This window comes from Muntiacus reevesi, chromosome 2, assembly GCF_963930625.1.
Source record: "Muntiacus reevesi chromosome 2, mMunRee1.1, whole genome shotgun sequence".
Taxonomy (NCBI): domain Eukaryota; kingdom Metazoa; phylum Chordata; class Mammalia; order Artiodactyla; family Cervidae; genus Muntiacus; species Muntiacus reevesi.
The window spans coordinates 113,951,530-114,082,061 of NC_089250.1; the positions used below are offsets into that span (position 1 = coordinate 113,951,530).

General features: G+C 49.0%; 1 protein-coding gene and 1 pseudogene across 1 annotated transcript; one reads left to right on the forward strand and one right to left on the reverse strand.

Annotated features, from left to right (window-relative positions):
- Positions 1-1,101: 1,101 nt before the first annotated feature.
- Positions 1,102-64,985, reverse strand: ZCCHC24 (zinc finger CCHC-type containing 24). Its single transcript, XM_065922711.1, has 4 exons — positions 64,587-64,985; positions 52,098-52,298; positions 13,142-13,306; positions 1,102-5,247 (listed from the first exon to the last, which is right to left on the reverse strand). Exons 1-4 carry the CDS (start codon positions 64,830-64,832, stop codon positions 5,134-5,136), a joined length of 726 nt encoding a protein of 241 aa, XP_065778783.1. The 5' UTR covers positions 64,833-64,985; the 3' UTR covers positions 1,102-5,133.
- Positions 64,986-91,815: 26,830 nt separating this feature from the next.
- Positions 91,816-92,318, forward strand: LOC136157227 (RNA-binding protein 3 pseudogene; annotated as a pseudogene).
- Positions 92,319-130,532: the final 38,214 nt, after the last annotated feature.

The window sequence follows — 130,532 nt, forward strand, 5'->3', positions numbered from 1 at the left end:
CACACTTCCCCATCCGTATTCCCTGATCCGAAGGACTTACATCTTGTTTTCTCTGCTCCATCTCAGAGGCTGCGGTCTGGAGGCATGGACTGGCCCATAGACATATCGTTTGGCTATTTAATAAACTAGTTGCCAAAATTTAAAAATTAGAAAGTTGCACCTAAAACCTGGACTTCTAGTCTCCCCCACCACCCACGTCCCACCACACCTCAGGCGGTGTATTCTTAGCAGCAAGTGGATTTGGAGCTGAGGATGCAGTGGCCAGCAGGGAGGTGGAGCCCCTTGCCCATGGTCTCCTCATGTCCATCCCCATCAGCCCCACGGGACCATAAGGCCCATTTCCAAGCCTGGTGCTGCTCAAGAGTGCATGTGGGACTGATGAAGGACTCTAAGAACCTCAGGGAACCCAAGTCAGTGTCTCAGCATCTCTGGCGTGGGACCAAGCCTCCCGTAGGTGATTCTGGTGAGCAGTCGGGTTGAGAACCAAAAACGCGCTGACCCTGAGTGGAGGGGCTCTGTATGCAGATGGTTCCTTAAGGTTCACTCGGCTGTGGCTCCAGGCTCTGTGAGCCGTGGCCCTCGGCGAGAGCCCCACAACGAGACAGTCCAGCCTGGTCCTTGCTCAGAAGAAGGGCCCTCTGTCTCCTCTCCCGGGGACTTTCCAGGAGGTCCCGGACACTTGAGTCTGCTCACTGTGGGATACTCAGCATCTGAGGCCCAAATCCCGGGCTTGGAGAGAAGGCCAAGTGGGAGCTGCAGCGGAGGCCTGGGGCTGCCGTCTCTGAGGAAGATTCACTCCTATATATGGTCACCGGGAGCCCCATTGCAGAGCGAGCCGTGACCTAATGTGCCGACAATCTCGCCCAGTCTGGGGCCCTGCCGGGGAAGGGCCCTCGCCCCGGAGAATGTCTGCTTGGGGACAGAGAGGCTGGGAGGAGGCGAATGCATGGGGTAGAGACAAGGTGAGATAAGACATCCCAGACACCCAGAGACTAGAGGGGTAACCCCAAGGCCCCCCACCCCTCATGGCCTCCTGTGTCTGTGAAAACATCCAGCTCCCCACTGATGCTCTGTGTAGACAAGGAAACCCAGGAGCCTCTCTTGCTTTTAAAAGTTCTTTTAATACAGCATGAAAAGGCTATATCTCTATAGGCAGGCCGTATACAGATTCTCCAGGAATAAGGCACACGACGGAATGCCATCCCAAGGGCGGCCCTCAGGAGAGGTTGGGAGGCTTCTCCACGCACCCTCCGAGCTGGCCCACGGGTTCTGTTTGTCTTTTTAGCTGGACACACACATATTAACAGATACAGACACCGACAGGGTCACCACACAGGAGTGGAGGAGGTTGAATGGTGAAGTTGACAACAGAGAGCGGTGAGCTCCCATAAGACGGGACGCCTCCCAGACGTCAGGGTTAGTTGTCACTCTGGGCTACGATGTAGTGATGCTGGATTTAATATTTGTTCCAAGAAGATTCAAGTCCGTTAGATGCTGGAGGGCAGGCGTCAAGGCTCTGGGTGACAAATCCAAGTTCAAAGAGCATAGGGCCCTGGGGCACGGCTCAGATGGCAAAACCCCAAAGAGGGAGGCCGGAGAAATCCTCCTCCTGCTTCCTCTCCCCTCCCTGGGCCCTGCTGAGTGGGAGCCCTGGACTAGGCCAAGGAGGCCATCTTCGGAGCTGGCCGACTTATGGAGGGGCTACATAGTCACATGTCGCCTCCTCCTAACCTGGCTCACTTCCGCCCCCCCCACCTCAAGATTAATAACCTTAATAACAAGATAATAATAAGAAGGTGCAAGAGAATGGATTCTAATGCTGTGCTATCCTCAGCTGAAGAGGCTCAAAGGGTTCACCATTCCCTTTTTCACTAAGTATCTAATAATAGCTTCCCTTACAAAAGGTAATACTTTCCCAAATACACATACGTATAAATACAGGACAGGAACACATGAATAAGTCTAAGCACTTGAATAATATGCTGGCTACCTAATACTGATATTTTCATCCAAGGAAAACAACAGAGAATAACAATAATATGGCTTAAAGAATTGCAAAGATTTTTTTTCCTCATCAGAATTATGTACCAACTTCATATAATATTCTATGTAGACAATATTTCCTTCTTAATGTAATTCAGTTGCAGACTTTTTACAGACCAAAGCATAGTAAAAAAACAAAAACAAACCAAAAAAAAAAAAAGAAAACCAAAAGAGGAAAAAGAGAAAAGTTCTCACCATAAATATTTTCTTGCAGCTCAACCAGAAGGTTTGCAAAAAATACTTCCAGAAATGTTCCTTTGATATTCTATTGCCCTCCTGAAAGTTCTGAAGTTTTGAAAATGCCTCTCTTTTTGTTTAATCTCAAAAATCAAGCAATCATATTTTTCTTTTTCTTTCTTTTTTCTTAAAAAAAGCCCTCAAATATATACAGACAAAAATCACTGTGACGTTTTCGGGAGAAGGTAACAAATTCAGTGTTGTGAGAAAAATTGGAAACCATGCAGAAATTTTAACATCCATGAATTTTCGTTTCAAAATACACACATAGTATTTTTTTCTTTAAAAAAAAAAAAGGAATTCTATGTCAAGTATAACTCAAAATAAATACAAATTCACAAGTAGAACTATCCAATACTTCATATGGGGTAAACACGGTTCTCTCCCAACTGGATCGCTAGACCTACTAACTGCAAGCGATTGTCCCTTTTGAATGTACTACAACCACACACTTTCTTGTCTCCTGGGCACCCAGGCCCTCTGAGCACTTAATTCTCACAGCACCAGCCTGGACAGCAGTGGTTCTTGCTGAGGCCAGAGAGCTCCCAAATTCAGCCAAACAGTACAGGAGTGGGTGGGGCAGAAGGGCAGCCTCAGGGGGGAGGCTCAGCCCGCTGGCCGGCTCTGTACAGATGGTGGGGTGCAGTGGCTGCTAGCTGAACAAGCCCGCTGCAAAGGTCGGTTTGGGGTGATAGCCCTTCCCCTCTTGACCTGTGGGAGGCCCTGGCCTCCAGGGGTCTGGAGCCTGGGTTCTTTCTAGGGTGTGAGCTTCCCCCAGAACTGCAGCCCAGGCATTCTGAGACCAAGGTCCCCCCATGGAGCCAGGTCCCTGGAGGCGTTGAGCCTGGTCCACACAGCAGAGACCAGCGCAATGTCCACCACAACAAATGTTCTCGTTAGCAGGGCACTAGTATGACTGACAGTAACAGCTTCCCCTCCGGGAAGGAGAGCCCTGGGCCAGGGTGACTCTGGCTCACCTTGACACCACGGAGCAGGCGGGGAGCAGCCGGGAGGGACTCCTCAGGGGTGGGCGGTGAGCGTGTTCACAGCCAGGGACCCGCACCTCTGTCCCTGCGGCCGGAAGGAGGCGGCTATGGGGCTCAGGCTGGAGCAAATACACTCTTCTTAAGTGCTCAGAGGGCATGGCCTCCCCCACAACCTACCCTGCAGCCCTCTGGCTGCAAACACACTCACTCCATCTCTTCGTCTCACTCCCTGGACCCCTGATAAACACTTCGCTGTAACTCCTCAGTTGCACAAAGCATTTTCATTTGAAAACAAAAGGCGACCGGACACAGGTTGGGTGTCCTTGAGCCGTGGTAAACACTGAATTTCAGGCCCATTTCATGGTCTGACTTTTTTCCCCCTCACAGAGGCATAATGTTGGGGCAAAAATCAAGTGACTCAGCTCTGACAAGCCGGCTCCCCCCGGGAGAAAGGAAGGGTGACATAGCAGTAAAAATAGGGCTTCTCACTGGGGAGGGAACCAAGAGGAAGGTGATCCCTCCCGCTAGCTGGGACAGCGTGGCCCTGGCCAGTGTGAGCGCCAAGAAGCCTCCCCGTCCCCTGGGGAGGTAGGAATCATCAACCCGGCTTTGCAAATGAGAGGTTCTGGAGCTTGTACTGGGGTTGCCTATGTAAGGGGGGCACTTCTTCATGTTTGCAGGTAGGGGACAACAGGCAGAGCTGGGGGGCTTCCGGGGCAAACAGGGAAGGACAGAGGTCCTTCCACAGGACTTATTAAGTGACTGACAACTCCATGGCGTACAGGATAGTGTACAGGACCTGGAAACCCTCTCCAAACAAAGCTCTCTGCTCTAGGAGAACAAAGCTCTCTGCTCTAGGAGACGGTGTGCAGGCAGGACGAACCCCGGGACATCAGAACACCTCTCTGCTGTCATTCTTTCACGCATGAGTGGGGAAACGGGGAGACGAGAACCCTTCCCAGGACTCCGTAGGGCATCACTGGCGGGGTCAGCATGAGAACCTGGGACTTGGATCTTCCAGGCCTGTGTACTTCCTGCCAGAGTGGCTTCACTGCTGGGTTCTACAGTCTCCATCTGAGGGTGGCCCTCCAGCAAGGGTGGGAGGGGAAGAGGGACGGAAGGGGATGGGACCAACAAAATCTAAGCAACAGGGGAAGTATGTGGCGGGGGGGGGGGGGGTGGCCTGACATGCACCAGGTCACATCATGGAACACTCTCCAACATTCAGTGCCTCCCCGTCCCTGACCCCTGGGTTTGTGGTCGGTGGGGTGCAGCACTCAGGTGCCAAGCCAGTGACGTTAGAGGTGGTCAGATTTGGGGCTCAAAGTGGCAGGGGGCAGAAGTGCCCACTCCCCAGCAGCTGCTAGAACCGGTGTCAGCTCACCATGCATGCTGACTTGGAAAATTGGGGCTTTGCAAGAGTGGCTTTTCACACAGGGCAAACTGGAAGGTTCTGGGTGGGAAAAGGCGGCCTGGCTGGTCTCGGGGAGACAGTCCCCTGCAGGCTCTGGGATTCACAGTAAATTTAGTGCACTCGTGGCCAATACAAGGCTGCTTACCCCAAAGGGAGTCTCAGAGGAGAGCCTGCGGGGGACACTAAGGACTCTGTGGGGTCCTGTGTGCTGACCTCTGCTCACCCCGACCCCTTCACACAGACCCACCCACTGCAGGGAGTCTCAGAGACTCAGCCTCCTGGGGGTGCGCAGCGACATCAGTAACACTGTCAATATACATGAGCCAGGAACCTAAGAGCCCACCCCCCTAGACCTGTCAGCCTGCGAGGACACCCCCGCACACACAGGGGACACACAGGGGGTGGCGTCTTCTCTGGCGGGCGGGAGGGCGGCGGGGCAAGGCCGGCGGCAGGTCATTGCACACGCCGGCAGTAGTAGCCCAGCACCTTGCACTTCTCGCACAGATGCTGGGGGTGCTCCTTGCTCTGGTCGGACACATCCAGGCCATCGGGTTTCTCCAGGGGTCTCTGCAGAGAGGAAGGAGGAAGCGAGCCCAAGGGTGGGGAGGAAGGGGGTGGAGAGAAAGAAACACCAAAGAAGGGGGAAGTGAGACAGATGTGGGGAGAGGACAGGCAGACAGGAGGAAGGTGACAGATACGCAGGGAGGGCGCAGAGAGAGAGCACATGGACCTGTAGTCAGAGGTTGTTGCCCAAAGCACCCAGGACCCTTCCTGCCTCTTGCCTGCTGTAGGTAACACACGTGTCTTGTGAACCGAAGGGCTCAGGCTGAGGCCTTGAGCTGGGAGCAGGGCTGTGGGAGGGCGTCTTGTACCCAGAGCCCCAGGTCTAGACACCACTTTGCCCACCACCTCCCAACACCCCAACCCCAGCCAGCACTCTCTGAGCTGCCACCACCTGAAGCTCACAAATGGTGCACAGACGTGATTAAGCTGAAGAAACGGAGGCCCAGCTCAAGGGAGACCCAAGCTACATCCCCTGCTTCCTAGCACACACTGCTTCTTCCCAGGCCACTTGTCACCCCCACACCTGCTCCTGTGGCCTCAAGACTCAAGGGGAGTTTAGGGCATTCTCTGGTGGTCCAGGGGTTAGGACTCAATGCTTTCCCTGTGGGGGCCCAGGGTCAATGTCTGGTCAGGGAATTAAGACCCTGCAAACCATGTGGTGTGGCAAAAAAAAAGGAAAAAGACTCAAGAGTTCAGCCATGAAAAGGAATGAGTCTGAGTCAGCTGAAGTGAGGTGGATGAACCTAAGGCCTGTTATACAGAGTGAAGTAAGTCAGAAAGAGAAAAACAAGTATCATATATTAACACATATATATGGAATCTAGGAAAATGCACCTATTTGCAGGGCAGGAATAGAGATCCAGATATAGAGAACGGACTTGTGAACACAGCAGGGCAGGATGAACTGAGAGTAGCACTGACACATATACACTCCCGTGTGTAAAATAGATAGCTAGCGAGAAGCTGCTGTCTAGCACATGAAGCTCAGCTCAGTGCTCTGTGATGACCTACAGGAGTGGGACAGGAGGGAGGCTCAAGAGGGAGGGGATAGTTGTATACACATAGCTGAGTCATGCTGTTGCACATTGTAAAGCAACTGCTGCTGCTGCTGCTGCTAAGTCGCTTCAGTCGTGTCTGACTATGTGCGACCCCACGGACTGCAGCCCACCAGGCTCCTCCATCCATGGGATTTTCCAGGCAAGAGTACTGGAGTGGGGTGCCATTGCCTTCTCCGTGTAAAGCAACTATCCTCCAATTAGAAGTAAATTTAAAAATAGAGTTTAACCTGGGTGGGGTCATGGCATTTCAGGCTTGAGGTAAGCAAGCCCTTAGCTCTGTGAGGTCAGCAGCCAGTGTTCTGATTCATCCCGCACCCCAGGGCCTGGCACAGTGCCTGCCCTGTTTAGGGAAGACTGAGGTTCAGAGAAAGGAGGTGACTTGTCAGACCTCTGATGCTGATCACTCACAGTGTGACCCCATAGAACCTCAGTTTCCACATCTGTTAAGTGGACCATTTTTACAGCCTGTTTACAGGGAGGAGTCAGGCATCTAGATGTTTGTAAATTGAGGGGCGTTCAGCATGTACAAGCACATTTCTGTTACACAGGGGGCTTCCCTGCTCCCTCTGCTATTCTCAGAAGCGAGCTTGTTTCTCTGGAAAACATATGGAGGCTATTAAGCAGACGTTTTCTTGGCTGGCAGCTGTAGCCCAGAACCCCTACCTGTAGCAAGGTCCCCTGTACAGGACTTGGAGGGGACTCAAAGGAAGCTGGTCAGGCCCAGATGGCAGCCACATGCCAAGGAGAGGGGCAGGGACTGCAGGCTGGTGTGGGCCCAGGGAGCCTTGGTGCCCGTGACCAGGACCTGGGATGGTGCTGGAGGGAAGCTGAGTGTGAGCGCTGCCCCCGGGCAGGCTGCAGACTGCTCAAAAGGAGTACACCGGCTTGTCTGCGTAATTATGCAGTGCCTGGCCTGCAGCTTACACTGCAGCAGGTGGGAGCGGACAGGTCAGAGGGCTCTGGGAGGTGACGGACAGCGGGTGGGCAGGGTTCTGATGCAGGGTCATAAAAAGTCATCTCCGTGCTTCCAGGCCTACAGCCACATTGGGAAGACATAGAAACAGAGCAGCACCCTTGGCCTCTCCTCAAGAAGCTTTTAGATGACCAGCTTCCCTGCCTAGGGGAGAGGAGAAAAAGTTTGTCTTCATGTCAGACTTGGGCTCACGCTACCTATGAGCTGTGTGACCTCTCACAAGTCACTTAACCTCTCTTGCCTCAACTTTTCCCCTCTATTTCTGCTGTTTAATCTCTAAGTCCTGTCTGATTCTTTTGTGACCCCATGGACTGTAGTCCACCAGGCTCCTCTGTCCACGGGATTTCCTAGGCAAGAATACTGGAGTGGGTCGCCATTTCCTCCTCCAGGGGATCTTCCTGACCCAGGGACTGAACCCACATCTCCTGCATTGGCAGACGGGTTCTTTACCACTGAGCCACCAGGAAGTCCCCTTTCTCATCTATACAATAGGCTAATAAGGGTACCTACTTGATGGGGTTGTTGTGAAGAGTAAATATGTTAATACATGCAAGGTTACTAGAACAGTGCTTAGTACCTAAAGAGCAAACTGTCTATTAGTATTAATATCATGCATCATTGCTGTTGTTATGTAGAGGGCGCAGGCTGGGAACAGGGGAACCAGCTGAACCCCTGGGGAAACGCACTTGCAACATCCTGGCCATTCCCGCTCCTTGGCTGTGACCTGTCAGTGCCCCTTCCCTTCATGGGTCCTGGCTCAGTCCTGCCCTGGCGCTGGGTGGAGGAGGTGGGGAAGCTGTCAAGGCAACTGCCCTCTGCAGAGGGAAAACAGTCAGCAGCTGGGACTGATCACCCCAGGGCCACCCCCACCTCCCGCAGGGAGGCAAAGCCCATTCTTGTTTTCTTCTCCTGGAGGGCAGGGCCGGCAGGGGGAAGCCACAGCTGGAGTCTGACGGGAAACAGATGTAGTGGGGAACAGGGAGAGGGGAAGTGGAGAGTTCTCAAGAGATGGATGCCGACAGGTCAGAGCGCAGGGAGCAGGAGAAATAAAGCAGCCCCTCTCCACTGCAGGGGGCGTGAGAGTCTGGGGGGACAGATGCTCCGAGCCCCTCCTCTCAGCTCTTCAAAGGCTCCTGACTGCTGCGGGGCCTGGCAGGGCCATCACCCCCTCTGTCCTGCCCCCAGCTTGCCACTTCCCTGAGGAAGAAGAGCCCTGTGACAGGAGATTGAGGGGAAAAGCAGGGGCAGATCGGGGTTCCAGGCCCCCTTGACTGGCTGAGTGACCTCGTTCAAGTCCCTTGTTCTCTCTGGGTCTCAGTCTCCCTGTTTCACACAGTAGGGACTCAACTAACAAGTACAGAATGACTGGGAGAGGGAAGAGCAGAGCCACACGCGCTCAGATTCTTCTGCATTTGGTCCAGAGACTCCGGGTCTGGAGGCGATGATCAGGGAGGGGATGCTTGCACTGAGCTTTCAGGATGGAGACAATGAAGCACATGAAGCTGCTGCCAGCCTGGGGGATGGTGGTACAGCTCTGGCCTCTTGGAAGGGGTGCTAAGGCGATACAGGGGCAGGGTCAAGGAGGCTGGAGCCACTGCAGGGAGCTGGGCTCCGGTGGACGTGGGTGCATGGAGCAGACCCCTCTGCTTCGATCACGGGCCATGAGAGTCATCGGGACTGAGCCTCCCAGACTGCCAGAACAGACTCAAACATCATGCATCTGAGTTCTGGCAGGAACTGGCCTGTTCCCAACTCCTGCCCCAGCCAGCCAGCCGGACCTGCACTTGCTGCTCCCCCACCCCTCCCCTCCATCTGTCTCCTGCAGTGTTCTCTTTAACCTCACCATACATGAGTTTCAGCTTCTCTACTGAGCTTGGGTAAGTCACTTATGCCTTTTGCCTCAGTTTCCTCCTCTGTAAGAAGGGGAGACAATAGAGCTGACCTCCTGGGATGGCTGAGAGGATAGAGGGTATAAAACATGCAGAGGAGTGCCTGGCCACTGCTCACTGCGGTCAGGATCTTCCCGAGTCTCCAGTGGCTGAGGCTCACCTGCAGCCTGGCCTCCTCCCTCCTGCGCTGGGAGCCCAGTGGTGTGCTCCAGCCCACCCAGTTCAAGGAGGGCAGTGCTAGGACACAGAGACCTGCCTGGCCTCAGGACCGGGCTCCAAAGACAGGTGCAAACTCAATTCCAAGGCCCCACGTCTATGTGGGGGCCTTGGAAAGGCCACATGACATCTCAAGGTTGCAGGTTCACTCCCAGTGAAGCGGGATGAACAGGCACCTGGTCTTCGGGCAGAGCACACATGAAGGGTGTACAGGCGCTCAGCAAATGGCACCCAGAGCGTGGCCACACCTGAGACTCAGGCCAGGAATTCTCTGAACGCCAGTAGGTAGCCCTGTCTGATGGAATCCCATCCCTTGGGTTGGAGAGGAAGCTCCTGGAAGGCCTGGCAGCACCCTGACCTTGGTCTTCCTTTAGAATCTACACAGACCAGTCAAGCAGTCCTCAGTGGAGTGTGTCCAGAGAGGGAAAAAAGGAATCCTTCTGATAGCACTGGCCATGCCCCAGGGCCCTGGGCGCGTGTGCTGATGGTCGGACATTAAGGGAGGTGCTTTTGGACTGGGGTCCCAGACCTGCTCAGGAATTGCCAGGAAGACCTCGGGAGCCTGGATGCTGAGGATTCTTTACCCTGCTCACCTTCAGCCCCATCCTTGATGTGCTCCACACACATGTGCATGCCACACGTCCTGCGCCCCAGCCACCGGGTCACCAAGCCTGTGTTGGTGCTCCAGGGCCTCGGTGTCTCCCTCGGTGTCATCAGGCTGTGGACCAGGCCCCTGCGCTAAGGAGCCGCTTGTCCACTGGGCTCTGTGGCCAGCTTCCTATCTCTTTCCTGGGAGCCACAGGGTGGGTGCTGGCAACCATGGACACCCTGGGGGACAGAGCCAGCACACAGAGACCACGGAGGCCTGCCCAAGAGTCATAAAACCACAGAATAGTTCAGCCACGAGAGCGCTCCTGGACAACTCCCAGACCTCCTAGTAGGACAAAGACCAAATTCTGGGTCACAGTCTCTGAGCGAGCCCCTCCCTCCGAGCTCCGCTTCCCTCCTTGGCTCCTCCAGGCTCTCCTGTCCTCTCCACTTTGCACACGCTCTTCCCTCACCAGAAGGGCACCCCGCTCTCTGCCACTCCCACCCCAGTCCAGTCCCTTTGGTCTGCCGACCCTACACAGAGCTCAGCCTGACACCCCTGCCTCAGGGGATTCTTCCCCACCCTCCGGCTTCCCTTTCCCTATGCTCTCCTCCACTGCCTGCTCCTGCCATCCTCAGGGAAGACTCGCCCGACTCCCAGCTCCTCAGTACCCGGACTCCCTCACCAACCCTAACCTTCTCTCCCACCAGCCCTTGGCCACACCCTGGACTTGGTATTCAGAAACCCACTCTCGTGGCAGCTCTCAGCTCCTCCCCTGAACCCAGTCCTGGCCCCACCTCTCCATCAGGGGTCCTCTGGCTTCGTTTTCTGACCAACTAGCTGATACCCCCGGACCAGGCATTTCCAACATCACACTTTTCCAAACAAGCCCCAAACTCGGCCTTCTTCCCTCTGAAACCCTCTCCTGGCACACCTCGGCCCTGAGCCTCTGCACTGTCTTTGGCCAGCGCCTGCATGTAGTGAACACTGCTGGGCAAGGCGCAGAACTGAGCCGACGGCTTTGGTGATACTTAAATTCTCAAAGCTCCCCTGGGCTTGGATGCTGCTGGCCAGTCTGGTTATGTTTCCCTCGTAGACCTGCTTCCTCCCTCATCCTTCAGCAGCCCACCATACCCCTCCTCACCCTGGCTTTTAGCTGAAAACTTCGCATCCCATTTCACTGAGAAGACAGAAGCCTTGCAAGTGAAGTCCCCCTTCTCCACTCCATGTCCCTCCCCAGTCATCCCCCACCTCCCTCCCTCGGGCTGACCATAAGGCATGCCTCTTGTCCTGGTATCACCAGCCTTTTACTTTCTTCTGGGCCATCCTCATTTACCCATAACATGCTCCAGGCTCTCTCACCTTATAACATCCATCTCAATGGCCTGTCTCTACTCCAGCTAGGGTCCCATTTCTCTGCTTCTCTCCACAATCAATGCCCTTTGAAAAAGTGGACATTGAAGGTATTTTCTCTGCAGCCTGGCCCAGGGAACCTCAGCCACCTGGCCCAGGAACCACCACCCTGGCCAACAGATCCCCTTGTGAATTCATATCTTCACGCCACTTATGCCTGACCTGCAGGGCATTGGCTTCAGTGGTTCTCAGACCTGGGTTGCCGCTCAAAAAATCTTCCAAGTAAAAGTGATTCCACACCCAAAGCTTCGGGACCATCTCCTTGTTACCAAACCACAAGGGCCCTTCTCCGTGGTCATGACAGCTGCCAGCTCAGCAGCAGCCAGCACCTGAGCCCTGGAAGGGCACTCCCTCCCATTTCGGGGACTCCCTGCTTTGTGGTCTTCCTCACTGGATGCTTCTCCTTCATCTGACCTCTGAATGCTGGGACTCCACAGCACATGGTCTGGGGAATCCCTTCTCTACCTTGTCCACATTCTGCAGGAAGTCTCATCATTCCCTAAATACCTTTAGGCCAATGGTACCCAATTATGGGTAAACCACCTTGAGTTCTTACATGAACTTCAGAAAAACAAACCCAACTGCCTTCTTGACATCTTGACCTGGATTTTCAGGAACATCTCAAATGTAACATGTAACAGAGGTCTCTTGCCTTTATCTAGAATACCTATGTACCCCTCCAAATTGCCCCCAGCCCAGACTGCCCACCATGGTCATGACCACCTCCATCCACTCAGGAGCTCAAGCCAGAGTGCTACGGTTCTCCTGGATTCCTGGCCCCACCTCACCATCCACATCCAGTCCTGTGACACTGTGTCAGACCAAGGTGCAGACCCACAGACTTCCTATGGTTTGCCTGGCACTGTTGCCATGGCTTTCCTACAGGTCTCCTCACGTCTCCCAGCCCTTCTAGACCAATCTCTACACACAACCGGAGTAATCACCTGTAAACGAAGCTGTTTCTTGGCGTTCCCCTGTGGGACCCCGCAAATTCCTCTGGGGACTGTCCCATTTAGCCCTCCTATTCCTCCCACTCCACCCTCCTGCTCCTTCACTGAGATCTGAGCCTTGAGTATCTCAAGTCCAACAGCCTCAGGGCATTTGCACCTGCTCTGCCCTCTTCCCAGGATGGCCATCCACCCTCTCATGACAGCTGTAGCTTTCTTCCCTCCTTCAGGTCCCAGAGTAAATGCCACCTCCTCTCTGCAGCCTGCAGTGAGTGGGGCCTCCCTGAGATGATCCACCTCAACCCCCTCCCAGCAGGGCAGGCAGGCCCTTGGCCACCAGCCCTCTTGCACAGTCCCAGGCACCCAACAGCTGCTTTGCGTACAGGCGCCAACTGGGCAAATGAACCAAGGAAGTGCCCTTCTCTACAGCATTCCGCCGCCCCTCATCCCTCTTTGTGTCACGGTCGCACCCCCAGGCCGTTACTTTCAAAATTCACTGCGGTCTGTGGTCTCAGGGTCTTGGTACAGTTGCCCCTTTATCCTCCTTCCCTGCCTGGGAAAATAGGACTGACCTTTCTCCAACCCCCCACCAGTTTCCGATGAGAGAAGCAAAGGACAGGGCTCACTTGGACAGATGTGGTCTCATCCCCATCGTATGAAGGAGCAAGCTGGGGCTCAGTAAGGGAAAGGTAACCCTCCCCTATCTGTTCCAGATGAAGGCCCTTGAGTACACCCCACTGCTCCCCTGCCCCTGCTCCCGCTCCGAACACGCCCCTGCTCCCCCCGCCTGCTCCCTGCACCCCGCCCCTCACCTGCTTGTGCGGGTACACGTTAATGTGGCACTTGATGCACTCCTGCCCCATGTTGGCCCAGGAGTTGCCGCTCATCCATTTTCTCTTGCACTTGGGACACTTGTACTCGCCGAAGCAGCGCTTTTTGCCCTGGTACGGGGTCAGACCCTCGCCTTTGGGGCGTGCCTAGAGGACAGGAAGCAAACACAAGGGATTGGGGTCCACCAGGCCACAATAATGCCCCCCCAGGTCCCCACGGTCTCTCCCTTCAGCCTCCATGCCGTGCGTCCCCAGGTGCGGATACAGGGACACCTTTTGTCCCAGGTCCAGAGGACACCAGTTACCCCAGAGCACACGTGGGAATCCCAAGGCTGGGAGACTCGCACGGGAATGAAGGACGGAGCTGGTGGTGGGTTTTTAGAGTGAAGGAAGAAAGTACTTGCTGGTGGCGAGGAGTTACTCCTTTAACACCACTGTCATGAAGGGGAGGCTGGCAGTCACGTGACCTACCGACACATGGCCCAGAGTGGTGTGGTTTAAATGGTTACTGCAGGGGCAACGTAGGCAGAACACAACCTCGAAAGCAGTGAAAGTGTGTCTCCCCTCAGCCCTGCTCCCAGCCACTTGCTCCCTTACTGGGCAGCTGTGTTAATTTCGTTCAGACCACCCCAAAGATGGTCTCTCCATTTTCAAATGCATACAGCATAAACATAAGTATGCACATCCTTTCTCTTCCCTCACTCATATGGAGACAAATTATACACTTGGTTCTGCATCTTCCCTTTCTCACTTAATAATAATTCTAGACATATATATATATATATATATAAAATATTTCCCCCAGATCAATCATACTGACAGAGCTACTGTATTGTGTTGTCAACTCTGGGCAAGTTTTATAGTGCTTTCTTATCACTACTACAACTGTCTAGATTGTTTCTACTCTTCTATTACAAGCAGTGCTGCAATGAATAACTTTGTATATATAAATGTGTGTGTGGAGATGGTAAAGAATCCGCCTGCAATGCAGGAGACCCACGTTCAATCCCTGGGCTGGGAAAATCCCCTGGAGAAAGGAATGGCAGCCCAGTCCATTATTCCTGCCTGGAGAATTCAATTCCATGGACAGACCATGGGGTCACAAAGAGTTGACACAACTGAGCAACTAACATTTCCATGTGTGTATATATAATTTTGCACATATGAGAGTACATTTGCCCAATAAGTTCACAGAAGTGAAATTGCTGGGTATATGGGTATGTGCACTTTTCATTTTTAAAGATGACAGTTACCATTAGCTTCCTCTCCCTACCCCCAGCTGCAGTTGTATCAACTTAACATTCCAACTCCTCATCAATAGCTTTCATCATTGCTAATCTAGGAGGTAGACTTCTCAGAGTAGCTTTGACTTGTATGATATGTACTACAAACAAGAGAGAATTTTTGCATTTAAGAATCATTTGTGTTTCCTTTGTGATTTTTTTTTCTGCTGGGGTTTGATATTTTTCTTCTTAGTTTGCAACCGTACTTTATATATTAAAGAAACTAGCTCTCTCCTACATGGTTTTTTTTAAAGCATTTTTACTGAGATACTATTTATATAGCTAATATTTCATCCATTTAATGTGTACAGTTCAGTGGGTTTTGGTATATTCGCTGAGTTCTACAACCATCACTACAGTCTAATTTTAGAATATTATTTGTTACTCCCCCACAGAAACTCTGCATTCATTAACTCATCGTCCAGCCCCCACTTCCTCATCCCACGTAGGCCCAGGAAACCACTGATTTAACTTTCTCTCTATGGGGTTCCATTCTTGACATCTCAGGTAAGTAGATCATACAATAATCGCCCTCTGTCTGGCTTCTCTCACTCGCTGTGACGTTCATCCACATTACAGCATGTATCAGGACTGCATTCTTTTTTGGTGCCAAATAATAACCCATTAGGGCTTCTCAGGTGGCTCAGTTGTAAACAGTCTGCCTGCCAAGCAAGAGACACAGGTTTGACACAGGGAACGCAGGTTCGATCCCTGGCTGGGGAACTGGGATCTCATGTGCTGCAGGCAGCTAGGCCTGCAGGCTGCAATGGCTGGGCCCACCCTCTGGAGCCAGCACAGCACAGCTAGAGAGCTCGTGTACGGCAGCTAGAAGGATCCACACGATGCAACGAGGATCCTGCGTGCCGCAGCTGAGACCGACACTGCCAAACAAACAAAAGAAAGAAATATTAAAAAAAAAAAGAAGTACTGTGCTATGAGACAGTCTGCTTCCATAGTAATGTTTCCCTGGGTATTTGTTTGTGTCCAAAGTAGTGCAAAAAGGTCAAGAACACAGACTCTGGATCCAAACCCTGGTTGTGATCCTGGCAAGTTACTTCATAAGATTAGTGATAGGAACTACCAGAAAAGTCTGTTCCGAGGATTAAGTGAAGCAGAACACTTAGAACAATGTCTGGCAAATAAAATAGGAGTATTCGTTACTATTATTTGCTAATGTAGAACAATAGCGGTGTATAAAGTAATAACGTCTTCCTCCAGTAATCATGTCTTTTTTGCCCAGGCACCATTACCACCATTTGGTGACAGCCTACTAGAATTACAGACAAAATCCTAAGAAGGGCCATACATGCTGAATGCGTAAATCTAAACTTAGAAGGTGACAGCAACACTGTCCTGGTCTTCTGGGCCCACTGCCTTATGTCTTTTGGATCCTTACTGGCCTTCCTGGCAGCCGTGATATCCTGGGGAGAAGACTCTGTCTGAGCTCCAAGGCAGGGCCTCAGCACTGATCAGGTTCAGGGGAGAGACCAGTTATGCCAGAAGGAGCGCTCCGCGTGCGGTCAAGGCCTAGGGTCCAGTCAGTGCGCGGTAGAGAGGACACATTATGACTCTGAAGACGCTTTGAGTTGTGCTGGTCTCAAGACAGGGACAGTGCAGTGAGCCCTCCAACCGCTTCTGGGGGCACCTTTTCTACCTGGTTCCTGACGCCCACAACTTCCACAGCCTCCCTTCTCCAGTAATCCTGAAATCAGGGACTAGATGAACTCAGTCTTGTGGTCCTTGTTCTTAAAGTCCTCAGTCGTGTCTGACTCTTTGCGACTTCATGGAATATACAGTCCATGGAATTCTCCAGGCCAGATAACTGGAGTGGGTATCTCTTCCCTTCTCCAGCGGATCTTCCCGACCCAGGAATCGAACCGGGGTCTCCTGCATTGCAGGCGGATTCTTCACCAACAGAGATATCAGGGAAGCCCAGAAGTGAAAGTGAAAGTCACTCAGTTGTGTCCAATTTTTTTGTAAACCCAAGGACTGTAGCCTGCTTTGTTCATGGAATTCTCCAGGCAAAAATACTGGAGTGGGTAGCCATTCCCTCCTCCAGGGGATCTTCCCAACCCAGGGATTGAACCCAGTTCTCCCACATTGCAGACGGATTCCTTACCATCCGAGTCACAAGGGAAGCCCTTGAAAGGCACCTGCATTTCACAGGGGAACAGGAATAGGCATGGGGTGCCGCACCAGTGGTAGGATTCCAGACTCCTTGGTTGAAGTGGGAAATGTGGGGGCCATCACCAGCCAGACCCACCCTGGGATGTGGTTCTGCAGGCCTCTTGGTTCAGAGATTGAAGGGACCTGGCACCTGACCTCATACAGCTGGGGCCAAGGGCAGGTCAAGGTCAAGATGTCAGAGGTGGGCGTCGAGGTATCCCGGGGCACTCAGCAGTGCAGAGGGTGAGGATCGGGGCAGGACTGACAATGCAGTCCCCTCAAAGTTTCTGCTTCAGAAATGAACAAGAAGGAAAGCTACACAAATAAAGAAGATACTGCATGTGCACCAAAGGAAGAAGCAGGAAGATGAGAGAAGAGCAAGGGGTGAGTCGGGAAGTATTGCCACACTGTGTAATTAGAAAACCAGCCATTCCAGAGCCTTCCATCAGGGACCGTGAACGTCCAGGCAGGCCCCAGGGACAGGGGCTTCTGCCGAACCAGCACACCATTCCCACACGACTGTCCCCAGGCCAGGCACCAGGAAGGCCAGCTCTGACTCCCCACCATACAGGACGTGGCTCAGATGTCAGATTTCAGGACCAAATGCTAGCAATGGCACATTCTGTCTCTACCTGTGACTGTCTGGGGGACCTTCAGCAGATCCTACAACCTCTCTGTGCCTTGGTTTCCGCAGGCAGAAACCTGGGATGATGATAATGGGCCAGCCTCCCCAGGGCTACTGGGGGAATTTGATGCATTCACACTGATGAAGGACTAAGCTCAGCAGATGAACATTGCAAGTGCTCAGTAACCATTAGTGATTTCAGTAGCATTTGCTTCTGGACCTTGTACAGGGAGAAGGAGCAGGTATATTCCAGGTGATGTGGAGACAGGGGCTGAGACTACTGAGCATAAACTGTAAGAGGAAAGTCCTAAAGATGAGAGCGAAGCCAAGGGAGAGGCTGGGCTCACCATCCCCGAGTTGTGGTTGAGCAGGGAGGGGGCAAGCAAAAGATGAACAGCATTAGGTGTCTTCACCTGCTGGAATCCTCAGAGAGCGCGCCAAGAAAAGGACAGAAAGGCTGTGAAAGCTCTGTGGATGCTGTGGAGAGGACAAAGAGAAGAGGGAAGAGAACGGGTTTTTACACAGCAGCACCTGTGTGCTAGGCTTTGTGCTCACGGCTCCATGGCCTGTTAGGCTCCCATTTAACTCTGCCCATAATCCTATGGGGTAGGGAATATCATCGACCCTCTTAACAGATGGTGAAACTGAGCCATGTGGAAGGACTTGCCAAAGAGTTTCCAGAGTACAAGGGCAGGAGGTCAGGCTCAGCAGGCTTTTCCACAAGCCTTTTCTGTCTGTCATTCCCAAGTGCGTCCTCACCATGAAGCAGAGGCCTGTGCTCAGGAGGAGAAATCTCCCAGGCCTCCAGCTCAGCCCAGCCCAGTAGCTTTGCCCTCCTGTGGGTCAGAGAGGGAGAGATGACCTGTATGGCAGGGGCAGGGAGGCAGGGGATGGAGGGGAAGGCAGGCCAGCAGGCAGCTCTGGGCAGAAAGCAGCCGGTTCCTGGAAGGGCTCAGTCCCGTTGTGGCTGTGCTTACAGATGAGGGCAGGGCCAAAGGGAGTGGGAGTTTTGGATGGGACAAAGGCTTCTCTACCCCCAACACTTCCCCCCGCCTCTCCTCCCAGAAAGGTATGGCCTCTGCTAATAAACGTCAGGGTGAGCAGTGACTGCTGACAGCCTCGCAGGGGCTGCCACCCACCCCGGCTGGGAAGGAGGCCAAGACTGACTGGGCTCTCCTGACCTGGGCCCCTGCCACGTTCCCCTCTGGGAGATCACATGTGCCAGGAGCCCAGGCAAAGCTCAGTGGGGCTCAGGAGCCAGCCCTCTTAGCACAGACAGGCCCCCCTTAAGGACCAAAGAAGCCAAGGGACTTGCTTAAGGACACATAGCAAATCAGGGACTGAGCTGAGACGAGAGATCAGATCGTCTGACCTCCAGATCAGGCTAGAATCAGCATGGAGGGCAGCCTGGGAAATGAGAGATGGTGGGAGTGGAGGTGGGAAGGAGAATTTGTGCCAGGGAGCAGCCAGGGCAAAGCTGGGCAGGGGGTAGGGGTGCGGAGTCATCCAGGCATGCCAGAAGCCTGGGGAGAGATGCAGATGATGCTGACACTACCTGGGCACTTCTTGGGGATGGCTCAGTGTTTTCCTTCCAATAGCTCATGAGATTTCCTGTGTGCTGAGCAATAGGTAGTGAGCTCCCCGTCACTGGGGGTATGCAAGCAGTGACTGTGTGAACAACTATCAGGGACACTGCCAAGGAGACTTTTGCCCTGGTCAGACAGTGGGACCAGGTCACTCTGAGGACACTTCAACTCTGAAGTCTTCCCAACTCTTGCTGCTGGCGAAGGCCAACCAGGCAGGTGTGGAAAGGGAACACACTCAGACACTGATGGGGGTGGAGGCTGAACAGGCACATTTCCTACTGCATTTCCATAGTGCAACTTGGCAGTAAGGTTTCAAACTTGAAAAGATGCCCATTCCTTCCCCCCAGCAAATCTATATCTGGGTGACCATTCTAAGGAAATAAAAGATCAGAGGTGCTGACCACAGGGAAGTTCAAAGATGACCATCACATCACTGTTTATGATAGTGACAAGGTGGAAAAAGCTAATGCCCTGGTTCCCTAAATGATGTTACACCCTCTGGACAAATAACGACAAAACCATTAAAACACTTACGAGAATTTCTTAAAAAGGGTTTGGGAAAACATTTTATAAGACAGCAGGATAAGCAATCAAATATAGACTGCTCCCAGAGTAAAACTTTAAAAAGAAAAAAATGTGTGCAAGAAGAGGGCAGGAAGGAAATCAGTCAAAAATGTTCAGAGGTTGCCTCTATGAGACAGGATGCTCTGTTCTGATTAATTGTCTCAAACGAGTAAGTAGGTATAACTTTGATAGAGAAAATGATGGCCCTGAATTGCAGGCCCCTCCTACCCACAAGGGGGCGCCCTGCACTTTCCCAAGGTGGTGAACTGGAGATGGCAGCTCTGTCCATACTTGTCCTCTTGGGCCTGGGTGTGGGGCAATGGTCAATCTCTGGCTGCTGGGTCTGTTGGAACACGTGTGTTTGCAGAGCTGCCCTGCCTTCAGCCATGGTATGGGCTTCCCACCCCCTTGATCCCATGTGCTCCGTCAATTCTGAGAACAGCTAGAAGCATCCACACCTGTCACGTAACGTAAGAGTCTGACTGATCACTCTGCCCATCAATTTCCCTGCCCCTGCTTCCTTAAGTCCCACCAGGAGTGAGTCAGGCTTCAGGGTGAAGCTTGTTTTCCTCTTAGCCTCTTTTAGACTGAGTTTTTTGCAGGGAGATGACATCATCACCTTTGGTAGCTCGAAGGAGAGCATCTCACGGACCCTGGCTCGGGAGGAGGCAATGAGCCGGGGTGATGAGGACCTGAGGCTGTGCCCTGCACATGATGACTCCACGCTGGCTTCTGTCCCAGGAGGTACAGCCTGTGCTCTCAGGATCACGGTTTCGGCTACGGGCCCCAGCTGCAAGGTCTCAGCCCAGCCCTGGTCACACCACCTCTGCCTGCCCAACAGAGCATCCTGTGCCCTGGTGAGCTTTGGGATAGACTAACAGCTATACTCACTCTTAGGAGTGAGTCTTGGGTGTCTCTTAGGGGCCAGGCACTCTTTGTACAATCACCTGTGAGTCAAGTAAGCTTAGTCCCAGGTTTTGAGTGAGAGCACAGGCACGAAGAGGTTAAGTAACTCACTCAAAGCTATACTGCCAGCAGGTGGTGGAGTCTGGACTTGAACCCAGACGGCTGGCTGACTCAAGCCCACTCTCTCAATTGCCCTGCACTGTGCCAGGATGGCACAAAGATGAAGAACTCACACAGCCAGGACAGTAAGAAACAGGAAAGAGTTGCTACTGTCATGGGCCCTGGCATGCTGGGTGGCCCCTGGGGGCATCCCTTCTCCTCTCTGGGCCTCAGTTTCTCCATCTCTAGAATAAGAATTGATGCTTTCCAACTGTGGTGCTGGAGAAGACTCTTGAGAGTCCCTTGGTCGGCCTGGAAATCAAACCAGTCAATCCTAAAGGAAATCAATCCTGAACATTCACTGGAAGGACTGATACTGAAGTTGAAGCTCCAATACTTTGGCCACTGGATGTGAAGAGCCAACTCATTTGAAAAGACCCTAATGTTCAGAAAGATTGAGGGCAGGAGGAGAAGGGGGTGACAGAGGATGAGATGGTTGGATGGCATCGTCAACTCAATGTACATGAGTTTGAGCAAACCCTGAGAGACAGTGAGGGACGGGGAGGCCTGGTGTGCTGCAATCCACTGGGCAGGCTCACTTTCCTTCTTGAGACCCACAGGACAGCCCCACGCATGCTGGCCCTCTCAGCCAGGGAGCACTAGGCTGGCCCCACACTGCATCCAGCTGAGAGGGAGTGGCCGAGTCGGGAGGAGCAGGGGAAGAAATAAGGATCAGAGGGGCTCCTTGCTGCTCCCTGTCCCCAGTCTGCATGCTCTCTGTGGCCAGGCGGCTGAGGTGGTGCTGGCCTAGAGTCGAGAGGGAAAGAGCCCTGGGTCTGAGATGCCCTTTCCATAGATAGATGAAGACACAGTGGTGGAAGGGCCCAGGACTCTTGGTGCAGTATTGCTGACTCTTCCTGGAAAGCCCAAGAGGGTTCTGGGAACCCTCTCTAAGGGCTGGGGGCCTTCCCTGGAGGAGGCAGCACTCCTTTCCTGAAACCTCTTCTCTTGAGCCCCCCTTCCTTAGGCCCATGGGGGCACCCCTGACCTGGGCACTCTCTCCCCAAGCCTGGACGCATGGGGAGGAAGCAGGGTTATGATCAGAGGCCTGGGCTCAGCCCTGGCTCTCACAGGCCCAACTTGGAACTTCAGTTTCTTCATCTGCCAAGTGAAGGGGCTGACGTAGAGGAGCTGGGACGCCAAGATTTCATGAGCACCCACCATGTGCCAGCCACTTGCCAACTTGTCACTCCACAGCTCTTCCATTTTATGAGAGAGCAAATGGAGGCCCAGAGAGGCCAAGCAACCTGTGCAGGGCCCCACAGCCGTGAGGCCAAGACTTAAACCTGATCTGCTACACCTCCTACCTCATGCATAGCTGCTCCTGAAACGGTTGTGAGAAAACAAGAGAACAAGCCTGCTCCTAGGACCACGACCCCACCTCAGAGTGTCAACCCTTGGCTTCCACTGCAATTATTCATTCAACTAACATTTACTGAGTACCTGCTCTGCACCAGGCTCTGTGGAACATTCCAGGAATATGGAAATAAACAGGACAGATGAGGAATGCTTGCACAGTCTGGGGCCTTCCAAAGGAGTCGACCCTGTGTGATCCTTTCACCAAGCGTGGCCTACGCCAGTCACAGACACCCTCGGACAAGCACTTCCGGGCTCTGGCTCAAGTCAGACTCACACCTGCAGAAACACTCTCGGACCCGTGTCCTCGGGCAGAGGCGACTCTTCACCCAGCCCTCCCAGCTGACAGACAACGGGGCCAATGCAGGACATCTGAAATGACCTCTAATCGATGCAACAGCCCTATAAGTCTGAGCCCTACTGACAGATGAGGAAACTGAGGCTGCAGATGGGAGCGGCAGTGCCCAGAGTCACAGAAAGAGGAAGCAGTGGGGCCAGGATCTGAGCTTAAGCCTGTGCAGTGCCGGTACCCACGCTTCTCTTTCCCCTGTGTTCTGTGACACCGCTTAAGCGACCCTCCCAAACCCCCCACGCTCACGTGTCCACACACACGGCCCGGGGAGGCTGTCAGGAGGGCTTCCTCAGCCTCTGCAGCCTGGTTGAGGCAGCTGCGGGCTCTGCAGAGGCCCCAGAGGAAGCAGGAGATCAGAGGGACAGGTGGGCTGGGCCCTGCGGCGGCAGGGAGGGAGGAAGGACACTGCAAGAGGCCCCCCTGGGTTTCCTCCGGAGCCTCAAGGGCCCCCTTGTCTGAGCACTGGCGTCCTGGCCGCCTCCCCTAGGCCCCCTCCCCTTTTCTGGGTTCCTGCCGCAGCCCAGCAGGAACCCAGAAGGCCTAGCCTCCTCACCACCCCTCCCACCCCGTTCCCAGCCCAAAGCCACCGCAAAAATGCCATCCTGATTCCACAACACTGGGGTTTGTCAAAGTGCAAGGGAACAATGCCGCTTTCACAGTGCCAGGAAAAGGTCTCAGGAAAACCCTGGGGAGGGGGCATCGAGGGGAGCGAGGAGACGGGGACAGGGCTGAGATGGAGCAGAGAAGACAAGGGGGCGGCTGAGAGCAGAGGCCAGAGGCAGAGCGCAGTCAGCAGTGGGGTGGGGAGGGGGTGTGGGCTGGGAGCCAGGAGATGGGGAAGACAGGGCGGTGGGGCGGCGGGTGAGGAGTGACAGGCGAGGGGAGAGAGAAAGAGGGGAAAGGAACCGAAAGGGAGGGAGAAAACAGTTACAGGATGGGCGCCCCGACGGAGGCCAAGGAGCCCCTCCAGGACCCAGAGCGGTGCAGAAGCCCCTGACACCCCTGCCCCCACGCCTCTGGGCACTGTACCCCGAGGAGCTACCCTCCCTGCCACAGGAACCCCTCTCTCCAAATCCCACCCCAAGGCCAGGCAATTGGACTTGCTCTCAGGCAAAACTTTTTGGAAACCAGAGACTTTGTAATCACATGAACAGCCACTCCCTAAGCTATCTGTTTCCTGCTTCTGGCTTTCCTCCATTAGCAAAACCACACGGATCAGAGCCCAGGGGCGGGAGGGGAAGGGCGGCCAGTCCAGAGGGGTGGAAAACATCCGAATCAGAGCGATTGCAAAAGGCCTGGGTTTTCCTCCCCTCCTGTGACTGCAGAGACAGCGATTGCTCCTCCTGCCGCTGCCGCCGCCGGTGGGTGGAAGCGATGGACAGAAGGTCTGCAACCACTGTGTGGTTGGCCGAGAGCTGGATGCAGCTCTGAAAACCATTTGTTCTCCTGAGCGGGTTCCCAGAGCCTCTTGCATCCCTGTTTGGGTGGTCTGTTTGCCCGGCAAACCCTTTCTCCGGACTGTGCCCCTCCCCTGCGGCGGCCACAACTTGGGTCCAGCCAGGCAGAGTCGCCCTCAGGTGCTTTAATGGCCACGCCAGGCTTGGGAGCCCCCAGGACCTGCAGGATGGAGGCAAAACACTCAAGACTTTCAGACTCTTCCCCACCTGGCCCAGCTGACCTTACCTTTGTCACTGCTGCTCCCTCCAACCAAACTTCTATTCCAACAACAACAACGAGATCATTTCCTGCAAATAATTTGGCCCTCTCTGCCCTCACACCTTTGCTCTTGCTATTCCCTGCCCCCCCAAACTTTCTCCACCTGGCGGATGCTCCTGTACTCAAGGCCAAACTCCAAGGCCACTCTGTCTGGCCTCCCCGCTCCCAGACAGGGTTAACTGTCCTCCTTGGGGTGTTCACGCCACTCGAGTCCCAGGCCCGGGCCCTAGCACAGAGCCCTTCTACTGCCTCCCTCAGAGAAGCCCTGGCTCTCCACACTCCCAGGGGACTTTGTGGTCTGCACCACTCGCTTGGCTGCGGGTCATGTCCTGCCCTGACCCGGCCTCTGGCATGCCAGGGATGATCTGGCATGCCAGAGATTTCATCCTGAATTTAAAGAACTTTTTGAAAACTGCCGTTTCTTCCGTCTAGTTTCCAGTAGTCTCTGAGTGTGCTGGAACCACAAGGGGCTCTTGAAGCACCTGGGTGGGGCTCAGGCCACATCAACAGCTGGAGGGGACAGTGGTGTGGGCAGTGCTGGTGATGGGTGAGCTGTATGGGTCCGGGTGGGGGTCCTGCAGGCAGAAGCCTCCTCCCAGGACGCCCCTCCTGGGCTGTGCTGAGCTCTCTGGAGGGCCACCACAGGACACCAGAATCATCTCTACAGATTGTCTGGCCCTGGTCTGCATCTGAGGCCATCCCTAGTGAGGTCTGGCCACACGCGACCTGGCTAGATGTGGCTGTAACTAGCTCAGCTCCACCTGGCTGGAGGGAGGCTCTGCACCAGTGCCGGGGCAGGAAGGTATGTGGGTAAGAGGTGATGGCCTCAACCTACAGTGATGCTTTGGGTGTGAGGGTCACAGCCCTGGGAGGGGAGGACAGGGGAACTCAGCTCAAAATAGCAATGGGGGAAGGGTGTGGAGGGTGGCCAAGCGCCAGAAAAGAAATCTGATCTGCCCTGGCCAATGAAACGCTGACGTCAGCAGTTCAGGGCCACTCTGGCAGGAGCCAGGACTGGGGCTCCCAGGCGGCCTGGTGAGAAGTTGCAGGCCCGACTTCCAGCCTCGACTCTGTGCTGACATCAATCGCTACTCTCTGGGTCTCCGCCTCCTGACCTGATCACGAGGGGTAGAAAGAGAAGAGAGCTGTCTACCTCCGAGAACTTTCGTCAGGGGAGTGTTAAGCTTGAGATGCTTAGGAGATGGCGACAGCCATGGGGAGGAACTGCGTGCCGGCACGGGCCATGCGCTTGGCTTGTAGGTGGCTTCGTTATGATCTTGTTTCCAGATGAGGAAACAGAGGCCCAGAGAGGTTAAGTCACCTGTCCAAGGTCACAAAGCAAGTAAGTGGCAGGCCTTCAACCCCAGCCTTTCTGGCAGTCATCCAATTCCCTCATGGCCGAATGAGGGCCATGTGGCTGCGGACTGGTTTCAGGGTCACCTGTGACAACTGTCATTGGGCAGAGCAGGGGTTAAAGAGGTTCCTGGAAGCCAGCCCAGACATCTGCCAGCCTTTACTGTGGTTCCACGGTGATGGCTGGTATTAAAATCAGAGAACGGGCCGTGGAGAGGAGGGTGCGTGTACATGTAAATGCATGTGTGCTTGTGTGCATACAGGCCTACGTGTAGCTCTCATGCTCACTGCAGGGCAGCAGACCACGGCACGAATCTTCCCATTGTGGGACCTGCCAGAGGAAGAGCTGCCCTTATGTGACTTTTCTAGGTGGTCACAGGGAGGAAGCAAGTTATTTGCCACCCCCACAGTCCAGGCTGCAGCTGACGTTGCTTTTTCACCCAGGGGCAGGAAAAGTTTGCAAAACTGTCCCTCCCCCACTGTCTCCAAGAGCAAGGGTGCTCAGTGGGCTCTGTAGCAGCCAGGATGATGGAGCCATACTGTCTGGCCTCAGATGGTCCATCCTCCTCCCTGGGCCCAGCTGTAAAACCCTTACAGCTCCGGCCATGTGCACTGTTACCTCCACCAGCCATTCCGTCCTCACTATAACCTTTACAGATGAGAAGTCCAAGGCACAGACAAGGTGGGAGATTTGCCTGGGATCACACAGCCAGGAAGCAGCAGAGCTGGGATCCAAACTGAGGTCTGGCTGACTCCCACGGCAGCACACAGCTATGGTCTCCAGAACTGACCTTCTGGGGCAGCCCCACACGACATAAGCCTGATCCTTATAAGAAGGCAACAGTTACTTGCCTTCTCTGTGTCTCTGTATCCTGAGCTGTAGAATGGGCATGAGGGAGCGGGGAGGTGTGGAAAAGACAATATCTGCTCCTACTCTACACTACTCAATATCCATGCTCCTACTCTAATAGACTGTTATCAGAATCATCTAAAACAGCGGTTCCCAAAGTGGGCCCCTGGACCCGCAGTGTCAGCATCACCTGGGACCTGGTAGAGATGCTGAGATGGGAGGGGAGGGATATGTACCCATTACAGGAGGAGGCTGGCTGGTGGTGCTCATTCTCACATAATCTCTGCACACCAGTCCTACTAACTGGCATACCTCGTCTCCCAATAAAATCCCATGGGGAGTTGCACTTCCCCCTGGAAGCCTTCCTTGACTACTCCTCTTGCAGGCGCCACTCTGGTCTCAACCCCTTCTGTAGCTCATCTCGTGCCCTCTGTGCCCAAATCCAGGCAGCACCGGAGCCCACTGCACTCCTATGAAGGCACATGCCCCTTCACCAGGGTTCTGAACCTGCTCGTGCTGATGGGGGTGCGAGCCAGGTGGGGAACCTGCCCTCGCGGAGCATCTGTCCCAGAAGAGCTCAGGTGTGTGGGAGCTCGGCTGACCCGGCTGTGTGCTATCCGTCATTCAATCAGCACAGTAATTCCACCATGCACAGTGTAGGAATAGCCATTCAGTTTCCTCACCAGGAAATCAAGGCTCATTTCCTAAACCACAGAGCTGCGAAGTCTGTGTGCCATCTTTCTGACTCCCGATGCCTCGGCTCTTATTTCTGGAGCACAGGTTGTTATTTACCTCAAGCTGCGTCAGAGCCACCTGGGGGCTGTCACCACACTGGCCACTGCCCATCCCTAGAGCTTTGGAATCCACAGGTCTGGGCTGCGCCTAAGAATCCGCATCTCTACCAGTTCCCAGGTGATGCTGACGCTGCGGGTCCAGGAACCCCCTTTCGGAACCGCTGTTTTAGTTGATTCTGATAACAGTCTGTTAGAATAGGAGCATGGATCAGATGCTCTCTTTTCCACACCTCCCCGTTCCCTCATGCCCATTCTATAGCCCAGAATACAGAGGCACAGAGAAGGCAAGTAACTAGCCCAAGCCATACAGGAAGTTAGGCTCAGAGCTGGGAACGGAGCCCAGGGCTCCTCACCCCAGCAGTTGGTCTGGATGCAGGACAGTGAGGCTGCTAGGCAAAACAGTACAACAGCCTCGGGTGAGGTGAAGAGCCATCTCTTTAAAAGTGGGACTGGTGGTGGAGGTGGTGGCGGGGTGCTGGGGGAGGGCTGGCCTGCTCTCCTGGCCCAGCCCCAAACCTGTGACTCCTCGGCATCTGGAAACCATCACGAGGAACAATGGAGGGAGCAGGGGGCCTGGCTGCTCGGGGGCTCCGGCCCCCGACTGTTCAGGAAAGCAAAGGAACTGGGGCCCTGCAGCCATCTCCCGCCCCCACCTCCATCACCGCTGTTTGTTTTGGCATCGGCACACACAGCTCCCAAGGGGCCCAGCTGTCAGGAAAAGTCAGCCCCTGAACTATAGACATGGGGGCTGGTGGCCAGGTTGGGTGCCCAGGAGCCGGGCCAGAAGTCAGGAGACTCCGCCCACTCAGGTCTTGCTCAGTGAGCAACACTCCTGTATTACTGTAGCTCTGGGGGGTTGGGGGGAGGCCTCAGTTTCCCCGCAGGAGGGTCAGGTACCACCTGGGCTGGCTGCTTACCATGTACTGGCATAGATCTGACCAGCCTGGTGCCTGGGCCCACTGTTGCCCCCAGGGGCCCGCTTGTCCTCTGCAGGCCAGCGGGAGCCAAGCAGCCAGCCATGGAGTGGGAAAGGGGTGCAGACTGGGCACATTCACCCCGCCTGCCGCCAGCTCTTCCGCGCACGCCCTCAACAACACACTGCACTGAGTGCCTGCTGTCCACGAGGCACCGCAGCGGAGTGGTTAAGCAGACAGGTGTAACCCCAGACCCCTGAACTTATAGCCAGGCAGGAAGGAAAAAAACAAGTATCTCATTCAAATGATTACTGTGATGGGAGCTATGAAGGAATGGCATGCACGACAGAGGCGACTACCACAGAGGGAAGTGACCACTGTGGGGTCTGTCCCAGCCTCTGGGGTTTTGCAACTTAAACTCAAGGTGGGTGTTTCTTTTCTAAACTTTTATACAGTTTTAGAGGTTATTTTCCACTTACAGTTATTACAAAATATGGGCTATATTCCCTGTGTCATACAATACATCCTTGAGCCTATCTTACATCCCATAGTTTACACCTTCCACCCCTGCCCTGTATTGCCCCCAACCCCGCCACTGGTAAGAACTATTTTCTTCTCTGTGTCTGTGAGTCTGCTCTGTTGTTTTATTCACTAGTTCATTGTATTTTTTAGATTCCACTTACATTTAGATAACACAAGGGATATTATACAGTACTTGTCTTTCTGTTCAACTTCGTTCACTTAGTATAATACTGCCTAAGTCCATCCATGTCACTACAAAGGGCAAATTTTCATTCTTCTGAAATGGTTGAGTGGTAGTCCATTGTGTGGGGGGTGTGTGTGTGGCGTATATATATGTGTGTGTGAGTGTATACATATATATTCCTTATTTTCCTTATCTATTCATCTGCTGACGGGCATTTAGGGTGCTTTCATACCTTGGTAATTGTAAGTAATTTGCTATGAACATTGCAATGCATATATCTTTTGGAATTAGTGTTTTTTTTTTCAGATATATATCCAAGAGTGGGACTGCTGGGTCATATGGTAGCTCTATTTTTAGTTTTTTGAGAAACCTCCATACTGTTTTCCACAGTGACTGAACCAGTTGATATTCTAAGGTGGGTGTTTCTTAACATAGCCCACCCCTACCCCAGCCCCAACATGCTGCCACCAACATGCTCTCTGCCCTGGGACAAGGCCCTTCCTTGTCTGGGCCTCAGTTTCCTCCTCTGTCAACAAGAGCATGACAGGAAAAGCAAATACCTCATCTTGTGTGTTCAATTACTTGCTATCAGTGTACTATGTTAAGAAAGATTCTGCAGCAGCATTCTAGCTTGACAGGGAAAAATAGTGTAACTTTGGTGACTTCTGCCTTGCCATGGCCATGGGTTGGGGGTGACAGGCACACGTGACTTGTGTTGGCATTCTAGGCCTAGGTGATCCCTAAAAATCCTTCCAGTGCAAATGTCCCACAAGAAGACAGCACATGGCTGAAGAAGGACAGGGGTTGAGTCTGGTATGGCACGAGCCTTCGCTTGCCTTAACGCAGAAGCCATTGCTTCTTCCCACCTCTGGGCCTATAACAGATGCTAGTCTTGCCCTGCGTATGCCTACGGCTGTGTTGTCTTGTGACTCTGGCTGCAGAAACACTTCAGAACTGTGACTCCTCTTCCAGGAAGCCTTCCTGATCGGCCTTCCTGGCAGACACTGTGCCACCCCCACCCTCAGCACTAAGGATGCTCCACATAGTCTGTGTGCCTGTTGTCTCCTCCCCAGCCCTCTCCCCAGGGACAGAGACCATGTAGATTCCTCTCTGATCCCCAGGCCCAACAGGGTTCTGGCACAGAGCAGGGAGCCTCTGGGGAGGAGGTGAAAGACAAAGTGACCATTTTGGACATGACCATCATCCTGAAATAAGTAGCCAGAGGAGCAAGTCAGGAGGGCTGGGGAGGCGTGGGGAGGGGGTAGCAATGGGCTGGTGACTTCCTGCAGAAGCATGCCGGCGACGTTCCTGGTCCTCAGTGTGGCTATTGTCCCCACTGGTCCAGAGAGCAGGCTCAATGGGGCCTCTGTCCCTCCTCGGGCAGGCCGGCCGGCTCGGGGGCGTCCCACCCGGGCAGCTGGGAGGCAAGGGCCGACGCTTCCTGTCCCCGCCGCAAGTGTTCCAAGGGGCAGGGAGAGGGGAGGGGGACCCTCCAGACAAGCACCCATCTATGTCCCCCAGGGGAGGGCTGCCCAGCTGGGGGAGGAGGCGGGAGAAGCACTGGGACACGCTCAGCCCTGTGCTGCTGCCTCTGTCCTCCCGACCAGCTCTCCCTCTGAGCTGGAGCTGTCGGCAGAGACACTCTGGCCCTCTTACTCTGCCTCGAACAGGCCAAGCAGGTCCTCGCCTCATCGCTTACCATTCCCTTGGCCGGGAGGGCCCCTCTCCCGCATCTCCCCACTATTCGTTCCCTGCTTTATCTGTCTCTATTCAGGCTGCCGCTGCCGCAGAGAGGCTGTCCGAGACACGCCTGTCTGAACATGACCTAACACCACAGCACATCCGTTTGCACCTAGATCTTTACTGTAGGTCATTCTGCACAGGGTGAGCTGTATTCTTTCCTCCTCATTATGGCAGGTGAGAATTCTACCACCTTTTCTTCCTTTTCCTTTTCAAAAACCTTTTTGGTCATGCCACATGGCATGCAGGATCTTAGTTCCCGGACCAGGACTCAAACCCACACACCTTGCACTGCAAGTATAGGGTCCTAATCACTGAACTGCCAGGGAAGTCCCTCCTGTTCACTATGGACTGGCCCCAGTGCCTGGGGCAGTGCTTGGCACGTAATAGGTGCTCCATAAAAACATGCTGAATGAACAGATAAAAGTAACGCACTTGAACATCAATGTGCACACCAAGAGATGTGCTCTGGGGGAACAGAGTCCTGTGTTTTGGGAGTATATGACAGGGTGGCTGGGGCGGAGGCTGTGGAAAGTACAGGCAGAGCCAGGTGAAGATAAAGTAGAGAAGGATCCATGTGCACCAGGTAGCATGTGCAAAGGGCTGGGACGGCAGGAAGCACGGAGGGCTTAGGACTTGGAGGCCAGTCCACACCAGGCCCCGGGACAATACTCCAGAGCCAGATTTTAGGTGGGGGTCACGCGAAGCTAGGGAAAAATTTAAAGTCAGGGGTGGGCAAGGAGAGTCTGGCATTTCAGGAAGTCTGGCTGGGTTTAGAGAATGAATTGAATTGGGGTTTGGGCAAAACATGAGCAGACACCTCGGGGGCTGAGGCCACATGGCTGGTGAGAGGCGATGGTGGTGTGGTCTGAGAGGAGTGGCAGAGAGAAGAAAGGTGAAGGGACTCCAGAGACAGACAGAAAGTACAGTCAGGATCTGGGGTAGCCCTGGGGAAGGGCAAACCAGGGATCAAGGCTCAACCATCCTGCCTGGCTGTGGGGGTTGGGCCAGGCCCCCTCCGTTGGCTGGTGACAGCGCTAACTCTGGCTGGGGCTGGGCAGGGCAGTGGGGGGATGACAGCAGTGCCTTGCGGCTGACAGTGACAGATGGAAGAAGAACTGGCCGTCACAGGGCAGCCGGTGGCAGTGGTGGCTGGGACAGCCTCGTGATAATTATCTTCTGGGCTCCTGCCCAGGGGCCTGCCCTCAAGAGTCAGGAGTTGCCCATAAACCTGTCACCTGAGCCTGTGCAAGCTGTCCTTGGGGGTAGGGTGTGCCCCAGAGCTGATGTGGAGAGGGAGTCAGATACCCTGGTGTGATGCTGCAATTACACACACACACACACACACACACTCTCTCTCTCTCTCTCTCTCCTGCAGGTGAGCAAAAGGCTCTCATTCCAAGAAGGGCCATGCTAGAAACAGCCAGGCCATGAGCACCACAGGCACTTGGTCCTAAGGCTTGTCTACAGTTCTGAGTTGCCTGCGAGGCCCCGGAGCAATTCTTCAGAGCCCAGAAGGAAGAGTTGATGGAAGAGGTGCTGAGTCTTAAAAGGGGAGAAAACTCAGGAGGAAGGGGAAGAAGGTGGATTCAGAGGGAAAGATGCCCCGGGCCCTCCATGGTCCAGCCACGCAGTGTGCACAGCAGGGGATTAGCAGGGTATCTGGGGCAGGCAGGGGACTTCCAGCATCACACGGCCCGTAACGGGCAGGACAGGGCTCAGACCTTCCCGATCCAAGTGCAGTGCTGGGAGAAAGCCTGAGGCTAAGGTGGAGAATGAGGAGTAGGGGGCACTTCCAGAAGCTCTTCCAGCACCTCCTCAGCCCTGGGACCTGGTCATGCTCCCTGAGAGGGTCTCTCAGCCCCAGAAAAGCACCTGACACCAGCCACATACCCACGAGGACAAATCTCCTCCCCAGGGGTGGCACCAGGGCAGTACTCAGTACAGGGACCCAAGGCAAGCTCCCCAGAAGCCCACTGTCCTGGTCCCAAAGCCCACCCACACATGCTCCTTATGGGTCCCAGACCATCTCTCCCGTCCCTGCTTCACTCCCAGCATCCCTGAAGATCAGAATCACGGGAGTGGAAGGAACAGCATGGGAAAGACTGGCATGTGGAAGCCGTGGAGAAAAGCCTCCTTATTCTGCCCACAAAAGGGCGCTGAGTCCTGAACTGGGCCTGGACGGGCACATGTCTGCAGGCATGCAGGTACACACGCAGTGTCCAAAGGAACGACACACAGGTGCTTCTCTGGGGGACACGCCTGGGGGGCTGCCAGCTCCATTTTAAGTCCACTGACAGGGAAGCATGTGGTCAAGATGGCAGCAGAGGCTCCTGACACCTGCCTGGGGCCCAGGGGAGGCAGTTCACAGCACCTCCCGTCGACCTGGCAGCTCTCGGGGGCTCGGCAGCAGCAGAGCCTCTGTGGGCTCATGTGAACTGGGTATTGCAGAGGGGAATGCATGCAGCACGCACACTTGGAGCTCCGGGTATTTGTGCCATGCACATGACTGCGCAGAACCCTCCACTCTGGGCCCATCCCCACAAGCTACTGTGGACTGGGGGAGGCCCAGGGCTGGGCAGCATAGGCAGTTCAAAAGTTTCTCAAAACCATCAACAGAAATGCATGGAAAACTGGGAGAATTATCCTGAAGGAAGAAAAACTGCAACCGCTCATCTCTCCTGGAAGACGTCTTTCTAGTCCCTGGCCACCGTCTATCCCACGACCCCGCATCTTCTCAGCCAGCTGAGCTCAAAGTGAAAGAGCCCTGGCTGTGCAGCTCTGAGACCTGGGTTTGAATCTATGCTCTGTCATTCCTGGCAGCAGGAGGTTTCTAAAGCTCCCTGAGCCTCAGTTTCCCATTGCTCAAGTGGGAATCATAATATCTACCCACTGGGGAGCTGAGAGAATTTCCTGAACTCATGAATGCAAAGTGCTTGGCATGCATGAATGGGTGCTGTCACTTCAGTCGTGTCTGACTCTTTGCAACCCCATGGACTGTACCCTGCCAGGCTCCTCTGGGGGGGATTCTCCAGGGAATCCATGGGGATTCTCCAGGCAAGAATACTAGAGTGGGTTGCCATGCCCTCCTCCAGGGGACCTTCCCAACCCAAGGACCGAAACTGTGTCTCTTATATCTCCCGTGTAGGCATGCAGGTTCTTTACCACTAGCGCCACCTGGGAAGACAGAGTGCTTGGGACATAGTTGGAACTCAGTAATTGGTAGACTTCATCACTCTCCTCATCGTTATTTGGATACATAAAACTTCATATGTCCAAAATTTTACATTTATGTTTTTTCCCCCTCTATCTTGCCAACTTTCTGAAAACCCAGAAAAGTCTCTGGAATCCCAAATTTCATCCTTTCAGCAAATATAAATAAACTCACTCAGTCTCCCTCAACAAACACAAGTTGTTGGTCAGACCTGGGCTCTTTGCTGAGGGTAAGGAGCCTGGAGCGTGTGAGGCCCGCCTCTGTCCCCCACCACGTGTCAGGTTTTCCCACCTAGGATCTCACGTCGTCCTCACAGTAACTGGGAGCTGTGATCCATGGGCCCCGGCATGGCAAGGCCCAGAGGGGAGAAGGGACATTCTCAAGGTCACAGAGTGAGTGAGTGGCAGGACCGCCACCCCAGGGCCCCAGCTGTCCCTCTGCCTCCGGTCCCTGAGCAGGCCCTGTGCTGGTGGGGGTGGTACCACTCCTAGGGCAGTGAGACGGAAGATGCTGTGGTCGGGCCAGCGGAAAACAGCCAGGGCTGGGGGGTTACGGGGGACAGGAAGAGCCACTCTTGGGCCTGGCAGAATCCACCAGGCTACAGGCTGTGAATATGATATCCTGAATCTCAAGACTGGACCCTGTCACCTCTGGGTGCTGTGGCAGGCTGACGATTCTGTGCAGAAAGCAAGGCCTGGGAAGGACTAGCTGGCAGATACATGTAGTAGCTGGATGCTTAGTGAGGAGGAATTGGTTTGGACACAAGCTCTACCAGGCAAGTCGCTTCCTCTTCCTGGGCCTCAGTTTTCCCATATGGAATCAGGGTGCATGTGTCTAGAGATGCTTTAGATGCAATAGACTCTAATGTCTGAGCCACAGCTGACCCTCCGGGGACTGACCACTCTGCTGTGGGATGCGGTTAATGCACTGAGTGAACAGGAGATGCTGCTACATGTCTAACCTGCGGCTCTTCCTGCTGCATGGTCAAACACGCCCCTCATCCCTGCTCTACCTTCCACTCCTCTATTGATAGTGATGGAGCAAGAGCCAGAGCAGAGAGAGAGCTCTGTGGGGTCTCGTCTCTCCCCACCCCCACTCTTCCCCTAGAGAGGCCGTCCAGGCTGAGCAGGGGAGGGGGCACTTGTCCAAGCTTACACAATCAGCACCCTGTCTGGGGGAGACAAAGGCCAGGCTCTGGGCCTTGGCGGCCAACTGCCCAGATGGAATGACAGATCACAGAGCTGCTGAATTTAGAATTTTTTTTTTAATGTTAGCTTAGATTCTGAATCTCTGAAATTCAGAAGAATAATGTGTTAGAATCACAGACATGGAGAATCCTCATCTCGAAGAACAAGAATAACAGCATGGTGAAACAGAAACAGTGGGAGAGTTCAGAATCCCACAACTTAGACATGAAATGATTGTAGGAATCTCAGACTCTTAACAAACTCAGAACAACCAAGTGTCAGAATCATCCCGTGTGGGAAGCCTCGTTTCCCAGGATAATAAAATGTGGGAATCGCAGGGTCTCAGAAACCCAGGACTGAACGTCGCACAGAGTTGCAAGTAGGAACTCCTGGAATGTTCATTTTCATCTCACGGAACCATCTAATCTTGCCTCCCCAAGACCTCAGAAGGACAAATATGGTTTTGCTCACCTGAAGGGCCCTCCTACACACCTGCCTGAGCTCCACTTTGGACTGGGCAAAAATGTATCAGAATCACCTGGAGAGCTGAAAACATACCCATGGCCAGGCTGATCCTGGGTCTACTGAGTCAGAATGTCCAGCATCAAACAAACAAACAAAAAAATCCTGAGGTGACTCTACTGTGAAGCCCCAGTTGAGAAGCACTGATCTGGTAAGCCTCACTGCCTTAATCCAGACAGGGCAACAGAGAGCGCAAGTAGCTGGCTCCAGAACACACAGCACTGATCCCTAGTCTCTACAACAAGGTCATGCCCCTCAGGTTGTGTTCCACCTCCGCCGGGACATTGTTGGCTCCAAGGGCCCTGTTCCCAACTCTCTGTGTCTGCCTCAGAGTACCCCTGCTCCAAGGGCGTCCCCAGTGGTCTTGGGGGACAAGCAGGCCAGGACGGAAACTGCTAGGCTCACAAAGCCAGCCCCTCCCTCCCTGCTCCCTAAACCCTTATACTTAAAGTCCTCCAGGTGGTTTCCACCCGTGTCAGAGTATTGCGAAGGTCATCAAGGTCAATCCCCAGCCTCCAGGAGGCCTGTAATGAAGGGATGTCCCAGGTGTGGGGAGTCATAGGACAGGGGTCCCCACTGCATTAGCTTGCTGAGTGGCCTTAGATAAGTCACTTGACCTCTCTAAGCGAAAATGGTCTCGAGGACAGGAAACTTCTGGGAATCCTTTCTTCCTCTGCCTTTTGACCTCACCCAACATGGCCACACATTTAATCGAATGGATGCCCTCAGCAGCCTTTGCCACACTGACCTCAATCCATTAGGAAGTTCTTTCTTACGTCTAACCTGAAACACTCCTGCTGCAGTGTTAGCCCTTTGCCCTCCTGCATGAAGATGGAGCCTATCTGGCCACAAATGCCCTCTACTTGCTCAGAGGAAATCCCCAGCCATTCCACAGCCCACCAAGGGTGCCCCTGTTACAGGTCTGGCTGGCCTTGCTGACTCTGGTGGGAGCTAGCCTCCCAAAGGATGAGGGGGTGGCACTCCTCAGGGGACACCAGAGCATCAGAGGCCGACAGAGCTATCTGATTGCAGTTTCAATCGGACGTGCTCACAGCTCCTAAGCTATCTAGCAGGGCAGGGGTCCTACTGGGCCAGAGTTCCCTCCAATGAGATGGAGATTTCCTGCCAGACCATGGAAAGAAAACCCAAAAGGCAGTCTCCAGGAATGGGGAAGTAGGAGCCCAGAGAGTCCCGAGACCAGTGTTTCCCAAATATTAACATGCCCACCAGCCACCTGGGAGCTTGTGAAAATGCCCATGCTGATTCAGGAGGCCTGGGTGGGGCCCAAGTCTCTGCATTTCTGATAAGCTCCTGCTGCTGCTGCTGCTGGTCCATGGGCCCCTCTTTGAGAAGCAAGCCTCTAGATGTTCATAAATAAAAAGCTTTCCATTCCTAAGAGTTCTTTACTTTTGTCAGGCATGGTTTGCAATTCATTTCCAGCTCTGTCAGCTCATGAGAGCCACAAAGCAGCCCTGAGGGGTGGAAAGGATGCAGACTGTTGGGTTCACTGCACAGAAGGGAAAACCAAGGTGGAGCAAGGGCGTGGGGCTTGTTCAAGGTCACCCACCTGGTTACCATTGCTGTTTACTCACTAAGTCATGTCCAGCTCTTTGCAACCCTATGGACTGTAGCCCACAAGACTCCTCTGTCCATGGGATTCTCCAGGCAAGAATACTGTAGTGGGTTGCCATTTCCTTTGCCAGGGGATCTTCCCGACCCAGGGATTGAACCTGTGTCTTTTGCAGGGCCTCCTCTAAACTCCTTCTCCGTGGCTGTTCAGAACCACACACACCTTGGCAATGAGTGCCCTGAACCAGCAACTCCCTGTCTTGCCTTCTACTCAGCTGTGCCAGCCTGGAGGCAGAGGCCAGCTTCTGTGCTCTGAAGTTTCCTGGGGATCTCCAGGGTCCCTCACTGAGCTGTGTTGGCTGCTGATCTGGCTCCTAGTGGCCTCAGCTGACGGACCAGAGGGTGAGGAATCAGTCAGGCTCACTGAGCTTACACCCACACCCTGCCCTTGGCTTCTGGGTGACTCTGGGAGAATTCCTTGACATCTCTGAGGACATGGATGATGTGCCAGGACTCAGCACGCGCCCTGGTACGTGGAGGGTGCTCAGCCAACATTTGCTGCCTGCCTTCTTTTTCTTCCCCACCTCCCAGCTGAGTCTTGTTCATTTCTCCCTTCCTCCCTCACACATTTATGACAGCACAGCCTTTGAAGCAAGACTGCTGACTGGATTGGAGCTGAGCAGTGTGACCCTGAGCAAGTCACTTACTGTCTCTGTGACTCCGTTTCCTCCTCTGGGCAGTGGGGATGATACGAGCCCACAGAGGGCTGGTGTGAGGATTAAATGGGTCAATACATGTGAAGGGCTTAGAGCAGAGCCTAGGACACCGCGAACGCTCCCTGCACCTGTCAGCTACCGTGCTGTTCACGGCATCTCCACACGATGGCCTGGCTCTGCAGCAGGTGCCACGGCCGATGCTGGGGGCACAGTGAGAAGCAGCACTTGCCAGCAGTGATTTCACGCACTTCTGCCCATCCCCGCCCCCGCCCCAGATCACAGTCAGAAGAGAAGACAAAGATACTATGCTGGTTGTGCAAAGGTCCTTTGGGAACACAGAGGAAGGAAGGACTGGTGGGTGGGAGGGACTGTGGAGGGGAGGGCTTAGAAGGCCTGGGAGGGGAGGAGATAACAGCTCTGCTTACACATCATACTTAATACCAAGAGTGGGGGGAGTTTGGGCTTCTGTCTGCTTTTACCCTGTGTCATCGTGCTTACCGCCTTGGGAACACGCCCCTCCTCACTACCTTCTCACACACTCAACCCCTGCACACAGCCTCCCTCTCTGGCCAAAGTCAGGGAAGTGCGGGGATGTCAGGCAGAGAGAAAGTCGAGGGGCAGGGGGGCGGGGGACACTCTCTCCGGCAGCCTGATCATTGCCTGGGCCAGAGCACAGCAGGCGAACAGCGTGTCCTGGAGGATGGGTCCATTCTCATGGGCAGAGGGGGCCAGTGGGAAAGGTGGGCTCCTGGGGTCAGAGAGACTTGGCCTGACCCTAATCACCTTTGGGACCAACGGCAAGTTGCCTAACCTCTCTGTGCTACTTTGTTACAAAATAAAAGAAGGAAGGGAGAGAAGAGGGAAAGATAAAGTGGGAGAAGAAGGTGGCCAGATGGACTGCAGACACGGTGCAGGCTAGAATGAGCATCCTAGGAGATCGTGAGATGGTGGCACTTTGCAGGCTGGGTATGAGGGTGGGCACATTTCTCTAGGCTTTCCACCCCACCCCATGGGCGCTCCTTCCCTGCATTTGTTGCCTGATTTCTCTGGAGCCCAAATCTTAGATGTGGGAGGGGGTGGTGAGAGAAAGGAAGCCCAGATCTTAAAAGCAAGCCAAGTCAATGGTATCAAGTCCTAGAAACCAGACACAGAGCCACCTCCTACCCCAGACAAAGCCATGGGGTCCAGACTCCGTCCTGAGGGGCCACCCAGATGCAATGGGAAGGGAAACTGCCACTATCAAAACGTGCCTCCGAGAACCCCCAGCAGATGAAAGCAGAGTCCATGGCAACCTCCGGGCTCACACTTACCTAGGAACCCATGTACTCTTACTCATTCACCCCTAATTATTTCAACACACGCTTTGTGAGTGCCTGCTGTATGCAGGACCTGTGCTCAGCTGCTCACTGGGCAGTGGGGCAAATGGCACGACTTTATAGTTTTCTAAATGGGTTTGCCTGCCCCTACCTCATTGTTTCTGGAGCTCACAGAAGCCCTGATTGATGGGCTTCATGGCTTGACCCTGCTTTAAGCACTCAGGGGTCATGAAGGCTCATGGGCAGGGTTGACTTGGCCAAAGTGGACCAGCTACTGAGGCTTGGGATAAGAACTCAAGGCTTTTGACCCCAAAGTCCAGGCCCTCTTGCCAGCCAAGCAGACATAGACCTTACCCTCGGTGGGCCCCCCAGGAAGCAGGAGAGACGATCGTGTGAGGATGGGCTCCCAGTTAGGCAAAGCTCAGCAAGAGAGTAGGAGCAAGGTGGGAGGGTGAGGGACACATGGGCTCCTCCACAGGAAAGGGCACATTTGTGCTGGGCTTGGAGGAAAGGATGGAGCAAAAGAGAGTGAACTATCAGCTGAGGGCACAGCACAGGCAAAGCCCTGGGACGGGAGGGGCTTAGCAGAATTCAAACAGCAAACAGCCAGAACCACCTCCTGGGGGGCCCAGGTTGGGGCCACGGTCCAGGGCAGGGCACTGAGCCTATAATGAGGGGGCATCATCTGTCCTCCGAAGATAAAGTGGGGAGGTAGACAGGTGAGAAACCATGAGAGGCCTTAGAGCCAGGCTCTGGATGGGGTCGCAGATCATGAAAAGTGGGATTCTAGAGAAGAGCTGGTGGGCCTGGGTTGCTGGGGAAGGAGTCTTCACGGAGGTGAGTTTGAGCTGAGCCCTGAAAGGGGGCGGGAAGGAGATGTTAGGGAAAGGACTGCAGGCCAGGGGTCTCTATGGGCACCATTCACCTGCGTGTGTGGTTGAGCAGCCTGGCTGGGGTAGGGCAGGGAAAAGAGGAGGTTTCAGGGACCATGGCATCCTAGGCTGCCTCTCACCCCCTACATATCAACTGTACAAAGCCAGGCTCGTAGGGCCTCCCTTTTCAAATAAGAGCAGATAAGGCTCAGGGAGGCCCAGCAACCTAGCAAGTCATACTAACAAGAGCTGCCACTGAGCGTTCATGGGGTGCCAAGCACTGGAACAGCTAGCCCATTTCCCACAAATATCTTACAAGTGGGTAAGCCCATCTCACAGATGGTTGGGTGATGCTGTGTAACACAAAGACAGAGCTGGGGAAGGGCAGAAGTGAGCTCTGAGCCCAGCTCAGTGAGACTCAGAAGGTGGTCCCTTTGAGCTTAGAGGAAAGGGGAAATCAGAGAGGGCTACCTGGAGGAGGTGACATCAGCAAGCTAGTCAGCCCAAGAATACAGTCACTCTGCTCCAGCTCTCCATTCCCTGGGCTTTGAAGCTGGTTAAAGGACCAGGGACAGGTTCTGGCTCCCAGACTCTGCCATCACCCCTGTCCCTCAGGGACCAGAGATAGAGAACTGAGGTGAGGCCAGCTGACACGGCGAGGTTACTGGGGGCCTTGAGTCACTCTCTGTGATCCATTTAAAAGCAGAACTGGCAGCAGAGGATGTGAAACCGGCCCTCTCAGACTCTTGCCAGGCTTGGGGCAGCAGGAAGGATGTCAAAGTGGTTGTCCCGTGAACCCCCACACCCTGTCTGTCCACCCCTCCCACTTGTCTTTGCCAGGGTAAGCACTTGGCGGGCCATCCCTCTGCCTGGCCAGAGGGCAGCTGACAACCCACAGGTGCACTTGACACCTTCTAGCCATGGTTCATCACCCCTCCTCCCAGAGCTCCACTCTGGACAGAGTGGAGCCTCCGGGACCCAGTACCTAACCTTTCATCCCTCAAGCCAACCTGCAAGACCCAAAGTCATCAGAGCCTGTCCCAGTCACCCTCCCAAGCCTCCTGAGAAAGCCCAGGCTCGTCACATGGCCTTCCTGCAGTCCACCCTGAAGGCAGCCTGTCCTGTGCGATAACAATGGGATAGGAGAACCAGCGACCCCTCTGATGACTCCATAGCTTTAAAACACTTTTTTAGACCTCTGGGACTTCACAACCACTTGGAACAGCTGAACTGAGGCATAGCAATCACGATGGTCGTTAACACAGCCACAACAGCTAACACGATGCATATGAAGTGTTCTCCATGAAGCACTTCAGATAAAATAACTCATTCATTCTCACAACATCTTGTGAGATAGTTTTCTATCATCTTCACTTTACTGAGGAGGAAACTGAGGCCTAGAGACCTTTCACTGATTTTCCCAAAGGCACATAGCTAGTCCGAGGCACTGTTGGAGGTTGAACCCAGATGAGCTGGCTTAAAGGCTCTGCTTGTAACCACCACACCAGAAAGTGAGGGCCTTGGAAGGGGAGGAAGGAAAGACTGGAGGCCACAATACAGGGTTTGGGGAGGACCACCCCAAAATTAGCAGGCACTATACCATCCCTATGAACACCCGTCCCAGCTAACATTCCCCAAGCACTCACGACATCCCAGGTTCTGTGTGGAGGTCTGGAGTATCAAGCCCAGGCACCAAGATTAAAAGGAAGCCTGTGCAATGACACCTGCTACGTGCAATGCAAGCCACCTCCCTGAGCCCAGTCCTTCCTCACTGGAGACACAAAATGACCTTGTGTGTCCACCCTCTTTCCTTCTTTCTCCCTTCCTGCCCTTCCTTTCTTCCTTTTCCCTCTCTCCTTCCTTTCCTCTCTCCATTGATCTTTTGTAAGTTGTAGTCCTTATAGTCCCTAGCCCAGCGCCATGAGAAAACGTCGGTTTCCACATCCATATACTGATAGCTCTGAACTAATCAGTGGTCCCTGCACTGAGCTTCTGTCTGTCCCTTTCCGCCTATTCCCTCCCCAGGCTCAGCCACTCTGGCCTCAGAGGAAACTCAGGCTTGCAGAGAGGTCAGGGCCACAATGAGGGGTTGGAAAACCCAAGAAGTCAGACATGGGCTGGGGGCCACAGCCCTCCCGGTCTCCTTGGGACACCACACAGGGACCAGCCTGCTCTAGCCTGGGGTCCAGGTACTGCAGAGACCGGGTGGGGAGGAGGGGATCTGTGCCAACCTTCACTTTCTGCTTATCTCCTGCCCTGCCCCCAGCAAGACCCTGAGACTATTCACATCCCACCTCTAAGGTTTCAGCTGTTCTAGGATTCAATTCTCTCCCTGCTCTATTTTTCTTCTTCTTTTGCAATCTCCAAGAAACCCGAGCTGCCAGATGGGTGGGGGAGATGATTGTTTTCTGTCTGACATCTGGATTTCATTAGCAGCCCTGGGCATGCTGACTCAGGAATGGCAGCTCCCCTGGGCTCAGACCTTCCCCAGACCCCTCATGGCGCCTGGTCCTTGCTGGACGCAGGAGGCGCAGGTGCCAACATCCTTAAGACCTCCCTCAAAGGAGTAACTAGCCCCCCAAGAACATCTTGGGCATGGTGGAGGTTGAGGACTTAGAGAATTTCTGCTCCCAGCTCAGCGCCCGCCTGATGGGTGGCTGCCAGCTGGGCGTGGCTGGGCGTGACCACCATGAAGGGTGACAGATGGCTGCAGGAGAGGACGCTAGGTCCTGGACGGACTGCCCCCATCTGTACCCCAGTCTCCATTCCTACAGAGGCTCCGGTGGGCCATCGAGGCAAGCAGCCCTGTACTGATCTGCAGTAGCAGATACAATTTGGAGATGAGGAAAGGTGGCCCAGAGAGCAAGTGACTCATCCAAGGTTGCACAGCTGGTAAAAAGTAGAGCTGGAACTCGAACTCTGGCTTTGAGGTTATACGTTTGAAGCTGTTTCCTCTGACCTCAACAAGATGTCCCTTCACTAACATCAGGGTCCTTCCTGTTGGCCTAGGGACCCTCAACCCCGTCTGAGTTTCAGAGGAAAGGTAGTATCTGGAGTTGTCACATCATACCATCCATCAGAGAGGCCTGCAGTGGCCATCCAACCTAAAGCAGCCTCAGACACTCTTCAGGGAGGACACCTGTAGGTCCCCTCCTCTATAGTGAAAGTGAAAGTATCTGTTACTTAGTTGTGTCCGGCTCTTTGCAACCCCATGGACTGTAGCCTGCCAGGCTCCTCTGTCCATGGAATTCTCCAGGCAAGAATACTGGAGAATATTGAAGAATATCCCTTCTCCAGGGGATATTCCTGACCCAGGGATTGAACCTGGGTCTCCTGCAATGCAGGCATATTCTTCTTTACCATCTGAGCCACTATTTTATGACCTTATTGGCATAAAGATAAATATCACTCAGACTGGATTCATTATTATACACTTACTATTATTCAATTTTTCCTTCTGGTTTTAAGATAAATGAAAATTATGATATTTTTGTGAGCCCCTGAAAGAACAGTGCCTTGGCATGCCTGCTGTTTCTCCCAGAGAAGCTGGCCTGGCAGTCTTGGTCAAAGCACTCTTATTCTGCACAGCAGTTCTTGTCATCTCATATCTCCTTCTTCTCTTATTGATTTGTGCTTATTGTCTGACTTCACCCAATACTACATGAGCTCTAAGAGAGTGGGACTCTTTCCTAGTTTGTTCACTATGGCATCCTCAAATGCCTGCTACGTGCTTGGCACATGGTAGGTGTTCAATAAATGTCGTTAAATGAATAAAGGAGGAGAAACCTATCTTCTCAGGCAAGTGTATTTGAATCCCAGGTAGTGGCACCCCATTGGCGACTTCAGCAATCTAGCAGCACCTCCTTAACTGCTTACCCCTGTTAGCCCTATTGACCTGGTCACCAGGCCCCATGAACGCTACCTTCTCATCATGTCTAAAATTTGTCCCCTCACCTCCAACTTTCCTTGCCCTTGCCTTGTATCCAGTCTTATCATCTCTCCCTGTGCCTGGATTGGTTTGGTCTGCAGTCTTGCCTCCTCCAGCCTGGCCTCCCAACTGCCACCAGCGTGATCTTTCAAAATGCCAATCTGAGTGTGTCACCTAAAACCCCTGGATGGCTTCTCCTGGCCCTCCAGATAAAGTCCAGACTGTGTAGCCTGGCACACAAATCCTCCACCACCTGCTGCAGCCATACCTCCCGCTCCTCCCCTCAGGCACCCAGAGTGCTAGCTGTCGCCAAGGGCTCGTGGTTCCCGGAAAGCAAATTCCTACTATTAACACACTTTCCTGGAAGCCTTCCCCGCTCCGTACTCAGACTCCTCCTCTCTGAGGCCTCCCATGAAGCCCCAGGCAAAGCTGGTCCCTCACTGCAAATGCTATAGCCCTGACCACCCTGAACGGTCAACAGCATTTCTGTTGTCCACACTGGGCCACTGTGGGCAAAGGTTAAGCACTTGTCCAGCACAGGCCTGACATAGAGTAGGAGCTCAGGAAGTGCTGGGAGATTGTACTGAGGGCTGGGCTTGGCTCTGTCCTGGACAGATTGTGTGTCCTGAACACGGATGTGGCACTTAGTCAAGGCCCCACCACATACACACATACCATACAGGCAAATGTGGATGATGCAGAGCAGGTCCTGCCACATTTGTGTGCAGAAGCCAACGTGAGACACACCGGTGACCCTGTGGGCAGGCCCAACAGAGAGCACCCATGACTCCCCTACAGCCACCTGGAATTTCTGTGGTCACCACCACTGGCTGCGGTCACCACTGCTGGCACCCCAACCAGCCCTGGCCTTCTTGACTGCACTGGGGCAGCAAACACCCTGAGGCTGGACGAGTGGAGGAATCTGCCAGATACAATGACTTGGCCAGACCAGGCCTGATATGGTTTTTGTACACATTGTCCTCGTCCCTCTTTATTTCTAGCAACCCATCTTTTTAAAAAATGCTGACTTTCTGAGAATGATGGTGGAGATCAAAACCTGGATGCTGACGCTGGTGGTAGGATCTAATTTAAAAAGCATGGGCTCTGGAATCAGGAAGGCCTGAGTTTCAATTCCAACTTTGCTGTTCATTGTGTGACCTTAGGTGAGCTACCCAACTTCTGTGGGCCTTGGTTTTATCATCTGGCAATTGACCTGATGGAGTTTTTCAGATAATTAAAGGAACTGGTACATATTACACACTAAGCTCAGAGGTAAACTCAATGCTTAGAGAATACTATTATTGCTGTTCATGTTATTATTATTACCCTTGAATAGATACCTGGCACATGTATACGTATAGCTACAGGGACAGGTTTTTTAAAGAGGTCAATGATAAACATTCTTGAATCCTAGTTTTCTTGGCCCATTGCTGACATTGGCTGGAGAGAAACCCTGGCCAGGCACAGCCTCACCCCACAAAGAGAGGTTGCCTTTCACCAACACTGAAAATTTATCTCCAGCACTTTCTGCCTCTGCTTTCGGGCCTCCTCTTCATACAGTGCCCAATCCCCTTGTACTGCACCTGGTAGCTATGAGAAGCCTCGCCAGTCTAAGGAACTGAATTCTGGACACTTCATTCTACCCGTAAGGTTGGAAAAGAATCAATTAACAGGTTACCATCCTCTGGTGTCTGTATCCCACTACCCAGGCTGTTGGCAGTGAATGCTTTAACCAGGTTTTCACTGCTACCTTTCTCTGAGCCTGGGGCTCCATGGCAGCTTTAGGACCCAGGGAGGGCTGGCCTAGGGTTCTGCAAATTCCACCCCTAGTCAGACCATTTGAGATTTTAAAAGCATTTAAACCACTTAAAAGTCATTCCACAAAAAGGGAGGAGAGAAAGAAGTAGAAAAGTCATTCAAAGAAATGATGGCTGAAAACCTCCCAACTCTGATTTAAAACTTTAACCAACACATCCAAGTAGCTCAACAGAACCAAAGCAGTATAAAGATGAAGAGATTCACAAATGGACACATCACAGTGAAACTGCTGAAAGCTAAAGAGAAAAATCTTGAAAGCAATGAGAGAAAAATGGCATATCATTTACAATTGATTTCTAATAATAATAACTGACTCCTCATCAGAAACAATGGAGACCAGAGAGCAGTGGGATAACATATGCAATGTGCGCAAATTAAAAAAATCTGTCAGCCAAGAATTTTATACCCAACAAAGCAATCTTTAAAAAAATGAATGTGAGATAAAGACATTTCCAGAGAATTCCCCACTGCTAGCACACCAATCTTTCAAGAAATACTAAACGAAGTTCTTCAGGCTAAAAGCAAGTGACCCCAAAGACCAATGAACATACACATTAAAAAGCAAGGAGCACTGATAAGGTGATTATGTATTTATAAAAGACAGTATAAGTGTGTACTTCTTTTCTTCTCTTAGCTAATTCAAAATATTTGTCTTATAACATATAGAAATATAGTACCTTTTCCAATAATAGCACAAAGAAGGTGGGTGGGAGAAAATGTGTCTTGAGCTAAGGAAATGACACCAAGTGGTAATCTGAATTCACAAGAACAAATGATGAGAATTCAAAATGTGAAATAAGAAGGCTAACATGATAAAAGCAATAGATATATAACTGGTCTCATTTCTTCTCTCAGCTTCTCTAAAACACAGAAAGTTAAATAAAGTAATAATTCTAACAAGCATTGCTGAGTCTGTAATATACATAGGTATAACAATAATGCCACAAGAACAAGGAACAAAGAATAGAACCATAAGGGAGTAACATTTTTATTTTGGAGTTAAGTAACATTTCTCACAGGAGTTAAGTTAGTATAAATCTGAAGCATATTTTGATGTGTTAAGGGGTATAAGACCTGGAGCAACCACTAAGGAAATAGCTTTAAAAAATGGTGAAAAAATACTTAAAGAAATTAGAATGTTTCATTAGAAAATTATCACTTAATGAAAAAGGAAACAGTGAAGGAGGAACAAAGGAACAAAAAGGACATGAGCAATTTCAAAAACAAAGTAAAATGGCAGATCTAAATCCAACTATATCAATAATAGCATACATAAAAAGTGCATTAACAATAGCATTATCAATAATGTAAATGGATTAAGTAATCCAAACAAAAAGCAAGGATTGTCAGGTTGGATAAAAAGTAAACCGAGATCTAACTATATGCTGTCTACAGGAGACACACTCTAGATCCAAAGATACGAACTGATAGAAAAGATGGGAAAAGATATATCAGGTAAACAACAACCATAAAAGGCAGGCTACACTAATATCAGCCTAAATAGACTTTAAAACAAAAAATATTGCTAGATAAAGAGGGATGTTTTCTAATGACAAAAGGATTACTCCATCAGGAAAAAACAGCAATTACAAACAAACATGTGTGCGTGCTCAGTCACTTCAGTTGTGTCTGACTCTTTGCAACCCTATGGACTGTAGCCCACCAGGCTCCTCTGTTCATGGGATTCTTCAAGTAAGAATATTGGAGTGGATTGCCATGGCCTCCTCCAGGGGATCTTTCTGACCCAGGGATCAAACCCGTGTCTCTTGCTCCTGCTGCATTGCCAAGCAGATTCTTTACCACCAGTACCACATGGAAAGCCCATCGTAAACACAGATGTACCTAATGGCAGAGCATCAAATACATCCATCAAAAAGTAACAGAACTGAAGGAAAATTGTCAATTCAATAATAATAGAGATTTCAATACCCTTATTTACAATAATTTACAATATAACTAGGTTGAATGTCGACAAGGAGTCAGAAGACATGAACAACACGATAAACCAACTAGACCTAATAGACATCTGCAGAATACTCTACCCATCTGTATACTTCTCAAGCACACATAAACTATTCTCCAGGACAGACCAAATTTTAGGCCATGAAACAAAACCACAATAAATTTAAAAGCACTGAAATAATATAAAGTGTGTTTTCCAACCACAATTGGATAAAATTAGAAATCATTAAAAAAGGACACTTGAGAAACTCACAAATATGTGGATATTAAATAACATACTCCTAAATAACTGGTGGGTCCAAGAAGAAATCACAAAGGAAATTAGAAAATATGCTGTGATAAATGAAAATACAACATACTGAAACTTATGGGATGCAGCTCAGAAGAAAATTTATAGCTAAAAACACCTCCATTTGATTAAAAAAAATGTACAATCAGTATTCTAACCTTCAACCTCAAGAAACTAGAAAAAGAAGAGCAAACTAAACATAAAGCAAGTTGAAGAAAGGAAATTATAAAGATTAGAGTGAAGAATTGAAAGCAGGACTCAAAGATATTTGTGCATCCATGTTCAAAGCAGTATTATTCACAACAGCCAAAAGGTAGAAACAATCCAGCTGTTCACTGATGAATAAATGTACAAATAAAATGTGGTAGACACTCAGACACACGGATACATACATACACACACACACACACACACACACACACACACACACACACAATGGAATATTATTTAGCCGTTAAAAGGGAAGGAAGTTTTTAATAAAAATATATCACAAGGCAAAAAAAAAGGAAGGAAATTTTGACCCATGCTACAATACGAATGACCCTCGAGGACATTATACTAAGTGAAATAAGCCAATCACAAAAGGATAAATATTGTACGATTCCATTGATATGTGGTACTTAGAGTAGTGAAATTTTTAGAGACAGAAAGTATAATAATAGTTTCCAGGGGTTGGGTGAGGGGAGGGGAGAGAATTATTGCTTAATGGGTACAGAGTTTCAGTTATTCAAGATATAAAGAGTTCTGGGGATGGTTGATGGGGATGGTTGCACAACAGTGTGAATGTACTTGATGCCACTGAACTGTGTATACTGAAAAATGGTTAAAATAGTACACTTTATGTTATATGTATTTTGCCACAATTTTTTAAAAGAGTAGCATAGAAAGTAATGGAATGAGAGTAGAAAAAAAATAGAAGAAATCAACCAAACCAAAAGTTGGTTCTTTGAAAAGCTCAACAGAGTTAAAAAACCTTCAGCTAGAATGACCAAGAAAAACAGAGAGAAGACTCAAATTATAAAAATCAGACATGATAGTGGGAAACATAAAATAAAATAAAAAGGATTATAAGAGAATATTATGAACAAACTTCATGCCAATAAATTAGATAATTTAGATGAAATGGAAAAATTCTAGAAATACAGAAACTACAGAAATTGATTCAAGAAGAAACAGAAAAGCTGAATAGACCCATAACAAATAAAGAGATCCAATTGGTAATTTAAAAGAACCTACTCACAAAAGAAGACCCACACTTGGATGGCTTCACAGGTGAATTCCACCAATCATTTAAAGAAGAATTAATATTAATTCTCCACAAACTCTTCCAGAAAGTAAAAGCAGATGGAACCCTTCCCGAATTATGGAGCTAATAAATGCTATTACATGGACGAACCTTGAAAACAATATGCTAAGTAAAAGCATATGCCAGGGACAAAAGGCCACATACTATATGAATCTATTTATATGAAATGTCCAGAATAGGGAAATCTACAGACATATAAGGTAGATTAGTGGTTGTTAGGAGATGGGGGACCAGAGGGTGATAGCTAAAGAGTATGAGGTTTCTTCTTAAGGTGACAAGAAAGTTCTTTAATTGACTGTGGTGATGACTGCATAACTCTGTGAATATACTAAAAATCATCGACTTGCCTATTCTAAATAGTTGAATTATATCTCATTAAAGCTGTTCCCCAAAACAAGCATTCCACTTTTAAATATTAAAAGTGCCGAGCTCTTACATAATAGTTCATTTGGAACAAGGGTTTCCACCTGTTCCTTCATTCAGGCACATACTGAGCACCTGTTGCACTGTGTGGGAAGGGAAGGCAGAGGGGTACAGAGATGAATTCAGTCCAGCACCTGGGGCTTGTGGTCAGCAGAGAGGTGGGGAGCATGCAATCCTATTCCAGCCTGCTAAAATCCTTAGCCAGGCATGTGCACTCCACATTGTGACACAAGGGAGACAAAAACAATGCTAGCCAAGTTACTGAGCACTTACTGGGTGCCAGGCACTGTGTTAAGCACCTTTCATGCATTACTTCACTGGGTCCCCACAGCAACCCATGATGTGAGTGTTCTCAACAACCTCATTTTACAAATGGTGATCCTTGTGAAGAGTAAAGGGTGGTCCTCGGGCCTGCAGGCATCCTAGACAGAATCAGGTTTGAGATGGGGCTAGAAAAGGACCTCTAGGGAGAAAGTGAGGCTCCACAGGCTATGGCTTCTCAGCTTAGAGCAGCAAGATTCTCAAGGAAGCAGAGAGCACCGAGGTCCCAAGAGCAGGGTTCAGCCCTCTCTGCAGCCGTCCTCTCCTGAGACTGTTTCTTCAGCTGTAAAATGGGGCTATTATTCCTACTGCGGCCACAGAGTTGAGAACCCTGCACAAGATTCGTGAACACACTGTGTAACATATAGCACCATGCTAGGAAGCAAGAGACCCTGAGGAGAGGCACCCTCTATCCTGCACATTGGCAAGACTCTGGCCCCATGTGGGAAAGAGCAGCACATACACAAAACTCACACACACACCTCATCGCTGTCCCTCTGCCTCTGCTTCGTCATGCATTGCCTTTGGATACCGGTCACCCCTCACTCATCAACCTGCCAGCCCCACTCAAGCCCCTCTCCTAGAAGCTTTCCTGGGCTGCCCACTCAGTAGACACTCTTGGGGGGCTCTGAGGAGGTGCACTCATGCACCCGTAACAGGAGGTTATTAAAAGCACTCAGCACACTGGGCAGATGTGAGTGTTAAAGGAAATGCTTGGAGAGCACTTGGCACAGTGTCCATCTCCTCCTTAAACAGGGCGGAGTCCTGCTCTGCCCTGGAGGCAGGGTGACTGAGAGCTGACAGGCCCTGTGTGTGGGGTGGCGTGGGGGGCTCAGTCAGGGAAGGCACGGGGGGCTGCTCCCTGGGTGGGCCTAGGCACATCCTTGAGCACCAGCCAGATCCTCAGCCACCTGCTGGCTTCTCGTCCTATCCCTAGAATCCCGGGGGCTAGGGGCCTGACCCTCTGCCAGGGTGCCCTCATGCCAAGGGTCCCTTGCTCACTGCACACATCTGCCCAGGGGGTGTGGATCTGGAGGGCAGCCAGCAGTGGGTTCAGGTTGGGTGGGCCTCTCTTGGCCAGGGGCGGGGGGAGTCTGAGATCACCGGCTGAATCACCAGGAATCACAGTTCTGGCTTAGGTTTGAGGTTCTGCATTTCTAACAAGCTCTGGGGAGACAATGATGTGGCGATGGCTGACTGTACTTGAAGGAGCAGGGACCTAAAGCGTGGTGTGGCCATTCCTGAGAAGAGTGGTGATTGGCATCTCGGCACCCCCACTGATCTTGGAGGGACCCAGCCCTGCCTGGCCACACCCTCAGCTGCCAACATCTAGAGGGCAAGGCTACATGGATTTTCTGAGTTTCCAGGATTCCATTTCCATTACACGTATAAAATAAAAGTAGTACCACACCATAAAAACAGTGAAAAGTATGAAAAAATAATAGGAAAAAAAAGTCGATGATAATCTCATACTGTATGTAACCCAACTGTTAACCTCTCTCCCCAGGATTCCAAAGCGACATCTGGCAGAGTCAGGGGTCGCCCAATGAGTGGGGTCTGCTCCCGGAGCCCCACCTTGTTGCAGCGAAACACTGGGGGAGAGATGGGAGCTGCTCCTGACCCCTTTCCCACCCCAGGGAGCAATGCCCAGCCCTCTGTGCCCGAGGCCTTTGTGTGTGCGTGCTCAGCTGCATCCGACTCTTTGTGACCCCACGGACTGTAGCCCGTGGGATTTTGTCCATCTGTCCCATGGGATTCTCTGTCCATGGGATTTTCCCGGCAAGAATACTGGAGTGGGTTGCCATTTCCTCCTCCAGAGGATCTTCCCAACCCAGGAATCGAACCAGTGTCTCCTGTGTCTCCTGCAATGCGGGCAGATTCTATACCACTGAGCCACCTGGGAAGCCCTTGCCTGAGGCCTTCACCCAGACCTATCCTGGGGGCACCCCTCCCCCTCACAGGCTGCAGGCTGCAGAGCAGGCAGAGGTGGGGTCTGGGGGAGGGGGCGCACATCTGGGTTCCTGGCCTGGAGCCCACATTCCTTCCCTGTGAGTGGGAGGTGATGGGCTCTCAGGAGAGCCCTGAGGAAGCCGCTGGCCCCTCCTGCCCGACAGTAACAGGACCCACCTTGGCAGGAAGACTGGGGTGGGGTGAGGGGAGACTGGAAGGCCCAGAATCTCACTCTGGGGTGCCTCTCCCAGACTGCTGACCGGCCAGTGCAGGCCCAAGCTGGGGCTCTGTCCCATCCACACCAGCTAGCCTGCCCCAGGAAAACCAGAGGGGACAAAGAAGTGGCGGCCAGCGATCACGGGGCGAGGTGCTGGAGGAAGGGACCCCGGCGAGCTGTTTTGCCTCCTCTACCCACGGAGGCTGGTCCACAGGCCAGCCAGGGCCCCGAGCCCCCACCGGGGCCGGGCTGCCTTACCTGGGGGCAGTCCTTGATGTAGTGTCCTTTGTTGAAGCACAGGTGGCACAGGTAGTTGGGTGGGGGCCGCTTGCTGGGCTTGCGGGTCTCGGAGGTGAGGGTCAGGTCGGAGAAATGCTCGGTGAGGGAGCTGAGGCCGTCGGCGATGTTATTGAGGGAGCCGTAGGGTGAGGCACTCTTGTACACGCTGCTGCTCAATGCCTGAAGGGGACAGAGGCCGTGAGCCCGCTGGAGGCCTGGCCACTGGTGCGGCCACGGCCTCGTGGACACTTCCACAGGCTCGTACACACACACACAAGTTCATACCGATTCTTTTTTTTTGTCTTCCCTGATCTTTTCTTTTTAATTTATTTTTTATTGAAGAAAAATTGCCTTACAAAATTTTGTTGCTTTTTGTCAAACATCAACACGAATCAGCCATAGGTATACATGTATCTCCTCCCTTTTGAAGCTCCCTCCCATCTCCCTCCTACCCCACCCCTGGAGGTTGATGCACAGCCCCTGTTGGAGTTTCCTGAGCCATACGGGCAGTTCCCGTTGGCTATCTATTTTATATATGGTAATGTAAGTTTCCATGTTACTCTATCCATACATCTCACCCTCTCCTCCCCTCTCCCCATGTCCATAAATCTATTCTCTATGTCTGTTTCTACATTGCCGCCCTGTAAATAAATTCTTCAGTATCATTTTTCTAGATTCCATATATATGCATTAGAATATGATATTTATCTTTCTCTTTCTGACTTACTTCACTCTGTATAGTAGGTTCTAGGTTCATCCACCTCATTAGAACTCAAATGTGTTCCTTTTTATGGCTGATAATATTCCATTGCGTATATGTACCACAATTTTTTATTCATTCATCTGTCGATGGACAGCTAGGTTGCTTCCATGTTCTAGTTATTGCAAATAGTGCTGCAATGAACAATGGGATAACGTGTGTCTTTTTCAATTTTCGTTTCCTCAGGGTATATGCCTAGGAGTGGGATTGCCGGGTCATATGGTGGTTTTATTCCTAGTTTCATACCAACTCTTTAGTCACCTGCGGGCTCTGGCTTCCTGGAGCCCGTGTTCAAATCCCCCAACTTGAGTTGTGTATCCATGGACAAGCCAGTGAACCACTCGGGACTCCAGTGACCCCATCCAGTAAACAGGATTAATGACAGTTACCTCCAAGGGTTTCTAGGAGGCTAACATAACCCTTTATTTCTTGCCTGGCACTGGGGAAGTACTCAGTATATGATGATGGTGATGATGGTGATCATTAGTTCTTTACACGCTGCCAGGGGGTAAGACAAGCAGCAGAAAGTCACCTGCTAGAGCCAGAACTCTGCCATGTGCTGGTGGGGTGACCACCTTGCAGCCTTGTTTCCACTGTACCGAAGAGGAGACTGAAATTCGGCACTTTGCCTGGCCTCCTGCAGCCCGACGCCCGTGCACCGTGTGTCCGGGGAGCCCTCAGCCCAGCCCGGGCCAGCTCTCTGGAAGCCCGGGGAGGAAACGGCCCACCTCTCTCACCTCTCCCACCTCCAGTTGACAGGAACCAGATGTCTTGCCTGGCTTCAAAGCAGACGCGGCCCAGGCCCCCTCCTGGTGTATACAGCCTCTATTTATAGGAGTCACGGGCTCTGGGCGGCCAGGCACACTGGAATTCAGCAAAGGTGGGGCCTGCAGTGAGGCTGGCAGGGAATGGCCATGAGACCCTTCTCCCGGGGCCAGGCCAAGGCTAGAAAGAGGTAGCTTCCCCAGGGGCTGATGACAAACCTAGGCACGGGGCTCAGGCTTACTAGGCTCCAGTTCTTGAGCATTCAGTGAAGACAGTTCTTTTTCTGTGTCCCTTCAGTGTTGAAAGGGAGGGGAGTAAGCTGAGAGCTGGTCCCAGGGAATCAAGACACCCCTCCTCCAACCAGGACAGAGCCCACACCTCACACATGTATGCCTCGGGAGGTCCATCACTCCTCCCTAGAGGACACAGCCCTTACTCTTCTTGGCTCCCTGGACACCCTGCTCTGTGACCCTGGCCCAGCCCTTTCCCTCTCTGGGCCTCTTTTCTCTCTCATGTAGGCTTGGACCAAAGCCTGGGATCTGGAAGGAAAGACAGACACGACAACCAGGGCAGCTCAGGCCCAACACACAGTCAGTCCTCAGGGACTGTGCATTGAACCTAAAGGCTCCTGATGACATCTTGGGCTTCCCTGGTGGCTCAGCTGGTAAAGGACCCGCCTGCAATGCAGGACACCTGAGTTCGATCCCTGGGTTGGGAAGAGCCCCTGGAGAAGGGAAAGGCTACCCACTCCAGCATTCCCGTCTGGAGAATTCCATGGACTGTATAATCCATGGGGTCACAAATCTCTGCTCTACCACTGCAAGGGCCACTGTGGAAGATCCCACACGAACCTGCATCCAGTCTGAGGGCAACCTTCCAGCTCCCAGGTGGCCCCAGATGGTCCATCCTGAAAGGGAGAGGGTCCCCCATCCTTGGGGGAGTGGTATGCGAGCCAAGACAGGACAACCTTAAGGGATGTGGGGAGAGTCCCAACGGAAGCGGGATTAGATGATACTAGTAACATGAACTGAGTACTTTAATGTCCCTGGCGCTGGAAGCTTTACATGTATTAAGATAACTAATGCTCACCACAGCTCTGAGGCACTCTCCCCATTTTACAGATTAGATCAGTGTGTCCACACTTGTATTGAAGGACCTGGGAAACTTTTAACAAGTACAGTTTTTCTGGGTCCCACCTGAGACCCACCAAAGCAGCCACCAGGGACTGAGTGTCCAGAGTCTGCTTTGCTTCACCGTGGTAGAATATACGTTACGTAAAAACCTATCCTTTTTACGATGTTTAAGCGTGCAGCTCAGCAGCATGAAGCACATTCACATTATTTACAGTGCATATATCACCACCATTCATCTCAGAAATTTTTCATCATTCCAAATTGAAACTCTGTCCCCACTAAACACTAACTCCCCACACCCGGTTCACCCCTAAGCCCAAGTCAGCATTTTCAATCTCCCTTGGAAGGTACAACCTTCCCAGCCCTACCTGGCCTTGGGAGCACCTGGACTTTCCAGCCATCAGGGTTTCTCCTTAGCTTGTCTCTAGGCCTCTCCCCATCCAAACTGGTCTGGGGGAGGGCAGTGTTGCCCCAGCCTCCCAGAGAAAAGTTCATCCAAACAAGAAACTTGAAGTTCCAAATGGTGTGACTCATTCTCATGACTGGGAAATGCAATTTCACAAATAACAACCCTCTTATTTTTTTTTTCTTTCTTTCCTTTTTTCTTTTTCTTTTTTTTTTCTGGATAAGATTTAAGCAAGTCCACAGGAATCAGGGCTGTCTTGGCAGCAAATTGTCAAGAGGAAGGGGAAGTTTGGTGGGTGCCAGAAACTGCACTAATTATACCCTGAAAAACCTCTCCCCCATCTTGTGGCCACACACCCCTGCCCCCGGGCAGCCCTGCGGGTATCCCTGGGCAGCCAGAGGCCTCTGGGCAGGCTGTTCCCCGCCCCCGGCAGCTTGACACCCCCTCCCACCGCCTCAAGAAGGTCACGGCTTTTTCCCTCAGGAGGGTCACACAGGCAGCTGTGGGTCAGAGGAGCGGGGCCAGGGCTCCCCTCCCCGCCGCCTCTTCCCACCCAGCGTACACTGGCCTGGCCCTCACAGCTCCTCCAACTGCCTTCCCCAGCCCCAGTTCAAGACACCAGGAAAAGACGAAAGGAAGGTGCAGTCAGCCGACCCAGCCTCACTCTGAAGTTACGATAGAGAAAGTGAGGCCAGGGGCACAGACCAGGGCGCGCAGCCAGGCCTAAGGGCCAGGAGTTCTGCTTGCCGGCTGGCTGGATGGGCGGGTGGGGCGGCAAGCTGTTTCCTCTCTGAAGCCCTGAGGAGCTTGGCCCATGGAGGTAAAAGGCGAGCCGGTCTCTCAGCCGTTTCCACGGCCTGTGGAAGGCCAGGACACACAGAGCTCCCTCCCCTCTGCCCATGGAGCTGGGCCCCGGGCTTTTGGATTCCCCACATCTAACAGGGAGCAGGGAAGGAGGGCAAACTTTATGATCTCTGCAGGCCTGCTTTATTAAGGTCCAGACACTCAAGTACTGAAAGATGCCCCCAGACCACAGTACACAAGAGGGCACTTCATTCACAAGGGCTTCACCTCTCCCAAGTCCTGCCGCCTGTGGCTGGATGGCAAGGCTGGGCAGGGCTTCCCTTCATCAGTCACCCCTAATTCTACAACAGCGAGGCTGCTCCCCTCGGCGTCTCACTGGCCACTGTTTTTCTCCCTCCAGGCCTGCACTTTCTATCCCCTCCTGGGATGCCCACCCTGGATCCAAACCCTCCAGGATCTGGTTCTTGACCTGGTTCTGACTCCAGTGATGTGGCCATGAAACCACCCCTTCTTCTTGCTCACGCCTGGGCTGCAAGGGACAGTGTGAAAAGCACAGGTCCAAGTGGTCCTGAGGTCCCACTGGCTACAGAGGCCCCAGCCCCTTCCAGAGGCCTTCCAGACCTCCTGGCCACAGCCCTGTGCTGCGGGCTGGGATGGGGACTCCTCTGCCCTGGCCTGAAGGAGCTCTGAAGTCTGTCTCTCATCTCTTTATACAGAGATACCTCTTCATCTCTTCATAGGGCTGAACATTCCCAAAGGCAAAGATTCTGCCATCCTCCACTGCCCCAGAGACCAGACTCCAGTGCTCCTGAAGCCCGTGATAGTCCTGCATATAGGCAATCACAGGCAGGAAGGGGGCTCCATTTGACAGATGGGGGTATGGATGCCCTAATACCTTGAAGGATTTAGCTCAGGGTCTCTGAGTTCCCACGGACTAAGTCAGAGGGTGTTCTCACCCCAGATTTTGTTGCTCTGGCTGAGGGGTGAGGGCAGCCCCACTAGCGTATGGCTCTGGGTCATCTAGGCCCGAAAGAACAGCCTTGGGGAGGAGACCACCCCTCCTTCCTCCCTGGGTCAGTGACCCCAGCAGCGAGCAGGAAGCGTGGGATCCTTATGCCACATGCAGGGAACAAAGCTGCAGATTCCTGTCCATGGCTGGAACTTCTCCAAGGTTCTGGCTCGACGGCTGGGGAAAGTCAGATGGGAAGAACTCTAGTGTACTCTGAGCCTACTTGTGTCACATACTCAACTGGATCCTTTCCCTTCCTTAGACTCATACCTGCCAAGAACACTGTTCAGATGGGCCTTGCCGGGCCGGTTTTATAGAACTGGAAACTGAGGCTCAGAGAGGCTGAGTAACTTGCCCAAGGAAACACAACCAGTACGTGTCTGAGAAGAGATTCACAGCCTGATCTGCTGACCTGTTATGTCTCAGCTCCCAAACGGCCTCCAAGGCTTGTCTTCCCCTACAGGAAGGGGAGCCACCTGGCAAGGACCATCCTCCGTGGCACAGAGGCCCTGTGACTCCACCCTGCCAAGCCCCTCAGGCCTGGTGAGACAGGGTACAAGTTTCTCTGGGTTGTGTGAGGGGCTCGGGCCCTGGGAGTGGTGGTCCTGCTGAGGGTACACAAGGAGAGATTTTCAAGGACAAGTCAACCTGACAAACTGTGCTTCCTTTTGGCCACCATCCCCAGGATGGAAAGAAGGCACAGTGGGAGAGGCAGGCAGGAGTCAAGGCAGGTGAGCAGGCACTTCTGAGGGCAGCCAAGAAGAAGAAGAGATGGGTGCAAGAAGAAAAGAAGGGACAGCAGGCAGAGGTGGGCGCCGCACCGCAGGAAAGGTCTGTGCAGAGCAAATGCAGAGTCTGCTGCCCCTGGGGCCTGAGAAGGCCTTAGAGGAGGAATCCTCTTGTCCTTGTTCCCAGCTCTGTGGGGGTTCTTCCATTCTTCCATCAGCTGAACAACCGCCTCCTTATCCCCCAAAGCCATCCCTGTCCACACTGCTATACACACACATAGACATGCGCACACACACACACATGCACACACATACACCCCCACATGCCTCTCTTTGGGACAGGAAACCATTCATCTCACAAATGACTCCACCCCTTCTCCAAGGATATCTGCACTTCTTCACCCCTAGGGTCTATCTGGGGCTCCAGCCCCTGGGGTCAGACACACACACATTCTAAAGAAAAAGCAGGGGTGAAAGTGGGCTGCGCTCAGGGATGGGAGACAGCCATGGCCAAGGAAAATGAAGCCAGACCAAGGGTTTCCCCAGCTGTGGTTACACTCCAGTTCTGCTCTTGTTTCCTAGGTCCAAAGATGACCTGTGGGCCAAGAATGCAGCAGTGTTGACCATGACAGACGCAGCAACCCTCCACTCAGGACCCCTAAAGGCACATTGCCTCCTGGAAGTCCATTCACCTGGGGTGTGCAAAACCCAGCCCCCTGGACACAGCCAGAACTCGATGGGAGATTCAGATTTCAATAAGCAGGCCGTGTTCTTCTTGGTAAGGGGAGTTGGGGAAGAGAAATGGGAAAGAAAGGACCAAGGGATGGAGGAGCACAGTGACAGCAAGATGGAGTGGAACAGACCCAGAGGAGACTCCCCCTCCCCACTCAGTATCTCCTGTTCCCCACTCACCCGGCAGGGATTCACATTTCACAGCCACGTGCCTGCTGCCCAGCTCCCCTGCTCGAGCATAGGCGTTAGGGAGTGGGCTGCCTCTCGCATCTAGACCAAATACATTGAATGAAAGCAGAAAGCATGGATCTGAGAATCCAAGGACTAGACGGTCCCTAATATTTAGACAGTCTGGGGCACCACCAAGGCTTGTAGCCTCTACAGCAAAGGGCTTGGATTTAAGGTTCACTGTCCACACGATCCCCCTGAAATCATGTGTAAATGAGAGTTCTGCGTGTGCGTGGACAGGCGTGCTGTGTGCATTGCACTGAGGACAGGAACTTGAGCTGCTTTCAGATTCTCAAAGAGGCCCACAGCCAAAGAAGGTCAAGAACCCTTCGCACACCTAAACTTCTGCTGGGACACCTCTAGGCATAGGGTTTCCTGACTCCCACGTCAGCTCTTTAAAATTTATCAAGCAATTCATAAACACTTCTTCCGTGACATAAAACAAAAGGCTAAGAGGCTGAGGAAAGTGTTCCCTAGTCACAAGTCTGGGGAAGGAAGAGGAGGAGAGAGTCTAAGTCATCCATCCACCCATCCACCTAGCGAATGTCCACTGAGCACCTAGTCTGTCCCAGACAGCGACCAAGCATCGGACGCTGGGATTGCCAAGTGAAATATGACAGGATTCCTATTCTCAGAGTGCTGACACATAGGGTAATATTTCACAGCAATACCGACTGTTCAGACATGCTTTACCAGAAGCATGTACCATTTCTCTGTCACGGGACATGGAAGGAGGGAGGTGTGTTCCCCATGGCAGCCAGGTAAAGCTTTCAGAGAAGAGACATCCACTGGGGCCATCAAGAAGTAAGTTGGAATCTGTCAGTCACACAAGCACAGTCCGCAGCAGTAGAAGCAACAGCAAGTGCAAAAGCTTAGAGTGAAAGCTTGGTGCTTAGTGATTTCAGAAACCTCAAGTGAATCTATATACCCAGAGGGGGGCAGAATAAAGATTATACATCACAGCCACCACCACCCACACACACACCCACACACATACACACAAGAGGCCAAGCACCCTGAGACACACCCTGAAGCCCTGATCCTCAACTGATTCCCTGACTTTTATCTTCCTCCTCTTGAAGAGCCTTAGTTTCCCCATCTGCATAATGGGGACGCCGTACCCAGTGGGTGCTATGAGACAGGAGTGCTAGGAAGTGCTCGGTGTCCATCTCCTCTGCCTCCCCCAAGCCAGGCCACCCTTGGACTCACGCCCCACAGAGTCCCAGGCTGGAGCAAGGACATGACAGAAAACCCAGGACCCATAAGCAATGCCTACCACTCCTCAGAAGGTTTGGGATCGGGGACAAATTAAGAGAGGCACTGAAGCCTGGGAGAGCACCCTGGTTAATGCATGCCCCATACTGGCACCCAGGGCATGATCCAAGTGAGTGTCACCCGCATCAGCAGGGTGAGCCAATGGGACGGCTGTAGTCGGGATGGAGAAGACTTCTAGGTCAAGTTCTGCCACTGACTTGCTGAGTTACCAGCCAGGCCCCTGTTTTCTCTTCTGTAAAATGGGGGCCATGAAGAAAAGATGCCTAGAATAAAGCGCCACCACCCAGAGTAAGGGACGCTTCTCCGCAGGGTCTTTCTCTTAGTACTGACAGCGCCTGACTTTCTGCCACTGCTAATTCCCTATTACTAATGCTGCCTGCTTTCCTCCCTTCCACCTGACTCAGAAGGTCCACGAGGTGTGGTCTCCCTCCAAGTCTAGGTCCGCCCAGTCAACTGAATTTGACGGAGGGAGGGTCAGGCCACCTCGGCCAACAGGCCCTCGAACAACGGTCTCCCTTGCCTGAGTCAGAGCTCAGCTTTCCAGGGCTGGCCAGAGGGAGCCGGGCATCTTCCCAAGCTCCCAGCTGGGCTGGAACGGCTGTTCCTCCCAGGCCCTGGGGCTGCCCCCCACCACTTCACACAGACCACAAAGGCTGCTGGGAAGAAACCTCAGCTCCTGAAGCCCACTCAACCCCAGTGAGGCAAACTCCCACCCTCAGCAGACAGGTGGCTTTGTTCTACACATCCATGCCAGTCACGCAGCCCCTCGGCTCAGTCGCACCAACGGAGAGCAAAAGTGATATATCCAAGCCTTCAGAAGACTGTCAATACCTAGGACCTTTTAAATCAGGACACTGTGGTTACCCCCTCGAAGGGTTCTAACAGCCTCATGTGTGTAGGAGCCTGAAGCCCTGTTTGGTAAGCCTCATGAGACCCTTACTGCTGTTCTCAAATCTCCAGTGAGACCAGAGAGGCAAAGAGGAGGGTGTCCTCGGTGCTGTGAAGATAGCACTAGGACCCAGGAGGGCATCTGGGTTAACAGTTGCAGAAAGAGCCTCCTACTGGTTGAAAATATCCAACAAGGAAGAGGTCTGCTTTGATGGAGCATGCTCTGAACTTGGAGGTATTCAGAAGAACACTGGCAGGTGTTCTATGCCAAAAATGTACTCCAGTCAAATAGTTATAGAGAATGTCGGGCTGAAGAGAGGTTAGCAGGTTCTGCCCTGCAGGACTTCTCAGAGCCTTTACTGTGTTAGTGGGCAGTGTGTGTCTCCAAGGGAAGGATACTAAAGCTGTTTCCCAAATGGATTTGACTCCAAAGCCCTTCCCCCCAACCTCCACAAAGCATCACTTGACAGTAGAGCCACATCTTCAAGCCACATCTGGCCCTGGAGGAAGAGGAAAAGAAAACAGCTGCCCTAAACATCTGACCTGGAATGGGTCAGCTCCGTCTCCCTAAGGGGGTGCTGGACCTACCCAGGAGGGGCTCTTGGCATCGCTCGGAGGTGCTTGAGCACTAATGCTCAACATGAGGGTACTCTACTTTTCTGGAGGTGGAGTCCCATAGCCTCCGCACTGCTGTGAATTTAAATTCCAAACAAAACCTGTCAGGGAAGACCCCCACCCTCATGCCACCAACCCCAACTGCCTCTAAGACCTGCCTTCCTTGGGTACCCGGAGAAAGAGAAGAAGGGCATAGATGAGGACCTCACAAATTTCCCTCCAAAGACATATATTAATAGTTGTTTCCATAGATCAGGGGTTGAAACAGGGGTTCGTTCACAGGGTCTAGTTTCTATACCCAGAGGCCTTTTTAAAAACTGCACCAAGTCCCCGTGTGTGCTTTGGCCTGGCAGGCTTACCACACACTAAGAAGCCGAGAAAACCCCCACAAGCAACCAGTCACCCCCCAGTGCCAGTTTCTGCACTTGCCCATGAACTCCACCATCTCCCTCTCTGCTCCCAGGGCCAGTGTTCCACTCAGAACCCTTGGCTTATCTTCAGCTTCCAGAGCTGAGGTTCTAGGGGCACAATGGGCTTCTGTGCCCCCATGTCCTCAGCCCCCACCCCCGCCCAAACCCCAGCTGCATTCATGGTGTTCGGCTATTGTGGTGGGAGCAGCCTGGGGGTGGTGCAGAAGGGGGTGGGCTCTTGGCACGGGGACCGGCGCAGACAGGCCATGGTCAGTGGTCAGCATGCAAGTCACATCCGCAGGCACTGCCACTGGGCCTGCCAGGCTCTGAACGGAATGGCGACGCTCCTGGGGCCCTGGGGCCCTTCGCAGAGTCCCTGCAGGCCCACACACAACTTGCTTCCTGTCGGACAAGCCCCTCGGTGGTATTCAGGTGGGGGGTATTTTTCCTTGCCTTCTCAACCAGTTGCTATTTTGGAGCCATATTAGGTCACCAGCTAAGCCCTAGATGCAGGAAAGGCCTGTCCCTAGGAGCACAGCTGGGGCTTCAAGAGGGTTTAGTAGGCGAAACGGGTGAGGGGGAGGTGGTGAGAGCGGGTGAGTCTGAAGCCAAGAGAGTCTTCCGGAAGTCAGCAGGCACGGCCTTCCAGCCCCTGCATGGAAGTCACTGGCCCATGAGCACAGGAGAAGCCCCTCCTTACTCTCCCAACTCAGCCTGTCTGTAGGCACATCCTCTCCTGTACAGCTCTCAAATCCTACACACATCACCCTGGGGGAGAGCAGAGACTACACGTTACAGATAGGTAAACTGAGGCCCAGATAGAAATGAGGGTTCTTCCAAAGTCAGATCATGAGAGTTTTTTTTCCACCATTGCTCTAGATAACCTTTACCAGCTCCTTCTACACTGGCCCTAGCAAAGGAATGTGCCCCTTCAGTGGGTTCACCGAGGTAAGCAACTAGCTGAGGCTGCTTAGGGACCCCCACTTGATCTGTGAACCATGGTCTCCCTTCTACTTTGGGCTCCTACAGGATCCCCATGAAATCACCCACCATTCACACAGTATCTTATCTGTCTTCTAATCGGGGGCCCCCATGGGACTCTGGTGGAATTCCCAGGGGGCCAGGCAGAGCTCAAAAATGTTCTGTAAGAGAACAAACAACTGACAAGACCCAGGCACTGTCCTCCAAAGCCCCTGGTCTCAGAAGCCAGTTCCCCGAAGAGGAGGCAAATTCCCTTGTAAGAAAGAAAGATTTCCAGCCAAGAACAATTCCTCACATGGAGAGAGTGCTTTACAGTCTACAAAGAGTTCTGGAATACGAATGCTGTCGCCTGGTACCAAAGGGTGCTTTCCAGATTCATCTCCCCCAGCTATGCCTGACAGTCCAATACAGGTCAACCATCCCTTCTTTCTGCTGGCCTGCCGTTGGCCCATCTCTAGGCTTCAGGCCAGCAATTCACATAGCCATGTCTTCCCTAGTCAATAATGGCAGAGGCAAACACATTACGGGGTCATAAAGGGCGACCCTCTGTCTTTCCCACCTCATCACCAGCACACTGGTGTATACACAGGTCTTCTCCCGCAAACTGGTAAGGGACTCTGACTCTCCTGAAACTAACTGGTATGCCCTGGTCTAGAAGGCAAGTGCCCCTCCCGTGGGTTCTCTTCCCGGGCCCCTCCCTCTGCACTTTTGCAGAGAGAACTGCCAGAAGCAGAGTGAGGGAAGGCCACAGAGGGTGTCTGCGGTTCTCACATGAGGCAGGAGTAAGTGGGAGTGGGGCCCAGGAGGAGTCCAGCTGAAGGGAGAGAGGATGGTATCCAGAAAGGCTCTGAAGGGCTCTCCAAGGGGCTGGGAGGTCCTGGCAATCTGGGTATTTATCTGGCTGGGGAAAGATGCAATCTGGGTATTTATCTAGCTGCCCGTCTGACTTTGTAACTGAATCCATCCAACAAGCAGACTTTGCAACGGCAGCCGGCCCAGGTTTCGGGAGAAGGCACTGGGCAGCTGGAACCTCTCCCCCTATCGAGCCCCCTCCCAGGAGCTCAAGAGATTTCCCTTTCATTTCCTTCCAGGCTGGAAGGGCGGGGGACAGCACAGTCTGTGGGGTCAAGCCCTCAAAAACCACTTCCTATGTGGCTGGGGGAGGGCGAGCGGCTGAAGAGTGTTATCTGGGGGTCCCTGCGTGAGAAGAGCAGGAAAATTCTGCGGGTGAGTCACTGCTCTCCAGAATGCCCGTCGGGTCGGGAACCACCGAAGTCGGAGGAGAAAAGATTTCTGGGCCCTCCGGAGGAACTCGGAGCAAATCCACACTCTGTCCCAGCGAGTGGTGGCCAAGAGGGGGATGGGATTGGGCGTGGGAAGGACACTTGGAAGGGGCTCCTCGCACAAGCCGCGCCCCGGCTGTCTGGAGACAATCCGGAACCCACCCACCCGGTCGGGCCCCTCAGCCCCCTTGGAGCAGGGCGCCCCAGGCTGGAAGAGAGGGAAGGAGGGCTCCACCCGCCCCAGAGCTACTCCGGGCCGGGCTCAGCGGGGAGGTGACGCGCTCCCGGCGCCCCGGGGACTTCGGGAGGCGAGTTTGGCAGAGCTGAGCGAAGTCAAGCCAAGCAGGGCCGGGCAATACGGAGCCGGGCCGGGCCAAGCCAGGAAGAGCTGGGCAGATAGGAAAAGGCCCTGCGTGGTCGCCGGAGGGCGGGGGCGCGCGGGGGCACCCACCTCTCCGCGCTGCAGCTGGAAGAAGCTGTTGAGATAGCTGGAGTGCAGGGGCGAGCCCAGCTGCTCTGGGCGGCCCTTGCCGAAGGCCAGCTCTGGGGGCGCGGCGCCGGCGGGCGGCTCTGGCCGGAAGGCATCGAAGGCGCTCGCCTGGTGCGTGTCCTGCAGCGACAGGTAGACCCAGTTGAGCAGCTGGGTCGGCTGGTACACCGAGGCGGCGCTCGTGTCGATGGCCGACAGCAGGCTCATTTTGCGGCGGCGGTGCCGGCTCCCCGCCCCCCACCCCGGCCGCCAGCTCGCGCCCCCCCTCCAGCGGAGGGGCGGGCACCGGGGAGCCTGCGCCCACTGCCGCCGCCTGAGCCCGGACGGCGATCGCCTGCACCCCGCGCTCAGCCCGCAGCCGCCGCCGCCGCCTCCCCCCAACTGCAGCCGCAGCGCGCGCGGGCGGAGGAAGGAGGCAGCGAAAGTTGGGCAGCAAACTTTTGGGCCCGCCCCCTCCGAGCCGCCCGCCCCGCCCCGCCCCGCGATCCGCTATCTGCCTCTGTGCTGACCCCTTCAGCGGCCGCTGCTGGGGTGGGGTTCTATGAGGCCCCGCCCCTTGTGGCACTATCCTCGCCTTCCATTGGCTGTCTCATTGAATATAGAGTAGCGGGGGCGGGGTGAGAGGGGGGGAAGGGGAGCTCATCTACATAGGTAGCACGGTGCGGGCCCGCCCATGGGCGGTCCTCTTGCAGTCCCCGCCCGCTGTGTGCGGCCGGCCCACCTCCCCAGCTCTGCAGGAGCTCTCTGCTCCCCGGGCCTGATCTGTCCAGGCTCTCTCTGCTTTCGGCTCACTGCTGTCTCTCTTTCCAACTCCATTACAGTTACTTCATTTTCACTTGTTTTTTCCCACTATTTTCTTAGCTTCCACATACTCTCTCTCAGACTAACATCTCCTGTGTCCATCGTCTCTGTCGTCTTTCTCGGCGGATCTGTTTCAGTCTCTAGTCTTTCCTACATTCATCTAGTCTGATGTATCTCTGCCTCTCCCCTTCCCCTCTCAGATCCAGACACACGCGCGCGCGCGCGCACACACACACACACACACACACTCACACACACATCTCCCTCCCTCCTCTCGCTATCACCAAAGGACCCTCCCCCTCCCACTTAATTCCTTCCATCTGCAGAATCGTTTTTCGGGTCGGCTTAGCCAAGGGGGGCCTGGGTTCCTGCCCCAGGAAGGACTCCCCGCCCCCTTTCCTAGCCTTCCTCCCTCCCCCTCTCTCTTCTCCTATTTCTGCTCAGCGGCCACCTCACTTCTTGCACTTTTCCTTCGCCCGGACCCCGGGTCCCAGCCCACCCCAATGCCTCTGCGTGTCGCCAGGACTCTAGATGAGTTTGGGGAACTGAGGAAGACGTCTGTCACTCTGCTCCCCAGGGCAGCCCAGCTAGTTGAAGTATGCCGCGGGTTGGGGGAGGGGGGTCCTCCACAACCATCCTTCGCCCCGCCCCGCCCGATACACTCCGAAGCCCCGAGGCCTTCACCTTCTCAGACTTAGGTAATCTTCGGGCGCCTGCGCTGCGCCAGCGCCAGGGACCTAGCGACAAGGCGCCTAGAGGGGGACGCGAGTCACCTCTTCAACCTCCAATGGTTCTGGAGCCATTCAGCCTGGCATTCAAGTGCCAGCTTGGCCTCCTTCCAGATGAGTGGCCTTGCCGTTGCGCCTAACCTCTGCTGATGAACCTTTCTCTTCTGTAAGATGGGGAGGGTCACTGTCCTACCTCTAGGGATATCTGTGAGCTTACCAGTTTGAGCTTGAAAATCAGAAGATATTCCTTGAAGGTCAGCTCTCTGCTATCCCCTCGAAGAGGTTTTCTCCCACCACCTGCATGGGCACACATCTGTGGATGCTGGGAAGTAAAAGGACTTCAGTGGTGACTAAATGCCACCCTTTCCAACCATGTCACCAACCAAGAACTCCTTGGATTTTTTTTTTTTTTTTTTTTGTCTCATTTGATTATGTTTTCAAAGATTTTGTCTATCAAACAGTTTGGGATTATTAAAACAAATTATAGCACACATACCAATCTTAATATTTTTCATCATCAGAGACACATGTATATAGTACCCTTTATATTTTAAACCTATTAGCTGAAACAGAAAGCACACATTTGTTGGGAATAAATGTTACAACAATTTACTTTTGGAAACATTTGGGATCATCTCTGGAACTCTGATACTATCTTTAAGGTTCCAGGGGGAGGGGCTGGATAGGATTTGGAACTACTGACCTAAACTTTCCCTAAGTTTTACAGAGAAAACTGCTAGTCAGAGAGGAGACATCTTCCAATTGCACACCTTCCAATTTCAAAAGCAGGCAGTTGGGGAGCCTAAAGGAGACCCCAAGTTTCACAGCACTACCCCAGAACTCTGTCTCTACCCTCACTCTTCTGGGCAAGGATAGTCCTGTTATCTTGAAGTGCATATTTTTTCCTTAGTATGGGTTGCAAATTCAAATTGCTTTAGAGACCAGGCAGGTACCAGGCAATAAACAGGTAATCATGGGGCATGTGGAGAACCAAAGTGCTAGCCACACAAAACCCTACTGCTGTGGTTCTCAGCCTCAGAGAGCCTATGCGTTTCAGGCACCTTGTCTGGGATCCCCTGTCCTTAAGGACGATGTGATGCTGCAAGGGTACTGGTCCTACCTGGTGGCCACACTGATGGCCTCTGCCCTCTTCATCACCACCCCCACTCCACAGTTCCTACACAGGGCCTGTACATAGATAGGAGATGATCCAAAAATGTTTGCTAGGTCAATGGTTGGATGGAGGGATTATGGGAGCCAGATAATTCTCCCCTTTGAAGCGTAAATGGCTTCTTTGCTTTGTACTTTTCTCCCTCCCCTTGCCCACAACACACCTGCTCAACACGTGAGCTCTGTACCCAGTCAGTGATCAATAAATTTGAGCAACTGACAGGCAGTTTGCCTGGATAGCAGCTGACTGGGTCCCTCATATCCCCGAGGCAACCCTTCCCATGGGATGGAGGGTGATGGGTAAGAGTGACAAGATAGGTATTAGAGGCCTGGGTCCCAGGATAAGAAGATGGGTCCAGGCCCAAACTCTGTGCCTCCCCATGCCCCATCATGTACACATTAAGAAACCTTGCATTCAAAATGTCAGAGGGGCCTTCCCTGGTGGTGCAGTGGATAAAAATCTGCCTGCCAGTGCAGGAGACACAGGTTCAACCCTTGGTTCAGGAAGATCCCACATGCTGAGGAGCAACTAAGCCCATGAGCCACAGCTACTGAAGTCCACGCACCTAGAGCCTATGCTCTGCAGTGAGAGGCTACCACAGTGTGAAGCCCGAGCACCACAAAGAAGAATAGCCCTGCTTGCAGTGACTAGAAAAAGCCCATGCAAAGCAATGAAGAGACGACACAGCCAAAAATAAAATAAATAACTTTTTAAAAAATGTTAGAGGTCCTATCTCAAGCCTTCAGCTTACAGAGAAGGAAGCACCCTGACCCAGAGAAAGAAAGGGACTGGCCCAGGGTCACCCAGGAAGTCTGAGGGCTAAGCCCCTGCTCCTAATCCAATCCACATCTAACTCTCTGTTCCTTGACCCTCATCTGGCAGTCTCCTGCATGGCCACTCTGGCCCCTACACTGTCCTCAGGACCACAGGGAACTCTCAGATGAGGTTTGGATCCATGTCACATTCCCTTTCTATCCAACTCCATCCACCCTGTGGTCTCCAGGATGGAACAACGGAGAGAAGACACGGTTTGGAGCAAAGAAACCCAGCTGAGTGGCTTTGGACAAGTCTCTGTTCACTCTGTCAACCTCAATTTTCTCAGTTAGTGCCCGACAGGGTCAAACAAGGAGGCAAACAGGAAGGTGCTTTGCTAGCTGGGAATAAGCAATCATGTGGGAAGGAAGTGTGGTATTAATAATTTCAATAAGAGTGATATTCAACTTTCCTGGCATGGTGTTTGGAGGAGGAGCACCCATGTAGGGAAGTGTCTGCCTCTAAAGTTGCCCAGGCAACAGCTTTGATAGGTCCTTGGTTGCATTTCAAACCACGAGCTTTGGGGTCTGAGCAGGAGAAACTTTGGGCAGAAGAGCAAGCAAGGATCTAGGGTGGGGGGAGGGATGGGGGTCTTGGGCAGGGGAGGGGGAAGAGGGACAGGAATCAGCCTTCAGTTTGGGCTTGAAAGGCTGGCAGAGACGAGCGGAGGAAGAAGGGACTTCACAGCCCTGTGCAAACTGGTGCTGCTTATCTCACTAGAAAATATCCCATGGTGATTTGTAATGCAAAGAAACCCCTAGCCCTCTTGAACCCACCTGCACTCCATGTGTCAGGAATTAAACAGCTGATACCCACTGGGAAGGCTGACGTTTGCCTTTCCTCTGGGCCGGGGCTGTGCCCTGGGCTCCTTTGGGCTGCGTGTTGACACAGAAGGTGTCAGTTTACAGCAGTGATAGCAAAATGGCAAATACTCTCCCTGCACACTCCACTGCCCCATCCCCCAGTGAGGGCAGAAGTCACTGAGCACAGCACTCCTTCCCAGATGGGATTCCAGACTCCATCTCCACACAGCACTCTGGGTTTGCCACTAAGAGTGGAGCTGGTCCACAAGATGAAAACTATTTGCCATCCCTAACGCAAATCCACCATCCCAAAGAACCCTCCGACATATATGGGGACTTTGTGCAGAATTAGAAAGAGGCTGCACTCAATCCCAGTGGGCTCAAATCTTGTATATAAGTCACCTTTGTACAGACACACAAAGGTAATCCTTCTTCCCGTGGATGCAGCTCCCTTGTTGCCAGGGTCCAAGACTTGGTAAACGCCAGCTAGAGTTTGGTACCCACCAATCCCAGATATGGTTGTGCAGTGCTCTGATGAGAAAACCAGAGGGGCAGCCTCATCACTCCAGGCCCCGCTCATAAACTCTTGTCCAGAAGGGAACCACACAAAGTGGGCAGAGCCATGAACCTTGAACTTAGCTGGCCATTGCATGCAGGTTCGGAGCTGTGAAAAGTGCCTGGGCCTTTGGAATCTACCCCCTTTCTCACTGTGTGACAGTGGTAAGCTGAATATCCTCTGCTGTGCGGTTTCTTCATGTGTAAAATCTTTCCGCTCCTTGAATTACAAGACACAGGAAGGACTTGGACACCTGATGGCCCTGGCCTTTGGAAGGCCCTCAGAGAGTGCTTGCCCAGTTTCAAGGCTAGATTCTGTGAAGTGGATGTGAGGGGCACCAGCTTGGATATCTCCAAGGGCTCTCAGCCCAGCCCTCTGGACGTGACCTGGGGCAAGATGACAAACGCCCCTTCACCTTTGATCCCAGAAGTCAGAGGGACAACCCTAGTAGACCTCATGCTCCCCAAGGAATGGCCTTCAGAAAAATGGTGGGGCAGAGATGGGGCCTTCCTCACAGGGACTGTGGCAGCAGCAACTTCCCCCCCCCCCCCCACTTCCTTCTAATTTTCCATCTACTTTTCTTACAAAAAAAAACAACAGCCATATAAATTTTACCAATAGTCTCAACCACCTCAACTCCGTGGAGAGACCCCGTACCTTCAGGATTGGAAAGAAGATGCTTGGTCACTGAGAACCAGTGATGGAAATATGTGGAGCACAAAGGGCTCTGGAATTTGTATGTATTTAGGCTTGTGGGCACCTGTTTGGAAGATGGGAACTGACACTCACCCGGGGTTGAGTGTGCAGAACTGCGCACATATATTGGGGAATGTTTTGTCCATATCAAAGGAAGGAAGGGAAACTGGTTCATGGAGACTTTGGGAGTGGCTGAAATGGCCCTTCCAGGGACCCTTGGCCTTCCTTGCCTCCTTAGAATCTTTCCATGGCTGCCCAATGGATAAAGTCCAAACATCCACTGGGCATGACATTCAAGACCCTTTTGATCTCTGACTCTTGACCACCTTTCTACCTTAATTGCTGTTACCGAGGACTTCTCTGATGGTCCAGTGGTTAAAAATCCTCCTTGCAATGTAGGGGACACCAGGTGGATTCCTGGTCCAGAAGATCCCACATGCCTCGGAGCAACTAAGCCCACAAGCCACAACTGGAGAGCCAGTATGCTGCAACAAGAACCTGACACAGCCCAATTAACAACAACAAAAAAATTGCTGTCACAATCTACCCTTCAACCCCTACACCACATGTGCCTTGCCTTCCAATAAAGTGAAAACACTGGCCTTTCCCCACTCACGCGAGGCCTTCTTGGCCTCCACGCCTTTGCACATGCTGTTCCCCTACCAGCAAGAGCCCCCTCTTTCAGTTTTCCCAGCAGGCTACTCTTACCCTTCAAGATCCAACTGAAAAAATTACTTTCCCAAAGAAGACTTTCGTAATCACAACCCCCAGCTCCACCGTCACCCAGTAGATATTTTTTCTTTTATTCTTGACACCCGTGGCTCAGTGGTAAAGAATCTGCCTGCAATGCAGATTCAGGCTCGATTCCTGGGTCAGGAAGATCCCCTGGAGGAAGGCATGGCAATCCACTCCAGTATTCTTGCCTGCAGAATCCCCTGGAGAGAGGAGCCTGGCAGGCTACAGTTTATAGGATTGCAAAGAGTCACACATGACCGAAGTGACTGACCACGCACGAATCAGTGCTTGCATGGTATCATGATATCTGTAAAACTGTTATTCTCCCCTTCTCACTCCCTTCCACCCAGCACCACTGCTAACTGGACTATGAGCTCCTCTGCCTGACACAGTGCTGGATCAGAGCACGCCCTCTGTTTACTTAAGGAATGAACGAATAAACTCAGAAAGCCTTTGTGGTTTGTAGGCTCACAGACAGGAGACTGTCAAATCTGGTCTGGAACGACTCAGAGGCTCAAAGGATTGCAGAAATGCAGGGGGCTCTGGCAGGGAGAGTCCCCATTCTCTGAACATCCATGCCCTTCCTCCTTTTCCCAGTATCCTCTGCAATTGGGCTGGGGCCATGGGACTCGTTCTCAGCGACAGGGACGTGAGAAGAAGAAGCAGTGTGTCTCTGGTGAGGCAGCAAGTGTCAGTGGGGCTTCTCCACATTTTCTCTCTTCCATTTTGCTGGTGGAGAGTGAAAAATTGCAAGGCAGAAAAGGCCAGATCCCTAAGTCAGCATTTCAGGAGAGCTGACAAGGAGGGCCTCTTAGACTGCAGTGGGAACTGGAACCAAACTCTCTGGTGTTCAGCTTCTGAGACGGAGGTGGAGGTGGGAGGATTATTTGTTACAGCAACAGAGCCTGCTCTAGCCCTGCTAACTATTGTTGTTGTTGTTGTTTTAGTCTCTAAGTTAGATCTGACTCTTTTCATCCCCATGGACTGCTACCCACCAGATTCCCCTGTCCATGGGATTTCGCAGGCAAGGACATTGGAGTGGGTAGCCACTTGCTTCTCCAGGTGATCATCCTGACCCAGGGATCAAACTCTTGTCTTCTGCATTGGCAGGTGAGTCCTTTACCACTGAGCCACCAGGGAAGCCAACTCAGCGAATAGAGGGGCTCAAGGTTGATATGGTCCCCAAACCTCATTTTACTGATATGAAAACTGCCACTTAGGGAGTTTCCTGGTTGTCCAGTGGTTAGGGCTTGTGCTTTCACTGCCATGGGTCCAGGTTCAATCTCTGGTCAAGGAACTAAGATTCCACAAGCCTCCCACAAGCTGTATGTGTGGTTAATACACACACACACACACACATACACACACACACACACACACACACACACACACACACACACAAGAAATATGAACTTCTCTGGTGGTCCAGTGGTTAAAACACCACATTTCCAATGCAAGGGGCGTGGGTTTTATCCCTGCTCTGAGAACTAAGATCCCATATGCCATGCAGTGTGGCCAAAAAAAGAAAACTGCCACCTAGAAGAGGAAAATCACGTGGCTTCTGGTTCTGTGATTTTTGAACTGTTGCCCTGAAAACTACCTGGTAAAAGCAGCCAAGTCTTCTGATTTGCAGTGCCAACCTTCTCCCTCTTCCTCAGCCTAGGCAACAGAAGGCCATAAACCATAATCCTCACTCTGTAATTTTATCTTATTGTTTGTTTATTAATATAAGTCTCTATGAACAAGTCAGTCAAAGTAAAAACTCAGATCTTGACAATACCTTATATCTACCCATGAGGCTGACCCTTAGCCAATCTGCGAGGTCTCCCCAGCCTCCAGAACCATTCCCTTGCTTTCCTATTTTTGAGTTTTGTCTCATATTTGTATACATATTCTAAAAATATATATCTTTGACTTGTTTAACTTTATTTAAAGAGGATCATATTATGAAATCTTTGATTTATTTCACTTTGTATAGTCCTGCTAAACTGCAGTCTTATTGAGAAAGGCCACCATCACCCATTCATTCAGATGGCTGTAATTCTATTTCATTGTGTGATTATAGCAGAGTCTCCTCAACCATGCTCTGTTGATGGCTCTTGCAACAGTGCAGGTGGGACTTTTCCTGACCTACCTTTGCAAGACTATTTCTGGAGTACATGCATTTGCTGCACTGTAAGATCCGTCAATGTTCACCTTTGCGAGATACAGCTAGCCGTTGTCCAGCAGAAGTGGTCCCATGGGTCCGTACCCTTCCCAACACTTGATTTTAGACTTTTTTAGTTTTACAAAGTGTGTGCAGTTCTCTTGACACTGTGGCAGGCTCCCTGACCTTCCTGACCTCAATTTCCAAATCCTCTGAAGGGAGATGATATTCTCAATGCCTATACGGCTCCCAAGGTCTTCCCAGGTGGTGCTAGTGATAAAGAACCCGCCTACCAATGCAAGAGACGTAAGAGACACAGGTTCGATCCCTGAATCGGGAAGATTCCCTGAAGGAGGGCATGATAACCCACTCCAGTATTCTTGCCTGGAGAATCCCATGGACAGAGGAGCCTGGTGGGCTACAGTCCATAGGGACACAAAGAGTTGGACATGACTAAAACAACTTAGCATGCATACACACATGTGTGGCTCCCAAAGTGAGGCCAACAGGGAAAATGTGTGATGTTCACGCAGGACACAGGAAGCCAAGGAGCAGGAAGGTTGGCCTTGCTCTGCTGTGGTCTGCACAGCGAGGGACAGGCAGCTAGCTACTCCCTCCCAAGTCTCCTGGCCATTCTCTCCATTTCAAAATACAAGAGGCTGAGACTCAGCATGTGCAACCAGCATGCAGGGATGCAGAAAGCAGAAGCAGGCAGATCCTGAGAGCTCAGAGCTGGGAAAGGATTCCAAGTCCACCCAGATTAGCCGACTCATCCAACCCACACTTAGGGGGTTTTCCTGTTGGCTTGTGAAGTGATATTAAGTCAAGGGTATTGTTCTCCCCGGTCTCTGCCATTGATAAAACAAGAGAAAAACAGCTCCCATGATACTGATGCCGCCAGTCCTTCCTGCCACTTGTCTTCCTGGTTGGAGTCCTTTCTCCTGTGCTCCTTCCTCTTTATCCTCCCAGAGACTGTGATTCAAGCCAAGATGCCTTGTGGGGCCGAGGAGCAGAGGGCAGGCTCAGAGCCCACCTTCCATGCCTAGCCGGCTCCTAGCTCCTTCTAACCTTGGACCTTCAGACTGCCAGAGGCTCCTAGGCAGTGGCGTGCAGGAATTGGCTTACATTGGCTCAGCAGAGCAAATTGCTGTGTTTCCGGATTCTGTAAGCCTGTTGTTAAACACAATCATTATTAAAAATTAAATTCTATAGTATTACAATTAAATAACATAATAAAAGCACAGGTAATGAATACTCAAAACTCATCACATCCTAATTATTTCATCACCTTCTGCTATTATTAAAAACCCTGCACAAAAAACTGTTTTGTGATACTTTTATTCCATTCATAGAAAACAGACACTTGTATACATACCTGGTATACCTGATCATGATATAACATGTAGCTTTTCCTTTTTCTTATTTTTAATAAGAACACTTCATATAAGATCTACCCTCTGAGCAAATTTTTGAGTAAACAATACAGTATTGTTAACTATAGGCACTAAGCTGTACTGTATGTCTCTAGGACATATCTTGTACCCCAGAAAATTTGCACCCTCTAACCAACACCCCTCCCAGCCCCTGGAACCCACCATTCTACTCTCTGCTTTAATGATTCTATGTTAGCTGCCTCATGTAAGTGGTAGCATGTAGTATCTGTTCTCCCACGTTTGGCTCATTTCACTTAGCACAATGTCCTCAGATGTATTTCTTAACCCACTGTTTAACATCTATCAGCTGCTATTACGCTGCTGCTGAAAATCCTCCAATAGCTTCCATCATACTCGGAAAAGGCCCAGAGGCCTGACCTGTCCACAAGCCCTGCAGAATCTGCCCTCTTTCTCATTTCACCCACAATTGTTCTGGCCACTGGCCTTCTTGCTCTCCCATGACCCTCATCTCGCTTGCCACTAAGGTCTTTGTGCTAGCTGTCTCCACTGCCTGGACTGCTTGGCCCCAAATGTTTACCTGACTGCACAGACCATTCAGATTTCAACTCAAATGCTGCCTCACTACTCATCTATTTGTTCACTTATGGTGTGTCTCCCCTGCTCTGTCCCCATTCCCACACATACCAGGATATAAGCCCTAGGAAGACAAGGACTTTGCCCAGCACACGGCATGCCACCTGGCACACAGTAGGGCATCAGTTCACGTTGGTGAATGAATGCACCGATGCCAGCACATGGGGTCAGCGCTCCACATCTAACAATTGGAAACTAGTTTGAAGTTCTCCCTAAGCTCATCAGCAGAAAGCGAGAGTTGAAGTTCTCCCTAAGCTCATCAGCAGAAAGCGAGACCCGAAAGATAAGAGATGCCATCAGGCCCCTGAGGGAATGATCAGGGTTATGCAGCCCTGGGGTCCTGACACCACTGTCTTCTGCTACCCTGGGCAACCCAGTCTGTAGCCAGAGGCTCTGTCCTACAGCCTATCTCAGGTCTGGACCTGTAGTAATACTGACTCTCCTGGACCTTTACCAGAGGGTTTGGCACCTTTATTCCTTTTAGTTTGATTGCTTTGTTTTGCTTTCTTCTATTTTATTTTTGCTGTATTTTATTTCATTTCATCATTTTCTAATAATGATCCACAGTTCTTGTGTTCCAGTGAAGGCTAATGATTTACTAATGGATCCTGAGCTTTGGTCATTTTTCTTCTCCCTGCCTTTCCCTTCTTCCCCACTACTGGCTCTCGCAGGCTGATTCCCTTCCCACTGTGCCCCACCTGTCCCCTTACTAGTAGGAAGATGCAATGCTCCCCAGGGCCTTCTGGATGGGTTTTAGGGCCTGCCTCATTCACCCTGCATGAGCTCGTGCCCTTCCCTAAGGCCCCTTCCTTTGTGGGCTCTGACTCTAGAACCTTAATGGAATTTCCCTGAACCTCAACTTCCTTATCAGTGCTTTGGGCTTAAGGGTCTGTGCTGTGCCTACGCCCCAGGGTTGAGAGGATCCAATTAAAATAGGAGTTGTGAGCATCCTTTGTGGGCCCTGAGGTTCTATCTGATCTCAAGCATGTTTCTGTAGCTATGAGCAGGAAGACTTTCTTACTTAGACCATTGGCCTTTCCATCCAGAGGCTGACTTGGCCAGTTTGGGGCTCTTTCTGCACACTGTCTGCCTCCTTTAACTGACATGCTTCTCTCAGGCTGGCTCAGACCTGGTCCTGCCCTCCCAGCCTCCTGGGCCAATAACAAGGCTCTCTGATGCATACAGCTACTCAGATCTATTCCCCTTCCTCCTGAATTGCCAGACTTAGCAAAATAAGCAAGCAAGGTTGCCCAGAATTTGATTTTTTTTTTTTTTTTTTTTGATGTAAGTATGTCCCGTGCAATATTTAGGACTTTTTTTTTTTTTTGTGAAGTTGATCAGTCGTGTCCGACTCCTTGCAATCCCATGCACTGTAGGCTACCAGGCTCCTCCATCCGTGGAATTTTCCAGGTGAGAGCACTGGAGTGGGTTGCCATTTTCGTCTCCAGGGGAATCTTCCTGACCCAGGGATCAAACCCAGGTCTCTCGCATTGCAGGCAGATGCTTTACCATCTGAGCCACCAGGGAAGCAACTCAAAGAACTATTCGTTGTTTATCTGAAATTCAAATTTAACTCAGTATCCTCTTGTATCTTGGGCTTCTCTGGTAGCTCAGCTGGTAAAGAATCCACCTGCAATGCAGGTTACCCCACTTCGATTCCTGGGTCGGGAAGATACGCTGGAGAAGGAATAGACTACCCACTCCATTATTCTTGGGCTTTCCTGGTGGCTCAGACAGTAAAGAATCCACCCACAATGCAGGAGACCTGGATTGATCCCTAGGGTTGGGAAGATCCCCTGGAGGAGGGCATGGCAACCCAGTCCAGTATTCTTGCCTGGAGAATCCCATGAACAGAGGATCCTGGCGAGCTACAGTCCATGGGGTTGCAAAGACTGACACGACTAAGCACCTAAGCACAGCACAGCATCCTTTTGCATCTTATCTGGCAACCCCACTTCAGGGGTTTCCTCAATTTGTCTTGGGTCAATAACCTAGATCACACTCTGCCTTGGTTCACTTTCTGAAAACAGGAAGCACAGTAGATAGCTCTCAAGAAAGTTGTGAGACTAAAAGAAAAAATGCTTCGGAAAGTCCCCCAAAAGTGTGACTTGTGTACAAGATTGAGAAAATCTCATTCTCAAGCTTAAAACACCCTACCAGGTCTGGAGATGGGGCCTGTGTCCTCCACCCTCCCTAGCAAAGCTTCCCACCTGAGCTTCCCCACCTCTGTAAAGCCCCCACTCGGGATCTTCTTGGCACAGACCATGCTCCCACTCTGTCCTAAACTGCCTGAAAGTCCCATCAGTTCCCTGGTGACATGTCACCAGGGCATTGATTTTTTTCTCCATCCGGAGACCTGCCATCAACCCAAGAGGCTAAACACTGGGATGACCCTATGTGTTGGTTTGCTCATGAAAGTCCAGGCTCCTACCTGTCATTCCTATGTGGGATTGTAAATTAATAATGCCTCCTTTCACTTTCAAACGGAGAAGGCAATGGCATCCCATTCCAGTACTCTTGCCTGGAAAATCCCATGGACGGAGGAGTCTGGTAGGCTGCGGTCCATGGGGTCGCTAAGAGTCGGACACAACTGAGCGAATTCACTTTCACTTTCACTTTTCACTTTCAAAAGTGGACAATAAATGATCTGTGACCCATCACCACCCTGCCTTCTCAGCTCCCTGTCTGTCTAATCTCCAGGGACCTTCACGTCACACTGCACTGCTATACTCATGCTTTCCCATATTCAGGCCATGCCACTAAAGCCTTACTACATCTGACATGGAAAATGCAAGCATCTCTCTTTGACCATGACCCCTCTCCTTCTACACAGCTTCTCTTCCTCCTTTTCTTAAAATTTTCCCCCATCTGCCTTACATGTCTTGGTGCATCTTGTCAATCACACAGATCAGCTTCCCACTGGTTCCACTGGCCTGGTATCTCATTCACCAGAAATTTTGCAGGGTAGATTCACCCATCATCAGCCTTCTCTGGACTGGCCGGGACTGTCAGAAGATCCTGGAGAACCTCACACAATCACACAATCTGAAGCCATAAATTCTCAATCAAAGGTATTGCATCATTGAATATGTGCTTCTGACAGGACGCTTTGGCAAGCAGTTTACACTGGGGTGGGGAGGGGGGTGCCAGCAAGCAGGAGACTGTTCGTTCACCAAGAGTTTACTAAGCACCTACTCTGCAAGAGGTGCTAGAGATAAACCGTAAACAAAACATACACAAATCTTTGCTCTCAGCAAACTAACAGCTTAGTGGAAGAATTTAGACAGTAGACAAGTGTATTAACCTATGTTACACAAACAGAACCAGTGGAAGATTCCATATATATATATTCCATATATATATGATCTATATCTATAGCATATATATCTATATGCACATATAGAGAGAAGCTTATTGTAAGTAATTGACTCCTCTGGTTATGGAGACTGAAAAGTCCCCTAATCCATATGGCAAGCTGAAGACCCAGGAGAGTTGATGGCCAATTCTAGTCTAAATTCAAAGATTTGAGAACAAACAGAACCTATGATTAAAGTTCTGGTCACAATCTGAATCTGACCAATGTCCCAGCTCAAAGATGGTCAGATGAGAGAGAGAATTCTTTCTAACACCACCTTTTATACTACTGAAGCCTTCAACGGATTGGATAATCTTCTTAATTCAAACGGTCATTTCATCCAAAACACCCTCACAGACACACCCAGAATAGTGTTTGACCAAGTATCTGGGCAGGCTTCCCTAATAGCTTAGTTGGTAAAGAGTCCACCTCCAACACAGAAGACCCCAGTTGGATTCCTGGGTCACGAAGATCTGCTGGAGAAGGGATAGGCTACACACTCCAGTATTCTTGGGCTTCCCTTGTGACTCAGCTGGTAAAGAAACCACCGGCAATGCTAGGGACCTGGGTTCGATCCCTGGGTTGGGAAGATGATCCCCTGGAGAAAGGAAAGGCTACATACTCCAGTATTCTGGCCTGGAGAATTCCAAAGGGTCACAAAGAGTTGGAAAAGACTGAGAGACTTTCACTTTCAAGTATTTGGGCACAAAGTCAAATTGACCAAATAAACCATCACCATATGTAGCTAACTAAAATAGCATGTTAGAAAATGTAAGTGCTAAGGAGAGAAAAACAAAGCAAGAAGATAAGAAAAGTTGGCAGTTGTTTTTGATGGGGGCAGTCAGGGTCAGCCTCTCTGAGGAGGCGACAAACGAGGACATGAATAATGCGGAAGTAGAACTTTGGGATATTACAAGGAAATGCGTTCCAGGGAGAGGAATCACGAAGTTCAAAGGCTTCAAGGTGGGACTAGGGTAGTCATATTCAAGGGACACAGAGTAGGACCTAGGAGAGCAAGAGGAAGTATAGACGGCGATAAGGATTAGAGAGGAAGTAGGGTCCCATTGCAGAGCCCTGAAGGTCATTGCAAGGACTGTGGCTTTTACTGGGTGTGACAGGCAGAGGCACTGGAGGGTTCTAAGTGGAATGACAAGATCTGACTTTCACTAGAAGCAGGTGAGCATGGAAGCAGAGACACTGATTGGAAACCACCATAGTGGTCCAGGCAAGAGATGATGGTGGCTCTTTCCAGGGCCTCTGAGCTTAGCAGGGATATCGGACTCTCAACCCAAACAGCCACAGTCAGTGTGCTAGGCCCGGTGCTGAGGTCCTGGCACGAGCACACAGTAAGAACCCTCTAGATGACTCCGGATCACAATGTGCTAGTGAGTTCTGCCAAAGTCCACAGCTGTGTGCAACCCAGAATCTGAGGCGGGTCAGCTGTAGTCCCTGTCCTCTGGCAGAGCATGCCGGGTTGGCTTGCCCTGGCACAGCCTAGGAAGATCCCCAGATACAAGCTTCCCACAGGGGTCAGCTCCAAGTCGGCCGACCTAAAACAGCTACAGCCCACAGAGATGCCCCTGCAGACCAGGAGCCGGGCAGTCACCCTCCGTGGGTCCCTGCAACTGCCTTTCTCACCCTTGACTCCCCTTAGCCAGAGCTGACAGGGCTGGACACTTGATCTTGTCCAGGCAGCACAGTTTTCTCTCTTGCAGCAAGAGAGGCCCAACCAACTCCCAGCCCCCTACCATCGGCCCAGCACAACACTGCCCTTGGTTTGGTGGAAAGCCAGATTTATCAGAAACTCTGGCTCGGGTGAGCAGGCTCCAAGCAGATCAGCCGTTCCTAACTGTCTGTCTGTTGGGTCCAGGAGTCTCCCCTTTTTCTGGAACCTTCACATCAGTCCTCCTTAGCACCTGTAAAAGGGAAATGGATTTGTTCTGGAATATGAGGTTAGACTCCAGGGAGGACTCACTGATCCCTGAGTCACTATCACAATCATCATTAAACCTTTAATTAATTGCACACCTTGGACTTGTTTTTCAGAGTTGGTCACCACCCCAGGAATTTATAATCTGAGACAGATAGACTTGTTCAAGATACGAGTGATAGAAAAGACTTTGCCAACCTTACACAGAATTCACAACTCCACAACGGACAGACTGAGATAAAGACACTGAGTATATCTTAGATATGCCACCAAACATATAAGCAACAAAGGAAAAAAATAGTTAAATTGGACTTTATCAAAATTAAATCTTTTTGTGCTTGAAAGGGCACAAAATAAAATTTCTAAAATAGGTAATAAAATAAAGTAAAAGGGCAACCAACAGAATGGGAGAAAATACTTGCAAGCCATATATCTGATTAAAAAAATTGTATTCAGGATATATAAAGAACTATTACAACTCATTAATAAAAAGACAACCCATTCTTTTCAAAATTTGGCAAAGGATCTGAATACATATTTCTCCAAAGAAGATATACAAATGGCCATTAAGCACATGAGAAGACACTCGCTATCATTACTTGTTATTGTTTAGTTGCTAAGTCATGTCTGACTCTGTGACCTCGTGGACTGTAGCCTGCTAAGCGCCTCTGTTCATGGGATTCCCCAGGCAAGAATACTGGAGTAGGTTGACACTTCCTTCTCTTGGGATCTTCCCAACCCAGGGATCGAAACTCCTGCATTAGCAAGCAGATTCTTTACTACTGAGCCAACAGGGAAACCATTAGGGAAATGCAAATTAAAACCACAAGGAAGTACCATTTTTTTTTTTTTTTTTTGGAAGTACCATTTTATAGCCACTAGGATGGCTACTTTTTTTTTTTTTAAAGGAAAATAACAAATGTTGGTGAGGATATGGAGAAATTAGTGGTGGGAATATACAATGGCGCAACTGCTAGAGAAAACAGTGTCTCAAAAAATCAAATGTATACCACATGACCCAGAAATTCCACTCCTAGCTATATACTCCAAAGAGTATATACTCGAACAAATACTTGTACACACATGTTAACAGTGGCACTACTCACAAGGGGCCAAAGTGAGAAACAACACTGACTTCCCTGGTGGTCCGGTGGTTAAGACTCCAGGCTCCCAATGCAGGGGGTGCAGGTTTGATCCCTTTGGGGGGAATTAACATCCCGCATACCTCCCGGCTCAGGAAACAAACAAAGTTGGAAACAACGGAAATGTCCCTCCACTGACAAATGGGTAAATGAAATGTGGTATTATTCAGCCATTAAAAAGAATGAAGTACTGATATATGCTAAAACATAAACCTTGAAAACACTCTGCTAAGTGAAAAAAGCCAGACAAAAAATAATTCATTTTGCAGGATTCTATTTTATATGAAATGTCCAGAACACGAAATTCTATATATAGAGAGAGAGCAGTTTAGGAGTTGCCAAGGGCTAGGGAGAAAGTGGGGGAAAGGAAGAATGATTGATAATGGGTATGGGATTTCTTTTGGTGGTGGTGAAAATGATTTGGAATAGATCATGGTGATGGTTGCACAACTCTATGAATACACTAAAAAACACTGAATTGTATACCTTAAAAGGATGAATTTGTGTATGTTAATTACACCTCAATGTTTAAAAAGGACTGAGTGTACAGCCCAGGCTCTGCGGGGCTGCGGGTGGGGCGTTGTCCAGCGCCCCCTATGGGTGAACAGACTGGTTTGTTGCCTCCATCTTGGTCTGAGTTGAAAGAATGGACAGCTGGCGGAGTGGAGCAGGAGCCCTCTCCAAGTAGCTGGAGCAAAAAGGGGAAGATTTGCCAGGTAGATGCAGGAATGGCTCATGATGCCTGAGGGCAGGCAGTGCAGGACTCAAGGAGTGAAAACAGGAAGGGAAAGTTGTCTGGAACCAAGGCAGACTCTCTCCCAGTCTCCTTCCTGTCTCTGCTCCTTGCTCCTCTGCCCCACAAGTGAGGAGCGCTGCTCTCTCTATTTATGTGCGAACCCTCATGATTGCCCGAGGAGGCTCTACCCCTGAAGAGCTCCACACCAGCTAATAACTGAGGCTGACACGCCATGCTTCAATTCTAGGAGACACAATATGATTGGACCAAATTCACCTTCTGGATTGATTCCCCCAGGTCATATGCACCCACAGCCTGATCACTTGGAGCTCAGAAGAGCCACTGCAAGAGGGCGGGACAGACAGGGCTGAAGCTCAGTTTTCTCTGCTTCTCTATGTGTGTTGGCTTTGTCCCCTCGCTACAACCTGGTGTTTTCCGTGTGACTGCCAGCAGCTCCACACCTCAGAGGAGGAAAGATTCGCCTGCTTCCAACCTGAAGAATCCCAGAGAAGATTTCTGTCTAGTCCAGTTTAGGTCATGGCACGGCCCTGAGGTCAGTGGAGACCCAGAGGATGGGCAAGAATTCAGCGAGGTGATCCCTCCATAGATGTGTGAATGGGGTAGGGATGGCTCCCAGGAAGAGGGTGGGATCCAGAACTACAGGATCTTCTATAGGGTTTGTGAAAGTTGGCGGTTGGGAGAGGATAGGACCTCCTGCCTATCTGATCAATGTGTGAGGGCACCTTGGAGGAAGGCAGGAGTTGAGGGGTGTTTACCTGATGGAAGATTACCATCAGGTGCCTTGAAAGCTGTGAAGTTACTAGAACAAGGCCTTAGGAACCATCTCAACAGATTCTGATAATCAGGGCAGCCTCTAGGGAAGCCTTCACCAATAAAGCACCCTAATACACATGCCTGGTAAGAACCTAGCACACACTCAGTACTTCCATATCCAAGAGCACCTCCACAAATGAGTTCCTCTCCCTGTTTTTTAGATAAGGGAAACTAAGGCTCTGAAAGGCAAAGTCTTACCCATCCCAGTGAAGGAGGGTTCATTGGAGGGTTTCTGACTCCAGCTGAGACTCCGCCCATTGTCCTGTCCAGCCTCACGCTTTGCAGACCTCTGAGATGGTGGGAGAGGTCACGGCTGGGGCTGGGTGTGGGGCCTGAATGTGTGCAGCCAGATGGGAGCAGCCCAGACCTCAGGAACTCCCATTACAGAACAGGCAGCCATCGCTAGGCTGCTTGAAGCCCCATGTGGGAGCTGCTGGGGCGGGAGGCAGGCGGAGTATTTGTGTGTCTGGGAGGTCACATCCTCCAAATAAACACATCCGTGAGCGAACTGGGGCACCTCCCTGTGACTGTGGCCATTTGTTTCTGAGCAGTAAACTGTGGCTGACCTGGAGACTGGCTGATGCTTCCAAGAAAGAATCTCGTCTGATGCTCCACCAGCTTTGAGATGCCAGCCCCCAGGGCCTCCCCTAGCTCCTGACTCCGGATGTGGGGGCCTTTCTGTGGTCACCAACTCTGAGGTGACAGGCCTAGACGTGGTCAGTTTGTTCCAGGGAAGTCCTGAGGGAAATGCAATCACTGTTTACATGTGGGGCTCAGCTTTAGGGCAGATGTGTCCTGCAAACCCCAGAGATGACAGAGAAAGGAAGATTCCCACACAATATGACGAGAGTCTTCTAGCGGTTGGAGATGTCTCTCGAACAAATGTGGGTAACTCTGAGATTGGGTGGGCTCCCTGTCATTGGAGGTGTGCCAGCTGAGCTTGAATGTCACCATGGAGGACAGAACAGCAGTGAATTGCAGTTGCTTTGGTGGACTAGGCTAGGTGACTTTTAAAGTTCTCTTCCAGGCCTGTCTTCATGGTTTCTGTACTCCTCCTCTTCCAAGCTTTATTTTCATTCCATTTCTTTTGTTCTAGGAAATACTTCTGTGATGAACATTGCTGTTTGCTTCTCAGCATCCTTCCCACTCTCCCCAGCATTCCAGAACAACTGCCATGCAGTTCTGACGGGACTGACCCCACCCCAGCACAGGAGGAGGCCTGGTTGGCCTCACTCAATCAGCATGACCCCATCTCTTGCCACAAGGATGGGTTGCTGGGTGGGCAGGAACTGAAGACAAACAGGAAAACTGACACAAATAAGAAAACACCAGGGCAGAGTACTCCTCCAGATATAGGTTTTGGTTCAGGTGTGGGGTGGGTGCGGACCTCAGCAGGATAAACCAGAGTGTAGTCAAGGACTATGGTGTGATGGCTGTGGGAAGGACCCCTCCCTGTTGCCCGTGGGCATGACTGAAGAAGCACACACACTGGAACAGGTGCATTCAGCGCCCTCCCCATATTCTCTGTCCCATTTCCAGTTGCCAGCATCTGATTTCTTTTTCTGGCTACTGGAGCCCACTCTGCCTGCTCCTAGGACAGGCCAGACGTAGCTGGGCCACTTGGTGGGATAACTGTGGTGCAGGGTCTACATGGTTCCCAAAATTCCTCGGTGAGATTGCACTCTAGTTTTCCAAAGATAACTTTTTCAATAACTCTTTATGGACTGTTTGTCTTTTCTATCTCAGTTTCCCATTTTCCTACTACTGTTTTGTGGGATATCTTCCCAAATATATTGCTTATTCTCATGTCCTCATCCCAGGATCTGGGGCAGGGGGTGGAGCTTTAGATTAAGGCACCTAGATTGTTGCTGACAGCCACCCCAAGGCTACATGAGAACTAGGGTTAGGCTGAGACAAAGACATGAAAGAAGGCAACACAGGAAAATGAAAAGTGGGACCTTGGGGACATTGATAAGCTGCTGGGTCCACCAGTGCTTGAAGTCTGCCTTCCTTCTAGACATTGCATTTTTGTGATCAAATTCCCTTCCTAGTTTAATCGACTGGCTGCAGTTGATTTTCCACTAGTTGCAACCAAAAGCATAGAGAGTGATGTGATTCACAATGTGCAGAACCTGAAGCATAGCCTTGCAGGTTGGGGTGACGGGCAGTGAAAGTTTGATGGTGAGACAGGGAGAGGTAACCTGCTATGGGAGACAGAGGAGATGGAAGTAGTTAAACTTGCAGATCTGCCACTTAGCATTTTACTGGATCAAACACTGACTTTCCCTCTCTAAGGCACCGTTTTCTTATCCATAAAATGAGTGATGTCCCCAGTCTATCAGGGTTATTGTGAGTTTAAAAAAAAAAAAACACTTGAAAAGTAACTAGCCTGTAGCAAACGGTCAATAAATGATAGTTATCATTGATAATAGAAGGAAAAGAAGAAGGATAAAGAGAGAAAGGGAATTTATTTTGTGCCTAGTTAACAGAAATTCAGAGTTAGACGAGGGAACAGGAAATGGTCCAGGCTGATTGGCGAGGGACTATTTTGGGATGCAAGGAGTAGCTGACAGCACTTTCTCAGCATCAGGCACTGTTCTGAGTCCTTTTCACTTATAAATTCATTTAGTCTTATCAAAAACTCCATGAGGCACATACTATTATTACCATCACTCACCACTTCACAGAGAAGGGAACTGAGGCACAGAGAGGTTGAGTAACTTTCCCAAGGTCACACAGTATGTGGCAACTTGGTTGGGAAGCCAAGTTGTCTGAATACAGAGCCCACACTCTTAACCTCAATGCTCCATTGATTCTTTTCAGCCCCAAGATAATGGAAATGCTACAGATGCTGAGTGGCTTTGATTACAGGATAAGGCATCTGGGCTCTACTTATAGGCAGTAAAGCTCTACTAGCACAGGCCCAGGGACAGTAAGAACATTGCATAAACCCCTGGTAACTGTTTAAATAGTTATTGAGTCATCTCTGGAACTAGATTTTCATCCCATCCTTCCCATGGGAACAAAACCTCCAGTGCATTTTCCAAAAGGGAAACCAGGGACCTGGGAAGCTGTTCTTAACCCCAGTGAGAGAGAAGAGATGAAGTAAGAGAAAGAGTGAAAGAGAAAGTAAGAAAAACTTCCAAGCACTTCTGAGACCCTAAACTGTGCTCTCGTAAGAGGTTGGGAAATATTTTTTTCCAAAGAAGGCAAACTTTCACCAGTCTTAGGATGGTTTTGGGGCTGAAGGAGTACCACAAGACCCTTCCAAAATGAACCCTAGCAAGGACTTCTCTGGAGGTCCAGTTGTTAAGACTCCAGTCCTCCAGTGCAGGGGGTGCAGGTTCGATCCCTGGTTGGGGAACTATTAATAAGATCCAACACACCTCGCAGCATGGCCAAAAAAAATAGAACCTCAGCAAAGGAGATAACTGTTCTTTCAAGTTTCATGTCACATAGCCCTTCACCCAAAGACCTAAAAAGTTATTGCAAAGATATTTTAAAGCTACAAAATAAATACATCACACTTCACAGAGATAAGAAGATATATAAGTGAATCAGAAACTTGGAGGAATCTTTAGGAAACCCAACACAGATGATGGGCTCTGATGGGAGGAGGGAAAGCGTGGCACAGGGTACCCATGGCTGTGATAGCTGTGGTACGTCCAGGGCAAGGCATCGTGACTCAGCTAGAGTTCAGGAAGGGGACTGGGGCTGGAGCTATGATTTGGGGAAGCCTTCAGATCCCTACTGAGAGTGAGAGCAATTCAGGATGGAATCACCCAGGGAGAAGTTGCCCTGGGTAGAGTAAAAAGAGATCAGGGCAAAGGAGATCAGAGGCTGGGCAGACGGAAGTGATTCTGTTCAATGACCAATTATCTAATTTCTTCATTGCATCCCTGACTTCACCTTCTTTCTTGGTTTCTCTATCGCTATCACGCCCCCGACTCCCAGAAGGTTTTCTACAAAACATTGTTTGTTAGGGAGGTGAGCGTGGATGTACCAAACAGGGACTCGAGAAATACTTGGCTCCAATCTACTCCTGGAGTCTTGCTCTCTTTGCCCTTTTTTCCTATCCCATCATTTGCATCACTTTCCCAGTGTACGCCATAGCCACACATGACTTTTCTCTGAGGCCTCCAGCTCAGAATGTTGAGTCAGTTCCCCTCCCTTCCTGACAGGTTCCAGCCTTCAAAGCCCTAAGGTCTGGACTGTTAAGGGCAGGGGGTTGGAACTGAGATCCTGACCCGCAGGCACTGGGAGAAAGACTGGGAGCAAAGGGTCTTTTCACACACAGCTGGAGTCACAGCAGCCCTGACTTCACATCCCCAAGGAGATCCAATCTCCATCCCTGAGAAAAGAAGCAGGGGTAGGGGTTGGGGGAGTTGGTATTTCTGGTTGAAACTGGCGGGTGGAACACTGACATTAGCATTCACTCCATCCCACCAAAATGACCATGAAAGGGTCAAGATATAAACCCACAAAACTAATGGGACTATGAGAGGGGATTATGCAACATACTTTTCCAGGATGGAAAGCTGATGGGAGAGTGTAACTGATTTAGCAGACCAGAGAGAGCTGAACCACAAGCGGGCAGATAGGAAGACATGAAGCAAGTTGATCTGCATTGCAGAACACCTCAAAGGCTTGGAAATAAAAAACATCCCTTTTCTCTGGAAGTGGGTATGAAGGTGAAGCCAAAACAACGAATGATTAGTCAAAAGTCTATTTAATTATTCAACTGATTTAAACACACCAACACAAAAACCCTCAGGCAAATATTTATAGCAGCTTCATTCATAAATCCCCCAAATGAAGCAACCAAGATGTCCTTCAATAGGTGAATGGATAAACAAACACAAAATTGTACATACATACAATTATATATTATTCAATGATAAAAAGAAATGAGCTATGAAGCTAAGAAAAGACATGAATGAATCTTAAACGCATATTGCTAATGAAAAGAAGTCAGTTTGAAAAGGCTACATACTGTATGATTCCAAATATTAACATGTGACATTCTGGAAAAGGAAAATTTATAGAGAAAGTAATTGTCAGTGATTACCAGGAAGTAGGGGGCATTGAATTAGTAGATCATTTGGGAATTTTTAAGGACTTTGAAACTGTTCTATAGGTTATTGTAATGGTGCATTTGTCAAAATCCATAGAACTTTATAGCACAATGAAATTTAACATATGCAAATTTAAAAAAATCACTTAGGTGATTTTTATCTAGGATGGGATATCTATCCCAGGATGGAATGTATAATATGATGAAATGATCTAACTTTATTGTGAATGTATGAATGAGCCGGATTGAAGGAGATGGGGGAAAAGTTGCTGACCTAAGTAACTTTGGAAATGAAATAAGAGTACAGACAAAAGAAACTCTACATAATCACTGTATTCTAGTTGTACTCTAATTCTTTCCCATGACTTTACAGATTAACAGTTCTGATAATCTATACGTGTGTAGTGGAATTGAGTGATTAGGTAAATGAATAGGTAAATGGTCATTGTTTCTCACTGTTTGGAGTGGGAGGTTACAAATGAGTAAGAAGAGGCTAGGATGATCCACTTCTTAATGGATTAGAGTGGAAGGGGAAGGAAATGGGATGAATTTATGTTTAACTTAATATACATACCATATAGATAGTTACATATAGAACTATTTATAGATGTGTGTGTGTGTGTGTGTGTGTGTGTGTGTGTGTGTGTGGTTTAGTATACACACACACACACAGTTTTTCTGCTGTCAGCTGAGCAGGCCTAGAAGCTACAACATCCCAAAATCAGTGAGCATATCCAGCACCCAGATCTTGGTTTCCAATACCCCTCTCCAACAAAAGGAACCAGGACTCCTTGGAAAAATGGATGATTCTAGAGTTGGGGTAGGAAATATACAAACAAGCTTGGGATCAAAAAGTAGGAAAGTGCTCACACATACATAATGCACACACAATGGTGAGGGCATGTCCAAGAGCAAGGATGACAACCGGAAAAGCTTCTAACAGCCGAAGTTGGAACAAGTTGAGCAACTATAGTAACACTGGATTATAACTCAAAGTATAAAATAGATGCTTCTGAATTCATACTGATACAAATAAGGATTAAATAAATAAGCAGAGGAGACTAGTCAAATCTCCTGTACAGAAGAATTCCAAATAATTTATGCACATAGTCTGCCCTCAAGAAGTAGAGCGTAACACCCAGTCCTTAAATATGGGTTGTGCATAGTGACTTCCTTCCAAAGATTACAGGGTTGAGAATGGATGGAAAGATTCACTTTAGAAGGGAGAAATCTGACAATTGGTGTCTCAGTCAGGTAATCAAAGTTAATATCATCGATGATAAGCCATGTTAATATCATGTCCTTTGGATATAATATGATGAGAATGGTGCTGTGCCTCTGTGGTCTTTCTCTCCAAAACATGTAACCCAAGTGTTATCACTAAAGAAACATCAGAGAAATCCCAGTTGACAGACGTTTTACAAAATACCCGAAAAGTATTTCTCAAAATTGTGAAGATAATAATAAAAATCACAAAAAGTTTGAGACGTTGTCGTAGCTAAGAGGAGCCTAAGGAGATATGACTACTAGATAGAAAGTTTACTTTTTAAATCCATGGAAACAATAAACTTTAGATAATGCTAGCTAGAACACAGAACACCTTGAAGAATCTACTCAAATAAAATATATAGAGGAGGGATAAATTGGGAATTGGAATGGACATATACACACTACTATAAAATGGATAACTAATAAGAACCTACTGTATAACAGTAGGAACTCTCCTCAGTACTCTCTAAAGACATTCATGGGAATAGAATCTAAAAAAGAGTGGATATATGTATATGTATAACTGATTCACTTTGCTATATAGCGAGAACTAACACAACCTTGTAAATCAACTATACTCCAGTAGAAACTAGTTAAACTAAAATGTATAGAAATACTTTCTGATAGGAATTTTTCAATCAAATTCATTTATTATAAGTACAGACTGGGGGTAATAAAGCTGGATCTTTGGATGAACAAAAGATAGAAAAGTATACATTTTAGTAAAATCTTATTTTAGGGTGACAAAAGAGTCTCATCAAATTCTTATTAAAAGAAGACAATTAGAAACTAGTGTGAATTATATCTTTTCTAGTATCACCACTTCTAATTTAAACATTTAAGCCTACAAATAATATGAAAAGACATTAGATGTTATTCTTGTTGAGTATTAAATCACTGGGGGAAAATGAAAATTTCCTCCTGGAATAAACTCATAACGTTTTATGCCCCCAAATGTTTAAAAAGCAGTTTAATCCCAGACCCATTTCCTTCCTCACCACACAGGTGGTAAACTGTCTGTTCTGCACCTCAGCAGAAACCTGAGGCTTCACTATCTGAAGAAGATAAAATAAGGATTTCCAGACAGGAAGACAGCAGACATAGATGACTATGGAGTATTTAAAATAGGGATGCAATGGAAATTTACTTATTAGATGTTGAACCTTCTGGGCTTCTTCTCCCACTCAAATCCCAAACTACTAGTAGCCATGTTTACAAGGTCCAGCAAGGACTGAATAAGAAGTCTCCCCTCAAAAATGTTGACCCAATTACCCTAGAGAGAAGCACGCCCTCCCCTCCCCCACATCCCAAAACACAAACACAGACAGAGTGTACAGTCAGATTCTGGTGTCTTGTCAGACAAGAAGGCAAACAAGAATCCCCTGTTGTTAGGGGAGAGCCTCTACTAAGAAATAAAAGCGCTTTGGAAAAAAACAGAGGCTTGCAGGGAGAGGAACACTTCAGGAAAAAATTGTCATGAATATCTTCAGAGAGACAAGAAGAATTAATCTATACACGAAGCAAAAAGAAGAAACTATTAAAAAGAAAATTTAGAGAACAAAAATGAACTCTTAAACACATAATAATAATAAAAGCTCAGTACATTAATAAAATAAAAAAACATGTCAAAGACTGGGAGAAAATATTTGCAAAACATAATCTGACAGAGGCTTATGTCTAAAATACACAAAGAATTCTTAAAGCTGAACAATAAGGAAACCAACCAACTTCAAAACAGGCAAAAGATGTGAACAGATACCTCCTCAAAGAAGATATATTGATGGCATATAAACATATGAAAAGATGCTCAAAACTATATGTCAGTGACTTACAAATTAAAATAGTGAGATACCACTATACACCTTGGAGAAGGAAATGGCAACCCACTCCAGTATTCTTGCCTGGAAAATCCCATGGAAGGAGGAAACTGGTAGGCTACAGTCCATGGGGTTGCAAAGAGTTGGACATGACTGAGTGACTTCACTTTCATTTTTCTTTCACTATACACCTATTAGAATATCTGAAAGCCTGATCATACCAAATGCTGGTGAAGATGTGGAATGACAGGAACTCTTATTTATTGCTGGTGGGAATGCAAAATGGTACAGCCACTTTGGAAGACAGTTTGAAATTTCTTACAAAGCTGAGCATAGATTTACCATACAATCCAGAGATGGTGCTCCTTGGTACTCACTTAAATGAGTCGAAAAACTAAATCCACACAAAAAATCTACACACAAAGTTTTATAGCAACTTTATTCATAGTTGCCAAAAGCTAGAATCAACCAAGATTCCCTTCAGTAGATGAATTAAAAAGTATCATTACAGCCCAGTCTCTCGGCTCCTTCACAGTAGCTGTCTTTTTGGCCTTTTTATGTCTTCATTTCCACAACTCAATTTTACTGCCAACTCCTCTGAAGAAGGGAAGCTCTTTGTGGGAGGACTTAACTTCAACCCTGATAGGCAAGCTCTGGAGGATCATTTCAGCAGCTTCTGACCTGTTTCTGAGGAGGCCATTGTCAAAGACTGGAAGACACAGCTATCCCAGGGTTTTGGTTTCATCACCTTCAACAGTCCAGAGTGTGCCTCAGATGCTATGAGAACCTTGAATGAAAAGTCTCTGATCATTGTCAGATCTATGTAGACCACTTGGGCAAGTTGGCCCCGGGGAACAAGAGGAGGTGACTTTGAGCCTGTGGGTGTGGTCACAGTTACTCTAGAGGAGGTGGGGACTGGGACTCTGGAAGTGGCAGGTATGACAATTGACCTGGAGGATATGGATATGGACATGGAAGGTCCAGAGACTATGGTGGCAGAAGTCAGGGTGGTTATGACCACTATTTAGGAGGAAATAACAAGGACAATTATGACAACTGAGATGCATACACATCCCATGTAGATACACAAGGAATAAAACTTCTGATCCAGGACCATCCTTCCAAATGGCTGTATTTATAAAGATTTTTGGAGCTGCACGGAAACATCTGTTTTTAGTACATCTACCTCTTTTTTTCAATTGAGCTCCCAAGGTAGCTTGTTAAAGACCTTTCAGAAAGCTCCATGTGTTTTTAAAAAATTTTTCTCCCATTTAAAGAAAAATTCTGAGACATTTGTATAGTCTGGGAATTTTTTCCTTTCTTTACCACTTTTTCAGTTCAGGCTCCCAGTATTACTGGTTCTGACCAAAAAAAAAAAAAAAAAAAAGTTTAACTAGACAGATTGTTTTTAATAAAGTGCATCTAGGAACATTTTTTAAAAACCTGTACACAATGTTTAATCATGGTTGGGAAATAATTTCCAACTGTTAACTATAAGAAATCAAGGACATGATTGAAATGTGAAGTGAAGTATTAGTCGCTCAGTTGTTTCGGATGCTTTGCGACCCCATGGACTGTAGCCTGGCAGGCTCCTCTGTGCTTGGAATTCTCCAGGCAAGAATACTGGAGTGTGTTGCCATTCTCTTCTCCAGCGGATCTTTGCAATCCAGGGATTGAACCTAAGTCTCCTGCATTGCAGGCAGATTCTTCACCATCTGAGCTACCAGGGAAGGCGAAGAACATGATTACTTAGAGGTTTTCTCCCTCCAGCACTCTGTCTGATTATATGGACATTTCCTAAAAATATTTGTTATGTCATTTCTTTTTGCTTGTTTGTTTGTTTGGCTGTGCTGCATGGATTGCAGGATTTTAGTTCCCTGACCAGGGATTGAACCTGGGCAATAGCAATGAGAGATGGAATTCGTAACCCCTAGGCTGCTGGGAAACTCTCTCATTTTTTTCTTAATACTGGAAGTAAAAAATGTTCTGTTCTGTCTCACGTAACATTTAGAATGTCCTTCACCAGGATGATTAAAAAGATGAAACCTGAAAGCAAAACAAAAAATACCAACACAAGCAAGTTATTTTGAAATATGCAAGTAAATACCAGAAGAATTGTTTAAAGAGTTGAAAGTGGTTGCCTCTGGGGAAAAATAAATAGTGAGGATGGGGTGAAAAACTAGGTTTTGTTGTAATGAAAGAAGAATTTGCCTCTTAAACCATGTTAGTGGCTCACTGTGATAAAAATTAGAAAATAAAAATTAAAAAAAATTACTGTAGAGAAAGGAAGATGCACATATAGACTGAGCCCCAACTCGGAGTTAGTGCTGCTCCAGACCTGCTCTCATGCTTTGTCTCCTGTAAACCCCGTCACCACAGGCATCTATCACTTTCCTATGATCCAGACGAGGAAACAGAGGCCCAGAGACGCCAACAGCCTGCCTGGGGACACACGTCTGAGAGCTGCTCAAGCCATTCATTCCCCTGTTTCTACCACTTTGAGCAGCTCCTACCGGCACATTATTATCGATATCTTTTTCTCTGGGTTAGTTCCTCTAAGGAGAAAAGGTCTTCCCCCAAAGACTTCCTCCAGCCTCTGCTGACTTGGGGACAGAAATTTGTCAGTGATTTGATACAACCCAGATGGAAGGTTCCACTTGGCTCCCAAGGCATGCCTTTTGGGAACACTGAGATTTGCAGATAAGCCTTGGGATGCGAGTGGAGAACTAGTAAATAGGAGGGGATAGATTATGAAGGCTGGGAGTAGGGCAGTCACTTGGGGATGAGTGAGAACCTGATGGCGCAGCTCCTCCACAGCTGTCAGGCCCATGGCCAGGGTTTGGGGCTCGGCCACCAGCCCAGAATCTTAGAGGCAGAGACGCACGCGCTCCACCCATCCACAAATTCCGGAAACGCTTTTGAAGACCCAGGGGCAGGCAGTGGGGTGGGAGCTAGGGTATGGTGTTGAATCAGACACAGACCTCTGCCTTGAAAGGTTCATAGACTAGCAAATGAGACAGAAATGTGTATAGATGGATAGCCAAATATTTATGATCCAATGGGATCATAAATAAACATTACAGGGACAGAGTACAGGAAGAAGACAAAAGAAGGGTCCTTGTAATGGAGGAACTGACATAGGGCTGGGTCGTGATAAATGAACAGACGCATGCCAGCAAAAGAAGCTGGGAGGGGCCCCTTAGGCAGAGAAAAGAGCAGGTGCAAAGGCATAGCAGCTTGAATGGATGGTGAATCACAGAAGCAGAGTGAAAGGCGCTCTCAAGGCTCTTTGGAGCAGCCCCGTGGAGCTCGGAAGAGCTAGTGTCCTGAGATATGGCATTCATTCCTAATCGCAATCCTTCCTGTGCTGTGACCTAAACGAAGTCATCTTGCCTCTCTGAGCCTCAGTTTCTTCATCTATTATAATGGCGATGGTATATTTTGATTTTTTTAACAACATGAAAATAATATATTACATTGTAGTTTTTTTTTTTAATTAAAAAAATGTTATGCCCATGTATGTCATGGAAAACAAGTTTCTTGCTCCCGTCCTTTCTACCCCTGACTCATTTCTTCAAGGAAACCTCTTTTAACCATTTACCTTATTATTTAGGTGATAAGCCTCTGAAACACTAAATAAAATGCTGATGGTTCCATTTATTTTTTAAAATATGTGTTTATCTTATTTATTTGGCGGTGCCGAGTCTTAGTTGCAGCAAGAACATGGGATCTTCAACCTGCAGTTGTGGCATGTGGAATCTTTAGTTGCAATATGCGAACTCTTCGTCAGCATGTCCCCTGACCAGGGAACTAGAACCTTGGCCCTCTGCATTGGGAATGCAGAGTTTTAGCCACTGGACCGCCAGGGAAGTCCTATGGTTCCATTTGTTGATTTACGGACTTCAGGTAATCTATTGATTCCATGGTATGAAAAACAAAAATTTAGTTCACAAAAACACCCTCCTTTTTTTCTTCCTCCGTTTCACTCACCTGCCTGTGTATCTATCTAGTCTATGTCTTTTGTTTACCTCTGAACATTTAAAGAATGTACTTACACATCTATCCCTTGTTTTACCAACTCTAGTCAATATCTCAACAATCTTGTATGTGAATGAAGCTATTAACATATCTACTTTTTATTTCATTTCCCCACCTCTAACACAAGTATTCCACTGACTACACATTTATTTTTATATTGTCAAAAATTTTAACATTGGCATTCTATCTTCAGTCATCACTAAGTTTCTATGCTCTGTCTGTAAATTGCTTCTAAAAATCAAAAATAGTGTTTATATTCTTATGACTACACATAGTTTCCTATGTAATCAATAGGATGCTGTAATTACACTGTGAGGCAAATGTGATAACCACTACACTACGGAAACTATAATTACATTGTCTCTCTCTCTCTCTCTTTTTTTTTGCTTTTTTCCCTTGGAGCTTGTAATTGCCTTTCTTTTTTCCTTATATTGTCTTATTTTGCCCCGTCCCTAAGATTTTCCAGTGTCTCAAGGATAATATGGAATCTACAGAATTTCTAGATTGTAAGCGCCTCGGGAACTGGCATTTTCCTTTGTTTTGTCACTGCTATGTATCCTCAATCTGCCATCTTGAACCTGAAGTCAGAATAGTTTTCAATCTACCTCTCAAGACTATTTTAAAACTACAGTTGTACCAAAACAACTTTATAAATGTCAAGAACTATCAATGTAAAACTTGTTTCCATTATGTCTATTTAATTTTATTATTTTTGTTTAAATGCAGTAAGCTTCTCCATCACCTCCCAGATGAATGACTTTTCAACTTTGTGTGTGGTAACGAGAGGCTCACTTTTTATATTTAGGCATCTCTGATTCCTAGGATATCTTTCCTCTACTAAGCTTAAATTTTCCTCTCTGAAAGTTCTTGCTATTGGGTCTAGCCCTTCTTTCTAGTGTCTCAGAGTGTAGGGCAGCTCACCTCTTCATGGACCAGTCCTTCAGGACAGCCACATCACGACCTTCTTGGTGCTCATGTGTAGAGTGTACTCCCAGCTCCTCCCTTCATCACCCCACCACGCAACTTTCCACCCTTCACTCGCCTGACCCTACTGCCCAAAGGGAAGCACCTACAAACTGTCCACAGATTCTAGGCCCATCTGAGTCCTCACTGCAGACAGTAGGTATATGAATGGTATTATTTTCTTAAACTCTAAACCCTTAAAACATCATGGGAACCAAATATAGAAAACCACCACCTCTCTCTTTGATTTAAAATTTCACATGTTGCTAATACACAAAATACGTACCGAAAGTCCAGTATTGATACTCTGCCTTAGTACTGCAATCACAATACAGCCCCCTAGCATGGAGTTGTTCTCAAACCAGGTCCTCATATCAGCTTGCTCCCCAAACTCCTGCCCAAGAACACAAGCTGGTCCGTGGTGGATTTTTCATTTGCTTGCACAAAACAGAAAAACTGAGGGCAACAGAATGAAAGTTCCATAAAGTTAAATTTATTAATGTAGAGGACTTTTCTTTATTTGGACACTCTGTTCCTCTTCTTTATTTTGGTATTAAAATAAGAAGTATTGATATTAAAAAGTGTATTATAGCTGTTTTATAAAATGATGAGTGATTCCCACTCAAAGGTTCCAGGAACTACGTTTTGGGAAAACTGAAGTGCAGATCAGATCATATTTTAATGGACTTCTTGGAAACCAAAATGTGGGGAGTCTTATGTAGTCTTCCAAATTGCAGACTGTGGGGGGTAGGTGTTGCTTACAGGCCCTGTTCAGTCATGTGTGACTCTTTCCAACCCCATGGACTGTAGCCCACCAGGTTCCTCTGTCCCTGAGGATTCTCCAAGCAAGAATACTGGAGTTGGTTGCTATGCCCTCCTCCAAGGGATCTTCCTGACCCATGTCTCCTGTTTGGCAGGCAGATTCTTTACCACTGACCCACCTGAAAGACTTTTTAAAGATGGGTTAATTCCATGTGAGTGGCTCAATCTCCAAGAATCAAATATGCTGTGTTTCCTCAAATTATGAACCCATTACAGAGAAATCACTATGGAACATGGGAGAAAATGATAAAGAGGTTTAATGGGGTAAGAACACAGAAAGGCTCCAACAGGAGTTTTCGGGGTCGCCTGTGTATGAGAGGAACCTGGGCTGAGTATGAAGCATGCATATTCCCGGGCTCCAACTCCTGATGAGAGGTCTGGAGCAGGGCCCAGAAATGTACGCGTCTACAGGCTGGTACCCGTGTGAGGGCTCTAAGGACCATACTTTGAGGACATGGAGTGCAGATGAGACATATCCATGAACAGAAGGCCTGGAAGCTACAGATGTCGTGCATAGACTCAAACCTCTGATCAGATTGAGGGCCGGGAGCTGAGAACCTAGCGGTAACTCCTTTCAGGCTGGAAGGAATGGGGGCGGGGAAAGCGGAGCTGTCTTCTTTCTGTCAGAGGAGAGGACAACCCAGCAAAGCCCCTTGTCCTCCCCCTGGTGTCTGAATGAGATACTGCAAGTCAAGGCTCACAGATGGAGAGAGCGATGGATGAGCAGCTGCCCTGGGAAAGGTAAGGGGACAAGGTTCAGCTCAAGTCTTGCCTCTTCCAGAAAACTTCTTTTAACTTCATTCTCCCGTCTATGCTCCTAGAGCCCTCATTTCTGAAACACACCACCTCACTCTACCAAGCCTCCTGTTGATGTCTCTGGAATGGTTAGTTTTATGCTTATGGGGATGCAAAAAGCTTTATCTCAGAAAGCCTTGGGGATACCTTCTACAGCTGGAAATATGCATATAGTACCTAGAGTATGAAGATAGCAACCAAGGAACAAATACCAGCGATGCAGCTGGACAGGGAGAAAGGGAGAAGGAAGGTAGAGTAATCTTTCATCTAATACAACCGAACCTCAAGAGAGTAGATAAATTAAGATACAGCAGAAAGGTTGCTTACTCTGACTCTCCATTTCTATTACAGTGTGAAAAAGGCAAAATCATGCAGACCTAAGTTGGATCAATGGTTGTTAGGGAAGATTTGGGGATGAGCTGGAGAAGGTAAATGCTTTGTAATGAGACTTGGAGGCAGGAAGAGCAGAAAACATATTGGGGAGCAGAAGTGGCCTAGAGAAAGTTCCAGAAAACATTCTGACCTCTTAGAAAACAAACATGACTTCTTAGGCCATGCCATAGTGGTGGGGGAAAAATCTCCTGGGCTGTGCACAGCACTCTCCCAGCTCTGCCCTGGCAGCTGACTAATGTCTTAGGGATGTGAGAGGCCCAGGAAGAGATGCTGCCAAGGATTTCAAGAGGGGAAGGTCACAGGATCTTGGGTAGGAGGGAGAACAACAATAAGAGCAACTGACGAACTCAACTTCCAATGCAGGAGACATAAGAGACATGGGTTCGATCCCTGCATCAGGAAGATCCCCTGGAGGAGGGCATGGCAACCCACTCCAGTATTCTTGCCTAGAGCATCCCATGGACAGAGAAGCCTGGCAGGCTACAGCAGAAAGAGTTGGATATGACTGAGGCAACTTAGCATGCATGCAAGACTTGATTCAAGCTTCCCATGTGCCAGGCATTGTGTGCTATAGTCATCTAATCCTCACAAATGTTTTTGGCATTATTGTTGTTGTTGTTCAGTCACTAAGTTGTGTCCGACTCTTTGTAACCCCATGGACTGCAGCACACCAGGCTTTCCTGTCTTTCACTATCTCTCGGAGTTTGCTCAAACTGTTCATTGAGTAGGTGATGCTATCCAACCATTCCATCCTCTGTTGCCCCCTTCTCCTCCTGCCTTCAGTCTTTCCCAGCATCATTATTATCCCCATGTAACACAGGAGACTGCTGGAGCCCAGAGACGGTAGGTAGTTTGCACAAAGTAACACAGCTAAAGAGAAGAGGATTTGAACTCAGGCACCTCTGGCTCCAGTGCCCTTGCCCTCACCCACCACCATGCTGGACATATTCCACCATGCCAGTGATGGCAGAGTCTCTTCTGCCACCTTCCTGCCATGTGCCCATCCTGCCTTGGCTGGCACACTTCTGTTGGTGGGTACTCACTATTTCCCAGGGAAGGTCACACCACAACGGACTTGAAATTGACCTCAATGCATTTACTCATAACCCAGTTACCCCTTCCAGTCCTGAGTCCTTAATGCTGCCCATCAAACATTTCCATCAGCTCCTGGGCTCTGGGTGGGTTTGCACTTCCAGCCCCCTGAAACTATATGCTTCCACGTGACTTCATTCGACCAATAAAATGTGAAGTTTTAGAAGCCAGTGTGCAGTTCATCTCTTGCTACAGTGTTGAGGGTAGGGGAGGGAGAGTGGGGCCTCCAGCTGAGCTATTTCAAATCCTAAAAGATGATGCTGTGAAAAGTGCTGCACTCAATATGCCAGCAAATTTGGTAAACTCAGCAGTGGCCACAGGACTGGAAAAGGTCAGTTTTCATTCCAATCCCAAAGAAAGGCAATACCAAAGAATGTTCAAACTATCGCACAGTTGCACTCATCTCACATGCTAGCAAACTAATGCTCAAAATTCTCCAAGTGAGGCTTCTAGAGTAGGTGAAGGGAGAACTTCAAGATGTTCAAGCTGAATTTTGAAAAGGCACAGGAACCAGAGATCAAATTGCCAACATGTGTAGGATCATAGAAAAAGCAAGCGAGTTCCAGAAAAACATCTACTTCTGTTTTATTGACTATGGCAAAGCCTTTGACTGTGTGGATCACAACAAACTGGAAAATTCTTCAAGAGATGGTAATACCAGACCACCTGACCTGCCTCCTGAGAAATCTGCATGAAGGTCAAGAAGCAAAGGTTAGAACCAGACATGGAACAACAGACTGGTTCCAAATCAGGGAGGGAGTACATCAAGGCTGCATACTGTCGCCCTGTTTATTTAACTTATATGCAGAGTACATCATGAGAAACGTTGGACTGGATGAAGCACAAGCTGGAATCAAGATTGCCGGGAGAAATCAAGAAATAGCCTCAGATATTCAGATGACACCAACCTTATGGAAGAAAGTGAAAAAGAACTAAAGAGCCTCTTGATGAAAGTGAAAGAGGAGAGTGAAAAAGTTGGCTTAAAATTCAACATTCAATAAACTAAGATCATGGCATCTGGTCCCATCATTTCATGGCAAATAGATGGGGAAACAATGGAAACCGTGACAGACTTTACTTTTTCGGGCTCCAATATCACTGCAGATGGTGACTGCAGCCATGAAATTAAAAGACACTTGCTCCTTGGAAGAAAAGCTGTGACAAACCTAGACAGCATATTAAAAAGCAGAGACGTTACTTTGCCAACAAAGGTCTGTCTAGTCAAAGCTATGGTTTTTCCAGCAGCCATGTATGGATGTGAGAGTTGGACCACAAAGAAAATTGAGTGCCAAAGAATTGATGCTTTTGAACTGTGGTGTTGGAGACAACTCTTGAGAGTCCCTTGGACAGCAAGGAGATCCAACCAAATTCTTAAAGGAAATCAATCCTGAATATTCATTGGAATATTGTTGAAGCTGAAGCTCCAATATTCTGGCCACCTGATGCAAAGAAGTGACTCATTTGAAAAGACCATGGTGCTGGGAAAGATTGAAGGCAGGAGGAGAAGGGGATAACGGAGGATGAAATGGTTGGATAGCATCACCAACTCGATGGACGAGTTTAGTTTGAGCAGGATCCGGGAGTTGGTGATGGACAGGGAAGCCTGGCGTGCTGCAGTCCATGGGGTTGAAAAGAGTCAGACACGACTGAGTGACTGAACTGAAGTGAACTGAGGAGGGGAGGGAGGGTGGGGAATCATGTCTGGAGAAAAGGCCCCTTGGCTTGGATTCCTAAGTGACTAGGACGAGCGGAGTCCTTCCTGCCCCGTACTGGGACACGAGAAAGAAATGAGCCTTGGGTGTGTAAGCCACTGAGATTTGGGGATTGACAGCCAAACCTAGCCTGTCCTGACTGACTTGGTCCCACAGAGTAAGTCACTATGCTCCAAGCCAGCAAAACCCAGCCTTCTGTAAGCCTTCTCTAAACTACCTAGCCCCAGTCTTTTCAGCTGAGCCTGTAAGGACTCAGTTTGTTGACTTATCACCTGATCTTTTCTTCTGGACAGGCTGCAACGCGAGAACGAGTCCAGGAGCAATCGGCAAAACCCATCACCTCTCCCCGCCTCCTCAGCCCTCGGCCTCAGCCTTGCAGTGATTCTACTGAGCTTTTGGCAGGCGAATAAGGCTAGCCTTGTCCCTGGGTTCCATTCTGACCTGCCTGTTTCCAATTCTTTGGTGGTGGTGGTTTAGTCACTAAGTCGTCTCTGACTCTTTGCGACCCCATGGACTGTAGTCCACCAGGCTCCTCTGTCCATGGGATTTCCCAAGCAAGGATACTGGGGTGGGTTGCCATTTCCCTCTCCAGGGGATCTTCCTGACTTCTCCTGCTTGGCAGGCAGATTCTTTATCACTGAGCCACCCAGGAAGACATTGGGCCCTGGCTAAAGACAGAACCTAGGATTTAGAATTAGAGTGACCTGCATTTATATCTTGGCTCTGCTACTAACTTACTGAGTTATTGTGGGCAAGTTACTTAACCTCTCTGAGCCTGTTTTCAAAAAAAAAGGATGTAGATAAGACTAACCTGAGATAGTTGTATCAGTCAAGCACCCAGCTCTTCCCTGGAATCTAGTGGCCCTGTACAGATGTCATTTCCCCTCTTTTCCTCCTAAACCCCACGTCTTTCAGGCTCACAAAGTGGGGGGAGGAGAAGACATTTTTGGAATGAGGCCCCAGGCGGCTCCTATACCACTGCAGTGTTCCCTGAGTCTCAGGCCAGTCGGGGGGCCCCTTCTACCTCCCCTCCCAGGTCACAGCTGTCTGATCCCTCTACCCCCATCTCAGGGGGCTGCCCCATGGGGCTGGGAGAGAGGGAAGTGGACGCCAGGCTGCAGATGTTCAGAGCTCAGAGAAGGCTGCTGAGCTAATCCCAGGGCTGCTGGCGAGACTGGGCCAGCGCCTCAGAAGTGGGCTTCCAAGAGGCCCACTCCTGCCTGCCGGCGGCCTGTGGCTCGGCTCGAATTTCTGAGGCCCCAGCTCGGGAACAGCTGCATGCTTCCCCTCCCTGCCTCCGTGTTCTCTCCTCTCTTCTCCCGACATGAGTCAAGGAGACTATTGAGCAGGGCTAGCCAGGGGTCTGGAAAGAATCCAGAAGGCTCCCAGACACTCAGCTCAGGTCTCTGAAGCCCCAGGGAGCTCAGACACATGGGGTTTCTCGGGCCTCTCTACTTGTTTCCTATGGCTCTTCATTTGGCCAAAAACCTCAGGACTGACTTTGATGTTTGGACTGGTGTCCACCCCTTTGCTCCCTGCCTGGCTGGCCTTCCCAAGACACCTCCCCAGTGTGGCAGGCAGAACCAGACTTCGGGTGGGGCCTCTTGCTTCAGCGGCACCCCCACCTACAAGCCTTCCCAGCCTCATCCTCCCCACCCCCAGGTCCCTAAATATCTCCCAGGGTTGAACCTCTGACCTCCCTTTCCACACCCCCATCAAAAGCCCCCCACCCTGCCCTCCACCAGCAGAGGTGTGTGTGTGTGTGTGGGCTCTCACCACCGTTTCCTGAACATTTGGTACATGAAAAGCTTGTTTTCTTTTGCCTCAACTATCTTGATTTTCCTCTCTGACAAATAAGGAAATGGAAAACCAGAGAGACTAACTTCTTCACAGAAATATGAAGTGACAAAATTAGGATTTGAACTGACTTCTGATGTGCTGATGACTTTTGAGCCCATGACCCCTCTCCACCCAGCCACCTGGCCTGGCCAACACCAGTCCAGTCCTCTGGCCTGGAGCACCCATTGGGGCTGCATGATTCACCCTGACCTGGACCGCAAGTGTTCCATGAACCGTGGATGTGTGTGCCCTGTCAGCTGAACACATTTGGCCAAGAGTGAGAATGAGGAGAGGATGATAGAGCTGGTGAATTAGGAAGCAGGCGATGGGAGGGCCAAATCTACCACCTTCGGTTGACTTCCCAGTCCAGCTCAATACATGCTCCTTTTCATGCTGGGAGTGATTCTGAGTGAATATAAGGGTACCATTCGGGTGGACCTTGAAACACAAGCTAGCTACCACTCAGGGATCTGACCCACTCCTGTATCCTCTTGGGCGGGGGAGGCTTGTATCCATAGGGCCCTATGCAAGGAGGAAGACCAGGACTGGGGCAGAGGAGAAAATTGTACTGGAGTGTCTGAAGTGGTTGGGAGGGTGATAGCCCTGCCATGGCAATGCAAGAGGCTGAGTTGAGGTCTAGCCACCCACGGAAGAAAAGCAATATAGGGGCACTGGAAACCTCACAGCTCCTCCTCTGTCAAGGGGCATCATTTTCTCATCTGCTCAGTGGGGGTTGGTATACAGTAGGCTCTAGCTAAATGGGGATGGCTGCATTAAGCTTAGTGAATCCCCGGAAGGACGGACTCGGCATGAGGGGGCTTAAGAACCCTCCGCCTGCACTCAGGGCTGGCCTGGAATTGAAGATGGGTTGAATCTCAGTGATAGTAGAGGAGGGTGTATTGGTGGGCCAGTGGTGGGATCTGGAGGCAGTAGAGGTTGGGGAAGGAGGGGTGGTGCTGAGATGAATGCATTAACTGAATTTATGAAAATTAAAATTCATGTTACAGAATTTACCGCTTTAAAGTCATAATTAAGTGGCATTTAGCACATTCACAATGGTGAGCAACCACCACCTTTATCTAGTTCCAAAACATTTTCATCATCCCCAAAGGAGACCCCTTACTCATTAAGCCATCGCTCCCCAGTCTCCCCTCTGCCCAGCCCCTGGCCACCACCCAGTCTGTTTTCTGTCTCTTGGATTTACCTATTCTGGTCCAGATACGTGGACTCAAACAACAGGCGCCCTTTTATGACTGACTTCTTGCACTCAACGTAATGTTTTCAAGGCTCATCCGTGTTGCTGCATGAATCAGTATTCCATTCTTTTCTCAGGACAGAACAACATTCCGTTGGATGGATACACCACATCTTGTTCATTCATCATTCAACTATTCACACTGTTGGTGGATGCTTGCGTTGTTTCCTCCACTGGACCCATTTTGAGGCAAAAGTCACTGAAAAGCTGAGGTCCCACCATCCCCACTCAAAGCTTGGAGTGAGCAGCGCTTCAGGCAGTCTCCCCATCAGTCCTCTCCCGCCCAGGCACCTAGCTGCTCTGGTGGTCACAGCGGCGTGCTGGAGCGGCTGCCGGGCAGCGTGCCCTGCAGAGCAGCTGAGTTGCTTGGCCTCCATTCAGATCCCCTGACCCAGGGCAGAGGGACAAGAGGATGGGCAGAGAAGGGAAGGTGGAGGAAAGCAAGCTGAGCATGAGTTCCCACGGAGGCCTCTGGAGGCTCCTGGCTCATGAGTAGAGTCCACCGTGTAGCAAGCCTAGCTGTGTCCGAGTCTCACTGGAACCCATCTGACCACCATCAGCTGGACGGGGCTTGTCCGAGTGGGGAAACTGAGCCCCAGGCAGTGGCAGTGGCTTGAACAACCTGGAGCCAAACCAGAGATCAAACCTGGATGCTCTGATTCCCAGCCTGGGCGGGCTCTGCCCTCCTGACATCAGCATGGGGCCTGGTGCAGGCTTAGAGGGGCTGCCCCATCTCTCTGGTGGGCCTGTTCCTCAGCCAGAAGCAGGTAAGGGGTCTGTCTCTTTCTATCATATGTGGAGGACAGAAGAGGAAGGAGCAATCACTGGATCTAGAGCCCTGGGTTCAAGCCACCCTCCAGCAAGCCCCTCCCACCCTCACAGCTTCCCTTCCCCACCCCCGACCTATAAAGTGGAAACTTTACCTCCCTGGCAGGTGGTGATGGGGTCCAGATGAGTCCATACATGGGACACGGGTAGCAGGCTATAAAGTCCTATGCCAACTCTTGGTTCACTGTGGCCCCAGCAGGCAAGATCTGGCCGTCCTATCCTGGAAGAAGGGCTGTCCCAAGAGTGTGTTTATCTCACCCGGCTCTGGGCCAATAATGCACTTGATCCAACCCGGCCTCCAGCCGCAGCTCCAGCCCCAAGAAAAGAACAGCATCCCATCTGTATTAATCACCTCCCCCAACTCCGTGCCAGACTTGAGCTAAATTAAATGCATCCCCAGCCAGCAGCTCTGTCCCCAGAAACTGAACACATCCTTCCCGGCTCCCCTCCCACCCACAGCTGTGCCCTCCCACCCACAGCTGTGCCCTCCCACCCACAGCTGTGCCCTCCCATGAGGCCTGCAGCTGGGACCCTGACAGGCCTCCATCCGCAGTCCTGGAGCTGCCCTCTGGCCTCTGGCTGTCCCCAGCAGGACCGAGGACGCTCCCCCAGGCCCCTCACCATGGCTTGGCCTAGGGGGGAGGTTGGCATCAAGTCCCTCCATCCTTCCTTCCACAAACATTTTGAGTGCCTTCTAAACATCCTGCTTCCTCTCCTCTAAATACATGAAAAACCAAACACATTCCTGCCCTCCTGGAGCTTACATTCTAGTAAGGGGAGACAAAGAGAAAACAAATCAAGTAAATCATGCAAAGTGTTAGAAGGCGAAAAGCACTCTTTTAAAAGACAGACAAAAGAGGCCAGTGTGAGGGGTCAGGGTGCAGGTGCGTGAACATGAAGGGCGATTTGCCACCTGAAAGAGGAAGGTGAGACAGGCCTCACTAAGAGGATGACTGCCGAGGAGGCCACTGTAGTCTCCACCTGAAAGGTTTATGTTTGCAGAGCACTGGCGGCAGGCGCTAGTTTTGACTGTTTTCAGGGGCGGGGAGGGCAGAGTTGTTGACGTGGCCATTCTGTCCAGCTCGGGGATGGCTCCTTCCGTCCTAGGCAGGGAGGGGTTCTCTTGTGGGTGGAAGTCCCAAGGGAGCGGGGCAGCTGGCTTGGCCCAGAGGGGACCTGCAGCTGGGGACGAGCCAGGGTGAAATCTCGGTCTGTGCCGAGGATGCTGGCCTGTTCAGAACAGAGGAAGCCCCAGCTGACACCAAAACAGGCCTCAGCTGGGCAAACTGACCAAGTTGGTGGGGACACCGGGGCAGGCACCTGGGGGCCGTGAGCCACGATACATGTGCTGCTAAGGTGTGAGCCTCCTGTCCTGGCTCCCTCTGTGCCAGACCTGCCGTCTGAACATACACACACTCATACACACACACACACACATATACACACACACTTTTTCTTTCTAGCACACATATGGCATGTCACGCATCCATCAGCACACATGAGAATGTACCCACAACACTTACTGAACCAGCAGACTCAGAGAGACCCACCATCACACCCATGCGCAAGAATATCACAACACCGACACACAATACACATACACAAACAATATATCACACACCCACCATTATGTCACACACATTCACACGCCCACACACCCTCAAGTGAAGACTCAACACACACACAACTCCACACACACATGCTACTCCACACGGGCACACACACACCACACATCACCAACACACATTATATACCCAGGCACCACCACATACATAACACACACACCAGACACACCCCACACTTTGTGGTAAAGTACAGGCCTGAAGAGTCTAGACAAGCTATCTGAACCTATCTTTGTCACTCACGGAAATGGGAAACCCATGATGTGTCCCCTGACAACCAGGGCAGGGCGGAGGGAGACCTTCAGCATTTTCTAAGTGTTGTTTCATAAAATGTCCACTAAAGAAGAGTTTTCCTATCACCATGCAGAGGTCTCTGAGACAAGGAGAAGATAGGGCATAAATTCAAGAAACTGGGCTTTACTCCTAGCCTGGCTGGCTACGAGTTACATGTCATTGGGTAAGTTTCTCTACCCCTGGAAACTTCAGTTTCTTCATCTGCAAAATGACAATGAAAACTGTTTATTCCAAACTTCTCAGAAGGAGTGAAACTCTGAGAAATTGCTTTGTAAGCTGAAGAAATACCAATACAAAATAGGATTGTCAGAAATTCATACAAATGGTCTAAGCTTTGTTGTTCCCTCATCCCCACCCCCTCACACTTCCTGTCAAGTCCAGGCATTCTACACTCCTCCGGGAGGCTTGAGCAGTGGCCCCAGCTGCTTCCAGGGGAAGTTTAATGGAGTGACACAGGAAGTGAGATGGTGCTACACGATGGGCCATCTCTATCTTCTCAACTCAGGACCCAGCAGGAAGTGATTCTTACCAGCATCACTGCCATCCCATGGGCTGTCAGGGGCTGAGAAGTCACAGCCACGATGGGGAGAACACCCACTGGGGAGGAGACACAGAGCCGCAGTATCCTTCACCCAGCCCCAGCCTGCCCCACCCTACGCGGGGCTGACACTTTGCAGAGAGTACTGGAAGGACATTCACACTGGAAGAGAGCTTCTCTGTGCAAGGTAACAGCTGCTCTGAGCCATCACCAGGATGGGGGTGATGGCTAGGCACCATCTTGCTTCTCCTAGGCAAGAAGGGAGGAACTAGGTCCCCGTGGAGTGCTGTAAGAACATGCAATAAGCTCTTGAAGCCTCCTCAAAGAGGGGGACTCTGTCCTTCTCGAAATCCACAAAGGCTGTAATAACTTGGGTGGGCACAGGTCCGCAGCTGGAGCCTCTGCTACTTTGCATCTCTCTCATGTAACAATCCTCAGGGCAGCCGCCCTGTGTCTTCGAGTGCCAGGCTCACTGCAGTTTCTCTGCCCTCATCTTCATGGTCCAAACTGGCCCACTGATGTGTCTGCATTCCAGACAGCAGGATACTGTGGGACAGCCTGCAGTCTCTATCACAAAAGGCAAGGAAAGGAACCATTACAGTGGTCATTCTCTGTTGTCACCCCTTCCACATTTTTCTTTCCTTGCCTCTCAGCTCTGTGCTGGGGTGACCTCACCCCTGCAAAATTAGTCCTCCTGGCTTTTCAGCCTCTGGCTTCTGGTTGGGTTAATGAGGAAGGGGAAGGGGGATTCTGGAAGGTAAAAGGAGAGAGCACTGGGCTATCTCTCCCATGCTCCCCACTCTCTTTTCATCAGCATGTCTCCACCTGCAAGTGTGACCTCCATGATCAGAGTTCCCTCAGGAGACCCCTCCTCCATAGCTTTTGCTCTCAAGGGGCCCAGAATACAATTTTCTCTCCCAATCCTTTCAGCCTGGGGCTTCCCCTCGCTGCTAGTCTCTACAAGCCTCTTGCTTCCCTGTCTGTTCCCCTAACCTGCCCACACTCTATCAATAGTTTCTTTATTACAGCATCTTCATGGGTACCACCTGGACTGATTCTGTTTCCTGAAGAGAACTTAATGGACACAGCCCTCAAGGGGAAATGATGTCTAAATGCCTGGAGCAGATAAAGTATGCTTGAGTCTTGCAATCTAAGCTCTGGACCATCAGCAATGACTCTTCCTCCTCTCTCCTTGCAGATTCTGCCTTCTCCTATATTTCTTTCTAGATGTGCCCTGTGTCTCCACAGACTTAATCTGAACACATAGGTGGAATTTAGCACCTTCCCTCAAAAGAATGCAATCAGAACTTCCACCCCAGTACCTGAATGAGTTGGCTGAGAATGGAGGACCCAGGATGAAGAGACTGATTTTCTCAGCCTCCATCAAAAGCTTGGGGGCCTCAGGCTCACCTATCAACATCCCACCTCTTGCAGAAATCACACGAACAGCCTCTTTGGGAGGATGGCGAACCAATTTCTGCTTGTGCCCTTCTGGTGACAGGGAGCTCGGTGCCTCTTGAAGCAGTCCATTCTATTTCTACATGGCTTGGTCTCTAACTAGTGAGAATTGAAATCTATCTCCACCCAGTTTCTACGCACAGTTGTGACTGTTACACAACTATGGTGACTTTGAAGATGTCGGTAATTGTGTCTTCCTGAATCTTCTTCTCTCCATGCATAGTGTATATAACCCAGCCTCCCTGTCACTTTCAAGTGACCTCCTCTCTCCCTCTTTCCCTTCTTCCCTTGATATGAATAGTTTACAGACTATTTCCTGGGGAGATGGAAGAAGAATCACATCTCACCTCACACAGCAGAAACTTAGTAACATTTCCCCGTAAACACTTCGATTTTCCTTTCAAAATTCCTTTATCCTGCTGTATCCTGCTGATACTTACCTTTCTTTCCCTCCCCTGTCCCCTTCTCCAAAGTGGACGTGTCTGTCACCCAGGGACTCAGAATCCCTCCCTAGCCTCCAGGCCCACAGCCTAGTCTGTGAGACTGTACTTTTCTCAGTCACCACCAGAGGTCTCCCTACTTGAGTTTGGTTTGCACCTATCTCAAGCCGCAGTGAAAATAACTGTGAAAAGAGAAGTGAAAGGCAAAGGAGAAAAGGAAAGATAAACCTATTTGAATGCAGACTTCCAAAGAATAGCAAGGATAGATAAGAAAGTCTTCCTCATTTATCACTGCAAAGAAATAGAGGAAAACAATAGAATGGGAAAGACTAGAGATCTCCTCAAGAAAATTAGAGAGATACCAAGGGAATATTTCATGCAAAGATGGGCATAATAAAGGAAAGAAATGGTATGGACCTAACAGAAACAGAAGATATTAAGAAGAGGTGGCAAGAATACACAGAAGAACTATACAAAAAAGATCTTCAGGACCCAGATAATCACAATGGTGTGATCACTCACCTAGAGCCAGACAACCTGGAATGCAACCTGGAATGCAAAGCCAAGTGGGCCTTAGGAAGCATCACTATGAATAAAGCTAGTGGATGTGATGGAATTCCAGTTGAGCTATTTCAAATCCTAAAAGATGATGCTGTGAAAAGTGCTGCACTCAATATGCCAGCAAACTTGGAAAACTCAGCAGTGGCCATAGGACTGGAAAAGGTCAGTTTTCATTCCAAACCCAAAAAGGCGATGTCAAAGAATGCTCAAACTACTGCACAATTGCACTCATCTCACACGCTAGCAAAGTGATGCTCAAAATTCTCCAAGCCAGGTTTCAACAGTACGTGAACCATGAACTTCCAGATGTTCAAGCTGGATTTAGAAAAGGCAGAGGAACCAGAGATCAAATTGCCAACATCCGATGGATCATCGAAGAAGCAAGAGAGTTCCAGAAAAACATCTACTTCTGCTGTATTGACTATGCCAAAGCCTTTGACTGTGTAGATCACAATAAACTGTGGAAAATTTTTAAAGAGATGGGAATACCAGACCACCTGACCTGCCTCCTGAGAAATCTGCATGCAGTTCAGGAAGAAACAGTTAGAACTGGACATGGAACAACAGACTAGCACCAAAGCAGGAAAGGAGTAAGTCAAGGCTGTATATTGTCACCCTGCTTATTTAACTTATGTGCAGAGTACATCATGGGAAATGTTGGACTGGATAAAGTACAAACTGGAATCAAGATTGTTGGGAGAAATATCAATAACCTCAGATATGCAGATGACACCACTCTTATGGCAGAAAGTGAAAGGGAACTAAAGAGCCTCTTGATGAAAGTGAAAGAGGAGAGTGAAAATGCTGGCTTAAAACTCAACATTCAGAAAACTAAGATCATGGCATCTGGTCCCATCACTTCATGGCAAATAGATGGGGAAACAATTGAAACCATGACAGACTATTTTTTCGGGCTCCAAAATCACTGCAGATGGTGACTGCAGCCATGAAATTAAAAGAAGCTTGCTCCTTGGAAGAAAAGTTATGACCAATCTAGAGAGCATATTAAAAAACAGAGACATTACTTTGCCAACAAAGATCCATCTAGTCAAAGCTTTGGTTTTTCCAGTAGTCATGTACAGATGTGAGAGTTGGATTATAAAGAAAGCTGAGCACCAAAGAATTGATGCTTTTGAACAGTGGTGTTGGAGAAGACCCTTTGAGAGTCCCTTGGACTGCAAGGAGATCCAACCAGTCCATCCTAAAGGAGATCAGTCCTGGGTGTTCATTGGAAGGACTGATTCTGAAGCTGAAACTCCAATACTTTGGCCACCTGATGCGAACAGCTGACTCACTGGAAAAGACCCTGATGCTGGGAAAGATTGAGGGCAGGAGGAGAAGGGGACTACAGAGGATGAGATGGTTGGATGGCATCACCGACTCAATGGACATGAGTTTGAGTAAGCTCCAGGAGTTGGTGATGGACAGGGAAGCCTGGTGTACCACAGTCCATGGGTCACAAAGAGTCAGACATGACTGAGCGACTGAACTGAACAGAACAAGCAGCAGCGCTGTTTGGACTGTAGTTTTATCCATGCTGTTCCCTCTCAGAACTGTCCTTGTACCAGTGTCTATTTTTGGCCATCTGGACTAAAATATCCATCTATAGAGCTCTTAATTGTCTTTCAGATATCAACTGATATGGGGCCTCTGGGAAGCGTTCCTGACACCCTTCCCTTACCATTGAGGTCCTGCACAGCGAGGTAATACTGCCTTAGCATCCTCTGGACTCTGACTACAGTACTTATTACATGGTATCCTCAGTGTAATGGCTTGTCCATCCTTGAACATCTGTACAGTGGACAGTCTCAACACCAAATACAGACCTTGTGTAACACACTGAGCAACATGAAATATTACTATCACTTTCCTTGTTCTTGTTTTTACATCCTTGTAACTAAAGATGGCAAAGAGGTTTTGCTTTATTTTAGTTTTGGAGCCAACCCAAATTCCTATACTTTACCCCAAGGATTCTTCCTGAATCAGATCTTCGCTAATCCTGAATTTGTGAAATTTGTGAAATTTGAGAATTTCTCCTTGTTCATTTTGGCTTTTCACCCATCCTTACAAGATCTCTGTGGATTTTGAATGTGTATATAGCACAGATCCCCAGGTTTGGTGTTCCTGAAGTGTTAGTCACTCAGTCTTGTCTGACTCTTTGTGACCCCATGGGCTGTAGCCCATCAGGTTCCTCTGTCCATGTGACTTCCCAGGCAAGAATACTGGAGTGGGTTGCCATTCCCTTCTCCAGGGGATCTTCCCGACCCAGGGATCGAACCCAGGTCTCCGGCACAGCTTGCAGATTCTTTACCGACTGAGCTACCAAAGAAGCCCCTGATGCAAACTATTGGCTTTAGTAAATCTAGCCTGTCAGTATCAGTTATCGGTGTCACAATTGGTGTTCATGGAGCTCCACTGTATACTTGTGAAGGCTGTACCCTCCCCCATGGCCCCTAGCTGGAGCCTGAGTTGTGTGTGTTTTTAGTCTCCCAGTCATATCTGACTCTTTGTGACCCCATGGGGTGTAACCTGCCAGGGTCCTCTCTCCATGGAATTCTCTAGGCAAGAATACTGGAGTGGGTTGCCATGCCTTTCTCCAGGGGATCTTCCTGACCCAGGGATCAAACCCAGGTCTCCTGCATTCCAGGCAGATTCTTTACCACCTAGCCACCAGGGAAGCCCAGCTAGAGCCTACAACCAGCAAAACACAGCAGCTTCCTCTCCTTTGAAGGCCAGCTCTGTGCAGTTCTGTTAGCTGTCTTTATTCTCAAAGTCAACCAAATTCTAAGATACTCTCCTGTAACATTGGACACACAGTAGGTGCTCAAGAAATGTTAGTTCCCTTTAACCCCATATGATGATCTCAATACCTTCTCGTTACACATTAATTCAATGAAGAAATTATGGTCTACAAGATACAAAGATTTTAAAAGTACATTGACTTCATCAAAAGAAAAAAATTAGAAAGACATGCCTTCTTCCCAGAAGGAGCTTAAATTAAGATATAAACAAACAAGTAAACAATGATAAGATGCTGTAAACAAGTGTTACATAGTCCCTCCTTCCAAATTTTTGAAAATTCTTTATGTAACTAGTTTTCTGTGATATTTTAGAATGTAGTAGTATCTCAGTCCTCCTGGGGATAACCATAAGCAGAAGAAGCATTTGTACCAAAATAGCCAGCAGTAAAAAATCTGCTGGCAATGCAGGAGACACGGATTCGATCCCTGAATCAGGAAGATACTCTGGAGAAGGAAATGGCAACCCACTCCAGTATTCTTGCCTGGGAAATCCCATAGACAGAAGAGCCCAGCAGGCTGCAGTCCATGGGGCTGCAGAGTCAGACATGGTTGAGCGATGAACCACAACACAACTGCTGCTGCTGCTGCTAAGTCACAACTACCCTACAGTTCTAGGTAAGAGTGCTGGAGTGGGTTGCCGTTTCCTTCTCCAGGGAATCTTCCCTACCCAGGGATCGAACCCGGGTCTCCCTCATTGCAGGCAGGGTCTCCCTCATTGCAGGCACACGCTTTACCATCTGAGCCACCAGGGAATCCCATGACAAGCACTACTCATGTACAAAGACACGCCAATAGATGTCTCAGTGTCTCATTAGAGTATTTCCAGAAATTATCACAGAGTTTTAACATAAAAGATGGAGGCCAAACAAAAACAACACACCTACAAAACAACCTAGAAAACACACAAACCAATAAGAGGAGCCAAGATGGCGGAGGAATAGGACTGGGAGACCACTTTCTCCCCTACAAATTCATTGAAAGAACATTTGAACGCTGAGCAAACTTCACAAAACAACTTCTGATCGCTAGCAGAAGACATCAGGCGCCCAGAAAAGCAGCCCATTATCTTCGAAAGGAGGTAGGACAAAATATAAAAGACAAAAAGAGAGACAATAGAGTTAGGAACAGAGATCCGTCCTGGTAAGGGAGTCGTAATAGAGGAAGTTTCCAAACACCAGGAAACCCTCGCACTGGCGGTTCTGGGGGAAGTTTTTGAATCTCGGAGGGCAACCTAACTGGGAGGAAAAATAAATAAAACCCACAGATTACATGCCTAAAAGCAATTCCCAGCAGAAAAGTACACCAGACGCCCGCATCCTCCACCAGCAAGTGGGGGCGGAACGGAGAGGAGCGGGCGGCATTGCTTAGGGTAAGAACTGGGCCCGAATGCCCTGAGGGCAATCGGAGGGAGCTGACATGAGACAGCAACTTAAACTGTGGGACAGCAAGAGAGAGAGAGAAAGTTAACCGGCCCGAACACACTGCCGGCTGTTCGCAGAACAAAGGGACTGAGCAATTCCAGAGAATAGCTAGCTGGCGGCGGAACAGACCATCCCCCACCGGAGGCAGGAGGCAGGGGGGAGGGGAAACGGGCAAACTCGGCCCCAGAGACGGCGTCCCCTACCAAACTGCAAACAGGCCTCCAGTTTCTAACCAAAGACTTCCTGAGATTCTGAATGGTCAACACCCGCCGGGAGGGTCGCGGCTAGAGGCCAGCTCCCAAGAATAGACACAAGGCACACGCACCCGACTGGCACGCATGGAAGCTGAGGCTGGGACCGCGGAGGGGAGAAGGTGCACCGCACCCGGGGAGAGTGTGCCCATCAAGCTCCTGGCTGCCTGAGCTGCTCAGGCTGGGGAAGGCACAAAACGCAGGCCCAACTGAGTCCGCGCTTTTGTGGAATACCCAAAAACTGGAACTGCACGCAACGCAGGGCCCGCTCCATATACAGCAGCCTGGAGCCTGAGCAGTGTAGACGGGGAAAGCACACACCCATGAGCGGGGCAAACCCAGTGTGGCCGGAACACTGTGAGTGCTCCCCACACACGCCAGTGACATTTTTCTGCAGCGCCCCTTCCTCCCCGCAGCACAACTGAACAAGCGAACCTAAACAAGAGACCACCTCCGCCCGCTTGTGTCAGGGCGGAAATTAGACACTGAAGAGATTGGCAAACAGAAGCCAAATAAACAAAGGGAACCACTTCAGGAGAGGCCGGTGCAACAGATTAAAATCCCTGTAGGTAACACCAACTACACTGGAAGGGGCCTATAGATATTGAGAAGTGTAAGCTGGAACGAGGAGCTATCTGAAACTGAACCGAACCCACACTGACTGCAACAGCTCCAGAGGAATTCCTAGATATATTTTTACTTTTTTTTCCTTTAATTAAAAAAATGTCTTTTCTTTTTAAATTTTTTCTCTTTTGTTTTCTTTCAAAATTCCCTATTACTCCCCCATAACTCCTTAACTTTCATTTTCATGTTTTTACTGTTTTTTTAATTAGAAAAAAAAATTTTTTTTTGTTTTATTTTTCTTCTCTTATTTTCTTTTAAAGTCCTCTATTACTCCTCTGTTACTCCTTAATTTTCATTTTCATTTCACTATAACCTTGCCAAAAAAAAAAAAAAAAACCAGAGAGAGAAGCCCTATTTTTAAACTGAACTTCATATATATTTCTAAAATTTTTTGTGTTTTTGTTTTTGTTTTTAATATTGTATTTTTAAGAGTCTAACCTCTCTTCTAGTTTTTAAATCTTTGTTTTTCAGTATTTGATATCAATTTTGGACATTTAAGGATCCAATATTCAGTACCCATTTTTACTCAGGAGTGTGTTGATTACTCTCTCCCACTTTTGACTCTCCGTTTTCTACCTCAGAATACCTCTATTTCCTCCCTCACCCTTCTCTTCCCAATCCAATTCTGTGAATCTCTGCGGATGTCTGGGCTACGGAGAACACTCTGGGATCAGACAACTTCGTAGATCTGTCTCTCTTCTCTTGAGTCCCCCTCTTTCTCCTCCTGCTCATCTCTACCTCCTTCCTCCCTCTCCTCTTCTTCATGTAACTCTGTGAACCTCTCTGGGTGTCCCTCACAGTGGAGAATCTTTTCACCATTAACCTAGAAGTTTTATTATCAGTGCTGTATAGTTGGAGAAGTCCTGAGACTACAGGAAGAGTAAAACTGAAATCCAGAGGCAGGAGACTTAAACCCAAAACCTGAGAACACCAGAAAACTCCTGAATATATGGAACATTAAGTAATAAGAGACCATCCAAAAGCCTCCATACCTACACTGAAACCAACCACCAACCAAGAGTCAATAAGTTCCAGAGCAAGATATACCACACAAATTCTCCAGCAAAGCAGGAATATAGCCCTGAGTGTCAACATACAGGCTGCCCAAAGTCACACCTAACACATAGACCCATCTCCAAACTCATTACTGGACACTCCATTGCACTCCAGAGAGAAGAAATCCAGTTCCATGCACCAGAACACCGACGCAAGCTTCCCTAACCAGGAAACCTTGATGAGCCAATCGTCCAACCCCACCCACTGGGTGAAACCTCCACAATAAAAAGGAACCACAGACCACCAGAACACAGAAAGCCCACTCCAGACACAGCAATCTAAACAAGATGAAAAGGCAGAGAAATACCCAACAGGTAAAGGAACATGAAAAATGCCCACCAAATCAAACAAAAGAGGAGGAGATAGGGAATCTACCTGAAAAAGAATTTAGAATAATGATAATAAAAATGATCCAAAATCTTGAAAACAAAATGGAGTTACAGATAAATAGCCTGGAGACAAAGATTGAGAAGATGCAAGAAATGTTTAATAAAGACCTAGAAGAAATAAAAAAGAATCAATTAAAGATGAATAATGCAACAAATGAGATCAAAAACACTCTGGAGGGAACCAACAGTAGAATAATGGAGATAGAAGATAGGATAAGTGAGGTAGAAGATAAAATGGTGGAAATAAATGAAGCAGAGAGGAAAAAAGAAAAAAGAATCAAAAGAAATGAGGACAACCTCAGGGACCTCTGGGACAATGTGAAATGCCTCAACATTCGAATCATAGGAGTCCCAGAAGAAGAAGACAAAAAGAAAGGCCATGAGAAAATACTTGAGGAGATAATAGCTGAAAACTTCCCTAAAATGGGGAAGGAAATAGTTACACAGGTCCAAGAAACCCAGAGAGTCCCGTCCCAAACAGGATAAACCCAAGACAAAACACCCCAAGACACATATTAATCTAATTAACAAAGATCAAACACAAAGAACAAATATTAAAAGCAGCAAGGGAGAAACAACAAATAACACACAAAGGGATTCCCATAAGGATAACAGCTGATCTATCAATAGAAACCCTTCAGGCCAGAAGGGAATGGCAGGACATACTTAAAGTACTGAAAGAGAATAACCTACAACCTAGATTACTGTACCCAGCAAGGATCTCATTCAGATATGAAGGAGAATTCAAAAGCTTTACAGACAAGCAAAAGCTGAGAGAATTCAGCACCACCAAACCAGGTCTTCAACAAATGCTAAAGAATCTTCTCTAGACAGGAAACACAGAAAGGTTGTATAAACGTGAACCCAAAACAACAAAGTAAATGGCAATGGGACCATACCTATCAATAATTACCTTAAATGTAAATGGGTTGAATGCCCCAACCAAAAGACAAAGACTGACTGAATGGATACAAAAACAAGACCCCTATACATGCTGTCTACAAGAGACCCACCTCAAAACAAGGGACACATACAGGCTAACAGTGAAGGGCTGGAAAAAAATATTTCATGCAAACAGAGACCAAAAGAAAGCAGGAGTTGCAATACTCATATCAGATAAAATAGACTTTAAAATAAAGGCTGTGAAAAGAGACAAAGAAGGACACTACATAATGATCAAAGGATCAATCCAAGAAGAAAACATAACAATTATAAATATATATGCACCCAACATAGGAGCACCGCAATATGTAAGGCAAATGTTAATGAGTATGAAAGAGGAAATTAATAATAACACAATAATAGTGGGAGACTTTAATACCCCACTCACAACTATGGATAGATCAACTAAACAGAAAATTAACAAGGAAATACAAACTTTAAATGACACAATGGACCAGCTAGACCTAATTGATATCTATAGGACATTTTACCCCAAAACAATCAACTTCACCTTTTTCTCAAGTGCACACGGAACCTTCTCCAGAATAGATCACATCCTGGGCCATAAATCTAGCCTTGGTAAATTAAAAAAAATTGAAATCATTCCAGTCATCTTTTCTGACCACAGTGCAGTAAGATTAGATCTCAATTATCTGAAAAAAAATTATTAAAAATTCAAACATATGGAGGCTAAATAACACACTTCTGAATAACCAACAAATCATAGAAGAAATCAAAAAAGAAATCAAAATATGCATAGAAATGAATGAAAATGAAAACACAACCACCCCAAACCTATGGGACATTGTAAAAGCAGTGCTAAGGGGAAGGTTCATAGCATTACAGGCTTACCTCAAGAAACAAGAAAAAAGTCAAATAAATAACCTAACTCTACACCTAAAGCAACTAGAGAAGGAAGAAATGAAGAACCCCAGGGTTAGTAGAAGTAAAGAAATCTTAAAAATTAGGGTAGAAATAAATGCAAAAGAAACTAAAGGGACCATAGCAAAACTCAACAAAGCTAAAAGCTGGTTTTTTGAAAAAATAAACAAAATTGACAAACTGTTAGCCAGACTCATCAAGAAACAAAGGGAGAAGAACCAAATTAACAAAATTAGAAATGAAAATGGAGAGATCACAACAGACAACACTGAAATACAAAGGATCATAAGAGACTACTACCAGCAACTCTATACCAATAAAATGGACAACTTGGAAGAAATGGACAAATTCTTAGAAAAGTATAACTTTCCAAAACTGAACCAGGAAGAAATAGATCTTAACAGACCCATCACAAGCAAGGAAATTGAAACTATAATCAGAAATCTTCCAGGAAACAAAAGCCCAGGACCAGACGGCTTCACAGCTGAATTCTACCAAAAATTTAGAGAAGAGCTAACACCTATCTTACTCAAACTCTTCCAGAAAATTGCAGAAGAAGGCAAACTTCCAAGCTCATTCTATGAGGCCACCATCATCCTAATACAAAAACCAGACAAGGATGCCACAAAAAAAGAAAACTACAGGCCAATATCACTGATGAACATAGATGTAAAAATCCTTAACAAAATTCTAGCAAACAGAATCCAACAACATATTAAAAAAATCATACATCATGACCAAGTGGGCTTTATACCAGAAATGCAAGGATTCTTTACTATCCACAAATCAATCAATGTAATATACCACATTAACAAATTGAAAGATAAAAACCATATGATTATCTCAATAGATGCAGAAAAAGCCTTTGAAAAAAGTCAACATCCATTTATGATTAAAACTCTCCAGAAAACAGGAATAGAAGGAACATACCTCAACATATTAAAAGATATATATGACAAACCCACAGCAAGCATTACCCTCAATGGTGAAAAACTGAAAGTATTTCCCCTGAAATCAGGAACAAGACAAAGGTGCCCACTCTTTCCACTACTATTCAACATAGTTTTGGAAGTGTTGGCCACGGCAATCAGAGCAGAAAAAGAAGTAAAAGGAATCCAGATAGGAAAAGAAGAAGTGAAACTCTCGCTGTTCGCAGATGACATGATCCTCTACATAGAAAACCCTAAAGACTCTTCCAGAAAATTACTAGAGCTAATCAATGAATATAGTAAAGTTGCAGGATATAAAATTAACACAGAGAAATCCCTTGCATTCCTATACACTAACAATGAGAAAACAGAAAGAGAAATTAAGGAAACAATACCATTCACCATTGCAACAAAAAGAATAAAATACTTAGGAGTATATCTACCTAAAGAAACAAAAGACCTATACATAGAAAACTATAAAACACTGATGAAAGAAATCAAAGAGGACACAAATAGGTGGAGAAATATACCATGTTCATGGATTGGAAGAATCAATATTGTCAAAATGACTATACTACCCAAAGCAATCTATAGATTCAATGCAATCCCTATCAAGCTACCAACAGTATTTTTCACAGAACTAGAACAAATAATTTCACAATTTGTATGGAAATACAAAAAATCTCGAATATCCAAAGTAATCTTGAGAAAGAAGAATGGAACTGGAGGAATCAACCTGCCTGACTTCAGACTATACTACAAAGCCACAGTCATCAAGACAGTATGGTACTGGCATAAAGACAGAAATATAGATCAATGGAACAAAATAGAAAGTCCAGAGATAAATCCACGAACCTATGGACACCTTATCTTCAACAAAGGAGGCAAGGATATACAATGGAAAAAAGACAACCTCTTTAACAAGTGGTGCTGGGAAAACTGGTCAACCACTTGTAAAAGAATGAAACTAGAACACCTTCTAACACCATACACAAAAATAAACTCAAAATGATTAAAGATCTAAATGTAAGACCAGAAACTATAAAACTCCTAGAGGAGAACATAGGCAAAACACTCTTCGACATAAATCACAGCAGGATCCTCTATGACCCACCTCTCAGAATACTGGAAATAAAAGCAAAAATAAACAAATGGGACCTAATGAAACTTAAAAACTTTTGCACAACAAAGGAAACTATAAGCAAGGTGAAAAGACAGCATTCAGAATGGGAGAAAATAATAGCAAACGAAGCAACAGACAAAGGATTAATCTCAAAAATATACAAGCATCTCCTGCAGCTCAATTCCAGAAAAATAAATGACCCAATCAAAAAATGGGCCAAAGAACTAAACAGACATTTCTCCAAAGAAGACACACAGATGGCTAACAAACACATGAAAAGATGCTCAACATCACTCATGATCAGAGAAATGCAAATCAAACCACAATGAGGTACCATTACATGCCAGTCAGGATGGCTGCTATCCAAAAGTCTACAAGCAATAAATGCTGGAGAGGGTGTGGAGAAAAGGGAACCCTCTTACACTGTTGGTGGGAATGCAAACTAGTACAGCCGCTATGGAGAACAGTGGGAGATTTCTTAAAAAACTGGAAATAGAACTGCCATATGACCCAGCAATCCCACTTTTGGGCATACACACCGAGGAAACCAGATCTGAAAAGAGACACATGCACCCCAATGTTCATCATAGCACTGTTTATAATAGCCAGGACATGGAAGCAACCTAGATGCCCATCAGCAGACGAATGGATAAGGAAGCTGTGGTACATATACACAATGGAATATTACTCAGCCACTAAAAAGAATTCATTTGAATCAGTTCTAATGAGATGGATGAAACTGGAGCCCATTATACAGAATGAAGTAAGTCAGAAAGATAAAGACCAATACAGTATACTAACGCATATATATGGAATTTAGAAAGATGGTAACGATAACCCTATATGCAAATCAGAAAAAGAGACAGAGATGTACAGACTTTTGGACTCTGTGGGAGAAGGTGAGGATGGAATGTTTCGAGAGAACAGCATCGAAACATGTATATTATCTAGGGTGAAGCAGATCACCAGCCCAGGCAGGATGCATGAGACAAGTACTCGGGGCTGGTGCACTGGGAAGGCCCAGGGGGATCGGGCAGAGAGGGAGGTGAGAGGGGGGATGGGGATGGGGAATACATGTAAATCCACGGCTGATTCATGTCAATGTATGACAAAAACCACTATAATATTGTGAAGTAATTAGCCTCCAACTAATAAAAATAAATGGAAAAAATAAATATTAAAAAAAATGAGAGAAAAAAAACCACACAAAAACCATGCAGGTAGAAAAAAATCTAAAACTATGCCAGCTACATACTCAGAAAGAAGAGCAGGTAGTTAAGAAAAATAGGAATGGTCACAGGAATAAAAATATCCAATGAATTTTATTTAAGGAAAAGCAGTATGATGATTCCATAGAAAAGAATATAAAAGTAAAGGAATTCTCCAAAATCTAGTATGAGAAGAAAAAGAAATAGAAAACGGGAGAAAAAAAAAGGTGAGAAAATTAGAAAATTCATCCAGAGAGGCAGCATTTGATAAGTAGAACTTCCAGAAAGAAATAAGAGAAAAACAGATTAGGGAAAGACTTTTTAGGTAAATAATTAAAAAAAAAAAAAAACCAACAAAACACGTTTATGGAATAGATAGGCATGAGTTTTCAGATTGAAAGGACACCCAAAGCACCCTGTGAAATGGATGAATTCATATATAATACACCACCAGGATATTACAGAACCCTAGGAATAAAAAGCAAGTTCCAAGAAAAAAATTTGAGTAAAAAATACAAAAATATGAAGAGTTACACATTAGACTTCTTAATAAAACCATACCCCATAGGCAAAGCAGGTATGCCTTCAAAACTCAGAGCAAAAATGTTTTCCAACATGGAACTAGTTATCAAAACAAAATATCACTCAAGTTTGTGGGTAGAGATATTTATACACGTGCAAGACTTCCAAAAACTTACCTTCTGAGAATTATTTCTCAGGAAACTAGTAGAGGATGTACTGGGAAAAAAAATAAGAGAGTAAATCAGGAAGGAGGAAGATGATAAGGGATCCAGGAAAACAGAAGGAAATGGCAATGAGAATGCCCAGGATGACTGTTAAAAAAAATATTCCATCTAGCAACCGTGCAGTGAGCCTGCAGAACTAACACAGAAGTGGGCAGGTCAGAAAGCTCCAGGCCAGGAAAAAGATCTCCAAGGCACTTCTATTTATAGAATACTTCACATGTGATGTAAGAGTTGGGAATGAAACGTTCTGAGTACATAAAAATATGGTAAATCAATAAAGAAAAAATTATTTACTCCAAGAAAATTTTTAAACGCACAAATTAGGAAAAGTAATTATGGTATACCTCAAGATGACTAACAATTACAGAGTCACCTTTGGATGGAAATTGAAATGACATCATCTCACCCCACCAAATTAGCAAAACTTAAAAAAATCTGACAATATCAAGTTCTTGCAGTGAATTTGGTGTAACAGGAATATCCTCCCTCCTACACACACACATACACACACACACACATGAACACACACACTTTTAACATGAGTTTTGATTGGTGGAACCTCTTGGGATAATAAATTGTAATTATCTATAAAGTTGAAAATGTACATGGTCTACTACCCAACAATTCCACTCCCTGATTATATACTTGACAGATATGTATGTGTATGAATGTCCAAAGCAGCAAAAAACTGGAAGCAATGGGAAACATTTCAAATGTCCATATGCTCTTCAGTTCAGTTCAGTTGCTCCGTCGTGTCCGAGTCTTTGTGACCCCATGAACCGCAGCACGCCAGGCCTCCCTGTCCATCACCAACTCCCAGAGTTCACCCAAACCCATGTCCATCGAGTTGGTGATGCCATCCAACCATCTCATCCTCTGTCGTCCCCTTCTCCTCCTGCCCTCAATCTTTCCCAGCATCAGGGTCTTTTCCAATGAGTCAGCTGTTTGCATCAGGTGGCCAAAGTATTGGAGTTTCAGCTTCAGCATCAGTCCTTCCAATGAACACCCAGGACTGATCTCCTTTAGGATGGACTGGTTGGATCTCCTTGCAGTCCAAGGGACTCTCAAGGGTCTTCTCCAACACCACAGTTCAAAAGCATCAATTCTTTGGCGCTCAGCTTTCTTTAAAGTCCAACTCTCACATCCATACATGATCACTGGAAAAACCATAGCCTTGACTAGACGGATCTTTGTTGGCAAAGTAATGTCTCTGCTTTTTAATACGCTAAGGTGATCATAACTTTCCTTCCAAGGAGTAAGTGTCTTTTAATTTCATGACTGCAGTTACCATCTGCAGTGATTTTGGAGCCCAGAAAAATAAAGTCAGCCACTGTTTCCACTGTTTCCCCATCTATTTGCCATGAATGTATAAATAAATGGCAATATTTTCATATAATCGGATACTTCAAAGACAATGACATGGCTCCTATTTCTTAAAGTTGGTGGAATCTACACAGGTGTTTGTTTCATTCTTCCTTGAAGAAATCTTTCCAATTCCTCTGTCCCTGCCCCTGACCAGACATCAGGAGGTGAGACACCTAGAGATTTGGAGCTTAAGTGGCTTTACAAACAGGGGGACAAGACGAGGACACATGTCAGGCTTTCCAACGGTGTCTTCTGAAACCCTCACCTTGGTCCTGCCTCAGATGCCCTCCTTTCCTTCTCAGTACCCACCTGTAACAACCTCTTTATCTTTTCAGGCCATCCTTCCAAACCCTTCGTTCACCCACCTGATGAGAAAACTGAAGTTGAAAGCAGCTGAAGCACGTGCTTGGGAAACTCAGCCCTGGCTCTCTGGAACTCATGCCCTCTTTACAGGCAGTGTGCATGCTGTCTCTTCAGTCGTGTCTGACTCTTTGTGACTCTATAGACTGTAGGTCGCCAGCTCCTCTGTCCATGGAATTTTCCTGGCAAGAATACTGGAGTGGGTTGCCGTGTCTTCCTCCAGGGGATCTTTCCGACCCAGGGACTGAACTCACGTCTCTGCATCTCCTGCACTGCAGGCAGATTCTTTACCACTGAGCCACCAGGGAAGCCCTTACAGGCAACGTCCAAGGATAACTTATATCTGCATTCAGACCACCCTTGAAGAGGGTGGATCCCTTGTAAACAGTACTTGCATGTGTGCTCAGTTGTGTCCGATTCTGTGACCCCATGGACCGTATGGATCGAACCCACATCTCCTGGAAGTCTCCTGCATTGACAGGAGGATTGTTTACCACTGTGACACCTGGGAAACCGCCTGTAAACAGTAGGTACTCAGTAAATGCCACTTCCTCTCTCCGATCCTTAGGTGAGTTTAAATTTGTTGCTGTTCAGTCGCTCAGTCGTGCCCGACCCCATGGACTGCAGCTCGCCAGGCTTCCCTGTCCTTCACCATCTCCCCGAGCTTGCTCAAACTCAGGTCCATTGAGTCGGTGATGCCACTGAAGCATCTCCTCCTCTAGCTATAAAACTCTAAAACTGTGAATATTTTGATGCTGCTATATAAAAAGTGACCAGCAGATAGCAGAATTGAGCTTTCCCGACTCTTCACGTCACTATCTCAAGGATAAGCGGAGAAAAGTTGGTTGTCCTTCTTCAATCTCCAAACTCCTGAATGCCCCCGAAATGTCCATTGCTCCCATCTGAAGCACCGTCCTTTGGCGAAAAGACGTAGTGAGCATCTGCAGAAGCTGCAGTTCGGGACACGCTGGCGAAATAACACAGGGACTTGCAACAAGGACTTTAATCCTTTTACTCTCTGCGTGTGCTCAGTCGTGTCCAACTCTTCGCGACCTGCTGGACTGTAGCCCGCCAGGCTCCTCTGTCCATGGGATTTTCCAGGCAAGAATACTGGAGTGGGTTGCCATTTCCTTCTTCAGGGGATCTTCCCGGCTCAGGGATGGGAACCCTCATTGGAAGCTTGAAATGCTGGTGTAAAGCAGTCGCAGGGAAAGTGGCTGACTTAAGGTTCCTGTGTTCGCTTGGGGAAACCGAGGCTCCGAGAGCCAAGGTGATGTGCTCCGCAACACACAGCTAGGTCAGATTTTCTGACTCCTAATTCAGGGCACCTGGTTAGTTTCTCAAAGGCAAAATCTACTCTGAAGGCACTTTCAGTTCACATATGCAGACAGGAAATCTGAAAATTAAAATATAATGCAGAATGCCCCACCTCCCCGCAAAAGTTCAATGCTTTGTGGAGTCTTTCCTGTAGTTGCCCTGGAACCATAGACGAGCCTGCGTTTGGATAACTTCCCCTCCAACTGCTCTTCACCTGAGGTCTGTGAACATCCTAGGAGTAGTATCCCCTCCCAACCCCAACAAGCAAAGGAAATTATATGTATATGAGCACATGCATGAGTATATGGATCCACACTTATATGTTCCCAGCTTTCTTCAAATCCCCCAAGGTGTCTGAGCTAGTTATTCATGTATTTTTCCTCAACTCCAACTTCACTCACCAATACCTGCTCTGTGATAATGGGCAGAATTCCCGTAGGTGGCTCTCCTCTACAGTGAGCATAATGCTATAATGTAAGCTTTCTTAGGAGAGGATGCTGGGAGAAGACTGCAGGAGGAAGGGGCAGTTCTCGCTGGTTTGGGCAGGCATCGTAGGACATCCTGTGGTGCTCTGCCCCAGCCACGTGCCCAGAAGGGCCTCCAGTGACCTTTGCAGTCCTGCCTGGCCTGGTGATCACTTTCCCATGACCCTCCCAACACAGACACTGTACGTTCTGTGTCACCTGCCCACACCGCCACTCGACTCCCTCTACTTGCCCACATACCCACCTACCAGGTAATTGCCTCCTGCTTGTCCAGCAGCTGCTGACTAGCTTTGGCCCAGGCACCAGCTAATCTCTCTGCCTCCAGTGGGGCCATGACACCTCCTCCAACAAGGTTTGATCCCCAGCCTGGGGGTGGGCCTCCTTCGTGGGTCCTCTTTCTTAGCTGAAGGAAGAATAGCCCTATAGGGGTCCACTTACGTTTTATATATATATATATGGTGGGTGGCCTCAGTATTGTCTCTTTGTGACCCATGGACTGTAGCCCACTAGGCTCCTCTGTCCATGGGATTTTCCAGCGAGTGGGTTGCCATTTCCTCCTCCAGGGAATTTTCCCGACCCAGGGATTGAACCCCGCATTGGCAGGTGGATTCTTTATCGATAGCGCCACTGGGAAGCCTTTACATCCTCTAGCTACTCTTTTATCATAGTGGATGCAATACTCTTTATATCAAACTTCCATTTCTTAAACCCTACGTGGTTTCTGCCTCCTGATTGGACCCGGACTGATACTTGTCTACTTGTGGTCCTTAAAATATTAAGATCCACCTGACCTAGTCCCAGTATAACAAAAATATAAAACTCACAGCTCACTGCTGAGCTCACAGAGAACAGTGTGACTACCCTATGTTAGGGATGGAGATCAGTTTCCCTGTTGCCACAGAGGGCTGGCAGCTCTGGACAATCTCCCTTAAGTGGTCTCTCTTGCCTGCTTAGCTTAGCTGCATGCTCTCTGGTGGAGCAGTAAAATAACAAGCAATTAAGAGCATCATTTACAGAGCACACACTTCAAATGGCATGCAAGGGTTTTATGTGTACTATTACTCCATTTTACAGATGCAAAAAAAAAAAAAAAGCAAAGATCTAAAGAAGTTAGAAACTTGCCCAAAGTTTCACAGTTGGCCCAGGGAGTGCTAGAATTTGAACCCCAAGTATATACAATTCCAAAGCCCCAAACTCTTAATGACCATGATGTATTTCTTCATAGCAACTATCTATCGCAATGTCGAGCTCTGGGCTAGATGAAGCCACAGTGGTTATATAATGTATTTCCTATAGTAACTGTGTTTGGTAAGCAGTTCTATACATTTAGAGATGAAGAGAGGTTTTTTTTTTTTTTTTTTTTTTTTTTTTATTAGTTGGAGGCTAATTACTTTACAACATTGCAGTGGGTTTTGTCATACATTGATATGAATCAGCCATAGAGTTACACGTATTCCCCATCCTGATCCCCCCTCCCACCTCCCTCTCCACCCGACTCCTCTGGGTCTTCCCAGTGCACCAGGCCCAAGCACTTGTCTCATGCATCCCACCTGGGCTGGTGATCTGTTTCACCATAGATAATATACATGCTGTTCTTTCGAAACATCCCACCCTCACCTTCTCCCACAGAGTTCAAGAGTCTGTTCTGTACTTCTGCGTCTTGAAGAGAGCTTCTTATCCCAGGTCACTTAGCTAGTGAGTGTAGAGGTAGGGTTTGATGTTAACTCTCTGACTCCAGAGCCCACGCTTTTTTTCCCCCCCATAATGTTGAACTGTTAGTAAGGACTGTCTTTATTAAACAGACAAGAGCATAGGTATAAAGAAAATTGTTAAAAGACTTGATTACACACATAGGCTGAATTTCGTACCCATATACATAAGTTGTTGTTCAGTTGCTAAAGTGTGTCTGACTCTGTCATCCCATGGCTGCACGCCAGGGTCCTCTGTCCTCCAGTATCTCCTGGAGTTTGCTCAAATTCATGTCCATTGAGTCAGTGATGTCATCCAACCATCTCATCCTCTGCACCCCCACAGAAGAATTTACCCTAAACAAATAACATAATAATAATCTCTAATGGCAAAAGATAGCAAAAATAAAATTTAAAAACCAACAATGGCTTGGGAAAAAAATTTAAATATGTGCAGTGTGAAATTCAGAGCCCACATTTTTTAACTTCTACAGTGTACTATTTCCCAGCTCACGTACTAGACGTGAACTTGGCATAAGAATGCACCTTGACCTGGGACCACGATGGCTGAAACAAACAGAAAGCACACGGTGCTTGACTTCATATTCAGGGCCCACCAGTTTCCAATCATGTGCTGTGTGTTACAAGATAGAAATCTGATGAGGGAGAAGGATATAGGACCAGCTATGTCTTTCTCCCCTTGCCATTGCCCTCCTACACCTGACCCTAAACCTCACTCTAAGGAAGAGGGATGATCTGAAGGCACCTCTATAGGATTGGCTTGGAGGAACCTATGTTTGTCTCCAACTCTCCTCCAGGGGATTCTTGGACACTTAACATGGCAGGTACGGTCCCCTAGAGCATCTTGCCAGTCCTGTATGCTCTGATTCCATGCGCATCAATGGTGCCAACCTGAGTGATGAGTCTCCTTTGTATGATCTCATGGTTGTTCACTGGGCTTCCCAGGGGGTGCTAGTGGTAAAGAACCCACCTGCCAATGCAGGAGATGTAGGAGAACTGGGCTCAATCCCTGGGTCGGGAAGATCCCCTGGAGGAGGGCCTGACAACCTGCTCCAGTATTCTTGCCTGGAGAATCCCATGAACAGAGGAGCCTGGGGGGCTATGGTCCATAGGGTCACAAAGAGCTGGACACAACTGAAGCGACTTAGCACACATGTACACATAGTTGTTCACTAATTTAGTTAGTGACGTAGCAGCTGATAGAGGGAAAGATGAAACATTATAAGATTCAGAATATTTGCAGGTTGCTAAGAAAAAGAAACTATTCCAGATAGTAAGACCAAAGAGCAGATTCACTTCTACGAGAGGTCCACATGTGTAATCACTGTGAATGATTACACTAAGTGATGCCCTCAACAACATCCCAACAACAGATAGGGGATCAATGTTCAAAACTGTGTTATGGATAATGTTCCTCAGTGTAGGTCAAAGGCCTCCAACCAAAGCATGACTTCTCCGAGAAGTCATGCGTTCTAGTCAAAGACCAGAACTCTAGTGCTGTGGCTGAATTGGTGATATATTTTAGAACACAGGTCTAGAGATTGAACAGAATACATACTTCATAGGCACGTGTCCACAAACAGCATTTCAGTTAGCCAAGCTTTTGAAAAGTCCTTTGTGGCTGTGGGTTTTAGATTCTACTTGGAACGGTGGTGCTTTCCATTGCCAGTTAAGACATGAGCTGCATGCCTTAATAATAAACTGGGCTGGGACTTTGATTCAGTCCTCTTATGAAAACTCAGGCGCCGACAAGTACATGATCCTAAAAGAAGGCCAACCCACATCCCCTCCAAAGTGCGTCAAGGGAGTCCTTGCCGGCAGAGCCAAGATTTGCTTTGGGAGGAATTTTGAGAGTTCTCTAGCCATGCAACAAGTAATGGAGGTAATTGAAGCCCCACAATTCAACATCCTAAAGTGAGACAGCAATAAAAATTAGCCTGGAAAAATGGTAAAGCGGGTTGCTAACCATCTACTCTGTTTGGCAACACGTGCAAAAATCTGCAGCACATTTCATTTTGAGCAACAGATCCTGCTAGTTAAACTGGTTGTGGAATGTCCTCCCAAAGAAACTAAATAAACTTACTATTTATAATTATTTTCTATAAATCTCCCTAAAGTTGGAGGCTTTCTATTAATATCATAATTATTATTTCAGATCCAGAACTGGTAGCCCTTGTTTCCGGAGATAATTAGATAGTAGTATCAATTGTCTATTAAAACCATTTCTGGTCCATGACATGAAAATCAGGTAATTTACATCCCAGAGACTGCTTGACTTTCTGTTTTCCAGAGCAGGGCAGGATGGCATGGTAAGACCACATTTAACTACCTGCCTGACACAGACACTGACCCTGCAGAACTGACACTGGCTGGTGGGCTGCAACTGAGTCCAGCAGGAAGCAAACATCCAAAAGTGGTTTCAATTGTTTAAAGATCGAATTAAGTGTGATCTAGGCAATTTACTATTTACTGCCCAATCATAATTGCTGAATAAAGCTAATTGTGATTGTGTGCCCAGTCGCTCAGTTGTGTTCATCTCTTTGCGACCCTATGGACTGTAGCCCAACAGGCTCCTCTTTCCTTGGGATTTTCCAGGCAAGAACACTGGAGTGGGTTTCCATTCCCTTCTCTGGGGGATCTTCCTGATCCAGGGACCAAACCCACCTCTCCTGTGTCTCCGGCATTGGCAGGCGGATTCTTTACCACCGAGACATCTGGGAAGCACTAAAGCTACTTAGATCTGTAAAAGAGAAGAAGAAGATCAAGTTAATAATAAAAGAAGCCAGGACACATCTTTAGTTGACTGGGCTGGAAGTTACAAATAATGTAGACCATATTTTTCGCTACATATGGTGTCAGAGGCTGGGAAAGGATCAGCAAAAGTCATAAACCATTTAATCCAATTTTTGGCAGACTTTGCCTCAAGACCCTATAAATTATAACAGATGACTATGCACAGCTTGCAAGCTGTGCATAGAGAAAGTCAGGCTTGCAAATTATTAAACCAAAGCCAAAC

Excerpts from the sequence above, each read along its gene's own strand:
- ZCCHC24 (XM_065922711.1), bottom strand. The coding sequence starts at position 64,832 with ATGAGCCTGCTGTCGGCCATCGACACGAGCGCCGCCTCGGTGTACCAG. Across the intron at positions 52,299-64,586 it reads TCCAGCTGCAGCGCGGAGAG|GCATTGAGCAGCAGCGTGTA; the intron begins GTGGGTGCCCCC and ends TGTCCCCTTCAG. Across the intron at positions 13,307-52,097 it reads ACATCAAGGACTGCCCCCAG|GCACGCCCCAAAGGCGAGGG; the intron begins GTAAGGCAGCCC and ends CCTGTCCTCTAG.